Source organism: Echiichthys vipera, assembly GCF_963691815.1.
Source record: "Echiichthys vipera genome assembly, chromosome: X".
NCBI classification, from domain to species: Eukaryota; Metazoa; Chordata; class Actinopteri; order Perciformes; family Trachinidae; genus Echiichthys; species Echiichthys vipera.
The window spans coordinates 4,955,363-5,099,541 of NC_139825.1; the positions used below are offsets into that span (position 1 = coordinate 4,955,363).

Sequence of the window (144,179 nt, forward strand, 5' to 3'; positions counted from 1 at the left end):
GTGGTGTATCCATCAAACCAGACGACTATTACCATTTGTTGTGACTTTCAGGGTCCAGAATCGTGAAATTATCAAAAGTTTTTTTTAATTATTCTTATGTCACACATGGAAAACTTATTGACTAAAGGTTATGGAATTACGGCCAGTGTGGTGTATTACACCTTTGCATTCCCTGAAATATAAAATAAAGCCGTTTTTTAAAATCATCATCACTCTATTGGGATTAATAGCAATCAATTCTGCATTTGGCATAGTTATTTTTAGACAATATGCAGAATCTTTTCACATACAAATTTACATGATCAGCTATTTTTTTGTCAGCACGCCTCCCTAGCCTTATTATGGTAATGGACTTGTACTTATATAGCGCATTTCTAGTCTTCTGACTACTCAAGGCGCTTTCACACTACTTGCCACATTCACCCATTCACACAGACATTCACACTGATGGCAGTGGACATCTACAAACCATCTAATCTAATCATTCACACCACATTTACACACCCATGCGCAGCACGGGGAGCAATTCGGGGTTAAGTGTCTTGCCCAAGGACACTTCGACATGTGGACCGGGGGAGCTAGGGATCGAACTACCAATCAAATCAAATCAAATCAAATCAACCTTTATTTATATGGCGCTTTTCATACAGAAAAGTATCGCAAAGTGCCTTACAGAGATGTACAGAAAAAGAGAAACATCAAATAAAATCAGGAGAAGAAAGTTAAAAGAACCCAACCCTCCCACAGTCATGCACGGAGACACACACAAATATATATACGTTCATTCACACATTCACATAAACACACACAGCCATGCAGGCACACAGATACACAGACTCACACCTACACCAGCGCTAGCTGTCACTACAGAGACCGGGCAGCGAGACCTGAGGTACAGAGGAGTCTAGAGGAAGCTCCTTTTTGGGGGGCCAACCACACCGGGAGAGATCCCAGTCCAAGGTCACAGGGAGCACCGCCACAGAGACCACCCCAACCCGAGCAGACAGGAGCCTCCGCACCAAGGTGCAGAGCCCTCTAGCCGCCCGGGCCGGAACCGTCCACGGGACAGCACCCCCCGCGGCCAAGATCAGAGACAACTCCCAAACTGGCAGGCCCCCTGAGGAAACACTGGAGATTAAAAACTGTTGCCTAGAACAGTAAAGGGTTAAAATATGGAGGCTAAAAACGAGGGACTAAAAAATAAAAGCATAAAAGCATAGAGGCTAAAACATGAAATAGAAAATAAAGAGATCAAAACAGTAAAAAAGGATAAAAAGTGCTCTGATTAGCACTGCCTAAAATAAATCAATTAACTAAAAGCCTGGTTAAAAAGATAGGTCTTAAACCTCTTTTTAAAAACCTCAGCAGTCTCCGCGACCCTGAGGCTCTCCGCAGGCTGTTCCACAGTCGGGGCCCATAATAACTGAAAGCCGCCTCCCCGTGCTTTTTTGAACTAACCTGTGGTATGGTTAAAAGGCCGGTGCCGGAGGACCTCAGGGTCCGCGTCGGCCGATAAGGTAAAAGCATATCAGATAGGTAAGAGGGCCCAAGGCCGTTAAGACACTTAAAAACTAGTAGAAGAACTTTAAAATCAATCCTGAAACGGACGGGGAGCCAATGCAGTGACTTTAAAACTGGTGTTATGTGCTCCCGCCTTCTGGCCCTTGTCAGCATTCGTGCAGCTGAGTTTTGTAATAATTGTAGCTCCGTGCTGGCCTGAGAGAGAAACAGGCGGACTCTGGCTATGTTCTTAAGATGGTAAAAACCTATTTTTGTTATATTTTTGATGTGTGGAATAAAACTGAGCTCAGTCAAAAATCACACCCAGATTTTTTACAGATTGTGATAGTTTAAATTTCTGTAACTTTGGTAAAAGTTTCTTTTTCTGGCCCTCAGGACCAATGAGTAAAATCTCTGTTTTGTCCTGGTTGAGCTGTAGGAAATTTCCTGCCATCTATGTCTTGATATCTAAAATGCAGTTAAAAAGAACATCAATAGGTCCTGTGTCATCGGGAGACACGGCGATATACAGTTGCGTATCGTCAGCATAACCATGAAAGCTGATGCCGTGCCTCCTGATGACGTCCCCAAGGGGAAGCATGTAAAGATTAAAAAGAGTTGGACCTAAAATTGACCCTTGGGGAACACCACACTTTATTTTGTGGGTTTCTGTGTATCCATACTTACAAAGAAGTGTCGATCTGTGAGGTAAGAAATGAACCAGTTAAGAACAGTACCAGAGAGGCCGACCAGGTTCTTCAGTCTATCTAATAATCAATAACAATCTCTCGAATGGAGGACGACCCACTCTACCACTAAGCCACAGCCGCCCCTGTGGCAACTGTGTTGCCCCCTTGCTGTTATTATACTCTTGAGCTGCTCATAGGAGTTCATTTTAATGATCTGCTGCTCTTTAGTGAAATATGTGGCCCTATCCTGTCTGCAGATGTGTCTGCACACATTTATTTGTTCAGTGGCCCTGTGAGTGCAGGCTTTGGCTGATGCAGGTTATCTCAAAATGGCATTTCTATCACCAATATGGTCACAAGAAAAGGTCTCCTTTCTAATAACCAAGTGGTGGTGTTGCAATAACTGTCTTGTCAAGTCAGTACCTTGGAAGATGTGTGCTGAGGGCACCCCCCTCCACACCTCCTCTCTTTCCCGGGACAGCCTTCCTCCAATGAAAAGCTTCTGATTAGGGCATGTGATTCTTGATTCCGTATCTTCTCTCAAGAATAATGTCCTTTGTCCGCTTACGCCAACATCTACCAAAGTACATTCCCAAATCATCAGGATCCTTCTCAGCTACAAAACGTGTATAAAATGGGCCAGAAACAGGGCCAGGTACTGAGGCAAACAGCCTGCAGAATGCAGTAGTGGAGCTACTGACAGACAGCCAGATAAACAACAGAAACACACAGAGAGAACTTGAGTGCAGCAAGCTGAGGATTTTCAGGAATGGGTTTCATCTTTCAGGTGTCTCTGGAGCTCAAAAACATTTCTCAGCTTTCATCTTAGCCCTGTTTGACCCACCCAGGCTAATCTGACAGTACCCCAAATAAACCCTACAGACAGGGTAGGGGGTTCCCAGTCCAGAGTTCCAGTGCCCCACCCGGCTTCCCACAGACTGATTGAACATTTTATACAACAACCACTATTTGTGCATTGCACATATTCACATGAACATACAGCAATATTGACTCAGCTGATCGTGATTACAAAAATAGCCAGACCATCACCTCTCTGACCACCCTCCATATGACACTGTGAAATGTCCATATTTACAGGCCGTGGCATACAATTTGACATTCAGTAATGTCAATAATAAATATCTTCCAAGAACATTACAGAAGACAAAGAAGGGAGACAGCACTAAGAGACACAAAGAATGCCTCACCCTGGAAGAATCCTGTCTAATTCAGCCTTGAGACTTAAGCAGACTAACAACAACTAATTTAACTTGCTGAACTGCCTGAAGAAAAAAGCTAAGTTAAAACTCAGAACAACAATGTCTTGCAGTGAAAATCAGATCTGAAGGCTTCGTGACTATCTTAAAGGAAAAACAATCCTCAAACTCAAAAAGCAGAGCCACCAAACGGATGGCTACGTTTCAACATCGACAATATTAGCCCCTATCCAGTCACAAGATTCGCAGTCTGACACTAACAACTGTTGGCACAAGGAGGGAAATCAAGATGTGTCCATAGCACTGGGAATATAACTGGCAAATCAGTGGATCTAGTTATGTATTGACTCTGGATTTCAAGAGAGATGTTAGAACTTTTTCAGTACAACTGAACACGTAAACATGAGCATTTAACTACAATTGTTATTGCGGTTTGCTTGCTCCTCAAAAATTCAAGTGGGGCCTGGGCTTCACCAATATTAGAATTTCCCCTACCATTATATTAGGGGGGCGTTGTCTAGCTGAATTCTGTCTGAAATGATGAAAACATGCAAACTGACGGTGCAGCTGATTTGGCTTCCAAAAATGTTTATTATGGTACAGTTTGTTTAGTACATTACAAGAAACTAAAGCAGTTGTCAATTCTGTTCTTAATTTGTTTACATTTTATCTTTTTAAAAGAAATCTCTAAAAAAGAACCAATAACTAGTACCGTTAAAGTATCAACTCGATTAGCAGTATCTGTAAAAGTAGTAATTCAATTCAATTCAATTCAATTCAATTTTATTTATAGTGCCAAATCATAACAAAAGTTATCTCAGGACACTTTACAAACTAGGTAAAGACCACACTCTATGACCTATTTATGATACAGACCCAGCTCTGTGGAGGACGGCCATCTGTCTTGACCGGTTGGGGAGGAAGAAAAGGAGATTGAAAGAGAGAGAAGACGGACAGATGGACAGAGAGAAACAAAGACAGACACAAAGACAGAGACAGACACACTTCCAGTAACTATAATAATATCTATAGTAATGTGAATATGACTTATATGTTATGGCAGTTAATACAGCAGAATAGTAGAAACAAGCATAGCTAAGGTTTTAGATTATAATAGTAGCAGGAAGCGTCATAAAGGACCACGGCAGCAGGCACCACCACGATCAGCAGAGACCTGAGAGACGACAAAGCACAAACAACTCCGGGGAAGAAGTTGAATTAGTAAACTGCATTGATGAGACATGAATGATACAGACAGAGAGGAGAAAAGCTCAGAGTATCTGGAAAAGTATTATCCCCCGGCAGACTAGGCCTATAGCAGCATAATTAAGCAGAATACAATCAGCTTGAAAATAACAAGTTTGCTAAGGGCTCGTAAGCCCTAGCTGTAAGCTTTATCAAAAAGGAAAGTTTTAAGTTTACTCTTGAATATGAGGACAGTGTCTGTATTCCGAATAACACTTGGGAGTTGGTTCCATAGGAGAGGAGCTTGGTAGCTGAAGGCTCTGCCTCCCATTCTACTTTTGGAGACTCTACAAACGACAAGTAGCGCTGCATTCTCAGAGCGCAGCGATCTAGTTGGGTAATACGGTACTATGAGCTCTTTAAGATATGACGGAGCCTGACCAATAAGAGCTTTGAAGGTAAGGAGAAGGATTTTAAATTCTATTCTAGATTTTACAGGTAGCCAGTGCAAAGAAGCTAATACAGGAGAAATATGTTCTCTTCAATTTGTTTTAGTTAGTACACGAGCTGCAGCATTCTGGACTCTTAACAGACTTATTGGAGCAGCCTGATAATAAGGAGTTGCTGTAGTCCAAGCTAGAAGTAACAAATGTATGGACTAGTTTTTCTGCATCTTTCTGAGACACAATGTTCCTAATTTTCGCAATATTACGCAGGTGAAAATATGCATTCCTTGTCGTACGTTTTATGTGAGAATCGAAGGACATATCCTGATCAAAAATAACACCCAGATTCCTTACTGTGGTGCTGGAGGACAACACAACATCAATAGTGTCGAAGGCAGCACTAAGATCTAGTAAGACAAGTACAGAGACAAGTCCTTTGTCTGAAGCTATTAGAAGGTCATTGGTAAAGTTTACCAGTGCTGTCTCAGTGCTATGATTCATTCTAAATCCTGACTGGAAGTCCTCAAATAACTCATTATTGTGTAAAAAGTCACACAGCTGATTGGCGACTAATTTCTCGAGGATCTTAGAGAGAAAAGGAATGTTAGATATAGGTCTATAGTTGGCTAGTACCTCAGGATCAAGACTGGGCTTTTTAAGAAGAGATTTAATTACAGCTACTTTAAAAGATTGTGGTACATAACCTGCTGATAAAGACATGTTAATCATATCTAATACAGGAGTGCTAACTATAGGTAACGTTTATTTAAGTAACCTAGTTGGAATAGAGTCTAGGAGACAAGTAGAGGGCTTTGATGCTGAAATAGTAGAGGTTAATTTGTTAAGGTCAACTGTAGAAAAGCAGTCCAAGAATATATCAGGTCGTACAGTTGTTTCTAAGGTTTCTGGGTTTGAAGAAAAATTGGTGCCAAGCGAGTTGATTTTGTCTCTGAGAGTTATATTATTATTATAGTTATAATTTTTTAATTAAAGAAGGTCATGAAGTCGTTACTACTGAGGGTTATAGGAATACATGACTCAATAGAGCTGTGGCTCTCTGTCAGCCTGGCTACAGTGCTGAAAAGAAATCTAGGATGTTCTTATTCTCCTCTATTAAAGATGAGTAATAGGCTGCTCTAGCATTACGGAGGGCCTTCCTATATGATTTTAGACTTTCATGCCAAGCTAAGCGAGATTCCTCCAATTTAGTAGAGCGCCATTTACTTTCTAATTTTCGCGATACGTTTTAATTCATGGGTTTGTGAGTTATACCACGGAGCTAACTTCCTCTGTTTCATTATCTTCTTTTTTTAACGGTGCAACAGAGTCAAGTGTTGTTCGTAGTGAGCCTGCAACACTGTCAACAAGGTGATCAATTTCAGAGAAACTAAAGTTAGTGCAGGTTTCTTGAATATTAGGATAAGGCATTAAATTAAATGCAGATGGAATCGATTCCTTAAATTTAGTTATAGCACTATCAGATAAACATCTAGTGTAGAAACTTTTCCCAGAGGTGAGTAGTCCTGTAATACGAATTCAAAAGTTATTAAATAATGGTCTGATAAAATAGTTTTCTGTGGAAAGACTATTAAGTCATTGATTTCCACACCATAAGCCAGAACAAGGTCGAGGGTGTGATTAAAACAGTGAGTAGGTTTATGTACACTCTGACTAAAACCTATCGAATCTGATAGAGATAAACGCAATACTAAAGCTATTATTATCAATGTCCACGTGAATATTTAAATCTCCTACAATGATTACTTTATCAGTTTTAAGGACTAAATTGACAGAAACTCTGAGAATTCAGACAGAAATTCAGAGTAGGGACCAGGAGCACGGTACACTATAGCAAGTATAATTGGCTGCACAGTTTTCCAGGTTGAATGTGAAAGATAAAGAACAAGACTTTCAAATGAATTATAATTTAGTTTAGGTTTAGGGTTTATTAATAGGCCTGAGTCAGAAATAGCTGCGACGCCTCCTCCTCGACCACTGCCTCGAAGAATATGAGTATAGTAGCATCGTTGTCTTAATCTTAATCATACCCATCCCTATAAACCGCCTTATGTTATTTATCTTATTTACACGACGGCATTAGTATTCTATTCTGCTCTTTGTATCGCCTCCCACTCCCACCAGTGGACAGAGAGCGCATGCCGTAAAATGTGTCGCGTCAACTACCTGAAAAGTAGACAAAAATATCTGCGTTTTTTTTCTTACATTTATTATACACACAACAGTCTCGGTGTGTGATAACTCCTTGGGCCAACGTATCAGTGAAACATAATTCAGATCGATGAGGTGGGAACGGCACAACAAAAAAATCTAGGGGTGTGCGATATTGACAAAAATCAATATCTCGATATTTTTGGGGATTTTGCTGATAACGATAATTGACGATATTTTGCTTCCCTCAAAAATTTGTTTGTAAAAGCATCAAAGGCCTATTGTACTAGCTCGCTCTTAGTATTTATTGGATGTTATCAGATGATAATATTGACAAAAACAACTTGTTCAAGAAAGACAGGTCTTATTTATTAACTTAACGACCAAAAATGATCATGAAAGCATTTTAAACTGACACTTACCCCTAATGTAGACAATACTCATCATATTTGAACTACATGAACATTAGAATGTGGATAAACATTTAACTGCTGTGCTGTCAGGTGAATTGTGCAGCATGCAGCATAGGCAAGAACAAAACTAAGTCTCCAAATCCAAGTTACTATCCCTCCCAACAACCAATGTCAGACGTAATTTACAATAACCAACTAAGTAATTAAATAACATATAACATAAGTAGATAAAGGTACAATGAAACAAAAAATAGTAAAAACTTTAGCTAATAGGAAAAATAATTAAAGTAACTCAAACAGGTGCAAACTTTTACCGAACATATAAACTCTGTGGACAGAAACATCAAGTTCACCAGAGAAGAAGTCAAGGACAGCAGTTTGCCTTTCTTAGACTGTGATGTCCATATGGAGAATGACAGGATCCTCCACATTGGGGTATACAGAAAACCCACTCACATAGATCAATATCTACTGTTTGACTCGCACCACCCTTTGGAACACAAGCTTGGAGTTATCAGAACACTGCAGCATAGAACTGATAACGTACCCACCAGCTCACAGGCCCAAGGGGAAGAATGCAAGCACCTGAGAGGCGCCCTCACAACTTGTGGCTACCCCAGCTGGACCTTTGTGAAAACGGCAGCTGCTTCCAGAAAGAAAACCAAAGTGGTTGAGAAAGAAAAACAAAATAAGAGAAACTACATAGTCATTCCGTAGGTGGCTGGGGTATCAGAGAAACTCAGGAGGATCTTCAACAAACACTGCATCCCTGTGTATTTCAAACCCAGTAACACACTCAGACACAGACTTGTACATCCCAAGGACAGAACACCACACACCCACAAAAGCAATTTGGTTTATGCTCTCCAATGCAACGAGGAATGCAAAGATCTATACATTGGAGAAACAAAACAACCATGGCATAAATGCATGGCCCAACACAGGAGAGCTAACTCCTCAGGCCTGAACGCTGCTGTCCACTCACATCTCAAGGAGAAAGCCCACTCCTTTGATGACAACAATGTCCAAATCCTGGACAGTGAGGGCAGATGGTTTGAAAGAGGAGTAAAAGAAGCCATCTATGTAAAAGTAGAGAAACCATCGCTAAACAGAGGAGGAGGTCTGAGACAGCACTTATCTCCAATTTACAATGCATCCCTTCAAGAGATTCAACAATCTAACCTCAAAGAACAACTGTTGTCAAATGTCCTCCTGTAACTCCTACGACTGTTGTTAAGACTCAATAGAGCACTAACAAAGTCGAAACCAACTTCCCACCAACGACTGCCACTTTAACGACGGTCGTTGGCACTTGGAGCACAAAGGGTTCCAGTGACATCATCGGCCTTGTGAGAGGTTAAATACCTGGATCTCCACACCAGTTTGTTGGACCAGTCCCAGCCTGGTCAGATGCGCACATGAACTGATGAAGCCTCTTGGATGAGAGGAGAAACGTCTTCCTAGACAAATAACCAAGTCCAGTTGCTTTTGACTGAAATTGCTTTGGGGATAAAGATGACCTGGACAAATGAGAACATTCACAGACTAGAACTGTTCTACCTCAACAGCACTTCATCTATGATTCAGCGTCTGAGCCCAAAGTAGCCCGTTGTTAACACCACTTCACCGAGCTCTGCTGTTCCGCTTTAAGGAGGCGGTTGCCGTAGTTACGGAGAAACAGGAAGAGAATACGTAATGTTAGCTGTCCTTGTGAATGCCTCCATGTTTAGTTTTTCATGTTAAACATAACATCACCTCCCAGATCAGCCTTTATAGTTTGGTTTGAGTAAATGTGTCAGTGGAGTTTTGTTCGTTGCTTGTTGTTACGGTAAACAGGAAGAGAGCGACTCACTGTCAGAGAATTGTATGCACTACTTTAAATTGTTTAAATAGTAAACTTATTCATGGTAAATTGCGAGGGTATTGCCTTCAACACACACACATCTGTAATGTCTAATCTGTGTAGGTTAAGATCTGTCAAGAGTCACATCCTGCACCAGGTTGAAGTCTCCGCTTATGATAATGCGTTGACTGTCGGCGTTTGGGATTTTTGCAAATAGCCTTGTAAAAAACTGTTCATTGTCCCAGGTGGGCGCATAAACCGAAACTAAGACCACTGGTGTGTTCTGAAGTGTGCCCCAAAACTATGACATAGCGGCCTTCAGTATCTAGGATTATATTTGTTGGCTCAAACAGGACCCTTTTATGAATGATGATAGCTGCCCCTCTAACTCTATCTGTTACCGTATTTTCACGACCATACGGCGCACCGTACTAAAAGGCGCAGTCTCAGTTATGTGTGCCATTTCTGTATTTAACACACACATACGGCGCACCGGATTATAGGGCGCGGGTTTTATATACCGGTACATATTCTCTACTACGTTTAAATACCTCTACTGCGTATTTAAAAATAGAGTAAAACTGAGTATGTATTTCATGTATTTATTACATGTATTTATTACAAAGTATTTAATCAAAGCCATCAAAGTCATCATCCTCTGTTTCTGAATTAAACAGCTGCGCTAAATCAGACATGCCAGTTTCCCCTTCTTCGCTGTCAGAGTCACTTTCCGTGCCGTGCGGCTCCTCGGAAATGATGCCGGCTTTTGCGAAAGCTCGAACAACAGTGCCAGCAGACACGTTAGCCCAAGCATCTACAATCCATCCGCAAACTGTGGCGTAACTTGCCAGGCGCTGCCTTCCACTTTTGGTGAAACTGTGGTCTCCGTCGGTCATCCATCGCTCCCACGCCGCTCGCAGCCTTACTTTAAACGGCCGGTTCACGCCGATGTCGAGCGGTTGAAGTTCTTTTGTCAGACCTCCCGGAATAACAGTAAGCACAGCGTTCATTTGTTTCACCGTGTTTTTCACATCAGCTGTGAGATGGGCACGCATGGAGTCACAGATTAACAGCGATGGTGATGCGCGGAAAAAGCCACCTGGTCTCCTTACATACACCTCCCTCAGCCACGCTTTCATCATCTCCTCATCCATCCAGCCCTTTTCATTTGCCTTAATAATGACTCCAGCTGGAAAAGTCTCTTTAGGCAAAGTCTTCCTCTTAAAAATCACCATAGGCGGCAGTTTCTGTCCATTTGCGTGGCAGCCAAGCACAACAGTAAAGGAAGCTTTTTCATACCCCGTTGTGCGTATCGCTACCGTTCTTGTCCCCTTCTTCTCCACCGTGTGACTCACCGGGATGTCGAAAGTGAGCGGCACCTCGTCCATGTTGGTGATGTGGCTTGGCTGGATGCTTTTGTCGGCGATGTGTTTGCCGCAGAAGGAGTGGAAGCTCGCCAGCTTTTCATTATAATCCGCCGGACGCTGCTGCGCTACTGTAGTCCTGGTCCGGATGGAAAAATGGTACCGTTTCATAAAACGAAAGCACCACGACGGACCTCCTTGAAAATGTTCAATTTTCATTTCTTCCGCTAGCGTTACTGCTTTTAGTCGAATAGTGACCGTCGAAACGCTCGCCCCACTCGTTCTTTGCTCAATGATCCACCGCTCCAGTCTTTCCTCCAACTCGGGCCACCTGGCCTTATGTCCGCGGAAACTCAGCAGCGTCTTCTTCACCTGTCGGAGTTCGTTTTCCATCTTCCTCCACTTGCGAACCATCGATTCATTAATCTTGAGTTCTCTCGCGGCTGCTCGATTTCCATGTTCCTCTGCGTAGCTGATAGCCTTCAGTTTAAACTGTGCTTCATATGCGTGTCTCTTTGCCATTCTCAGGGTTGTTAAGACAACAATGTTTTGCATTAAGCACATACCTGTTCTTTTATACACAAGCCACGCCCACTATCCCCCTTGAACGTTCTCTCGGTGGTCTCAACAACGTCCGCAGTAACACACAAAGGGCGCACCGCACTATTGGGCGTGCCGCACATTTTGAGAAAAAAAAAAGACGTTTATATGCGCCTTATAGTCGCGAAAATACGGTAATTTGGAATGGAATAGGTGGCTCATCCACGCTCTCTTAATACGTGGAGTGTCAGCTGATTTGAGATGTAGTTCCTGCAGGAACATCACATCCCCCTTAAGATGTTGTAATTTACCAATTTTGACTGCGCTGTTCATGCCCTTAGTATTCCAGGAGATCAGAAGCACTCCAGTACCTGTCTTTACAGCATTAGCCATAGGAACAATAATAATAAGTTAGATTAACACTGCATGGCCTAAAGTATTAGGTAGTGAAGTGGATGAGGAGAGTGGGGAGGAATGTGAAACAGAACAAAAAACAAAACAAAAACAAAAAAGGAAATAAAACAATAACAGTTGTGACCACTCTGTTCAACAAAGGGTTGAAAACATACTGAATCACCATTCATTGAGCCCTTTTCTTTAAACCAAGAGCTCCATCTAGTGGACTCAACAATTACAACTAATGCTTCATGAAGCTTCATTTGGACATCACTAGTATTTAGAGTTCTTCCTGTTTACTGGAGAGCAGTGTCATGATGGGTTTTTTGTTTGTTTGTTTGTTTCTGTTGAAATTGTTTTTGTCATTGTCATGACACCTTCACACCTTTGAAAAAGGTCTAAACTCAACCGGAAGTTGGCCATTTTGACTTTAATGGCCATTTTCTGACATTGGCACGTGTCATATTTAACAAACTCCACCTAGAGATTTAACCCGATCAACTTCAAAATCAGTCAGTACTATCTAGACACATGTCTGAACAGGGCAAGTAGGAAAAAACCTCCAAAACGTTGGACCCTGGAGGGACCGAATTTGAACTGTAACAAACGCTGAAATGTTGTTAGCATCTAGCAGCAGGCCAACGCGACCTAGTCGACGAGCTAGTTTTTGTAATTCGGCGAGAAAATAACGATATAGTTCATTATTATGGTGTGTACTTTCTTAGCTGCTATTTGGCCTGAATCAACATAAAAATAAGTATAATTTAGGAATTCACTCAGCCTGAGAGGACTGAGTGCGGTCAAATGCTGCTAGCAGCAGGCTTTTGTGGCCTAGTTGACGAGATACTCTTCTTAATTTGGCTCCCACTTTTGACAATATTATTTTACTCATCATGAAATCATGAAAAGGTTACTTACTTTTCAGCTCTGATGGTTTACATGCGCTGAGCTGCTGAGTCCTGTTGAAGACATGATCATGCAGTAGTCATAGGCAGCACTGCGGGTGCCTGTTGGAGAATTGCATCACGTGCTGGGTCGTAGGTCAGATCACGTTCTTCCCCTTTCGTTTGCCTTTTTGTATTATTTTCACCAGTTACCAAGAAGATGACTGTGTGATTTTTATTACGCACACCCAGTACTGATGTTTCATGTTTATACAGTATAATATCATGCTATCGGACTTAGTCCATCCGTGTGCCTAAGTAATTGGTTGTGATAGGGTCATATTCTGGGCCTGATCGGACTAATTGTGATTTTACTTGATAACGACCCAATCAGGCTCTCTCAAACAGGTCCGGGTCCGTTTGTGTTTGCTGGGAAGCTTTGGTTATTGATGATTTCACATTTTGTTATACATTCTGAAGGTCTTAAAATATATTTGATTTATGATTTATCTTTATTTATCATTATTTTATTTATTCACAGTATGTTTACTCCATCTAAAGCCAATGAAGCACAGACTTGTTCAGTTATTAATTTAATTATCCATCTCTACTGTTCCTGTCTGTAGAGTTACAGGTTCACAGTTATTCATTTCACTCTTTTAGCATTGAGCTTGAATAAAATGTTGTGCACTGAACAGAGTTCATTCACTTATTTGAACTACAATACGTAGGTAAAAATGACGTGTAATTACTTGGCAACATGAGTAAAAAAACGTAGTCAGAGTTTACCACGCATGTTAAAAGTTGGATTTTAAAACCATTTAGTTACATAATAAACATCTAACAATTGGTATTCAGATGTTTAATATTGACTGAAAAATCCCCCAAGAAGTCTGGAAATTTGAGTCTGAAAAAGTCTGGAATTTAGAAAGGAAAATGATTAGGAACCCTGGCTGCCCAATCCAACATCAAGCCCGTTGACACTATGCTGTGTTGTCAACTGAAACAGAACAAACTCACAACACCCCACAGCAAAGAACCACTTACAGTAACAAGTGTGACATGCTCCATGGTTACAGCTGGACGAAAGAACTATGCCATCACCAGGAACAGTTCATTCTTCAAGAGGATCCATCTCGAGGCACAGCAAGAATAACTGCCACATTGACCCCGATCCTGATCCAATTCAAAATGATGATGCTGAACCAGCACCGTCGCCACCCAGATACCCAGTCAGGCAGCACAGGCTGTGTGACTATGAATGAATTTGTACTAAGAGACTATCTGAAGAAGGTTGTAGCTTAGAAAGGTTCCATGTGTTGTTTAAAAGTGTATGTTACTATATAAAGTTGTGTTTAATCAAGTTGCACATAGACTTATTGATGGACAGAAAACCTGGGGGCCAGGTAGTATTATTTCTGTGGCCTAGGCGGATCTTAAAGTGGCTATGTAGGCTGTGTTGTGCATTGTACTCAATCTATACACAATACACAGAGTCCTTCATGCATACTATTTATGGAACAATTGGGACATTATGTTATTATTATTATTATTATGGAGACCACTCCTTTAGGGGCTTCAATATTTCTCAGTGATGTGTAGAAAAAACTGATAGCCCTGTAACCGGCATCCCAAAGATGATTGTTCATTTCTGGATTAACGTGAACTTTCAGTTTGATTATGAGAAGGCTGGCAGCCTTTGTCCCTGAGGGCAGCCTTTGTCCCTGAGGGCATGGTCACAGACAAAGGCCTGCCATGCAACTCTCCCCCAACAGGTCACACCCAGGTGTGAACTCTCCAAGGGACCCCCAAACTGTTCTAGGTCTCTGGTGATGACATCATCAGTGCCTATAAAACTGTAGGACATCTCCTCTCTCTTTCTCTCTCTCTTGGACTCTCTTCCTTGGACTCTTTCTTCGAATCTCCACACTCAACTCGACGCTCTCCTGCTGGATCCAGGGACCAGCTGCCCGCTGTCCCGAGGCCCTGAACATTGCCTGCCTGTATGGCGTAGGATCACCAGCCAGGTTAACCAACCAGTTACCAACCCAACTGAGCAGAACAAAGAGCGATCTGAGTCCTTCTTTTGTCTAAGAGCAACAACCAACAAGGACCAGCCACTGGCATCAAGTAACGCAACTTATCTTTCCCATCTCATGGACTGGTAACTAATCACCAACTGGGCATCACTACATGTTATAGGACTGTATAGAACGGCTAGATAGAACTGTAACCTGGTTGTAATCTGAATTAGAACTTCTGAGGTCTTCAGCCTGCTGGCTTTTGTGTGACTTAAATGTTCACACCATCTCTGCAGGGGTCCAAGCCCCACACCTCTCCTCTTTCTCTCTCACACACACACACACACACACACACACACACACACACACACACACACACACACACACACACACACACACACACACACACACACACACACACACCACACACACATTTGCTGTTAGCTTTAGTTAGTTTATTGTGTTTTGTTTGTTGCATTTATTAATTTGTTAATAAATGTTTGTGTTTACAATATGTCTCTTTATTTAATATTACACAATGATGAATGAGCCAGCGTCTACTAAGAAAAGAACTTTTAAATCCTTCACCTGATTAAACTATTACATTTATCGGTGTTTAACCCTTAATTAGTAGTTTAATCTGTTTAATGAGACTTTTATATTAGTTGTCAGTCCGTCTATGACGGTGGGGCCCTGAGGAACTCTAGTTTAACTAGAGTAAATTTTATTATTATCTTTGATAATTATTGGTGATAGCTAATATTTACTTGATTAACGATAAGTTTATTGAGAATACTCAATCTCATAATCTGAACATGAGTCAAGGCCCTACATTTAATTGGTTCTCCGTGTGAAGTTTTTAATGATTTAAAGTTATTAATTTTCTTTTTCAAATATTTCATTTGATAGTCACACTTTTGATCCAATTAACGTAAAGTACCTACAGCCTAATGTGGGTTATCAGTGAAGGTTTGTCGTTTTCTTTTCTTTGGAATAACCATGCTTTTAAGAATGCAATGAATTACTTACTTTAAAGTTACTTTACTCTCCCTTGCTGGACCACTTGACTAACCAACAGGTAAAATATGTTTGGATATACTGTACTGTGGATGCATAAGATCAGAGCAATCTGTGTACTACTCCAACAGGTGCCAGATTTCTTTTTGTCAGTTATTTTATACGGAAATTACTTTCTTAGTATTTGCAGATAGTGTATCACCACAAATATACTCACTTAGTTGCCAGTATATGAATTGCACCAAGCTAACAATGAATGCAGATTAGCCCTGCAGTAAGACATCTGTCATAGTAATGGTATAATGATCCGTTTTTGTTGAAACTGTTTTGTCAGTGTTGATTCAACTATGGCAACTTGGGAGTTTGTGGTGCTGTTAAACATACAAAGATGTCTCTAATATTTTCTCCACCACATTCATATAATGGTTTTTGTAATGCTCTTATTTTGATTTCATCCAATTAACTGTTTACTATTTTGAGTGGAATCAAAGAGATAAACTGCATTGTTTGTTAAAAGCTTGGTTGTATAAAAATGAGTCCCCGGTTAGACTATATTTTTATGTATCAACACCTGAGGTTGATCCCCAAACCTGGTATAAAGTATACACTAAGTGCCACTTCTCATCTTGAGCCAGCTGGTCATAAAAGCACTTTTTATTTACACACTAATATGTACATGTCGCTTTGAACAGTAAGCTTGTGGGAAAGGGTCAGGACAGAGCAAACACGAGTTAAGACCAAAAAACAAGTTGATCTTTCCTCAGATCACATTGATAAACCAAAAAGACAAGACAGCATTGTTGCATTAAAATACAGTGTTTGTCAATCACATTAGGAACATACAAAGATGAGAAACAGTCCCTGAGGCTTGAAAACTGCTAAAAAAAAAAATCTTTAAAAGAAAGCCCAGAGAGCACATAGACATTTATCCCAGACTAGTTCAACATACGCCTACTGAAGAAAATATCTGCTTTAAAATAAACACCTACATTTCAGGCAAACATTCTAAAAACACTTCTTAAAACAGCCACTGGCACAGGGTGCACTCCATAAGATCTGAGTAAAATCTAGAAACCCCATACACCTGATGGACAAAATAATCAGACATGAGATGAACTTCATAGCAACTTCCTTTCAGGCTGACAGGGCCATCGCTAAATGAAAGCGATATATTTCAATGTCATAATGTGGAAACTAGCAGGCAGTCTTGTCCACTCACCGATATAAAACCAAAAGGAACAGGTAGTTTGGGGGCAGTCTACTGTTAAGTGCAGCAGCATTCATTATTTCGATACTTTGCTTGGTCTTCACTTTGCATACACAGTATACAAATATGACTTCTCTCTAAAACAACACATTCATCATGATGTTACATCTCCTAGCACTAACACTTTTTTCTTTTTATCTTTTGCGGACCCGAAAAGTGTGACTCTGATAATGAACGGACATGATAAAAAAGAGGGTATAAGTCCTGCAGAATAACCCTCAGGGTGATTAGATGATCATAGGGGCAGGAAATGAAAAAGAAGATAAGATGAAAAAACTGGATCCTAAAGCACAGCGGTTAGAGCAGTCGCCCCATGTAAAGAGGCTGAAGTTCCTCAAGGCAGTGGCCGCGGGTTCGACTCCGACCTGCGACCCCTTTGCTGCATGTCTACCCCTCTCTCTCACCCCATTCCCTGTCTGTCCTATCTAATAAAGGCTTGAAAAAACACCAAAAATTATATAAATTTCTCCATGGTAGATAATGAATGATGTTTGAGTGATAAGTTGGGGCGGGGTGTTGATTGTGCTTGATGAAGCCCTCAGCTATCAATCATCTCTGACAGTTCCTGAAGCAGGTCTTCCTCTCCAATGCCAGGGTCCACGTCTCCCTCCTCCAGGTGGTCGTCGGTGAACTCGTTGATCAGCTCTTCAAAGTCATCCACGGCGGAGGTAGAGACAGTAGTGCTGGAGGTGGAAGTGGTGCGGGACGCAGCTACACTTAGTCTCCGTGACTTGGGCTGAATGGGAGTCTTCAGGACTGGGCTGAAATGGACAGAGATTTTTATATATTATATTTTTTCCTGTCAAAATGTACTCTTGGGTGTCTTGCTTACAAGCAAATAATGTACAATTGAAGTTGTGTGGAAATGACTGGTTGCTCTTAATCAGAATTTCACACCCTTCACTTGAGGAGAAATTAAATATTTGATTTGAAATTTGAGACAAACATTACAAGGTCATATTTTTTTGTTTTGTGCACCTTGTAATAACATTTACATATACAGTTAAACAAGGTGTTGTGTACAGTGAAAAATGGTTCCCCACACCTGCCTACAGATATTAGCGTGGTTAAGTCTGACATTACCAAGAAGTTAGTGTTCATGCTAAAACTTGAAGTTAAAGTTTTGGCTCTCTGTGGACCTTTACCTTTGGGGGACTTTACAGGCCTCTCTGGCAGCAGCAGCGTTGATGTTCTGCTTGGCTTCTTGGCTCAGATTCTGTTTGAAGACAGGGACAGTCTGGAGCTCCTCTCTCTGTGGGCTGGAGTCCAACAGGTTGCTGGGACTACGGGGAACAGAAGAGCTCAGCTGAGCCTCTGCATTGGAGGGTGGGAACTCCTGAAAATGGAACACAAGTTACTCAAGGTCATTAACAGCACTAGATTGTTTAGATTTCCCATCATACATTATCACATTTTTAGATGACAGTTCAATTAACTGTAGGTAGAATATGAAAAAGTGAAAAATATTAGGACCAACAGTATAAATGGGCGTATTAAACAATTCAAAGTGTTGAGTGGAAATGCATAAATATTAGATGGATACAAGACAATACACTGTAGGAAATACTTCCACAAACTAATAATGCATATATACACAAATGAGGAATTTTAAGCAAATGTGAAATGTGCCACATCAAATGTAGGGACATTTGGCGCATGCCGCAGACAGCAAACTGGCCCAGAGCACCAACCTACCTGTCTGTCCCTGCATGCTGGCTCCTGCTGTGGCTCCTCCAGCCCTGTAGAGGTGCTGTTCAGAGGTTTAACAGCAGCAACAGCAGATCGCTCTGCTCCCCTTCTCATCTGGCCTGTTTTCACCTGCACGGCAGGCTTCATGACGGACGGCTTCACATTGAGCTTAGGCCTCACTGAAAAAGAAAAAAGAAAATGAGAACAAAACTACCTTGTCCTGACAGCACATGCGCATCTGACTATCACGCTGCATTGATGCTGTCTGTCAACACTGCCGCGTGTAACCCAAGGAATAAGTGCTGTCACTTCAGAGGCCGCCTTCTGCCCATACTTGCCACACAGTCACACAAGGTGCGCACATTGGATGGTAACACAACAAACCTTTACAAATAGCTAAAAAGACAGCATCCTAAACAGTCAGAGTAAAATGGTGAGGAGTCCAGTCACACCACAGCCAGCAGAGGAAACAGGTGCTTTAGGCAGGTGTTTGTTAAATGTCCATTGACCTTAGCACAGTCAGTGCGTTTCCATGCACATCAGTAACCCCAAAAATGGTCTTTCCCAGGTTGAGGATAATAATCAGGTTATTGAAGTTCCCCTTGTTTCCATGAAAGGGAGTTGAATGGGAAAATGACAGAGTAACTCTTCCTCCTGTACAGTAGGTGGAGCTCCACCAACATACAGCTGGACTGAATACAGCTGTTTTGTCAAAATCACAAACGGCAGACTTTTGGACAGAATTATTACAGAAACGGGTCTTCTTGGTAGGGATGTTAGTTGCCATGGTGAAGTCCTCCCTCAGTTTAAAGGTAACGCTCTATTATTGTGGTTGTTTTTTCACATTGTTTTCGCGTATGCTTCCTGGTTTATTCTATTTCCGGGTCAAAAGCCACCGCCGCAGAGTGTGGCGCATGCGTAAATAATCAGGGAACTGAATGAGTTGTCTAGGTCTGGTAACCAGGGTATGAGAACTTGGATTTAACCTGGGGGTACGGTGTTTACATGGTGTTTGAGAAGGATTCAGATTCAAATCTGTTCAGAAAGGTTCTTTGGCCCAAATGCTCTGTTACATATTTTTTTCTTTTAGGGCTATATTTTTAAAGAGGAAAAATACTTTGGTTGCACTGTTCAGTAACATTCAAAATAGTTAAAAATGAATGTAAAAAAACCCTGATAAAATCATGATTGTGGTTTTACTGTGAAAAATTGTGATATATTTTTGCCATATTGCCCATAAGGCAAAAACCCCTAGTGGGTTGCCTTATGTTCAAACAGGAACAATGGTTGCAAAATGAAGTATGCACGACATTTAAAGGCGCAATACCTTTGGTGTCTGCAGTGTATTCTGGGGATTTCTTCAGTGTTTTATTAGAATTATGGGTCTCTGCTGCAGGACCCTGAGGAGCTGCTCTGGTCTGCTTGGCTGCTGACAGTAAAGTGGAAGTCCTTGTGTTTTTGTTTGGGACCTCCCTGGAGCTGCCTGAGTCAGATTCATTCTCCGCCTCGAGTGGAGAAGAGCTCTTCTTCTGAGGTGAAGCAGCTTTGAATTTAAGGGGCATCCTTTTACCAAAAGGGAGTTTTTGGGTGGAAGCGGTGGAGTCAGGAGCCATAGAGGTGGAGGGCGGTGATGAAGAGTCTGGGCATGTAGGACTGTTTTTAGTGGGAACCTTCCTCTTCAGGGTTCCTTCATCAGTCTGTTTCTGAGAAGGCTTGGCTTCAGTCGAGCCTTTGGCCTGTTCCTCCATTTCCTGCTTGCGAAGGCGCTTCTCCCGCATGATCTCTTCAAAGGTCTTCACCTTGACAATGTTACTGGTGGCAGCGCTGGTCTAGAAAGATGCAGGGAGATCACCATCAGGTTAAGTCAACAGAACAAGCAGCCACAGCCAATACTGCAGTATTAGTGACTATACCTGAGGAGCAGTAGGAGTTTTCTGTGACTTTTCTGTCACTTCAACACTCTTCTCTGTTGTTAAGTTGCCTGGAACATAATAGATAATCAAACACATGGAATTTAAAATGAGGAGTAGCAAAATTTAACGTGTCAACACGCAGGGAACAAAAGTATAAAAATTGAAGTGCTCACTTACGGTGGGAGGTCAGTTTGTTGATCCACATGAGGCGAGGCTTCTTAGTGTCCTGCTCCTCAGTATCAGAGCTCTTCTTGTTTTCAGCCTGTTGAGCCTGAGTCATCACTGCCTTCTCTTTGCGGATTTCCTCCAGAGTCTTTACTCTTACCTCTCCCACTTTTGTAGCCTCAGGGCCAGGATCCACTTGGTCTCCCTGGATCTTGCCTGGAGCTTTCTCCACAGTGTGTTTGGCCTTCTTAGGGCTTGGCTTCTGTTCCTGTTCCTCCTGCCCTTTCTTCTTGCCATGTAGGATCTCTGAGAACATTTTTCCATGGCTTATGGAACTCTCTTTGATGGTGATAGCTCGTTTGACACCTCTGGTGGTTTTGGTTAAGTTGAGTTCTGGAGCCACAGCTGAAGAATCCTCTTTGTGGCACTGAGACTTTGCTGCTTTCTCCTGTCTGATCTCCTCCAGAGTTTTGATGCGAATCTGCTCAGGATATTTATTTGAATCCCTGTTGGTCTCAGCTGTTGGGCAAGCTGAAGGACAACAATAAACAAAGTTTTAATCAATGTGCATGATTCATGACGTTATAGACAAAATAATGGACAATGTCATATTGTATCGTATTTGTCAGAATTAATACCTGGTTGAGTGGGTGACACAGACCGAGGCAATCCAAGTCTGTCTTTAATGGGCTTCAAAGCTGTAGAAGCAGAAGAGAAAAATGGGTAAAATATTTTTCATTCTAGACTTTGTAAATTATAACCTGTTTATATACACATTGTCGTATTGTTGCTCTTTCCACCTCATCAGCATAATTTTGAGTAAAATGCAACAGGTGGTGTTCAGTGACCAATAAACTACTGTAGTTTTCAATGTGTCTCGATACTCACATTTCTGTGGGGGCATTAATGGCTGTATCTCTTCCACAACTCCACTCAAACGCCCAGCCAGACTCCGTCTCAGTGGGACACTGTCTCCACTTATCACATCTACAGCAAGGACAAGTCATGAGCTTCTCATCTGTGCAATTAACACTATTATTATCAGCACTGGCAGTAAATCTGTTGATAAGGTGTACAAATGTGCATATTTACCAGTGTTGGGCATCTTCCTTCCGAGCCTTTCAGCCACCCTGCCTCTAGGTCTCACAGTTTCTTCAAAGACAAGTGGGCCTAGGTTAAAAGAGGGACCATGTGCTGGTTGAGAACAGGATAATATTGATTTTATTTTTCTTTAGGAATGAAAGACATGGTTACTTTTCTACCACTTAATGTTGACTATTTTTATCAGTTCAACATTAACATTTATTTTTATTTTTCAAGAGTGGATATCCAAAGCAGATATCTTCATCTCATCATCAGATGAGAGACAGAGCAAAAAAGATGCTCCTCATAGCATGAGAAGTATACTTCAGTGTACTTCAGTGCCTTAGGCCTGAAACCAATCCCAATTATTACGTCTATCTTATCAGCCAATATCTATACTTCAGTCAATATTTTGTCCAAACAATGCAATGCTAATGTGCAGTAGCAGTAGTTTTGTGGAATTATTTTTATTAAGACCCCAGGCAGTGATATTTCTTTAAACTGAAAAAAATGTTTCTGATACTACTGGTACTATCAATGTTGACAACTCATCAATTACCATGATTCCTCAAAATCCCATTCCACAATATCATCAGAATGAAAGATATAATATGAAATTAGTTGATCTGGGAGGAGGAAAGATGCAGAGTTGGGTATCCAACTCCTTGCATTCTGACAACCTCACAAATTCCTATTTTTTACCATCTCTCGCCTCGTAGAGGGCTGGTCGAAAGAATGACTGGATGTTTTCTTTCTCTCCGTTGGACGAGGTATCAGCACTCGGGATGGGGTAAGCTCTCTTCATGCTGGCCTTAAGAGCCTTTCTCAGTCTAATCTCCTCTAGGGTGCTCACTCCAAAGTTCAGCGAGTCATCTGTAAAGACACAACATAGTAGTACATACAGTAGAGTAGTACATCCATGGGACACATATCACAACCAAATACTTTCTAAAATGTAGTCTCTGATAACAGCCTCACCTGATTTGGGTATTTTTCTAGGAGACGGGACAACCTTTCCATCTTCTCCCTCCTCTGAGAACTGGTCTGGAAACATAAAGACATGTGACTGCTAAAGACCACAGGGAATAACCTGTCTCAAAATGAGAAATAAGAGATAGAGAGTAATTTTGAGCCCAAATGCAGCTCACCATCTTCATCCTCATCGTCGTCTGCTGGATTAATCACAACTGGGGGGTGGGTGGGGCTCGGTACTGGCTCCTGAGTTTCTGTCTTGATGACGCCTCTGAGCTGGGGATTGGCTGCAATGGAGAGAGGGGCGGCTGGCAGGGGAGCTGGTTCCTCGTGTGGCTGTTCATCGTTTTTGCTTAGACCTGGGAGAATTACATTGACCATCATTACTGCTTTTCACCCGTGGATATAAAATGATCTTAAACTCTCTACATTTCCATTCCTAGTGTTTGCTGAATAAAAGTCCACTCACTTTTATCAGGTGGGACAAAGCAGCCATCAATGTAGCGGGGCCGTTCATGGAAGAAGGCACAGTGGGGTTTCTGGCAGCCAGCTGGCTGGTTTTCCCAATAACAAGCTATCTCCTTTCGTTTTTTCTGTTTGTATCAAAGAGACAAACAACATGTAACAGCCAAGCCCCCATCACAGCGACTTCCTGGTTGATCCAATCAGAAAGTGCCAAAAACTACAGTTCTCTGAGTGTCCACTAGGGGCAGATTTCATAATAGAGCAGTTTCTCATTGACCCCCTATGTTAAACAGGCCGTTTTCACAGCATCATTAAACCTGTTTAAGGCCTCGGACAAAAAAAACATTCTAGTCTGTATGTTTAGCTCATATCTCCATGACAACAGGCTAGTTTTTATTTCATTGGAGGTTAAAGTTCATGAATAATTAGGGGCGTGGCCTCTTGAGTGACTTGAGAACAGACCATTTTTATACAGTCTATGGTAGTAGACAGAAAGTAGTGGCTGTTAGTCTGGTTATGAACAAACACAATATGTTAATCATGTCATATTGATTATTTCCAGTGTTGGGCAGCTCCTTGGAAAGTGTAGTGGCCTAAACTACCAGTTACTCAATATGTAAATGAAGCCTCACTGCACTGAAGCTAACGTTATCTATCCAAACAATGTAGTAAGCTAAGCTACAGCAACATGAAGGTCATTTACTACATCAAAGCTATTTTTTATATATCCATATACACATGTGGATATGATACTTAATTCAGAAAACAGCTAAACTACAGCCCAGCTGAATCCCCATGCTACGTAAAACAGCTCATTATCGAGGGAAAAAAGTTGGATTTTTATGAAGTGACGCCATTGCGGTCATACTACTTTAATTTCCTAGAACGTGACATAATAGGGAATAAATGCTGGTTCAGCCAGTTTGCTTGGAATCAGGGTATCTTAGCTTAAACTCGTTTAAGCTCGTACACTTGAATGGCAACACCAGAAATCAACCCAACTCTATTATACTGTACTCTCAATCACAAATGAAGCTTACCAACAATGTAGAGACATTCCAATTCAATTTTTATTTGAATTACCAGCTGTATATGGAAGTTAATACTCTGATCGTTGCAAATGCAGCATACTGACAGGCCTGTTGCGTGATCGCCTTTACAGTACATGATGTGTTCCACCCTCCTGTCCAGGGACAGGAGTAGAGCCCCCGGCTATGGTTTACAGGGATACTTTTTCTACCCTTTGTTAATGTCCACTCAAGACTCACACAGCCTCAAGTGGGCGAAGCTTGAAGGAAAAGTCTAAACTTTCTTTGGTTTAAAAATTAAATTTGTACTTGGCTTACCGTGATCTCCATGTGGCGAAACTTGCAGACTGTACGGAAGCAGCGTTCCTCCTGCCAAAGGTTGCAGACGGTCTCACTGCCCATAGCTGCCTCACAGTGTCTGAATGGACAGCTGTCTCCCTGCATGATCAATGAAACACGGTAAGGCCCTATCCTTCCTTCTGGTCATCACACTTTCCAACTGTTAAACTGTGCGTGAACATGTGAGTTGTATGCTCAAACTTTGCTTACTTTAGAACAGGTAGAATAGTAAAAGAAGTAGCAGTCATCTCCACGGTTGGTCATAGTAATGTTGGTATGCGTCTTGAGTGGCGGAGCTGACGAGGTTAAGACCCAGCAGCTGGTTTTCTTCAGGGCTAACAGAACCGACCAAAACAATGCATCAGAAACCGAAACTATACTCCAATCAATTCACTGCAAGTGTTGCAACATGTCTGCACATGTAAAAGGAATATGAATAAGAAGTGTACAAGTAGTTTCTGAATACAAAATGGAATTACTTGCACCAACTTGTACATTTGGGTTTCTTACCGGAATTAATTACAATTCTCAAACAAACATTCTAGGCTTCACACAACCTATTGAGTGTTCAGTTTGTCTTGGTAAAAATTCTGATTATGCTGTGAAGGAAGCTGTGCACTTTCAATGAAACAAAGCTTTTGCAAATTTGAACTCCATTCACTCATGGAGCTGCAAAGAAATGTCTGTGTCTGATTCATGTGTGAAATGAGCAGAGAAGAAGAAAATATAGATGGGATAAGGAGATGTAAACAAAAAGAAAAACACAACAACTTGTTTTGTGACCTGTTGACCAATCAGTGATGTTTTCGGTAAATTAAATACAGCTTCTATGAAATGTCAATTGAGATTGTCAGTTAGCCTTAAACTGATCAACCCATCTGTACCAACAAGCTCATTTTGATTTTGTTATTAGCATTGTGTCACCTTTACCTGAGGTGGCTGAGAAGTTGTCTCCCTCTTGAGCGCACTGCTGGTAGGGTGTCTCCTTGGTGGTATGAAGTCCTGAAGGAACACTTGATCCGTGAGATAAGAGGAAAAGGGGGGTGGGTCGCCCAGAGACACTCTTCCTACGACATCCCTTTTCTGAGACTCTCTGAGACATCTTTATCTCCGCCAGACTGCTAAACATTACTGATGGTGGATGCAATAGTCTTTTGGGGATTTTTTTTTTAATTCTTTTTTATTAATTAATAAATAAAAGGAAGAAACAGGGAGGCATAAACAGCCAGAAAAAGGGAAAAAAATAGATCCAAAAATGCTTATACTGATGAGGCAAAAAGGGGATGGATGGTAGTTGGAAAGACAATCGTCAGCGTCTTCTCATGCCTTGGCACACTTGGTGATATTTGGTTGATGGCAGTAGAAAAAAGGGCAGGATATTCAAGCCTCTAGAAATTTTCAGCCAACACTGAAGAGGAAAAAAATCTTCTGCCAATGTATTCTCATGGGGGGCAAGCTATCCATATCCGGGTATTCCCACAAAAGGGCCAAGAGGATGGTTTTAAACCTACAAATCGATCAAAAACACTCCCCAGGGAACTGAAAAGGTGTTATTAAGAGACAGACAGTTGTGTACATTCAAACGAGAAGGTTTCCACACAGATGAACAGTACAGTGAGACATATGCTCTCAATGACTCCCGAGCAAACCAGCACATGGTTATAACAGGGCCCCAATTAGGTGGAGAGACTCACTGTCATTATACTAACGTTAGATTATCTACACATTTATATATAGTCAAGTGACGTTATCTAATCCAAAATGAATTTTGGACGGTTCAGACCTGGGCGCTTTATTGTCCCTGGACATGGGGGACTTACTTCGGCACTGATGATCAGCCATCTTAAAGGACAGTATACATATACTCTAAGGAAGCACAATTGCTCAGGACTCACAAAATTACTAACTCGTATTACCAGTAAAACAAATACTTCTCTTGGAGCCACAACCACATTAGTAATCTAACATTAGTTACACAAATATCTGAGACAGCTAACGTTGACCACCAAGTGCAAATAATATACGTTATAGGTGACCTTCAGTGTTCAATATTTGAATGTGCAAAGCTGAAAAACCAAGACAGTCAAGAAACAATCACATACTTACTTATGAATAATAAAAAGTAGCCCAAAGTTAGATTCCCAGCAGTGATGGAAAGACACTATCGTTACTGTATGGAGATCGGCAAATATTAGATAGATATTAGATTAAATATGATTTTTTTACGTAAATAAACAACAATGTGACTTTGGATTTGTTTTGTTAGCCTGGCTAACACTCGATATATTATGTTCGCGTAGTTCAGGCTTGGTTTAGCTTCGGCTACACAAGAGGCCTAATGTATACCACCAATGTCTAGCGACCTTAGCGTTTGCGTTATAGCTAAGTTAGCTTGTTGTTAAGACGGCCGTGGTATTCACTTTCATAATACAACACTACACTGTAACAGTCAAGTATAGTATGTAAAGAAAGTATGCCGTGCTATTTACCAGTTTCAGATCTTTTTTTTTAATTTTATTTTTTAAGTGTAGAAAATACCTCGTCCCGTTTCGTTGACTGCCGCAGTTACACCAGGCCAGAATGGCGGCGTAGGGAATAAGTAGGAGGGATAGATTGTACAAAAAGTAGGAGGTATGAGGGCGGGCTCTCTGTATGCTGCATTCGGGTCCGATGAAAAGATTGTTATTTCGACAACTTTGCTGTAAAAGCGCTCCTGCTCTGCCCCCTATAAAATGATACAAAACATCATTGCATCAACAATAAATTAGTTTTTTTTTTGACCAAACGTCATACATTCACGCAGCTTTCCTGATCTGGTTTCTGGGTTTGAGAGATTGCCTTAGGGCTTAGCTCCATCCATCCATCCATCTTCAAACGCTGTCCCTATCTGGGTCGCTGGGGGGTATGGAGCCGATCCCACGATCCCAGCTGACATTGGGCGTGAGGCGGAGTACACCCTGGAGAGGGCACATAGAGACAAACAGAGACAGACAACCATTCACACTCACATTCACAATTTAGAGTCATCAATTAACCTAACACATGTATGTCTTTGGACCAGCCGGGATTCGAACCATAAACCATAAATAATAAGAATTATTAACGTAGGTGGCGTTCCCCTTTAATTTTTTTCACGGTGCGATAAATAATATTCCCACAAGGGAGCAGTGTGTGAATGCTCCTTTTGCATGTGGCTAGTGTGCCTAAATGCCCCTTTCGTGTAGTTTTTCCATGTTTATGTATTTGGCCCATAGACTGTATATGATTAGACCTCAGTGTCCGAAATTATTTGTAGCATTTATAAGTTAAAAGTGTAAATGCAAACTCGATGTAATCTAAAAGGTATTTCAGGGGACCTGTTACATCCACTTAATTAAATGCATGGCTCCAAATTAACAAAAAATCGAATTTATTGATTTAGATACAACTTCTAAGTTACAAACATTATTTTTGATGAGTTGTGTTGACATAATTATATAATAACATTACATCAACTGATTTTGTATGACATTTAAACTCAAACTACCGCGTGAATTGATTTTAAACTAAATTCAACTTGAAGTTGCTTAATTGAATAGGCTTCATGACTTAATTTTTCTCAACCTTAAGTTCAGGATTTGAAGCCCTCTCCCCAGCCACCTTAACACCCCTGGACAAGTTCACAAAGCTAAGACTGTGCGTTAGAGAACCTGTGGGCTGGACAAAGGACATTTTCCAGATGAGAATAATTTAATTTCCAAAACATTCGACTAAAGCAATGCCTTGGGCATATTCTAAACTGGACTAATGTACAGAGGTTACAGGCTATACCTGTAAATGCAGTTGATGCAATATGTTGTGCTACATGTAGCTAACCCTATATATTAAGCAGTGACATGAGGCCACCCTACCCTTTAGTTTGGCATACCAATGGATACAAATGATAACATTTAATTTGACAAATTTTGTCAAATGAAGAGAGCTTTTCATTTGTGTTTTGGGGAAGAAAAGCATGATTCATTGTTTGCTTACTTCAGTTATGTCAGCTATATTCTGTGATTCAAATCAATCCATGGACACTTTTTTTAAATGCTTTTTTCATTCATTGCATTGTAGTTGCACTGTAGGCAAATTGATGTTTGGCCAAAATGCCTCGCCTCAGGTGGTTGCTCAGAAAATGACCAGAACATTATCTCTTCATGGGCAAGAAATCATTTATGAGGCCCCTGAAATCAGGGACATCATTGAGCGCTGGCCTGCCTTATTTGACACAATGCAGATGTTTTTTCCTCTACCTTTTAAAATTTGGTTGGTCTTTGGGTCTAAGTGACTTCTATGAAAGATGACTTCACTTATGGAATTAAATGCCGGTCATTAATAGTCATTTAAGTGCACCATTGTATGTAAGAGATCAAACAAAGTTGTTCCTCATTAACTTATGTTGTAGCATGAATTAATGCAGTATAGCTCATTTTCTGCAATTCATCCATGTGTGTGGTTAGCATTGAGTCCACATTTATGGTCAGGCTTGACAGGCAGGCATGACCATTGCGACTCAAAACTGATTGACATTGTCTCATCAAGAGGAGGAGCTACAAGAGTTAGAATCAGGCAGATTAAGGACATGCTTTTTGAGGTATGATAATTATTTTTTAATTGTTTTAGAAATGCAAGTTTGGCAGTTATCCTTTTAGGTTATACACATTTAATGTGATTTCGCTTAATCCTTTTTTTTTCTTTAAAAGCCCAATACAATTGAAGTACGCAGAGAAATAGCCATTCGCTGCCTCATCTTGTACCTTGGAGACATGGAAGAGGACTTTTTAAAGGAGTTTTGTGTAAGTATTCACGCTGTGCACTATGTAAACACAGGATAGAAACTTACTCCTGCATTATCATGTTTTGTGATGCAATCAGTTTTCCTCATGCTAATTGATGAAAGCTTTTTAGGCCACTTGACAAATTGTGTGTGTAATGGTTAAAATAAAATAAATAATGGCTCCATTGATCAACTGATTTATTTGAGAGTAACTAGTCTAAAAAGTCAGCAAAAGCATTGTTTTAGACACTAACCTATCTTTTTATTTGCTTTACAAGGACACAAAAGAGTTTGAGGCTGGCCTTGGTAATCAAGTGATAAGGATTGCCATCATCAGTGACCCGTCCAGCACCTAAAAGAGGTGTTTAAATAAATGACCAAGCATTGTGTGCAAAAATGTTGACCATCTGCTGTGGAAACATGTGTCTGCAGTTTTTGTACATTGATCTAAATGATCTTTACTATATTCTGTAAAAGTTTCAGCACCAAATATAAATGTAGTGCAAAATAAAAAAGTGAATTGCCTAACAATTTTGTTTTTGAATAATTAATTTCATAAAAGCTTCATGAATAATATTTAGTACTGAAGAAAATACAAATGGACCAACTGAATTTTTCAACCATTCTCAAATTAAAAAACTTATAATTATTGTTAGAAAATACATAACACTTGAACATCTTTTGAAATAATGTAGGAAACTAGTTAAAACAAGTTAGTTTTTTGTGTACTTAACTTAAAAAACGTATTTACGTGAACCTTTCGCCGCCATTGTTTTATGTCCGCCCATGGTCCGTCCTTCTTTTTTCTATGTCCTAACAGGCGCACATAAAATGACATCAGAGCCACCGTAGGCCTCGTGCTTGTACACGTGCAAACGTGCTTTACAAAAGCCCACCTCTCCCAAGCGGGCCATGGCCGGCAAGTGTGCCGCAGCTAGGAATATAACAAAGGCTCTGCACCTTGGGCCTATGTGTAACAATGTAACAACGGTGTGTAAAAATTAAAGTTCCCCACTGAGGGCTTAATAAAGTGCTTCCATCCGTCCTTCCTTCCTTTCTTTATTTCTTTTTCACTTCCTTTCTTTCGTCTTACATTCGCAATTTCCAATACAAAAAGCCTTAATTTGAAGGTAATGTATTAATCAAATTTGTAGGGTAATAGTTAATAATAATGCTATAATACCTTCAATAGTCGTACCTCTGTTATAGTGTTATAGCACGTTGGTATATGAATTTCATAGCCTAAGTATTTTTCTTTTTTATTATAAGCATGTGCTTTACTCCGACACACCTGTCTATCACATGTGCAACCATATGCAGAGTTTCTTTTTCCTATTGTTTTAAGCTGTTTCATTATGACAATAACGCTAGTAAATACATTTCATATAAAGGAAGATAATCAGAATCATAATGGGTTTTATGGGTTAATATTATCACATAGAATGACTTCTACTAATAAACATATTAAGAGGAATTAAACAATGAATCGCAGCAATATAGAGCCCAAAGACCAATTGTTTATTCCACATGGAATAAACCCAAGAACTAATACTGTGGTCGAAATATGCCAACTAAATTAACAAATGTTTCATGTGTATATAATTTAATAACATAATTTTGTTCATTATTTTGAAAGGCTATAACCGGAAGTGGTGTATAGTTTGACTGGTTAGTTTGCCCGGTTCAGCTGTACACAGTTTGACAACAGTCTTATCAGTTGGCGGCCTGTCTGAACGGTCTCAGCTCCCCTGCATGCTCAGTTAGGAGTCGTTCGCTCGCCACTGTTTGGATGCAAACGGAGTTACAACAAAACTGACAAACTTCATGAGTGAAAAACCAAGTGCTTTCTAAGTGTTGCACGTCTCAATGGACACTGTTCAGGTAGGTGAGTAAGTTGAAGATGCAGGTTGACAGAAGCTAGCGTTAGCTAGCGTTAGCTAGCGTTAGCTAGCGTTAGCTAGCGTTAGCTAGCGTTAGCTAGCAGGGGCTGGCTAACAAGGGCAGGGCCAGTTAGCTGCAAGGTGACAAACAGGTATCGATAGCTAGTTTGAGTGCTATTGTGAACGATCATTTGTTTACACCTGTCTAACTGTTTCAGCCACAGTATATGCCATTATTCGTTTATTTGCACACCTTGTTTGTCATCCCCAGAAATTGGCGTCTGGGTTTTCTCTGGATCTGGGACCATTGAAAGAACCACTTGGATTTATTCGTGTCTTAGAATGGGTAAGTAAAGTAAAATAAGTGTCTCGAAATTAGACACTAAACCGCGTTAACGTTAGTTACAAATGACCCTTATCTGTATTCATTATTTGATCATCGTGCTGTTGATATTTTCTAATTTAATCTAATCTAAGTTATATAATTCCAAGTAACCTTACCAGACCTGAAGTGCTGTTTGCAAGATATTGCAGTTCATAAAAAATCACTGGGTGTTCGTGGGCCGCACAGAATATTAGTCAACTAATTGCTAAAAAATAACTCTTTATAATAGATGATGAATGACACATATCCATTTTCCCCAATTTAATACTTTCACATAAGTAGCTTTTATAACCAAGGTCCATATTTATATATATGCTCCATTCAAGCTGAACAAAACAAAGCCATCAGACCATAAATGGGAATGTTCACAACATAACATGAGATAAACAATTCCAAACATAGCAGGTCCAAAGTCAAATGTATTAGAGCTGTTCAGTAAAACAGACAACTTAATAACATAATACATAACTGTTGTCACAGAGACTGATATTGGTTTACGTGGTTAGATCAAAGGTTCTCCCTCAGACTGCAAGTGCTGTTTTAACACAATGAATTGCACATGAATCATTTAAATCTGAGAGATGCTGTCATCAATAGAAGACATCACCATACATCACACTGCGGTTCGCTCCCCCGGTCCGTATGTCGAAGTGTCCTTGGGAAAGACACTGAACCCCACTGTGCTGTGCATGGGTGTGTGAATGGTTAGATCAGATTAGGGCGCATTCACACTGTCCTTCCGCACAGCGCCCCAGGCTTTAGGGTACTTGTCCCCCCTCCCTCTCCCCCCGCTGGCCAGCCCGTTTGTACTCACACTTCCTGGGCCTCGCGCAAATGCTTCTTGCCTGTCCATCACATCACACTATCCAACACGTCATCGCGATGCGTCGCTTTGTTTACAAATCGTTCCATAGACCACAGAGTTTTTTTGTGTCTTGTCCAACTGTTTTTGAATATTTTCATCCGCCCAAATCTGCAATGAACACTCCACCTCCGCATCACACCAACTTGAAACCTTTCACCACCATTGTTGTTAAATGTCCATTTTCTATGTCCGAACAGGCACACATAAAATGGCGTGAGAGCCCCTGCGACCTAATGAACTGTTAGGTCCGGGGAAGAAGCTGAGTTAGTAAACTGCATTGATGAGACATGAATGATACAGACAGAGAGGAGAGGAGCTCAGAGTATCTGGAAAAGTATTATTCCCGGCAGACTAGGCCTATAGCAGCATCATTAAGCAGAACAAACTCAGTTTAAAAATAACAACATTGCTAAGGGCTGGTAAGCCCTAGCTGTAAGCTTTATCAAAAAGGAAAATTTTAAGTTTACTCTTAAATATTGGGACAGTGTCAGTATTCCGAATAACACTTGGGAGTTGGTTCCACAGGAGAGGAGCTTGGTAGCTGAAGGCTCTGCCTCCCATTCTACTTTTGGAGACTCTAGGAACGATGACTAGCCCTGCATTCTCAGAGCGCAGCTATCTAGTCGGGTAATACGGTACCATGAGCTCTTTAAGATACGATGGAGCCTGACCAATAAGAGCTTTGTAGGTAAGGAGAAGGATTTTAAATTCTATTCTAGATTTTACAGGTAGCCAGTGCAAAGAAGCTAATACAGGAGAAATATGTTCTCTTCGATTTGTTTTAGTCAGTACACAAGCTGCAGCATTTTGGACCAACTGGAGACTCTTAACAGACTTATTGGAGCAGCCTGATAATAAGGAGTTGCAGTAGTCCAGCCTAGAAATAACAAATGCATGGACTAGTTTTTCTGCATCTTTCTGAGACACAATGTTCCTAATTTTCGCAATATTACACAGGTGAAAAAATGCATTCCTTGTCTTAAATTTTATGTGAGAATCGAAGGAGAGTAGTCCTGTAATACGAATTCAAAAGTTATTAAATAATGGTCTGATAAAATAGTTTTCTGTGGAAAGACTATTAAGTCATTGATTTCCACACCATAAGCCAAAACAAGGTCGAGGGCATGATTAAAACAGTAAGTAGGTTTATGTACACTCTGACTACAACCAATTGAATCGAATAGAGAGATAAACGCAATGCTATGGCTATTATTATCAATGTCCACATGGATATTAAAATCTCCCACAATGGACTAAATTTGACAGAATTTCTATCTGAATTCTCAGAGTTTCTGAGTACGGCCCAGGAGCAAGGTACACTATAACAAGTATAATTGACTGCACAGTTTTCCAGGTTGAATGTGAAAGACAAAGAACAAGACTTTCAAATGAATTATAATTTAGTTTAGGTTTAGGGTTTATTAATAGGCCTGAGTCATAAATAGCTGCAACGCTTCCTCCTCGAACACTGCCTCGAGGAATATGAGTATTAATATGACTGGGAGGAGTGGATTCATTTAGGCTAACATTATCTTTAGGACACAGCCGTGTTTCAGTCAGACATAGTCAATCAATATGGTTATCTGATATCAGATCATTTACTGATACAGCTTTAGATGACAGAGATCTTATGTTTAAAAGTCCACATTTTATTTAATGATTTTGTTGCATTATCGCAGATTCGTGTCGATTTGTATCAAGTTTTTTCTGTATAGCCCCTCTTCTGTTCATTTTTGATCTGGTTAATTTAGATGATCGTGGGGCAAACAGCGCTTGTATACTATACTGAGCTGGAAAATACTCCTCAGGGAGCGCAGAGAGGTGTGTTAGACTGCCACTCTGCTTCCTGGGCACCTGCGATAAGGGCACTGCAGAGTGGTATATTAAACTTTGACTCTGCTTCCTGATCCCAACACTGGGTTGGCATGATTTTAGACCGCAAACAACTGCGTCCAAGTTCTTAGATATGAGAGCATCACCCTCCAAAGTAGGATGAATACCATCTCTCCTAATAACACCAGGTTTTCCCCAGAAAGACTGCCAATTATCTACAAAGCCCACATTATTAGCAGGCACCATCCAGACAGCCAGTGACGGAATGATGACATGCGGCTATACATGTCATAGCAAGTCAAGTTGGGCAGGGGACCAGAGAAAATTACGGAGTCCGACATAGTTTTTGCATATGCAAAAACTGTGTCGGGGTCTTATCCGGGGATAAGACCCCGACACAGTTTTTTTCCGGGGTCAGGTCGCGGGGGCAGCAGCTTTTGCAGGGGACTCCAAACTTCCCTTTCCCAGTCCACATTAACCAGCTCTAACTGGGGGATTCCGAGGCGTTCCCAGGCCAGTATGGAGATATAATCTCTCCACCTAGTCCTGGGTCTTCCCCGAGGCCTCCTCCCAGCTGGACGTGCCTGGAACACCTCCCTAGGGAGGCGCCCAGGGGGCATCCTTTCTAGATGCCCGAACCACCTCAACTGGCTCCTTTCAACGCAAAGGAGCAGCAGCTCTACTCCGAGTTCCTCACGGATGGCTGAACTTCTCACCCTATCTCTAAGGGAGACTCCAGCCACCCTCCTGATAAAACCCATTTCGGCCGCTTGTACCCGCAACCTCGTTCTTTCGGTCATGACCCAGCTTTCATGACCATAGGTGAGGGTAGGAACGAAGATTGACCGGTAGATCGAGAGCTTTGCCTTCCGGCTCAGCTCTCTTTTCGTCACAGCGGTGCAACACTGCCCCTGCTGCTCCGATTCTCCGGCAAAACTCAAGCTCCATCGTCCCCTCACTAGTGAACATGATCCCGAGGTACTTGAACTCCTTCACTTGGGGTAAGGACAAATTCCCTACCTGGAGTAAGCAATCCACCGGTTTCCTGCTGAGAGCCATGGCCTCAGATTTAGAGGTGGCCATGGCTCTTGCCATTTCACACTTGGCTGCGAACCGATCCAGTGAGTGCTGAAGGTCACTGACCGGCAATGCCATCAGGACCACATCATCTGCAAAAAGCAGAGACGAGATCCTTAGCCAGACTTCCACGCAATGTTGAAGAGGCGTGTCAACCAAGACAGCCCCTCCAAATGCTTTCAGCATTTCTGGACGAATCTCATCAATCCCTGGGGCTTTGCCACTGTGGAGTTGTTTGACTACCTCAGTGACTTCCGCCAGAGATATTGACAATGATTCCCCATCAGTCTCCAGCTCTGCCTCTACAAAAGAGAGCGTGTTAGTTGGATTAAGGAGTTCCTCAAAGGTGGTCCTTTCACCGCCCAACTATCTCATCAGCTGAGGTCACCAGCGTCCCGTCCTTACTGTAAACAGCTTGGACAGTTCCCTGTTTCCCCCTCCTGAGATGTCGAATGGTTTTCCAGAAGCACCTTGGTGCCGCCCGAAAGTCTTTCTCCATGGCTTCTCCGAACTCCTCCCACACCCGCTGCTTTGCATCTGACACAGCAGAGGCTGCAGCCCTTCTGGCCTGTCGGTACCTTGCAACTGCGTCCGGAGTCTTCTGGAATAACATATTCTGGAACACCTCCTTCTTCAGTCGGACAGCTTCCCTGACCACCGGTGTCCACCACGGTGTTCGAGGGTTACCGCTTCTTGAGGCACCTAAGACCTTGAGGCCACAGCTCACCGCTGCAGCTTCAGCAATGGAACTTTGAACATTGCCCACTCTGGTTCAATGCCCCCGACCTCCACAGGGATGCCAGAAAAGCTCCGCCGGAGGTGTGAGTTGAAGATCTCTCGGACAGGGGCCTCCTCCAGACGTTCCCAGTTCACCCGCACTACTCGTTTGGGCTTACCTCGTCTATCCAGAATCTTCCCCCATCTTCTGACCCAACTCATCACCAGATTGTGATCAGTTGACAGCTCTGCCCCTCTCTTCACTCGAGTGTCCAAAACATACGACCTCAGATCAGATGATACGATCACAAAATCGATCATCGACCTTTGGCCTAGGGTGCTCTGGTACCACGTACACTTATGGGCATCCTTATTTTCGAACATGGTGTTAGTTATAGACAATCCGTGACTAGCACAGAAGTCTAATAACTGACGACCACTCGTATTTAGATCAGAGAGGCCGTTCCTCCCAATCACGCATCTCCAGGTGTCTCCATCATTGCCCACGTAGGTGTTGAAGTCTCCCAGCAGAACTATGGAGTCCCCTACTGGAGCCCCATGCGGGACTCCATTCAGGGTCTCCAAGAAGCCCGAATACTCCGAACTGCTGTTCGGGGCATATGCACAAACAACAGTCAGACAACAGTTTCCCCCCTACCAGCCGTAGGCATACGGAGGGGACCCTCTCGCTCACCGGGGTGAACTCCAACACCGCCGCGCTCAGCCGGGGGTTTGTGAGTATCCCCACACCCGCCCGGCACCTCACACCCTGGGCAACTCTAGAGAAGAATAGGGTCCAACCCCTATCCAGGAGTACGGTTCCAGAACTGAGACTGTGCGTGGAGGTAAGCCCCACCAGATCTAACTGGTGCTCCACCTCCCGCACAAGCTCCGGCTCCTTCACCGACAGAGAGGTGACATTCCACGTCCCCAGAGCCAGCTTCTGCTGCCTTTGTCTGGTCCGTCGAGGCCCCTCAGCTTCACTGCCACCTGACCCATGTGGTTCCTCCTGCGAGTGGTGGGCCCACAGGATGGAGAGGAGGGAGGTGCCACCACGTCACTTTTTTGGGCTGTGCCCGGCCGGGCTTCGTGGCAAACCCGGCCACCAGGCGCTCGTCTGGGCCTGGCTCGGGACGGGGGCCCCGGGCTTCCTCCAGGCAGGGTCTCTCTTCCTCTTCCTCGTTTGTCCACATACACAACCATTATAAAATCATAAACAGATTGAAAATAGAACGAAACCGAATCTCTGATTACGTGAAAACCGTGCTTGATATCAAAATGCCCATTCAAACCAAAGAAGTTACAAATCTCATGACCAGTTTAAACTTTTAATCAGTTTTCTGCGTTAAAGTATGGCAAATCGGTGTGGCCCCAAAGAGGGGTGGTTTTGAGCTTGGTCCACGCCGATTTCCCATTGTTGTGTAAGTGGAAATTAAGCACAGTTTTTTGGGGATTTTTCATGAAAACAGCTTGGCAAATATTTAGCTAAAATAATAGCACACCGTTCTCCATCATTTCATACGTTTTGGTGTATTTTTTGTGCATTTGTTGGCAACGCTGTCGGACTTGAATCGAATCAAAGTTTTAGGCAGAAGAAGGAGAATAAGCAGACTAGAAAGTGTATTTCCTGCGGTAAATACGTGGGAATGCTTAAATGCTGAAACTACACAGAAAAAAAGCTTAATGCTTGTAAAGAATATTCAAAAAGCTGAATATATGCAAAATAATTAAAAAGCTGAACATTTGCAAAAGTTTCAAAAAGCTGAATATTTAAAAATAATATTAAAAAGCTGAATATGTGCAAATGTATGAAAAAGGTGAATATTTGAAAACAATATTTAAAAAGTGGTGTGGAGATCCAGGTACTTAACCTTTCACAAGGCTGATGATGTCACTGTGACCCTTTGTGCTCCAAGTGCCAACGACTGTCGTTAGTAGTTGGCACCTGGAGCACCAGTCCAGTCCCAGCCTGGTCAGATGCGTACAATTACTGATGAAGCCTTTTGGATGAGAGGTGAAACATCTTTCTAGAGAAATAACCAAGTCCAGTTGCTTTTGACTGAAATTGCTTTGGGGATAACGATGACCTGGAAAAATGAGAACATTCACAGGCTTAAATGCTCAAAGCATTTCCAGCAAATAAACCCAAGCAATAATAGGCTGTGTGCTTTCTAAAGTCCACAGAATGAGTCAACGTTCTGTGGTAAACCCTAACTCTTTTTCTATAGTAAACTTGATTATGTATATTATAAGAACGAGATCGCGAGTACAAGCGGCCGAAATGGGTTTTCTCAGGAGGGGGGCTGGAGTCTCCCTTAGAGATAGGTTGAGAAGTTCAGCCATCCGTGAGGAACTCGGAGTAGAGCCGCTGCTCCTTAGCGTTGAAAGGAGCCAGTTGAGGTGGTTCGGGCATCTAGTAAGGATGCCCCCTGGGCGCCTCCCTAGGGAGGTGTTCCAGGCACGTCCAGCTGGGAGGAGACCTCGGGGAAGACCCAGGACTAGGTGGAGAGATTATATCTCCACACTGGCCTGGGAACGCCTCGGGATCCCCCAGTTAGAGCTGGTTAATGTGGCCCGGGAAAGGGAAGTTTGGGGTCCCCTGCTAAAGCTGCTGCCCCCGCGACCCGACCCCGGATAAGCGGATGAAGATGAGATGAGATGAGATAGCAGTGGGCCAAACTGGAAGCTGAAACATTTACCAGGAAATTCCCAGATATTGTGTCTTCTGTATGGAAATAATCCAGCAAAGATAATAGTCGTTGCACACTTACAGACTGTTAAGTGTTTCAGTCAGAAAAAGAGTGTTGTTGATGACTGTAGGTGCAACCGGCATCCAAAGATGATTGTTCATTTTCTGGATTAACTCGAACTGTCAGTTTGATTAAAAGTAGGCCCACAGCCTGCTGAAACAAAGACCTCAAATACTATGCCGAAAAGCCTGGCTGCCATGCCTTCTCCCCCACAACAGGTCACACCCAGGTGTGAATTCTCCAAGGCACCCAAACTGTTCATTGGCTGAATTGACCCCCAGGTGATGACATCATCCGGGCCTATATAAAGTGAAGCACACAATCTCTCGCTCTCTTTCTACCGGATCTTCCTCCTGCTCTTCTCCAACTCTACGCGATCCTGATCCAGGAGACCAGCTGCCCGCTGTCCCCTTGGCCCTGGACCTGGCCTATGGCGTGGGATCACCACGAAGGTTAACCATCGGTTATCCTTAACTGAGCACAGCACAGAGCGATCTGTTTCCTCTTTTGCCTAAGAGCCACAATTAAGACAAGAACCTCTTCACCACGAAGCTTCCTCTTCAACCAGCCACTGGCATCAAGCAACGCAAAACATCTCCCATCTCATGGACTGGTAACTAATCACCAACTGGGCGTTACTACATGTTATAGGACTTTATGAACGGCTAGAACCAATTGTAACTTTGTCATAAGAATGAGAACAGAGATTTCAAGCTGCTGGTGCTTTGTGTAACTTAAAGGTTCACACCTTCTCTGCAGTGGTCCCAAGCCCCCCCTCTTCTCTTTGTCTCTCTCACACACACACACATACACATACACACAAACACACGTATGCTGTTAGCTTTAGTTAGTTTATTGTGTTTTGTTTGTTGCATTTATTAATTTGTTAATAAATGTTTGTGTTTACCATATGTCTGATGATTTAATGTTACACAAAGATGAATGAGCCACCTTCTACTAAGAAAAGAACTTTTAAATCCTTCAACTGATTAAACTATTACATTTATCGGTGTTTAACCCTTAATTAGTAGTTTAATACATTTAATGAGACTTTAATATTAGTTATCACTCAGTCTATGACGGTGGTGCCCAGAGGAACTCTGGTTTGACTAGAGTCATTTTTATTATTATCTTTGATAATTATTGGTGATAACTAATATTTCCTTGATTAACGATAAGTTTATTGAGAATACTCAATCTCATAATCTGAATGTGAGTCAAGGCCTTATATTTGATTGGTTCTCCGTGTGACGTTTTTAATAAATTGAAGTTATTCATTTTTAGTAATTTTTCTTTATTAATTTTCCTTGTCAAATATTTCACTTGATAGTCACACTATTAATCCAATTAAACCCAAAGTACCTACATGACACATGTTGTTCAAGAAAAAAAATCCACTCACAATAAATCAGGTCTGAGTTGGTGCTCCTGTGATCTTGCTCTTTTTGGCTCTTGTGAGGAATACCAGCTGTTGAGAATCAAAAAGTTGGATATATGTGCTGCTTCTCAGTAGAGCATGCTCGGAATATAACAATACATCAAATTTATATATCACTTTTACAGGTGCTCAAAGAGGCTTGAATCACCTACATCACTACTCTGTGAGTCTGTGCAATTGACTTCATAGTGATATTGTATACTTAAAAATGAATAGAGTTCAGGAATTTCCTCTCTAATGTGACCTTCACTAATACTTGTAGTGCTCTATATTTCTGGTGAATGCAGATGACTGTTCTAACTGCCCCGTTAGAGCAGGCTGTGCTGTGTGTATTAAAGGCGTGTGCTTGGGGATCAGCCAAGTCCTGTTGGTAATTTACACATGGCAGAAACGGTGTTATCAGCTGCTGTGTTATGGAGTTTAACTCTAGGAACGGGAGTTAAAAAGCCTGACTATTTATCTCACTATTAAAGTAGGTTGAACAAGTCTCTCTATGTCAAACTTCAATACATTAAATATCAACTGAATTGTGACAATTGTGTATTATTTTCTTAGTTTTGCAGGTGTTTCTTTCCTGTGGTCATTAACCCTGAGAAGTGAGGCAATCAGAAAAGTTGAGACTAAGTCAACTGAGCAGAATTCTATAATTCACTTTATTTGAAGGCAAAACATACAGTTGGGGCTCACCGTTTGCTTTGTAATAAGTTGAATAATCTGTCATTCCAAATTACAACCAATTCAACAGTTAAAGTCGTTTGGGAAATACATTTACCTGTTTACTCTATTTACTTTTCCACATAGGTTTGGATAACCTGGGGGTTTGTTTACAACTGGTAATCTTACTGCTTGTGTATCTTTCTTGTCTGAACCTTTTTTAGTGATGTTGCTGTGTTCACAAATTTCTGCAAAACAGCAGACATTTTGACTTGTCATAGCAGGAATACCACAGCTGTAACTAAGAACATAACAATGACTCAGTCCTATTTAGGGCGCACTCACACTGTCCATCCGTACCGTGCCCCGTGCTTTAGGGTACTTGTCCCTACACTATTTTTTTTAATGTAAAATCCCGATCACGATATTATCACAGCTTTAAACATTACATTTTAGTTATTGCTATTATTATTATGTTAATATTAAGTTAAGTATTCCCTATGTAAAAATAGGCTATAGCCCTTAAAGACAAAATATATAACAAAGCATAGGCCAAAGAACTTTCCTGAACAGATTTGAATCAGTTTGTGCAATTTTGCAAATTTGTGCCACATTTAACATTTAGCAAAAAGCGGCCTAAAGCACCTGTTGCCTCTGCTGGCTGTGGTGTGGTCTTCTCACTGTTTCACTCTCGACATTCTGTTTAGGATGAAGAATCTTTAGGTGGATAAAGGGTTTGTTGTGTTACCATCCGATGTGCGCACCTTATGAAACTGTGTGTGTGGCGTAGAAGTGACGGCGGTGCCGCCTTGTTAAACACAGGAGTTTACTTAGGCCTATCTGTTTTCAGGTGCATATTTTACAGCTTGTGCCACAAATTCGATGAAAAAGTGTGGATGGACAGCGTTGATGCAACGCGACAGTCTGTCGTTGGGACACGGTAGTTTGATTTACTTCCCGCTACTCTCCGAATCAAACATGATGGTGAATGAGAAATCCCTTTCACTGCCTGTAGTTCCCTATTTTTGGTTGATCATCGTGTCTTTAGGGCAGTGCATGAGGCGGACTAGCAAGTAGTGTGATTTGGCTGAGGAAGAGAACAGCAGTGTATAATATGTGCTCTACAGGCGAAACTACGATCTCTCATCAGCAAGCTTTAATCCTTTAATCCTAATATCGTAATATCGCAACTCCTACATGCGACCACAAATCACAACTTTGTAGAGGCTCACCATATCATTCAAAAAGAACTGTACATGGAATGATTTACTGGGTTTATCTTTGTTTATTTGTTCTTAACAGCCAACAGTGTCACTGTTTATACTGTTATATCAGTAATAGAAATGCACCGATCCGATACCCTGATCAGATATGGGCTCTAATATTGACTAATTAACTGGATCAGATATCGGCTCTATTATTGACTGATTAACTGGATCAGATATGGGCTCTTATATTGACTAATTAACTGGATCAGATATCGGCTCTATTATTGACTGATTAACTGGATCAGATATGGGCTCTTATATTGACTAATTAACTGGATCAGATATCGGCTCTATTATTGACTGATTAACTGGATCAGATATCGGCTCTATTATTGACTAATAACTGGATCCGATATCAGCTCTAATATTGACTAATTAACTGGATCAGATATGGGCTCTAATATTGACTAATTAATGATCAGATATGGGCTCTAATATTGACTAATTAACTGGATCCGATATCGGCTCTAATATTGACTAATTAACTGGATCAGATATGGGCTTTAATATTGACTAGCTGGATCAGATATTGGCTCTTATATGAACTAATTAACTGGATCAGATATCGGCTCTATTATTGACTAATTAACTGGATCAGATATGGGCTCTAATATTGACTGATTAACTGGATCAGATATGGGCTCTAATATTGACTAATTAACTGGATCAGATATCGGCTCTATTATTGACTGATTAACTGGATCAGATATCAGCTCTAATATTGACTAATAACTGGATCAGATATCAGCTCTCATATTGACTAATTAACTGGATCCGATATCGGCTCCAATATTGACAAATTAGCTGGATCAGATATGGGCTTTAATATTGACTAGCTTGATCAGATATTGGCTCTTATATTAACTAATTAACTGGATCAGATATCGGCTCTAATGAAGACTAATTAACTGGATCAGATATTGGCTCTAATATTGACTAATTAACTGGATCAGATATAGGCTCTAATATTGTCTAATTAACTGGATCAGATATCTGCTCTAATATTGACTCATTAACTGGGTCAGATATCGGCTCTAATATTGACTGATTAACTGGATCAGATATTGGCTCTAATATTGACTAATAACTGGATCAGATATCAGCTCTCATATTGACTATATAACTGGATACGATATCGGCTCCAATATTGACAAATTAGCTGGATCAGATATGGGCTTTAATATTGACTAGCTGGATCAGATATTGGCTCTTATATTAACTAATTAACTGGATCAGATATCGGCTCTAATGAAGACTAATTAACTGGATCAGATATTGGCTCTAATATTGACTAATTAACTGGATCAGATATCGGCTCTAATATTGTCTAATTAACTGGATCAGATATCTGCTCTAATATTGACTCATTAACTGGGTCAGATATCGGCTCTTATATTAACTAATTAACTGGATCAGATTTCGGCTCTAATATTGACTAATTAGCTGGATCAGATATGGGCTCTAATATTAACTAATTAACTGGATCAGATATCAGCTCCAATATTAACTAATTAACTGGATCAGATATCGGCTCTAATATTGACTAATTAGCTGGATCAGATATGGGCTCTAATATTTACTAATTAACTGGATCAGATATTGGCTCTAATATTGACTACTTAACTGGATCAGATATCGGCTCTAATATTGACTCATTAACTGGGTCAGATATCGGCTCTTATATTAACTAATTAACTGGATCCGATATCGGCTCTAATATTGACTAATTAGCTGGATCAGATATCTGCTCTAATATTGACTAATTAACTGGATCAGATATGGGCTCTAATATTAACTAATTAACTGGATCAGATATCAGCTCCAATATTAACTAATTAACTGGATCAGATATCGGCTCTAATATTGACTAATTAGCTGGATCAGATATGGGCTCTTATATTTACTAATTAACTGGATCAGATATTGGCTCTAATATTGACTAATTAACTGGATCAGATATGGGCTCTAATATTGACTAATTAAGTGGATCAGATATGGGCTCTAATATTGACTAATTAACTGGATCCGATATCGGCTCTAATATTGACTAATTAACTGGATCAGATATGGACTTTAATATTGACTAGCTGGATCAGATATTGGCTCTTATATTAACTAATTAACTGGATCAGATATCGGCTCTATTATTGACTAATTAACTTGATCAGATATCGGATCTATTATTGACTGATTAACTGGATCAGATATGGGCTCTTATATTGACTAATTAACTGGATCAGATATCGGCTCTATTATTGACTGATTAACTGGATCAGATATGGGCTCTAATATTGACTAATTAACTGGATCAGATATCGGCTCTGTTATTGACTTATTAACTGGATCAGATATCGGCTCTATTATTGACTGATTAACTGGATCAGATATGGGCTCTAATATTGACTAATTAGCTGGATCAGATATCTGCTCTAATATTGACTAATTAACTGGATCAGATATCGGCTCCAATATTGACTAATTAGCTGGATCAGATATGGGCTCTAATATTTACTAATTAACTGGATCAGATATTGGCTCTAATATTGACTACTTTTTTTTTTTACTCTTTTTTTATTGTTTTCACACTTAAAGAAATACAATCACATGTATTGAACAAACATGTCAACCCCACCCCCTCCCATCCCAATTGTTCCAATTTTTGGTTGGGGAACTAAATAGTTATAGTCCATTATATAAGAGTAAACAACAACAAAAAACAAGAAACATTACTGTATAATTGAATATTGCAGAGGGCAACTGTTCACACGTCTCCAGGCTCTTCCATCACATGTGGCAAATCCGTTCGTGATATATAAGAAATAAAAGGATCCCAGATGTGATGGAAATGATGCTCTTGTTGTTTTAGTGTGAAGGTGATTTTCTCTAAGGGCAGTGTGGTAGATAGCTCAGAAAACCACCTGCTAATTCCTGGTCTTCTGGTATTTTTCCAGGATAGAGCTATTATTCTTTTTGCAATTAATATACTCAAATCTATAAATAATCGTTGATTTTTTTTTAATTTTCAAATTCTCTGAGTACAAACCTAATATAAACAGCTGTGGGATTAAAGGTAGTTGAATATGTAAAATATTTTGAATATATTGTTTTACTTCTTGCCAGAATTTTTGTATTTCTGTACATTGCCAAATACAATGGAAAAATGTCCCCTTTTCCCTCTCACACTTGATACAAGTATCAGGAATAGCACTATTATATTTATTTAGCTTTTCTGGAGTTACATACGATCACATCAACCAATTATACTGCAGTAATTTTAGGCGGGTGTTAGTAGTTCTTGATTGTGCTTTAGCACATGCCTCTTCCCACTCAACCACCGAGATGTCTTCCTGTAGATCCTCTCTCCATGCCCCCAGCCTTTCCATAGACGTTTCTGTACATCCCTCCACCAGACATTTATACATTTTGGAAATTAGACCCTTCCCTAAACAATTCGTATTCATTAGTTTCTCTATAACAGACATTACAGGGATATCTAATGTTTGATTTTGTTGTGTTCTAATGAAATTTTTTAACTGTAGATATTTGAAAAAATGATTACGGGGTATATGAAATTTATCAACTATTTCTTCAAATGACATCAGCACCTTTTGCTCATTGTACAGATCTCCTATTTTCCTCAGCCCCTTCATAACCCAAGATTTAAATCCCCCGTCTGCTTTTCCTGGTGGAAAGGAGTCATTCCTCCATATTGGGCTGAAGACAGAGAGAGAGGACGTTTCTCTAAGATATTTTTTAACTTGATGCCACACTACAATCATGTTTTTCACAATAGGATTTTTTGTAGTCTTTTTAAGGATTTTAGTGCTTGCTGAATACAGGTATGTAGGGAGGGGCAGACTTAGTTTGAGTTCCTCCATTTCTTTCCAGAGAGGAGCATCTTTTTCTGTGAAGTAGAATAGCAATGTTCTCAGTTGTGCTGCCCAATAATACCAGATTGGGTTGGGACATTTCAGTCCCCCTCTGTCAAAAGGTAAGTACAGTAGTGATAGTCGTGTTCGGGGACGTCTATTATTCCACAAAAATCTGATAAACAATCTTTTTAGTTGAGTGAACAGGTTACTTGGAGGAGGAAGTGGAAGGTTTTGAAACAGATACAACAGTTTAGGCAGTATATTCATTTTAAGGACATTTATTTGACCTATTAGTGATATTGGTATATGTGTCCACCTATCCAGTGATTTTGAAATTTCTTGCATTAGTGGTTCATAATTACATGCTATAATATGTTTAAGTTGTGGGACAATTTGGATACCCAAGTATGTGAAGCAATCGACAATTTTAAATTGAGTGGCTATTTTAGGAGGGTTTTTACTTTCTAGTTGGTTTAGAAACATAATTGATGATTTTGATTTGTTTAATTTATATCCTGAGATTTTTCCAAATATATTGATGAGTTCTAATAATTCAGGGATGGATGTTTCCATCTTTTTCAGAAAAAGTATTATGTCATCCGCAAATAGAGCTAGACGGTGCTCCTGTTGCCCAACTAATATGCCTGTTATGTTTTGGTGCATTCGTATCGCTATTGCCAGTGGTGCTATAGACATTATAAACAGCAAAGGAGATAAGGGATCTCCTTGCCTACATCCTCTTTGTATTTTAAAAGATCTGGATATATTACGATTAGTTATGATTTCAGCATATGGTTCTGTATAAAGTAGTTTTATCCACTTATTAAAATTTTCTCCAAAACCAAAACGTGTAAGGATCTCAAATAAATATGACCATTCCACTGTATCTGCTGCCCCCTTTTCTTCAATCAATATATTTAGTATTCTCCTAACATTATAAAAGCCTTGCCTATTTTTTACAAAGCCATTTCGATCTTTGTCAATAATATTTGGAATAATTTTCTCAAGTCTCCTGGCTATTATCTTACTCAAAATTTTTAAATCCACATTTAAAAGACTGATTGGCCTAAAATTTTCACAATTGTTATTTGGTTTGCCAGGTTTTGGCAACAAAGTGATTAGAGCTCCTCTTAAGGATATTGGGAGAATTCCATTTCGAAAAGATTCCATGAACATTTCTAATAGTGGCAGCATAAGTCTATGTTTAAACATTTTATAAATTTCAATAGGTATCCCATCTGGCCCTGGGGTTTTCCCTCCTTTGATATTGTCAATGGCAACAGATAATTCCATTAAAGTTATATCTTTTTCTAGTTCTTCTTTAATTTCTTCTGATATTCTGGGAATATGAATATGATCCAAAAAATTATTTAGTTTGAAAGTATTTAAACCTATTTCTGAGCTATAAAGATTTTCAAAAAAATTCTTGAAGGTTTCATTTATTTCAATTGGGTCCACAATAGTTTCATTATTACCATTTTTCAATTAAGTTATTAGCCTTTCATTCTGCATTTGTTTGATGCGCCATGCTAGCACCCTGCCAGGTTTTTCACCTTGGTCATAGAATGTCTGTTTAAGTCGTAGTAGACCTGATAAAGCTTTTGTTGAAGATATTTCATTATATTGCGTTCTAAGTAGAAGTAGTTCTTGGTGAGTACCTTGAGATCCTGATTGATAGTATTCTTCTTCTAATTTCTTTATTTTTGTTTCTAGTGATTTTGTCTTCTTATAAGTTTCCTCAGCTTTAGAGCTAGTGATATTAATTATTTGTCCTCTAATAAATGCCTTAAATGCTTCCCATCTGATACTTCTTGAGGTCTCTGTTGTATTTGTTTCAAAATAGAATTTAATCTGTTCGTCAAGAAAGGTAACAAAGCCTGTATCCGCAAGCCATTTCGTTTTAAATCTCCATTTAGGAGAATCACAAGTCAATTTGGGATCACAGTAGATTAGAGAGTTTGGGGCATGGTCTGACAGGAGTATTGCATCATAGGAAACCTTCTTAATTTTACATTTTAGTATTGTTGAAACCAGGAAGAAGTCTATACGGGAATATGACTGATGTGTACTAGAAAAGCATGAATATATTTTATCATTGGGATTGTCTTCCCTCCACACATCGATCAAATTCATTTCTTTCATGAAATAATGAATGACACTCCTGCTTCCTGAATGTGATCGATCCATTCCTGAACTTTTGTCTTTCCAAGGGTCTAATGTACAATTGAAGTCACCTGCCATAATACAAGCACCAGGTAAAGAAGCAATAATTAGAAATAAGTCTTGGAAAAATTTTGGCTCGTCTGTATTTGGGGCATAAATATTTACCAGAATTAATTGTTCCCTGAGAATTTTCCCTTGAATAATCAGGTACCGCCCTGCCTTGTCCCTAATAACTTTGTGAACCTGTAAAGGAATAGAATCATGAACCATGATCATTACACCCCTTGCCTGAGAGGTGAAGGGGGCTGACAAAATTTTTCCTTTCCACCTCCTCCTCACTTTGAGTTCATCTTCAAGTGTTAAGTGAGTTTCTTGAAGAAATACTATGTTAGATTGTAATACTTTAATCCTGTTCATAACTTGTTTGACCTTTTTTGTTTTTTGTAGCCCTCTGCAATTCCAGGATGTAATTTTAACCTTTAGTTCAACAGACATTGATATAAATGACTTTGAATTTCCCCAACATTTTAAGTAATTTCAGCCCAAATACAGGGGAAAAGAACCCAAGAACAAAATACTTTCCCCTGGCCTTTAACATACACCTGAGAGTCATTGCTCCAGGTGCCCCCCCCACCCCCTTCAAATATTGGACCTCCAGAAAGCAAAAAGCTGGTCCACACAATGTGAGGAACAGTATAACTATGCTGATGCATAATAATAATAATAGTCAAAATAATTTAAGAGAGAGAAAAAAAAAACACTGAATATACCTAACTGCTCTGCTACAATCATTCAGATAATTGTTTTAGAGAAACCCAACGAATGAAAAGCATACCGATATGTGGTCTCCTGAATTAAGTTATATATATTAAATCAATCGTTTCTTATCGATAGACAGGCAAGGGAGGAAACTCAGAACAGTGTATTAAATTAAACAATTGTAACTTAGCCCTTCACTTCTGTCTCTGCAAATACAGTATAACAGTAATGTATCAACAGGTTAATTTACATGTCTTGTGGTCCTCTGCTCCTCAGTACCTCAGTCAGCCTGTTCCTTATCCGATTGGATTTTCTTAATAAAATGTTCGGCTTCGTCCGCGTTGTTGAAGATGTGGGAGCGATCGTTGTAGGTCACTATAAGCCGGGCCGGAGGGATCATGCCGTACTGGAGCCCAAGTGATCGTAGTTGTCGCCTCGCCTCCTCAAACTCCTTCATCTTCTTGTGCGTCTCCGCTGTCATGTCATTGTATAATCTCACCGGCTGATTTTTGTAGAGGATCTGCCGTTTTGCCCTGGCCGCTCTCATCACCGCTTCCTTGTCCTTATAATTCAAGAACTTCATTATAAGGGTTCTCGATACAGAATTAGACCCATGTTGTCGTTTTGGTCCAAGCCTGTGTGCTCTTTCCACCGTGATTGTCCCCTGGAGCTGAGTCAGCTCCAGCACCTCCGGTATCCAGCTCTCCAGGAATCCACAGGTGTCTACGCCTTCTGCGCCCTCAGGTAAATTAACGAGCCTTACATTGGAGCGACGTGACCGGGTCTCCAGGTCCAGTACTTTCTCTTCGAGGTCTTTATTTTTCCTCTCTAGGTTTTTCACCTTCACTTGTAGCTCAGTTGTGTCATCTTCTGTGGTCGAAATCCTCGCCTCTGCCTGTGTGACTCTTTGTGAACAGACTGTCAAGTCCTTCTTCACATTTTCGATGGCGGTGAGAATACCATCAAATTTGGATGAGAACTCAGACTTCATGTTGTTAATAGCCGTTAGTATAGTTGTCAAAGTGGTACCGGACTCCTTGTTGGCAGTAATATCCGCCTCCGACTGCTTCTTGCGGTCAGCGCTAGTGCTGGCGCCAGTATCCGCGGTAGGATTCATGTTGCTAGCAGTTAGCTTATCTTTAGCGGTTGACGTTGCAAAGTTGGTAAGGCTGGATTGATGTATCTGGCCACGATTCGTCTTCTTAGGTGGCATCGGTATTATTTTTTAGTACTGGTGTATTTGTCGGGCCGTTTGATTCGTATGAATTTTGCTTTTAGAAAGGATTTTAAAGATTTGAGTAGCAGAGCAGTCTTACACGCGTCTTATCAGCATGCCGCCATGACCGGAAGTTCCCTAATATTGACTACTTAACTGGATCAGATATCTGCTCTAATATTGACTAATTAACTGGATCAGATATGGGCTCTAATATTTACTAATTAACTGGATCAGATATGGGCTCTAATATTGACTAATTAGCTGGATCAGATATGGGCTCTAATATTTACTAATTAACTGGATCAGTTATGGGCTCTAATATTGACTACTTAACTGGATCAGATATCGGCTCTAATATTGACTAATTAACTGGATCAGATATGGGCTCTAATATTGACTAATTAACTGGATCAGATATAAGCTCTAATATTGACTAATTAACTGGATTAGATATGGGCTCTAATATTGACTAATTAACTGGATTAGATATGGGCTCTAATATTGACTAATTAACTGGATCAGATATAGGCTCTCATATTTACTAATTAACTGGATCAGATATGGGCTCTGATATTGACTAATTAAGTGGATCAGATATGGGCTCTAATATTGACTAATTAAGTGGATCAGATATGGGCTCTAATATTGACTAATTAAGTGGATCAGATATGGGCTCTAATATTGACTAATTAACTGGATCCGATATCGGCTCTAATATTGACTAATTAACTGGATCAAATATGGACTTAAATATTGACTAGCTGGATCACATATTGGCTCTTATATTAACTAACTAACTGGATCAGATATCGGCTCTATTATTGACTAATTAACTTGATCAGATATCGGATCTATTATTGACTGATTAACTGGATCAGATATCGGCTCTTATATTGACTAATTAACTGGATCAGATATCGGCTCTATTATTGACTAATTAACTTGATCAGATATCGGATCTATTATTGACTGATTAACTGGATCAGATATGGGCTCTTATATTGACTAATTAACTGGATCAGATATCGGCTCTATTATTGACTGATTAACTGGATCAGATATGGGCTCTAATATTGACTAATTAACTGGATCAGATATCGGCTCTAATATTGACTAATTAACTTGATCAGATATCAGCTCTCATATTGACTAATTAACTGGATCCGATATCGGCTCTAATATTGACTAATTAACTGGATCAGATATGGGCTCTAATATTGACTAGCTGGATCAGATATTGGCTCTTATATTAACTAATTAACTGGATCAGATATCGGATCTATTATTGACTTATTAACTTGATCAGATATCGGCTCTATTATTGACTGATTAACTGGATCAGATATGTGCTCTAATATTGACAAATTAACTGGATCAGATATCAGCTCTATTATTGACTGATTTACTGGATCAGATATCGGCTCTTATATTGAAGAATAACTGGATCAGATATCAGCTCTCATATTGACTAATTAACTGGATCCGATATCGGCTCTAATATTGACAAATTAGCTGGATCAGATATGGGCTTTAATATTGACTAGCTGGATCAGATATTGGTTCTTATATTAGCTAATTAACTGGATCAGATATCGGCTCTAATGAAGACTAATTAACTGGATCAGATATTGGCTCTAATATTGACTAATTAACTGGATCAGATATCGGCTCTAATATTGTCTAATTAACTGGATCAGATATCTGCTCTAATATTGACTCATTAACTGGGTCAGATATCGGCTCTATTATTGACTAATTAACTTGATCAGATATCAGCTCTAATATTGACTGATTAACTTGATCAGATATCGGCTCTAATATTGACTAATTAACTGCATCAGATATCGGCTCTATTATTGACCGATTAACTGGATCAGATATGGGCTTTAATATTGACTAATTAACTGGATCAGATATCGGCTCTATTATTGACAAATTAACTTGATCAGATATCGGCTCTATTATTGACTGATTAACTGGATCAGATATGGGCTCTAATATTGACTAATTAACTACATCAGATATCAGCTCTATTATTGACTGATTAACTGGATCAGATATCGGCTCTAATATTGACTAATAACTGGATCAGATATCAGCTCTCATATTGACTAATTAACTGGATCCGATATCGGCTCTAATATTGAAAATTAGCTGGATCAGATATGGGCTTTAATATTGACTAGCTGGATCAGATATTGGCTCTATTATTGACTAATTAACTTGATCAGATATCGGATCTATTATTGACTGATTAACTTGATCAGATATCGGATCTATTATTGACTGATTAACTGGATCAGATATGGGCTCTTATATTGACTAATTAACTGGATCAGATATCGGCTCTATTATTGACTGATTAACTGGATCAGATATGGGCTCTAATATTGACTAATTAACTGGATCAGATATCGGCTCTAATATTGACTAATTAACTTGATCAGATATCAGCTCTCATATTGACTAATTAACTGGATCCGATATCGGCTCATATATTGACTAATTAACTGGATCAGATATGGGCTCTAATATTGACTAGCTGGATCAGATATTGGCTCTTATATTAACTAATTAACTGGATCAGATATCGGCTCTATTATTGACTTATTAACTTGATCAGATATCGGCTCTTTTATTGACTGATTAACTGGATCAGATATGTGCTCTAATATTGACAAATTAACTGGATCAGATATCGGCTCTATTATTGACTGATTTACTGGATCAGATATCGGCTCTTATATTGACGAATAACTGGATCAGATATCAGCTCTCATTGACTAATTAACTGGATCCGATATCGGCTCTAATATTGACAAATTAGCTGGATCAGATATGGGCTTTAATATTGACTAGCTGGATCAGATATTGGTTCTTATATTAACTAATTAACTGGATCAGATATCGGCTCTAATGAAGACTAATTAACTGGATCAGATATTGGCTCTAATATTGACTAATTAACTGGATCAGATATCGGCTCTAATATTGTCTAATTAACTGGATCAGATATCTGCTCTAATATTGACTCATTAACTGGGTCAGATATCGGTTCTATTATTGACTAATTAACTTGATCAGATATCGGCTCTAATATTGACTGATTAACTGGATCAGATATGGGCTTTAATATTGACTAATTAACTGGATCAGATATCGGCTCTATTATTGACAAATTAACTTGATCAGATATCGGCTCTATTATTGACTGATTAACTGGATCAGATATGGGCTCTAATATTGACTAATTAACTACATCAGATATCGGCTCTATTATTGACTGATTAACTGGATCAGATATCGGCTCTATTATTGACCGATTAACTGGATCAGATATGGGCTTTAATATTGACTAATTAACTGGATCAGATATCGGCTCTATTATTGACAAATTAACTTGATCAGATATCGGCTCTATTATTGACTGATTAACTGGATCAGATATGGGCTCTAATATTGACTAATTAACTGGATCCGATATCGGCTCTAATATTGAAAATTAGCTGGATCAGATTTGGGCTTTAAAATTGACTAGCTGGATCAGATATTGGCTCTTATATTAACTAATTAACTGGATCAGATATCGGCTCTAATGAAGACTAATTAACTCGATCAGATATTGGCTTTAATATTGACTAATTAACTGGGTCAGATATCGGCTCTATTATTGACTAATTAACTGGGTCAGATATCGGCTCTATTATTGACTTATTAACTGGATCAGATATTGGCTCTTATATTAACTAATTAACTGGATCAGATATCGAATAACTGGATCAGATATCAGCTCTCATATTGACTAATTAACTGGATCAGATATCGGCTCTAATATTGAAAATTAGCTGGATCAGATATGGGCTTTAATATTGACTAGCTGGATCAGATATTGGCTCTTATATTAACTAATTAACTGGATCAGATATTTGCTCAAATATTGTCTAATTAACTGGATCAGATATCTGCTCTAATATTGACTAATTAACTGGGTCAGATATCGGCTCTATTATTGACTTATTAACTGGATCAGATATTGGCTCTTATATTAACTAATTAACTCGATCAGATATCAAATCTAATATTGACTAATTAACTGGATCAGATATGGGCTCTGATATTGACCAATTAACTGGATCAGATTTCGGCTCTAATATTGACTAATTAGCTGGATCAGATATCTGCTCTAATATTGACTTATTAACTGGATCAGATATGGGCTCTAATATTTACTAATTACCTGGATCAGATATCGGCTCCAATATTAACTAATTAACTGGATCAGATATCGGCTCTAAGATTGACTAATTAGCTGGATCAGATATGGGCTCTAATATTTACTAATTAACTGGATCAGATATGGGCTCTAATATTGACTGCCTAACTGGTTCAGATATCTCCTCTAATATTGACTAATTAACTGGATCAGATATGGGCTCTAATATTGACGAATTAACTGGATTAGATATGGGCTCTAATATTGACTAATTAACTGGATCAGATATAGGCTCTAAAATTGACTAATTAACTGGATTAGATATGGGCTCTAATATTGACTAATTAACTGGATCAGATATGGGCTCTCATATTTACTAATTAACTGGATCAGATATGGGCTCTGATATTGACTAATTAAGTGGATCAGATATGGGCTCTAATATTGACTAATTAAGTGGATCAGATATGGGCTCTAATATTGACTAATTAACTGGATCCGATATCGGCTCTAATATTGACTAATTAACTGGATCAGATATGGACTTTAATATTGACTAGCTGGATCAGATATTGGCTCTTATATTAACTAATTAACTGGATCAGATATCGGCTCTATTATTGAATAATTAACTTGATCAGATATCGGATCTATTATTGACTGATTAACTGGATCAGATATGGGCTCTTATATTGACTAATTAACTGGATCAGATATCGGCTCTATTATTGACTAATTAACTGGATCAGATATGGGCTCTAATATTGACTAATTAACTGGATCAGATATCGGCTCTGATATTGACTTATTAACTGGATCAGATATCGGCTCTATTATTGACTGATTAACTGGATCAGATATCAGCTCTCATATTGACTAATTAACTGGATCCGATATCGGCTCTAATATTGACTAATTAACTGGATCAGATATGGGCTCTAATATTGACTAGCTGGATCAGATATTGGCTCTTACGTATATTAACTAATTAACTGAATCAGATATCGGCTCTATTATTGACTTATTAACTTGATCAGATATCGGCTCTATTATTGACTGATTTACTGGATCAGATATCGGCTCTTATATTGACGAATAACTGGATCAGATATCAGCTCTCATATTGACTAATTAACTGGATCCGATATCGGCTCTAATATTGACAAATTAGCTGGATCAGATATGGGCTTTAATATTGACTAGCTGGATCAGATATTGGTTCTTATATTAACTAATTAACTGGATCAGATATCGGCTCTAATGAAGACTAATTAACTGGGTCAGATATCAGCTCTATTATTGACTAATTAACTTGATCAGATATCGGCTCTAATATTGACTTATTAACTGGATCAGATATGGGCTTTAATATTGACTAATTAACTGGATCAGTTATCGGCTCTATTATTGACTAATTAACTTGATCAGATATCGGCTCTAATATTGACTAATTAACTGGATCAGATATCGGCTCTAATATTGACTAATTAACTGGATCAGATATCGGCTCTAATATTGACTAATTAACTGGATCAGATATAAGCTCTAATATTGACTAATTAACTGGATTAGATATTGGCTCTTATATTAACTAATTAACTGGATCAGATATTGGCCTTTATATTGACTAATTAACTGGATCAGATATTGGCCTTTATATTGACTAATTAACTGGATCAGATATTGGCTCAAATATTGTCTAATTAACTGGATCAGATATTTGCTCTAATATTGACTAATTAACTGGATCAGATATCGAATCTAATATTGACTAATTAACTGGATCAGATATGGGCTCTGATATTGACTAATTAACTCGATCAGATATGGGCTCTAATATTGATTAATTAACTGGATCAGATATGGGCTCTAATATTGACTAATTAATGATCAGATATGGGCTCTAATATTGACTAATTAACTGGATCCGATATCGGCTCTAATATTGAAAATTAGCTGGATCAGATATGGGCTTTAATATTGACTAGCTGGATCAGATATTGGCTCTTATATTAACTAATTAACTGGATCAGATATCGGCTCTAATGAAGACTAATTAACTGGATCAGATATTGGCCTTTATATTGACTAATTAACTGGATCAGATATTGGCTCAAATATTGTCTAATTAACTGGATCAGATATTTGCTCTAATATTGACTAATTAACTGGATCAGATATCGAATCTAATATTGACTAATTAACTGGATCAGATATGGGCTCTGATATTGACTAATTAACTCGATCAGACTTCGGCTCTAATATTGACTAATTAGCTGGATCAGATATCTGCTCTAATATTGACTAATTAACTGGATCAGATATGGGCTCTAATATTGACTAATTAACGATCAGATATGGGCTCTAATATTGACTAATTAACTGGATCCGATATCGGCTCTAATATTGACTAATTAACTGGATCAGATATGGGCTTTAATATTGACTAGCTGGATCAGATATTGGCTCTTATATTAACTAATTAACTGGATCAGATATCGGCTCTATTATTGACTGATTAACTGGATCAGATATCGGTTCTAATATTGACTAATAACTGGATCAGATATCAGCTCTAATATTGACAAATTAGCTGGATCAGATATGGGCTTTAATATTAACTAATTAACTGGATCAGATATGGGCTTTAATATTGACTAGCTGGATCAGATATTGGCTCTTATATTAACTAATTAACTGGATCAGATATCGGCTTTAATGAAGACTAATTAACTGGATCAGATATCAGCTTTCATATTGACTAATTAACTGGATCTGATATCGGCTCTAATATTGACAAATTAGCTGGATCAGATATGGGCTTTAATATTGACTAGCTGGATCAGATATTGGCTCTTATATTAACTAATTAACTGGATCAGATATCGGCTCTAAAGAAGACTAATTAACTGGATAAGATATTGGCTCTAATATTGACTAATTAACTGGATCAGATATCGGCTTTAATGTTGACTTATTAACTGGATCAGATATGGGCTTTTATATTGACTAATTAACTGGATCAGATATTGGCTCTTTTATTTACTAATTAACTGGATCAGATATCGAATCTAATATTGACTAATTAACTGGATCAGATATGGGCTCTGATACTGACTAATTATCTGGATCAGATATCGGCTCTAATATTGACTATCGTAATTTCAGGACTATAAGGCGCATCTGATCATAAGCCGCACCAGCAAAATTTAGGGAAAAATACAGATTGCTCAATATATAAGCCGCACCCGACTATAAGCCGCAGGCGTTTTGATGTGTAATTACTGTAGTATATAGGGGTTCCTGCTACCACGGAGGGGATTGTCGGGACAGAGATGACTGTTTGGGAGCGCAAAGCGTCCCATTTATTAACAATAAATCTTTCAATCATTCAATCAAACTTTCACATCTTTGACATGGCGAACAGCATTCGTGCAGAGTACAAATAATACAACGGTGCAAAGTAATACAAAGTGCTCGCCTGTAACACAGCAGTAAAAGTGCAGTCCCGCGGTCGTTTACGTTATCAAAATAACCAGCCATTCATTGATGTCAAGGGTACGTGCAGCAACTCTATTTCCTTCTTTGACAGCCAGATCGATTGCCTTTAACTTAAAAGCAGAATCATATGCACTTCTCCGTTTGTTTTCCATATTTAGGGTGTTTGCATGAACACTTCCTTCGCGCAAACTGTCGCTGATGCTCTCCTACTCTTTGTTTTGCTCTCGTTACCTGGCGCCAGATGTCTGCCTCGGTCTCGCGCATCCTCGGTAGTGCGCGCGCCTGGTTACCGTAAGCCGTAGAAAAGCCGCACCGTTGTATAAGCCGCAGGGACCAGAACGAGGGAAAAAAGTAGCGGCTTATAGTCCGGAAATTACGGGAATTAACTGGATCAGATATAGGCTCTAAGATTAACTAATTAACTGGATCAGATATCGGCTCTTATATTGACTAATTAGCTGGATCAGATATGGGCTCTAATATTGACTAATTAACTGGATCAGATATGGGCTCTATTATTGACTAATTAACTGGATCAGATATCGGCTTTAATATTGACTAATTAACTAGATCAGATATGGGCTCTGATATTGACTAATTAACTGGATCAGATATGGGCTCTAATATTGACTAATTAACTGGATCAGATATCGGCTCTAACATTGACTAATTAACTGGATCAGATATCAGTAATTATACCAATAATTTGTTCTCTGCTCTGACCATCACCAGCTACAGCTGTCTGCTCTGACTTCATCCTCTGTCTCTCTCTTCACCTGCACACACGTGGACTAGCCTCCATAGCGTACTGAGCTATTCCTGAAATGACCAACGTAACAACTTGCTCCGCACTGCTGCCAGCCTGTGTCACTGACAGCGTGTAGGACAGGGAACCAGTGGATGAAGATACACAACTTCTTCACTTCCAAAAGACAAAACTGAGTTAGAGCCTCTGATAAAACCAGGTCCCCAGGACCGGCACTCCCATCATATGCCACCATGATCTTAGCAGCCAAGCGCGGTACTGCAGCACTCGCTGGGATGAGGATCAGCACCTCTAAATCTGAGGCCATTGCTCTCAGCAGGAAACCGGTGGATTGCTTACTCCAGGTAGGGAATGAGTCCTTACCCTAAGTGAAGGAGTTCAAGTACCTCTGGATCATGTTCACGAGTGAGGGAGCGATGGAGCGCGAGTTTGGCCGGAGAATCGGAGCAGCGGGGGCAGTGTTGCAGTCGCTCTACCGCACCGTTGTTACAAAAAGAGAGCTGAGCCTTTGGTGCCTCGCCAGTTGGGAAAAGGCCTCGGGGAAGACCCAGGACTAGGTGGAGAGATTATATCTCCACACTGGCCTGGGAATGCCTCAGGATTCCCCAGTTAGAGCTGGTTAATGTGGCCCGGGAAAGGGAAGTTTGGGGTCCCCTGTTAAAGCTGCTCCCCCCGCAACCCGACCCCGGATATGCGGTTGAAGATGAGATGAGATAATCATTCCTGTTATATTCAAGATAGTCCTAAGGACAGGGAAGTAAAACTACTATTTCTATTTTATTTAGATGGTATTTTGGCACATTTTAGTCATGGGACTGAAATTTAAAGAAATCCCACTAAAGAATACAAACATCAATTTGCTTGACTCAAACCGTTAATACAGTATATATTATATACTATTTTGGCTAATAATTTAAATAAATACATTAACATATTCCAACTATGTATATGGATAAGATTTATTCAATCTACTAACTGTCGAGCCATAGACCGTGGACAGAAAAGATAATACAAAAACATCGCACTCGGCTTCGCTCGTGCTTGCCGCTCTTGCATGTCTCCATCCGGTAAATCCTCCCGCGTTCACGAGAAGTAAAATGGCGCCGTCCTTAGTGGAGCCTGCGCCACTGAGCAGCTGTCCATAGGAATGAATGGGGCGCCATTTTGTGTCCTCTGTCCGTTCTTTTTTCTATGTCTATGAGCCTGCGTCACGGAGCAGTTTTCCATAGGAATCAATGGGGCGCCATTTTGTGTCCTCTGCCCGTTCTTTTGGAGACTAGGAACGACAAGTAGCCCTGCATTCTCAGAGCACAGCGATCTAGTCGGGTAATACGGTACTATGAGCTCTTTATGATTAAAAGATGGAGCCTGACCAATAAGAGCTTTGTAGGTAAGGAGAAGGATTTGAAATTCTATTCTAGATTTTATAGGTAGCCAGTGCAAAGAAGCTAATACAGGAGAAATATTTTCTCTTCAATTTGTTTTAGTTAGTACTTGAGCTGCAGCATTTTGGACCAACTGGAGACTCTTCACAGACTTATTGGAGCAGCCTGATGATAAGGAGTTGCAGTAATCCAGCCTAGAAGTAACAAATGCATGGACTAGTTTTTCTGCATCTTTTTGAGGCACAATGTTCCTAATTTTCGCAATATTACGCAGGTGAAAATATGCAGTCCTTGTCGTAAATTTTATGTGAGAATCGAAGGACATATCCTGATCAAAAATAACACCCAGATTCCTTACTGTGGTGCTGGAGGACAACACAACATCATACACAGTAACAATGTCTTCAGCTATTGAGTTTCGGAGGCCTTTGGGGCCAAGTACAATGACTTCAGTTTTATCTGAGTTTAACATCAGAAAATTGCAGGTCATCCAGTTTTTTATTTCCTTAATGCACATTTGAAGTTTATCTAACTGATGGGTTTGATCGACAAATATAATTGTGTATCATCAGCATAACAATGAAAGTTTATGGAGTGCTTCCTTATAATATTTCCTAAGGGAAGCATATATAAGGTGAATAGAATCGGTCCAAGGACAGAACCCTGTGGGGCTCCGTGACTGACTTTAGTTTGCATGAAGGATTTGTCATTAACATGTACAAACTGAGATCTATTTGATAAATATGACTTAAACCAGCTCAGTGCGGTTCCTTTAATGCCAATTAGATGCTCCAGTCTCTGTAGCAGCATGTGATGGTCAATAGTGTCGAAGGCAGCACTAAGATCTAGTAAGACAAGTACAGAGACAAGTCCTTTGTCTGAAGCTATTAGAAGGCCGTTAGTAATTTTTACCAGTGCTGTCTCAGTGTTATGATTCATTCTAAATCCTGACTGGAAGTCCTCAAATAACTCATTGAGTATGTACGTAAAAAGTCGCACAGCTGATTGGCGACTAATTTCTCGAGGATCTTAGAGAGAGAAGGAAGGTTAGATATAGGTCTAAAGTTGGCTAGTACCTCAGGATCAAGACTGGGCTTTTTAGGAAGAGGTTTAATTACAGCTACTTTAAAAGACTGTGGTACATAACCTGCTGATAAAGACATGTTAACCATATCTAATACAGAAGTGCTAACTAAAGGTAACACTTCTTTAAGTAACCTAGTTGGAATAGATTCTAGGAGACAAGTAGAGGGCTTTGATGCTGAAATAGTACATGTTGATTTGTTAAGGTCGACTGTAGAAAAGCAGTCCAAGAACAAATCAGGTCGTACAGTTGGTTCCTAGGTCCCTGGGTTTGAAGAAAAGTCTGTGCCAAGCGAGTTGATTTTGTCTCTAATAGTTATAATTTTTTAATTAAAGAAGGTCATGAAGTCGTTACTACTGAGGGTTATAGGAATACATGACTCAATAGAGCTGTGGCTCTCTGTCAGCCTGGCTACAGTGCTGAAAGAAATCTAGGATTGTTCTTATTCTCCTCTATTAAAGATGAGTAATAGGCTGCTCTGGCATTATGGAGGGCCTTCCTATATGTTTTTAGACTTTCATGCCAAGCTAAGCGAGATTCCTCCAATTTAGTAGAGCGCCATTTAATTTCTAATTTTCGCGATACTTGTTTTAATTCACGGGATACCACGGAGCTAACTTCCTCTGTTTCATTATCTTCTTTTTTTAACGGAGCAACAGAGTCAAGGGTTGTCCGTAGTGAGCCTGCAACACTGACAACAAGGTGATCAATTTCAGAGAAACTAACGTTAGTGCAGGAATCTTGGATATTAGGATAAGGCATTAAATTAAATGCAGATGGAATAGATTCCTTAAAAATTTAGTTATAGCACTATCAGATAAACATCTAGTGTAGAAACTTTTGCCTAGAGGTGAGTAGTCCGGTAAAATGAATTCAAAAGTTATAAATAATGGTCTGATAAAATAGTTTTCTGTGGAAAGACTATTAAATCATTGATTTCCACACCATAAGCCAAAACAAGGTCGAGGGTGTGATTAAAACAGTGAGTAGGTTTATGTACACTCGGACTAAAACCAATCGAATCTAATAGAGATAAACGCAGTACTAAGGCTATTATTAACAACGTCCACATGAATATTAAAATCTCCTACAATGATTACTTTATCAGATTTAAGGACTAAATTTGACAGAAACTCTGAGAATTCAGACAGAAATTCAGAGTAGGGACCAGGAGCACGGTACACTATAACAAGTATAATTGGCTGCACAGTTTTCCAGGTTGAATGTGAAAGACAAAGAACAAGACTTTCAAATGAGTTATAATGTAGTTTAGGGTTTATTAATAGGCCTGAGTCATAAATAGCTGCAATGCCTCCTCCTCGGCCACTGCCTCGAGGAATATGAGTATTAATATCACTGGGAGGAGTGGATTCATTTAGGCTAACATATTCTTCAGGACATAGGCCAGGTTTCAGTCAGACAGAGTAAATCAATATGGTTATCTGATATCAGATCATTTACTAATACAGCTTTAGATGACAGAGATCTGATGTTTAAAAGTCCACATTTTATTTTCAGATTTTGTAACATTATCGCAGATTTGGTGTTGAATTTTATCAAGTTTGTATAGCCCCTCTTCTGTTCATTTTTGATCTGGTTAATTTAGATGATCTTTTTGGGCACCGAGTATTTGTATACTATACTGAGCTGGAAAATGCTCCACAGGGAGCGCAGAGAGGTGTGTTAGACTGCCCTTAAACTGTGACTCTGCTTCCTGATCCCAACACTGGGTTGGCATGATTTTAGACCGCTAACAACTGCGTCCAGGTTCTTAGATATGAGAGCAGCACCCTCCAAAGTAGGATGAATACCATCTCTCCTAATAAGACCAGGTTTTCCCCAGAAAGACTGCCAATTATCTACGAAGCCCACATTATTTACCGGGCACCATCCAGACAGCCAGTGACGGAATGATGACATGCAGCTATACATGTCATCGCAAGTCAAGTTGGGCAGGGGACCAGAGAAAATTAAGGAGTCCGACATAGTTTTTGCATATGCACACACCGACTCCACATTAATTTTAGTGAACTCCGATTGATGTAATCGGGTGTCATTACCGCCGACGTGAATAACAATCTTATAATATTTACGTTTATCCTTAGCCAGCAGTTTCAAATAGGACTCAATGTTGCCCGCTCTGGCCCCTGGGAGGCATTTTACTACGGTCCCTGGTGTCGCTAAGTTCACGTTTCTTAGAATGGAGCTGCCAATAACCAATGTTGTTTCCTCAGCAGGTGTGTCACTGAGTGGAGAAAACTAGTTTGAAACGTGAACGGGTGGATGGTTAACCATGGGCTTCGATTTAGAACTATGCCTTCTTCTCACAGTCACCCAGGAGGACCCTGGCTGCTCAGGGATTGCAGGGGGAGGCTAAGCAGAAGCAAACGCTACACTATGTGGCTTTGCACCGGCTAAAGATATAGGTGGCCGGCTAGCTACCGTAGCACAAGACTGAGCTTCCATGGTGCGGAGCCGTGCCTCTAACTCACTGAGCCTCGCCTCCAGCGCTGCAAATACACTACACTTATTACATCTACCATTATCACTAAAGGAGGCAGAGGAGTAGCTAAACATAAGACACTCTGAGCAAGAGAGAGCGGAGGAAGCCATCACCAGCCGAGAAGCTAAGGGCGCACTCACACTGTCGTTCTGTACCGGGCCAAAACCGTTTTTTCAGCTAAAGCCTAGTACCTTTAAGCAGTGTGAGTGCACCCGTTCCGCGCATAACGGCCGACAGAGGTGGGCTTTAGCGGAGCCGTTTGCACATGTACGAGCACGAGCGTGCGCATGTGTACGAGCACGAGCCCTACGGCGGTAGCGTTATGTGCGCCTGGTCGGATATAGTAAATAGAAGGACGGACCATGCGCGGACATGTAACAACAACAAACATGGCGGTGAAAGGTTCACGTTGGTGTGATGCGGAGGTGGAGTGTTTACTGCAGATTTGGTCGGATGAAAATATTTAATAACAGTCGACAAGACGCACAAAACTCTGAGGTCTACGGAAAGATTTGTAAACAAAGCCACACACACACACGATCAATGCGTGTGACGTGTTACGGCGTGATGGCGTATGCACAGCAAGAAGTATTGGCCGAGGCCCTGGCAGTGTGAGTACAAACGGGGCTGGGGCGCGGGGGGAGAGGGAGGGGGGACAAGTACCCTAAAGCCCGGGTCACGGTGCGGGAGGACAGTGTGAGTGCTCCCTAACTTCTAAGTTAAAGTGGCTAACAGCGTGTAACGTTTAATTAGCAAGAAAGCGGCTGAAAGAAGGAGAGCTGTGAGAGCTTGAGTAGAACTAGTTGATGTTTAAATCTTAAGCGGTTACTGACTGACACATTTACTCAAACAAAACTATAAAAACTGATCAGATAGGTAACGTTTGACACCGTCATGAAAAACTAAACATAGAGGCATCCAGGAGGACAGCTAATGTTACTCAGTCTCTTCCTGTTTATCCGTCATTACGGCAACCTCGTTATTGGTTTTGTTTTATGAATGTACTAAAGTAGATTTAGTACATTGACCAAATTCAATTAAAAATAAACAAATAAAAAATAGATTTAATACATTGACTAAATTCATTTCAAAAATAAACAAAAGCAGATTTGGTACAATGACCAAACTAATTCAAAAATAAACAAATAAGAAGCAGATTTAGTAAATTGACCAAACTAATTTAAAAATAAACAAAAGCAGATTTAGTACATTGACCAAACCAATTAAAAAATAAATAAATAAGAAGCAGATTTAGTAAATTGACCAAACTAATTTAAAAATAAACACACAAAAAACAGATTTAGTATATTGACTAAATTAATTCAACAATAAAAAAACAAAAAGCAGATTTAGTACATTGACCAAATTCATTTTTGGTCGTTAAGTTAATAAATAAGACCTGTCTTTCTTGAACAAGTTGTTTTTGTCAATATTATCATCTGATAACATCCAATAAATACTAAGAGCGAGCTAGTACAATAGGCCTTTGATGCTTTTACAAACACATTTTTGAGGGAAGCAAAATAATCTCGATTATCGTTATCAGCAAAATCCCCAAAAATATCGAGATATTGATTTTTGTCAATATCGCACACCCCTAGATCATTTTGTTGTGCCGTTCCCACCTCATCGATCTGAATTATGTTGCACTGATACATTGGCCCAAGGAGTTATCACACACCGAGACTGTTGTGTGTATAATAAATGTAAGAAAAAAAACGCAGATATTTTTGTCTACTTTTCAGGTAGTTGACGCGACACATTTTCCGGCGTACGCTCTCCGCTGGTGGGAGTGGGAGGCGATACAAAGAGCAGAATAGAATACTAATGCCGTCGTGTAAATAAGATAAATAACATAAGGCTGTTTATAGGGATGGGTATGATTAAGATTAAGAGAACGATGCTACTACTTTTACAGATACTGCTAATCGAGTTGATACTTTAACGGTACTAGTTATTGGTTCTTTTTTAGAGATTTCTTTTAAAAAGATAAAATGTAAACAAATTAAGAACAGAATTGACAACTGCTTTAGTTTCTTGTACCTTATAATGTACTAAACAAACTGTACCATAATAAACATTTTTGGAAGCCAAATCAGCTGCACCGTCAGTTTGCATGTTTTCATCATTTCAGACAGAATTCAGCTAGACAACGGTTATTACTCCCGAGTTTTTATAATTTAATTGACATACCTGAGATGAATAGAGGAACGGGAGTGTTGCGAGCTAGGCTGCCCGCCCCCCTAATATAATGGTAGGGGAAATTCTAATATTGGTGAAGCCCAGGCCCCACTTGAATTTTTGAGGAGCAAGCAAACCGCAATAACAATTGTAGTTAAATGCTCATGTTTACGTGTTCAGTTGTACTGAAAAAGTTCTAACATCTCTCTTGAAATCCAGAGTCAATACATAACTAGATCCACTGATTTGCCAGTTATATTCCCAGTGCTATGGACACATCTTGATTTCCCTCCTTGTGCCAACAGTTGTTAGTGTCAGACTGCGAATCTTGTGACTGGATAGGGGCTAATATTGTCGATGTTGAAACGTAGCCATCCGTTTGGTGGCTCTGCTTTTTGAGTTTGAGGATTGTTTTTCCTTTAAGATAGTCACGAAGCCTTCAGATCTGATTTTCACTGCAAGACATTGTTGTTCTGAGTTTTAACTAAGCTTTTTTCTTCAGGCAGTTCAGCAAGTTAAATTAGTTGTTGTTAGTCTGCTTAAGTCTCAAGGCTGAATTAGACAGGATTCTTCCAGGGTGAGGCATTCTTTGTGTCTCTTAGTGCTGTCTCCCTTCTTTGTCTTCTGTAATGTTCTTGGAAGATATTTATTATTGACATTACTGAATGTCAAATTGTATGCCACGGCCTGTAAATATGGACATTTCACAGTGTCATATGGAGGGTGGTCAGAGAGGTGATGGTCTGGCTATTTTTGTAATCACGATCAGCTGAGTCAATATTGCCGTGTGTTCATGTGAATATGTGCAATGCACAAATAGTGGTTGTTGTACAAAATGTTCAATCAGTCTGTGGGAAGCCGGGTGGGGCACTGGAACTCTGGACTGGGAACCCCCTACCCTGTCTGTAGGGTTTATTTGGGGTACTGTCAGATTAGCCTGGGTGGGTCAAACAGGGCTAAGATGAAAGCTGAGAAATGTTTTTGAGCTCCAGAGACACCTGAAAGATGAAACCCATTCCTGAAAATCCTCAGCTTGCTGCACTCAAGTTCTCTCTGTGTGTTTCTGTTGTTTATCTGGCTGTCTGTCAGTAGCTCCACTACTGCATTCTGCAGGCTGTTTGCCTCAGTACCTGGCCCTGTTTCTGGCCCATTTTATACACGTTTTGTAGCTGAGAAGGATCCTGATGATTTGGGAATGTACTTTGGTAGATGTGGGCGTAAGCGGACAAAGGACATTATTCTTGAGAGAAGATACGGAATCAAGAATCACATGCCCTAATCAGAAGCTTTTCATTGGAGGAAGGCTGTCCCGGGAAAGAGAGGAGGTGTGGAGGGGGGTGCCCTCAGCACACATCTTCCAAGGTACTGACTTGACAAGACAGTTATTGCAACACCACCACTTGGTTATTAGAAAGGAGACCTTTTCTTGTGACCATATTGGTGATAGAAATGCCATTTTGAGATAACCTGCATCAGCCAAAGCCTGCACTCACAGGGCCACTGAACAAATAAATGTGTGCAGACACATCTGCAGACAGGATAGGGCCACATATTTCACTAAAGAGCAGCAGATCATTAAAATGAACTCCTATGAGCAGCTCAAGAGTATAATAACAGCAAGGGGGCAACACAGTTGCCACAGGGGCGGCTGTGGCTTAGTGGTAGAGTGGGTCGTCCTCCATTCGAGAGATTGTTATTGATTATTAGATAGACTGAAGAACCTGGTCGGCCTCTCTGGTACTGTTCTTAACTGGTTCATTTCTTACCTCACAGATCGACACTTCTTTGTAAGTATGGATACACAGAAACCCACAAAATAAAGTGTGGTGTTCCCCAAGGGTCAATTTTAGGTCCAACTCTTTTTAATCTTTACATGCTTCCCCTTGGGGACGTCATCAGGAGGCACGGCATCAGCTTTCATGGTTATGCTGACGATACGCAACTGTATATCGCCGTGTCTCCTGATGACACAGGACCTATTGATGTCCTTTTTAACTGCATTTTAGATATCAAGACATAGATGGCAGGAAATTTCCTACAGCTCAACCAGGACAAAACAGAGATTTTACTCATTGGTCCTGAGGGCCAGAAAAAGAAACTTTTACCAAAGTTACAGAAATTTAAACTATCACAATCTGTAAAAAATCTGGGTGTGATTTTTGACTGAGCTCAGTTTTATTCCACACATCAAAAATATAACAAAAATAGGTTTTTACCATCTTAAGAACATAGCCAGAGTCCGCCTGTTTCTCTCTCAGGCCAGCACGGAGGTGCTGATGCATGCTTTTATCTCTTGTCGTATAGACTACTGTAATGCCCTGCTCTCTGGCCTTCTCAAAAAGAGAATTTCGAATCTACAATTATTACAAAACTCAGCTGCACGAATGCTGACAAGGGCCAGAAGGCGGGAGCACATAACACCATGTTTATGTGAATGTGTGAATGAACGTATATATATTTGTGTGTGTCTCCGTGCATGACTGTGGGAGGGTTGGGTTCTTTTAACTTTCTTCTCCTGATTTTATTTGATGTTTCTCTTTTTCTGTACATCTCTGTAAGGCACTTTGCGATACTTTTCTGTATGAAAAGCGCCATATAAATAAAGGTTGATTTGATTTGATTTGATTGGTAGTTCGATCCCTAGCTCCCCCGGTCCACATGTCGAAGTGTCCTTGGGCAAGACACTTAACCCCGAATTGCTCCCCGTGCTGCGCATGGGTGTGTAAAAGTGGTGTGAATGATTAGATTAGATGGTTTGTAGATGTCCACTGCCATCAGTGTGAATGTCTGTGTGAATGGGTGAATGTGGCAAGTAGTGTGAAAGCGCCTTGAGTAGTCAGAAGACTAGAAATGCGCTATATAAGTACAAGTCCATTACCATAATAAGGCTAGGGAGGCGTGCTGACAAAAAAATAGCTGATCATGTAAATTTGTATGTGAAAAGATTCTGCATATTGTCTAAAAATAACTATGCCAAATGCAGAATTGATTGCTATTAATCCCAATAGAGTGATGATGATTTTAAAAAAACGGCTTTATTTTATATTTCAGGGAATGCAAAGGTGTAATACACCACACCGGCCGTAATTCCATAACCTTTAGTCAATAAGTTTTCCATGTGTGACATAAGAATAATTAAAAAAAACTTTTGATAATTTCACGATTCTGGACCCTGAAAGTCACAACAAATGGTAATAGTCGTCTGGTTTGATGGATACACCACCTAAATATGTCAACTTTTGATAATTTCACTTTTCAGGACCCTGAAAGTCCCAACAAATGGTAATATTCGTCTTGTTTGATGGATACACTACCTCAATATGTCAACTTTTTATAATTTCACGTTTCCGTACCCTGAAAGTCACAACAAATGTTAATATTCATCTTGTTTGATGGATACACCACCTTAATATGTCAACTTTTGATAATTTCACGTCACAGGACCCTGAAAGTTACAACAAATGGTCATATTCGGCTTGTTTGATGGATACACCACCTAAATATGTAAACCTTTGATAATTTCACGTTTCAGGACCCTGAAAGTCACAACAAATGGTAATATTCGCTTGTTTGATGGATACACCACCTAAATCTGTCGACGTATGTGACCAGACATATAATATAACATATAAGACATATAAAAGACCAGGGGGCGAAGGTTAGCACCGCAGACGAGGCAGGTGGTGAGTTTAGCATACCCGCCATTGCTAACTTCTGGGGAGTTCACCGTACAGCCCTCTCCGCTGAGTTCAAAGCCCTCTCCGTCGATCTTAAAGCCTCCATTTCAACGCTGGAAGCAAAGCCAGACCACTTCCATGCCGCAGTTTCTGACCACTCTCAGAAGATAGGCTCCCTTGAGGTAAATGCAAATTTACAAGATAAGCATTTGTCAACACTGGAGGCCTCCTGTGAGAGCAACGCTAAGCTGCTGGCTAAAGTCAGCGACCTGGAGACCAGGAGCCGGCAGAATAATACCAGCAATGTCGTCTACCTGAAGTAGTGGAGGGGCCATGGCCGACAGCCTTCTTTGCAGAGCTGGTCATGGAGGTTTTCCGCAAGGGCTTCCTGGAATCACCACCAGAATGTGACAGGGCTCATCGCACACTGCCTAGTGTGCGATGAGAGTACGGCAAGTCATTATCAGGCTGTACAGGTACCAGGTGAATGAGAAAATCATACGCAAAGCCTGGACAAGCAGAGGCAAGCTACAGTACAGGGGCTTTCCCATCTCCATCTACAAGGATTACGTGCCGAAGTTGGACTCAAAAATACCAAGAGGTGATGTCTGAGCTTTCCAACCTGGGCTTCAAACCTGCGCTGCTATACCCTGCCAGGCTGGTTATCGTGATGAAGGACGGAGGGAAGAAGAGGCTCTCTAAGGGCGCACTCACACTGTCCTTCTGTCCCTGGCCAAAACCGTTTTTTCAGCAAAAGTCTAGTACCTTTAAGCAGTGTGAGTGCACCCGTTCCGCGCATTACTGCGGACAGCAAGCCGTCCACGGCCCGCTTGAAAGAGGTGGGCTTTAGCAGAGCCGTTTGCACATGAACGAGCACGAGCGTGCGCACGTGTACGAGCACGAGCACGAGCCCTACGGCGGTAGCGTTATGTGCGCCTGGTCGGACATAGTAAATAGAAGGACGGACCATGCGCGGACATGTAACAACCACAAACATGGCGGTGAAAGGTTCACGTTGGTGTGATGCGGAGGTGGAGTGTTTACTGCAGATTTGGTCGGATGAAAATATTTAATAACAGTCGACAAGACGCACAAAAACTCTGAGGTCTACGGAAAGATTTGTAAACAAAGCCACACACACGCGGTCAATGCGTGTGACGTGTTACGGCGCGATGGCGTATGGACAGCAAGAAGTATTGGCCGAGGCCCAGGCAGTGCGAGTACAAACGGGGCTGGGGCGCGGGGGGAGAGGGAGGGGGGACAAGTACCCTAAAGCCCGGGACGCGGTGCGGAAGGACAGTGTGAGTGCGCCCTGAGTCTCTGAGGCTAAAGGCTTCATAACATGAGTGAAACATAACAGCGCGGGAGAGTCCTGATGACCACGGAAGGCTGTTGATCTCACCGCGCACGAGCCACTTTCACTCTATCTGGCAAACCGTGAGTTGATGTGATTCCAACTCTATAGCTGTGCTTTAGCCAGCCCCAGGCCGGAGTTTATTTTTGGACCACAGCATTAGTGGTTACAGGCCTGACAAGCTGCTGATATTCTGACTGTTAAGAGGTTTGAACAGAAACCGCTAAATGGACATTTTAACGCACTGCATTCATGTTGACTCGAGATTTGGTGTTTTCTGATATTTTTGAATTCCTGTTTTTTCATGTTTTTTCTTGTCTGATTACACTATTATGTAAATTCAGATTATCTTTAATAGGCCCTTGTGCCAAGAACTGGGAGCTTGTCTACATGCGGAGTTTATTACATATTTTTTTCTCAGCTTTATGTCATTTCATTTTAAATTTTTATCACCCACCACCACAGGCTTATCTGAAGTGGTCTTGCTTACTGTTGCTCACTCATTTTGCTGAAGCCTGACACTTGTCATGCACTGATCCACGGTGCAGTGGTGGCCTACATTAATATAGCCTATGCGCTCTGATCCTAATGCATCCTGGTACCCTCTGCTGGATGATTTACTTAACATGCTTTTTACTGTCTATTTTATGTGTTAATTTATTCATTTAATTTTTGTCTTTTCTTATGCTGACTTAAAAGGTCAAACAATGTTAGTTAAGAGACGAACCCCGGAAGCTCAGTTTAGCTGTTAGTTGGTGTTTTTTCTATGGGAGTAGCCCTCAGATTGGTCACATGTTATTGTTTTGTTCCTTTTTTTAATGTTGTTTTGTGTGTGTTTGGGTAAAAAAACATTCTCCATACTCTCTTCCTCCACTTCAGGTCACACAGTGTCATTTTAATTAATTAGTTAATTCTAATTCATGTTTCTATGGCTAATTCTGTAAAGACAAGGTCCTGGAGTCTAATTTACTCAAACGCTAAGGGCATGGAAAATGTTTTAATGTGAAAAAATTGTCTTAATGGCTTATTTGATTACAGAATTTGCATAAAAGACTTGGGTTTGATTTTACACCGGAATTTCACTTATTTCACTTTAAGGTGGATGGGATGTTTCTGCAGGAAACACATCTCAAATCAGCTGACACCACACTTATAAAAAGGGCGTGGATGAGACGCTTATCCCATTCATAATTTACAGATAGCATCAGAGGGGCAGCTATCATCATTCATAAAAGGGTCCTGTTTGAGCCGACAAATGTAATCCTAGATACTGGAGGTTGAGAAACCCCCATGGTAAAGCTTTCTCCTTTTTTTCCCATGTACACCACACATTCTCCCGAATTGATTTCGTCTTACTCGATAACAACCTCCTAGACCGTGTGAATGCATGTGAAAAGCACCCGATAATCACTTCTGACCACGCTCCTACCACAGTTGAAAATAGTTGTCCACGGGATACAATTCCACGTTCACGTAGAGGTTAAGCTCACACTTATTGTCGGATAGTAAGTTTAAAGATTTTGTTACGACTCAAATCCGCTTAACATAGAGTATAGAGAGAGCTCAACATATGACACAAACGACTGTCATTTATAATAAGATTGCTCTTCTGAGCCCAGCCCTCACTGCCTCACCTAAAAATGCATGGTTAAGGATTTGGGGGTAGACATTACTGAGGTCCAGTGGAGGGACGTTTTAACACTGGTGCACTCATTCTCGATTTGTGCCAGGCACGGCCTATTACAGTGGAAGGTGCTTCATAGAGCCCATTTCACCAACGCTAAACTGGCTAAGATATACCCTAGTCACAGTGACGCTTGTAACCGCTGTACACAGTCCTCAGCCGACCACACACATATGTTCTGGACATGCCCGAAGCTTGCTGAATTTTGGTCCGATATATTTCAAATCCTCAAACAGGCTCTTAACTCAAATTTGGAAACAAACTCTCTGACTGCTCTTTTTGGGCTCCCTCTGTCTAAAAATCTGCCCATTACTACACAATGTGTCATGGCCTTTACCACCCTGCTCACCAGACGTAACATTCTCCTTAAATGGAAGCATGTTTCTCCACCGACTCCCAACAGTTGGATACATGTAAACTAAATTCATGGGCCACATGACAACTGTGGCTGAAACGGATGCATACTCCCCGTATTTTAACCTAAGCTTGTTTTGTTGATACATTGATACTCCTGACTGCAGTTTGTGCCCCACCACATGATTTTCTGGCGACCCTGGAGTGGCTTCACAGTTTTTCTGCACAGTCAGTTCATGTAGAGCGTTAGAGGAAATGTTCTGGGTTACTCTTTCTCTGTTTTCCATTCATTCGGCTGGTGTCTGCTCTCTGTCATCATAGTTGAAGATATCCGCTTGTTTTTCTCCCTTGTAGAAGAAGGTTTTTGCTGGCATTCATTCTTCTGCAATATGAAAACAAGCCCCAGTGATTCGGCCAGACTTTAGTGTTGACTTCCCAACTGCCTTATAAGTATGTGCCACAGCAGTATACTTGTCATTCACCTGACATACACAGGAAAAAGAAAATTATTTGATCAGGTCAAATACAGTTTTTCTTAGAGATGGGAATTGATTACAATAGGATTTAATTGATCCCAATGCTGGTATTGATTCTGCATATTGGTCCGATTCTTTATCGATTCCCTTATTGATTCCTGATCAATTTTCTTTGTGGAAAAACAGTAGGGTAACACCAGTTTTCAGCATTAAAGCAACTGTTTTATTATCATTGAGTCTGAACACTGTGTAGATGAAAAGAGAACATTTGTACAGCTTTCTTTTTTATTTGGGTTCTCATGTTTTTCAAAAAATTAGCCAAGCCCATCTATGTGGTGCTAATGTAATAACGCCGTACTTTGGACAGTTCTTCTCCACCATGACTCCACCTTGTTGCAAGTTTCCAGCAGCTTAGACGAATGAGTTTGATGTCATTTTTTGGTCAGAAAAACAGCCAGCACTGCTAAAAGGAATTGATGAACTCAGAGGCATACGATTCCAATTCCAGTGTGTTACCGGTTCCAGTTCTCAATTTCCTTTCCTAGTTTTTATGCAGTTAAAGTTGTAATACATTGCTCCAAAAATAATAAAGGTACATTAGAGGAAATTAATCACAAACAATCAACGACTGGTATGTCAAGTCTGCTTTCTCTATACACCACATTTCAAATGCAACGCAATGTGCTTTACAAAAAAATGATAATAAACTAAATGCAAGTGCAAAAACGGTCAGCTCTCTGAGCAGCAGGAAGGGAGTTTCCGGTTTGGAAAAAGGATATGACAACTGCAGGGAGGAGAGTAATAGTGAAATGGGGAAATTTGTTCAGAATGTAAAGGGAAAGAGGTATCATTGTATCGATTTCACATTGAGTTAATTGTAGAAGCTTACCTGTGATCCTAAAAGGTAGTTTGAAAGTTTCTCAATATAAACAATGGCTGGTGGATTAAATTGGCTTTAATTTGGCCATGACATATAAGTCATATTCACATTACTATAGATATTATTATAGTTACTGGAAGTGTGTCTATCTCTGTCTTTGTGTCTGTCTTTGTCTCTCTCTGTCCATCTGTCTGTCTTTTCTCTCTCTCCTTTTCTTCCTCCCCAACCTGTGCAGACAGATTTCCGTCCTCCACAGAGCTGGGTCTGTCCGACGTTCCTGCCTGTAAAAGGGAAGGTTTTCGTTGCCACCGTACTCTACGGGGGAATTGTTGGGTCTATGTGTATCATAAATAAGTCATAGAGTTTGGTCTATACCTATTCTGTAAAGTGTCCTGAGATAACTTTTGTTATGATTTGGCACTATAAATAGAATTGAATTGAATTCAAATTAAATTAATTAATTTAATATAGATGGAAACTGAATCAGGTTTGATTTCCTTTAAACCCAAAAGCCTGATAGCTGGAGACCCACAAACTCACCTCTCTTTTAAAACCTCTTACCCTCGCATATTTCTCTGCCTCGACAGGTCTTCACGGTCTTTGCCTTTGCCACCACTGGAGGGTACTCTGGGAAAACCCATTTTACAGTCAAGTGCCCAGGAGCCACAGATGAACAGGATGTTGAACCTGTGTTTGGCTACCCATTCAGGTACTATAGAACACAGTTATAATTAGAGCTTCAGAGATAAATCACTCAGTTGTTATTGTATTCAATTAATCGCCTTCTATTTTGATAATCAATTAATCCGTTTGTATAATTAAAAAGGAAAAAAAGTCTGATTGCAGCTCCTTAAATGTGAATGTCTTCTGGTTTCTTTCTTTCTCTATGACTGTAAACTGAATATCTTTGGGAAACACTGGTCCACATTTTTCACCATTTTCTGAAATTTTACCAAACAATTAATCTTCATCAGTGGATAAAATAATGGGTTGTTGCAACACTCAGTCATGAGTCAAGCCTTGTCCACACCATCAGTACATTTTGAAATGCAGGTCTTCGGATTGGTTTTTAAAAGCACCCAGACAAAAACTTGTAGATCTTTCTTCTCTTTGAGTTGGCAAACACAATTGTGCCATCATCTGGTGAAAAGTATGCTTATTCCACTTGGTCTCTGCATGCTCTGAGGGCGCACTCACACTGTCCATCCGTACCGTGCCTAAGGACCTTTCACAGCTAAAGTCTAGTTCGTTTGACCAGTGTGAGGCATACCGCTCCTCGGCCCGTTTGGGAGAGGTGGGCTTTTGTAAAGCACGTTTGCACATGTACGAGCATGAGCGTGCGCACGTGTACAAGCACGAGGCCTACGGCAGTTCTGACGTCATTTTATGTGCGCCTGTTCGGACATAGAAAAAAGAAGGACGGACCATGCGCAGACATTTAAAACAATGGCGGCGAAAGGTTCACGTTGGTGTGATGCGGAGGTGGAGTGTTTACTGCAGATTTGGTCAGATGAAAATATTCAAAAACAGTTGGACAAGACGTACAAAAACTCTGAGGTCTATGGAAAGATTTGTAAACAAAGCGACGGATCGCGATGACGTCAATGAATGCATGTGACGTGTTACGGCGTGATGACGTATAGGCAGCAAGAAGCATTCATGCCGAAGCCCAGGTAGTGTGAGTACAAACGAGCCTGGGCCGCAGGGGGAGAGGGAGGGGTGGACAAGTACCCTAAAGCACGGGGCACGATAGGTGCGGACAGTGTGAGTGCTCCCTGAGATTAATCGTGACCAAGAAAGTGTTAGATTCGTTGCAAAAAAAAAAAGGCAAACATACTAGCCGTTCCCGAGCTTGGTCAGCATTTCCGTGGTAACCGCAAGCTCCACCAATCCGAACCGTTGCTGTTACGCTTAGGATTGTGGGTAGTGTAGTACTTCTCCATGACATCACAAATAAAACATGTTTTTCTTAAAACAAGGTTAATATAAAACATTGGGGCTTCTACAAGAGCATAAACCCTCGTTTTACAATCTCATGGCTCGTGGTTAGTCTACCTTTGATGGTTCAGACATTATGGCTAAAAATCTAAATCCTGATTCAGAATGTAAATAGGATTTTCACATACGGAACCACACTGTTCCACAATGCTAATGTTGCAATAGCATATTTTTATGCTTATGCTGGCGTGTGACTGCAAACATAAAATAATGATTTTGAAGGTTTTGTTTAGTATGTGGACACAGTCTTTTGTAGAATCTCAACAAGTCTCACTTAACCCTTTCGTATTCTCTCTTCTTGCATTCTTTGGATAGAAGAGTAACCAAGGTGAGGACTTGTTTTCTCTGAAATCAAACAGCAAGTGAGTAAAAAATAAGAGTCATCAGAGCGACTGTTTAAAGTGCCTTCTCCCTCTGTCCCTCCCTTCAGGTTGCCAGCCTACCCATATAAGATACCGTTGTGTAATGGAAGTCCGTCCAATGAGACCTTCCTGCAGGGCGACTTCTCCTCCTCAGCAGAGTTCTATGTGTGTGTCGGTGTGTTTGGCTTCCTTTATTGCACTGCCACACTGATCCTCTACCTGGGCTACCAGAAAGTCTACCGCCAGACCACCCGTGGTCCCATCATAGTGAGTACACACCTATTAATGTTATTTTGAGATAACTGGCATCTGCGCATGCCTGTGGGCACATTAAAGACAGCTTAAAAACATTTCAGCAGAAAAAGCATTCAGCCAGCTAAACCTGCTAACAGGGCTATGAACGACTATGAAAACGTTTGTTGCGTTTTCAGAACTGTGCTGTAAGTTCTAGCCAACAACTGTGTCTCATTTGTTTCTATAATTAAATTGTTGTATTTTATCTGCGGCAAAAATCAAACATGAAATATGATCCAGGATGTCCAGTTGGGATAACAGATCCATAAATAAATGCTGTCTATAATACTGTAAGATGCTCAAGGTGCTCCACTGCCTCATCGTTTCCTGTCTGAAGCTCAAACATGTAGGCCTATGGCTGATTCTCTTCGATGTGTTTAGTCATCTTGGTGGATGTCCTCAAAGCAATTTCAGTCAAAAGCAACTGGACTGGTTGTTTGTCTAGGAAGACGTTTCACCTCTCATCCAAGAGGCTTCATCAGTTCATGTAGACACATCTGACCAGGCTGGGACTGGTCAGATGCGTCTTCCTAGACAAACAACCAGTCCAGTTGCTTTTGACTGAAATTGCTTTGAGGATAACGATGACCTGGAAGAATGAGAACATTCACAGGATCTTGATGGATGGTAAGTTTAGTGCTTGTTTAACACACTTCAATTAAAAAATGATGTCAAAAATGCATTAAAAGATTAAATCCCTGATGCTTCAGCCCAACAGATTAGAGGTAGGGTAACGGATTGTGATCCAACAAGAGTCCCAACTATATTTCCTTGTGTGCTGTCAGACAATTTAAAACTGACCTTCAGGTTTCTTTGCTGGTGTTGTGTTGAAGTAGTTCCCCTGTGGGAATAGTGTTTTGCATATTAGACAATGATTGGTTTATTTACTAGTGACGTTCCAATTAAAGCTGCCCGAATAAGTTTGAATATAAACATGCAGGCCCGCTGTGTCCTTCCCCATGCCTGGGACAAGAATTTTTTCATAGTGCTTCCCTCCTAACAATAAAGACGAACTGCGAAATACATTTTCCCAATAATTCTTGAATTATTTATTCTTTTTATTGCACTGAACGTGTTTAAATAATAAACCCTCCTGACAGACAACAGCGGGTGCATGTGAGTGATGCGATTTCTTACAGGGGCATCTTAGTATTTCATTGTTATAACAAAAATGTGTTTTGTTTGTATCTTTGTTTGATGATGGTACTATATTTAGAACTGTTTCACTTTCAGAGTGCTGTGTCAGACTCTGAAAACCATAGACAGAGAAAAACAGTCCACGCAAAAAGACACAGAGCGAGATTTTTTTCTCCAATGGTTTCCCTGGGTATGCATTGCATTTGAGTATAATGATACTATATACGTATATATATATATATATATATATATATATATATATATATATATATATATATATATATGATTCTATTGTTATTACCATATACTATATTACCAATTATCATTGTTATGTTATGTTATTATTATATTATTTTTATTATTACCGGTATTATTAGTATTGCTATTATTATCATCAACATATCATTGTTGCTATTGCTATAATTATTATTATCGTAGTCATAGGATCTGTTGTCTCTATGTCTGCTGTCTTCACAAATCTTCTGTCAGAAGCTCGTCTGCTAATAATATTAAGTAAAATTTGTATTTTGGTAGTAAAACCTGCATTTTGTATCTGTATCATGGCTACATCTGTGACGTTTTTAACAAATCAATATGTTTGTAAATCGGTCCAAAATTCAGGGAATAATTCTACTTAGAGATCGAGGAGTACCTCTTTCCTTCGTATGTTGATGCACCGCACCACTCTGCTAGTCCTGTTCCAAGATGGCGGCACCTTAGGCACGTCCCTCCCCAAGGCCCCACCACAGTGACTTCCTGGTTGATCCAATCAGGAAGCTCCAAAAACGTCAGTTTTCTGAGTGTCCACTAGAGGCAGGTTTCATAACAGAGTAGTTTCTCATTGAGCCCCATGTTAAACAGGCCATTTTCACAGCATCATTAAATTCTAGTCAGTATGTTTAGGTCATATCTCCATGACAACACTGAGGGGGTGAATTTTTTTTGTACCAGGCTAGTTTTTATTTTATTGGAGGTTAAAGTTTATGAATAATTAGGGGCGTGGCCTCTTGAGTGACAGTTAGCCTCTGGCCCTCACTTGTCCTCGGAGGCTAGTTGTCAGTATTAGCATCATAGGCAAGGCAAGGCAAGGCAGCTTTATTTGTATAGCACTTTTCATACACAAGGCAGACTCAAAGTGCTTCACAGCACAACATGTCATGAATTCAAATGCATTACAGAAAGACAAAGAGAATAAAAACATAGACAATAATCAAAAACAGTGCGGACGTTAAAAGTGAAAAGATTTAGCAGGAAGCTAAGGTGAACATAAAAGTTTTCAGTCTAGTTTTAAAAGTGGTCAGAGTGGGTGAAAGTCTCAAATCTTCAGGAAGTTTATTCCAGCTGTTTGTTGCATAATGACAGAAAGATGCTTTCCCTTGATTTGAGTTTACTCTGCGAACCACTAACAGATTGGTCTCAGAGGATCTTAGTGATCTAGAAGGCTTATGTAGTGGGAGCATATCAGTGATATACCTCGGCCCTAGACCATTTAGGGATTTATATGTGAGCAGGAGGATTTTGAAATCAATTCTCTGACGTACAGGAAGCCAGTGTAATGATTTAAGAATTGGTGTAATGTGCTCACATTTTTTGGTCTTTGTTAGAACTCTAGCAGCAGCGTTCTGAACAAGCTGTAGCTGCCTGATAGTTTTTTTGGGAAGACCTGCAAGGAGACCGTTACAGTAGTCTAGCCTACTGGTAATAGAGGCATGCACAAGTTTTTCTAAGTCTTGGGCTGACGTGAGCCCTCTAAGTCTTGTTACATTTTTAAGGTGATAGTAGGCCGATTTTGTTACCGATTTGATGTGACTGTCGAAATGTAAATCAGAATCCATAATAACCCCAAGATTTCTGGCTTTATTTGAGGTTTTCAGGGACAGTGATTGAAGGTGTTGGATGACTTTAGACCTTTCTTTCTTAGCACCAAAAACAATTACCTCAGTTTTATCCTCATTTAGTTGAAGGAAATTTTGGCACATCCAGTGTTTGACTTGCTCAATGCACTAGCACAGTAGATCTATGGGGCGATAGTCATTTGGTGATAGCGCTACATAGATTTGGGTGTCATCGGCATAGCAATGGTGGTCAATGTTATTATTTTGCATGATTTGTCCTAGTGGGAGCATATAGATGTTAAATAAAGTCGGCCCCAAGATTGAACCTTGGGGGACTCCACACGTTACGTTGGTTTGTTCTGATACAAAGTCGCCAATGGAAACAAAACAGTTCCTATCTTGTAGATATGACTTGAACCAGTTTAGGACTGTGCCTGAGAGCCCCACCCAGTTTTCCAACCTGTCCAAAAGTATTGAGTGGTCGACAGTGTCAAATGCAGCACTGATGTCCAATAGCATTAATACTGAAGTTTTGCCAGAGTCTGTGTTAAGACGGATGTCATTTATAACTTTAATAAGAGCCGTCTCAGTGCTATGAAAAGGTCTAAATCCTGACCTGGAAATCCTGGAGGTTGTTGTGGCAGCCAGTAGAAGCCAAGAAGTGATTTAGTTGTTGGAGTACAACTTTCTCAATTATTTTACTTATGAATGGTAGATTTGAAATTGGTCTGTAGTTGTTGATAATACAGGCATCTAGGCTGCACTTTTTTAGAAGAGGTTTAATGACTGCAGTTTTGAAGGCCTTTGGGAAATTGCCCGATTGAATAGAGTTATTAACTATTTGCAATACGTCTGTTGATAGGCAGTCAAAAACATTCTTAAAGAAGTTGGTAGGTAAAGCATCGAGACAGCAGGTGGTTGGCTTTAGATCGGTCACTGTTTCAACTAGAGTTTTAGAGTCTATGGCATTAAAGCTTGCCATCATTGCTGTGTTATTTTGGCCTAAACGGGGGGGTGATCCAACTTTTTTGTTTGAGATATTGATGGCACGTCTGATGCCTTCAATTTTATCAGTATAAAAGAATGCAAACTCATTGCATTTCTGTGTGGAATGGAGTTCGGCTGGTATTTGTGTTGGGGGGTTGGTCAGTCTGTCGACATTTGCAAATAGGGTTTTGGCCTTATTAGTGTTGCTGTTTATGATATTGGAGAAGAATGTTTCTCTAGCACTTTTTAAGACTAAGTTGTAGGCCTGGAGCCTCTCTTTATAGATGTCATGGTGAATATGAAGTTTTGTATTTCGCCAGATTCGTTCAGACTTCCTGCACTCTCTTCTCTGGGCTGTCACAACAGCAGCTTTTCTCCAGGGTGCCTTTTGCTTACCAGAAATCGTTTTAACTGTAACCGGTGCAATGACATCTATGATATTCACAATTTTGGAATTAAAGTTGTTTACAAGATCATCAGCATGGCATGGGTTTAGAGGTGGTAGCGAGGAGATGGCATTTTTAGAGTACATTAGCATGTTCATTGATGTAGCGCTTTTTGACATTCTTTGATTCTGTTTGTGTCTCCGGAATTAAAGAAATATTAAAGAAAACACAGAAGTGATCAGACAATGAAAGATCAGTCACAAGAACATCAGAAACATTGAGACCTTTTGTGATAATCAGGTCCAGGGTGTGTCCTTTACAATGAGTAGCCTCTTTCACATGTTGAGACAGGTCAAATGTATCTAAAATAGTAAAAAGTTCCTTTGCACCCTTGCCATTCGAATCGTCAATATGAAAATTAAAGTCACCAGTTATAACTAGGCAGTCAAAGTCAGTGGAGATACTAGACAATAATTCGGTAAAATCATCGAAAAAATTTGCTGAGTATTTAGGTGGCCTGTAAATAATTAACAGGAGAATTTTGGGAGAGCATTTCAACACAGCACACAGGTATTCGAATGATGTAAAATCACCAAGTGACATCTGTTTCCCCTGAAATATGTTTTTAAATATAGCAGCAACCCCTCCCCCCCTTTTCCCAGATCTACATACATCAATAAAGTTATAGTTGGGGGGTGCTGTCTCGATCAGAATGCTTGCACTGTTATATTGCTCCAGCCATGTTTCAGTTAAAAACATAAAATCAAGTTTGGAAGTAGTAATAAAATCGTTGACTAAAAATTATTTGTTATTCAGAGACCTAACATTGAGCAGACCCATCCTGATGGTGTTATTGACAGGCTTCGATGTTGACTTTGATTTGGAGAGGATAGGAATGAGATTGTTTAGGTTAGCAGGGTGTCTACGTTTCCCAATGTTCTCTCTCTTGGTAGTCACAACAGGAATGTAGAAGGTGCCAAGCTTTGACGTAGGCAGCCTTGGGCCCAGCTGATAATGTGGTCTACTGCTGAACCCTTTTCTGTATCAGTAATATTCAGGACTGCTGTCAGGGCGGGGCGGGGGTGGCCATGAGGGGGAGGAGGAGTGGGCAGCGTCAGAGCTGGAATGAACTACTGGAGGTGGACGTTGAGGGCGTAGAGGGGGTTTACGTAAGAGGGGCGGAGTAGGGCTGAGGGTTTGTGAAGCACGCCTTCGTGGAGGGGGGGGAGGAGGTGGGAGGGAGGTGCCACTGAGATGACGCTGAGGGGGGACCGCTGAGGTCGGTCAAGGGGGGTAAATATAGGAGTAGGGCGGGGAGTGGGTGGGGGTAGCTCCCGGAACTCCAAGGGGGATAAGGGGGGAGAAAGGCTTACTTGAGGAAGGGTGAAGGATGGAGACCTGGATTTAGGCTTGGGGGGTGTGGGGGAGGGATCTTCACGCCCATTTGAAATGAAAGGGGAGGTAGAGGGGGATGGACACGTCTCCTCTTTGCTCCAGTGTCTCTCATGGTCAGCGCTCTCCTTTTGCAAAGGCGGTCCTCCTTCGACGTTCATGATAAGCTGTGTTGTGTCTGTCTTTTCCGTTGGTTCCTCTTGTCTCTTGTCCTTGGCAGTGATGATAGATGGATGACGCAGGAAGTAAGACATGTTGGTCATGAAAAGCTTTACTCCCAGCTTATTTAGACAAAGTCCGTCTGCCTTAAAAAGATGCCTGCGGTCCCAGAAAAAGCTAAAATTGTCAATAAAATGCATCGAACGAGCAAGAAAAACGCTGGAGAGCCACTCATTCAGCGAGTAAAGTCGACTGAATCTCTCAGCTCCTCTCCTGATCGGGGGTAGAGGACCACTGATAAACACCTCAGCATTCACAGCGCTGACTGTTTCAAAGAGTTTATTGAAGTGCTCTCTCAGCTCCCTTGATTGTTGTTTTTCAATGTCATTAAAACCAATGTGCAGAATGATATTTTTCACATTTGGGTGTGCAGCCACAATATCCAGGATTCTTTTTTCCAAGTCAGACACCGTATCCTTCGGAAAGCAGAGTACTTTGGTGTTATTATTGCTTTTCATATCTTTTACAGAAAAGTCAACCACAATCAGATTTTCAGGCCCACTTGTTAGCTTTCTCTGTGGTTTTAAGTTAGCCGGTCTTACCCTTCTGCGTGGTGATGGTGGGTTATTCAGGCAATCAGAGGGGGATCCATTGTCGGGCAACAGTGGAGCAAACCTGTTCTTTAGTTGAACACTTCTTGGTACTTTTCCTCTTCTCAGCTGTCCGCTGCTGTGTCCTATGTGGCAGGGGAGTTGATGAAGCGCTATGCCTGGATAGAGATGGTAGCGCAGGCCAACCGGTCAGATCAGAGATATCGGGGCGCTGGGTCCTCCCGGTTATCCGTTCTCCCTTGTCGCAGGGAGGTGGTCTTCTCTTTGGCTTTGCCCCAAGTGTGTTCCAGGGAGGATTATCGCTGGTAGATTTATTACCCTGTACAGGGACCTCCCGTTTCCTTGTAGCTTCATCATTGTTAGTTAGCTGGGTTCTGGCATGCCAGATTCGGGATTCCTACTCTCATTTTTCTAGTAACGTCTTCTGTAAGCCTAGCTCCCAGGCGGTGGAGCTAATGTTGTTAATTCTGTAAACGTTCCCAGACAGATGTATCTCCCTCCCCCCAACGTCACATCAATGCCCTTTTTTGGTAAGAAGAAATGAGGAGGAGTCAAAGTCTGACAAGATGGCGACTCCCAGAGGCAAATATGACTGAATCAAGTTGAGAGAACAGGCGGAGAGGCTATGTCCATTTTTTATATAGGCTATGGTCCCTCCACAGGCGATGCAGCGTTTCTGTTTATATGTCTATGGTTAACGCCACTTCACCGAGCACCGCTGTTCCGGATTAAGGAGGGCAGTTGCTGTAATTACAGATAAATAGGAAGAGAATGCGTGAAGTTAGCTGTCCTCATGAGTTTCGTCCATCACGTTTTGTTCGTTGCTCGTTGTCACGGTAAACAGGAAGAGAGCGACTCGCTCTTCCTTATAATATCTATCTCTCATTCATTTTCTAAATTTATCTATTTGTCTTTAAAACTGTTTGAGTAAACACATGTGTCACAGATAATTGTATGCACTAATTTGAATTGTTTAAATAGTAACTTATTTATGGGAAATTGCCACACATACACACACACCTCGTCTCTCTCTCTCTCTCTCTCTCTCTCCCCTCCACACACACGTGCATACTCAAACACACACACACACCTTGTCTCTCTCTCTCTCTCTCTCTCTCTCTCTCTCTCTCTCTCTCTCATGCACGCGTGCACACACTAACACAAACAAGCACAGACAGACCCCTGTTAGGTCACCATACCAAATAGGCTTACCCAAGACATAGTATATTTTTTTGCAAAATAACACAAATTATAACAATTTTTTACGCAGTTATAATATTTTTTTTTTATCCGATTACTCAATCAATCGATGGAATAATCTGTAGAATACTCAATTACAAAAAGATTTGATAATTGCAGCCCTAGTTCCTGGAATGAGAGCATACTCATTTTGTATAGCAGATAAGGTTTCCATGCAAGAGGAAGTGGAACCTTGTCAATACTCGTGTGATATTAATATGAACATGCTCAGTGTTTACTGTGTACTCCCTTCCAGGACCTGGTGGTGACTGCTGCCTTTGCCTTCCTGTGGCTTGTGTCCTCCTCAGCCTGGGGAAAAGGCTTGACTGATGTCAAATGGGCCACTAACCCAGAGCACCTAGTGGAGCCATGCAAGAACATCTGTCACCCAGGAGAGTTTCCTTCCATGGGCCGCCTTAATGCCTCCGTGGTAAGTCACGCTAAAGTAGTGCAGTTGCTACACATCTTATTACGTCCTTCTTAAAGCTATGGTCTAAATTCTGAAAATCAGTTGAGCCTGAGACAGATTTTAAATCTCATCTGTGAAGAGAGGGCAGTTTGTGCGCCTGTGGTGGACCTCCCAGTTCTGGTGTTCTCTCTCCCTGTGGGCACAGGTCCCACTAGAGGACGTCGTTGGTGTGCATGTTTCTGACAGTTTGGTCATAAACATGCACACCAACAGCCTGCTGGAGGTCATGTTGTAGGTCTCTGGCAGTGCTCCTTCTATTCCTCCTCCACAAAGGAGCAGATAGCAGGCCTGCTGCTGGGTCCTGCTTCTACGGCCCTGTCCAGCTCTCCTTGTGTAACATCCTGTCCCCTGGTATCTCCTCCATGCTCTTGAGACTGTGCTGGGAGACACAGCAAACCTTTTTGCAAACTGCTCGTATGAATTTGCTCTCCTGGACGAGCTGGACTGCGTGTGTGCGCGCGTGTGCGTGCGTCATTGTTTCCAAATGTCTCGGTTTCTGCCCATCCAGACGAAAACACAACCCTGGAGTTTTAAAACTTAAACAGGCTCAGTAGTGTTTCCAAACATCTCCATTTAGGTGTTCAGAGACAGGAGTAGTGTGATCTGAGTTTAGTGTGGATGTAGCCTTGAAGTCACAAGTATTCAAATTTCAGTGTTTTTATAAAACTATAGTGTTTTGCAATATGATGTATATGTATCCAAACATAGTATACATCATTTGTCACTTCTCATCTCATCTGTTTTCTGGTCTTTCTACAGATATTTGGCTTTTTGAACTTGATCCTGTGGGCAGGTAACTGCTGGTTCATTTACAAGGAGACTTCTTTCCACAAGGATCCCAACCAACCAGCAGCCATGGAGGAAGAAGGGCCCCCTGGGCCCTAGCCACATCACTGAGGGTCCTCAAGCATAGCCCTGTGCCTACAGCAGAAACACTTTGTGCCCAACACTGGTCTGTGATGATAACCTGCAGAATTGCAACCAAAAAAAAAGCTATTGTCCCAAATAACCCCCTATACCTCTCAACACATGTCAAAACTATATTTCAGTTACAGGTCTCAAGTTAACCTAGTCCCCAATGACTGAGAAACGCTAAGTTCCATTTTGTTCATAATCTGTCATCACTGTATGTATCTGGTGTTCAGAACAGCAGGCCTGCTTTGCATTTGCTTCCACATTAGCACACTGTCTACCCTTCAGGGAACCGCCTAGTGATGAAACTGTGATGCAAGAGCCCAGAATCTCTACTGGTCTCAAGAGCCAGAAGCAAATGTTTTAGGTGGTAACAAATGCACACTTGGTGTTCTGAGCAGGAGTCCTTCTTCTGGTATGTTATCTGTAAGAGGAAGTGCTACTCTACAGATTCCAAGAATGTTTTTTTCTCCATTTAAAGTAACATCTGATTCTAGAGCCCTGCTGTATAATACTTATTAGAGTAAAATAATGACTCTGCCTCCAAGACACCACGCCACCTAATGATTACATTAAACGACATGCCATGTCCTAGTCTGCTGACACATGCATTCTAATGTACTTTATAACCCCATGGGAGTTGCGGTCTCAACACACTTTGATTTTCATGTTCTTAAAAATAATACACACAACAAAAAGTAAAATCACACTATGATCAACTGCACTTCTCTGTAGTGAGGAAGCACAGATTTTTATTTTGAAAATGTCATTTTGGCTGATGCTTCAGGTTGATTGTGACAGCGTTTCCTTTCAGCCTTTATCCAGAAGAAGGCAGTTTTGCTCCATGTTTACTACAGTAGCTGTTGTACATGACCTCAAAGTGGATGTGACTCATACTGTATGTCACACCAGATTTAGTTCAGATCCGAATGTAACATTTACACAACTACATTACACTAACTGGCTTTGCAAAAGGGGACTTGCAAAGACACTATATGCGATTCATATGTATTTTTTATCTACATTAATTGGTCTGCTGCATATTTTTAAAACCAATGTTGGGTTTCTGTTTGTATTTCCCAAATGGAAAGTGCCAGTGTGCAGCTTCTCCTTGATTTTTTTGTAATGTACATTTATTGTACCACTGAGTAGCTTACGGCTTAATTGTGTGATTATACATTTTTGAAGTAACATAAGTGGCAAAATGTGGTCTCCAGATTTCTGTAATCTTGCTGTATCTCATAATGACTCCTGCCCATAGTTCTGCTCTGTGTAACTTTACATTTGAAGGTTTTGTATTGAACTCCTACAGTCACTGCTGTTGACTTTTGTCATCACATTGATTATTTGCATTGCACTAGGAGGGATTTAATTATCGCTATGAAGTAACTGTTTTGAGTTATTGGACCACCTGTGCAGCTGTTTTATTTCACCACCATAACCTCTGTAGGGATGGAATGAGGGCTGTTTAAGTCACTATAGGTTAAAGTAATATATTTTCCACTTACTCTTGAAATTAGACACATATTTTGTAAGATGATTTGTCAATTTTAATGAATTAATTAGATCATGGTAATATGTGGGATGTTTATGTAATGGATTATTGAAATTGGACTTCATGTATTTTGTGCCTTGTTTGTGCAAAAGAAATGGTTTATCTGTATTGACGAAGTGTAAAACATGAGAGCTGTAACTGCTGGATTTGGTCTCCTTTCTTTAACGTCAGTTGAAACACTTAACTAATGTTAACATCCTGGAATTGTAGCCCCCTTTCACACTGGCAACATTTAGCTCCTGGTTAAGTGAATTGTCTGGGGATAACCCTGCAAGGCTAAAGGTGGTGTTAGCCTTCTTGGATTGTGACATTGTGAACGCTTTCTTAGCCTGGAGCTGAGTGCAGTGTGAAAAGCTAAGAGTGTGCATGTATATTTCCTAGAACGGTCAGGTGGGTGCTAAGTAACAAACAGAATGATTTATTTTATCAGATAAATGGTTCTTTCATTACTGTCAATACAAACCCTGTTGAATCACTTTTAAACACATTTGTCACTGAGAATTTCACCATTTTTCTCAAAACAAATGAACAAATTAGCCATGCAGGAAACTGATACATGGTAGGTTATATGGACCAGGATCAGGGCTACCTAGCTGCTCACTCTGAACATTGGATAAAGGCAGGTTCAAAATTCTTGTTTTATTTTGTTGATAAGAGTCAAAGGTCTTTAGAGAGGGGATTTTTTTTTCCTTATTACTCCAGGATTTAGAAAATACTGTCAACAGCCATAACATGTCAATTTTCACCACCCATTCTTTGGGAATAAAATGTAATAGAGTGAATGACAATTTAACAAAGTCCTCAGTGAAAACCTACAGCCTATAGATAGGAAAGATTGGTGTATGAGAGAAATGCCCTTTACAACACACTACATGTAAATAGGGTAAACATTTTAACTAATAGATATCTTGAAACTTCTCGAGTTAATTACTGACAAGACAATTATTTTTTTGTATTACAAGTAATGAAATGTTACATTTAAATATGCAAATTAAGCATTATCTAATGCTAACATTTGTATAAATGATTATGCATGGTGTACATTTATTTAAAGCCACAATGTGCAGAATTTGTATGTGATAATAGCTTATTTTATATTGGTCTCGTAATATATGGCTTTTGTAGAACTTAGACAATCCTGCATGCGGTCTAATGTGTGTTGCATCCAGCCTATTCATTCAGAATCTCTGGGTCAGATCCACCAAGGCAGTCAGTATGTTCTGCCAAACTGTCTCTACTAACACTGGGTGGTGCCAAATTCAAAGAATCTATTGTCCCCTATCGGTTAATAGCGCTACTCACCCGGATGTGTGCAGAGGCAAATAAAATCATCCGACTGTTTATTGGGTCACTAGTTGGCCTAATAAAGGGTGCATATTAATTCCAGAGCTTTGCCACTCTCATTCCCCAGCACCACCCCTCTCTTCCACAAGCAAGAAACATGGAGGCCATGAGGGAAGGACTGTTTAGAATGGGATGCTGCCACAACTAGAGACCATCTTGAGATGACATGAGCTGCGACCCAAATCTGGCCAGGGGTATAAAGTGGTGGGGCAAATGCCCCTTCCCTACTTCCAGCGCACTTGCTCGGACCACACCCATCTTTGAACTGAGCTTTCATTTTGATCTCTACTACACACCTGTAGAGGTTAGTGATTGGATCTCGCACAGTTATCCTTCACAGGTTGGGTCATTAAAAGGACTTTAGAGGCCCAAAGAGATGAAAAAGATTAAGTATATAAGGGAACCATTTAGAGTTAAGTTTATTCAAAACGGATCAAATACAAGTACATAAGATATGTGAAATAGGACACACTAGTAAGCTGTCTGAAGCTTGTGTGTAGTGGCCCACACACTAATCAGATAGTAAACATGTTTTATATACAAATTAATTGTTTAGATTTTTATTTAAATAAGGTGCATGCGTTAAACAGTAAGATACACCACCTAAATATGTCAACTTTTGATAACTTCACGTTTCAGGACCCTGAAAGTCACAACAAATGGTTATATTTTGTTTTATGTATACACCATCTAAATATGTCATCTTTTGATAACTTCACGTTTCAGGACCCTGAAAGTCACAACAAATGGTAATATTTGTCTTGTTTAATGGATGCACCACGTAAATATGTCAATTTTTGATAATTTCACGTTTCAGGACCCTGAAAGTTACAACAAATGGTAATATTCGTCTTGTTTGATGGATACACCACCTAAATATGTCAACTTTTGATAACTTCACGTTTCAGGACCCTGAAAGTCACAACAAATTGTTATATTTTGTTTTATGGATACACCATCTAAATATGTCATCTTTTGATAACTTCACGTTTCAGGACCCTGAAAGTCACAACAAATGGTAATATTTGTCTTGTTTAATGGATGCACCACGTAAATATGTCAATTTTTGATAATTTCACGTTTCAGGACCCTGAAAGTTACAACAAATGGTAATATTCGTCATGTTTGATGGATACACCATCTAACTATGTCAACTTTTGATAATTTCACGTTTCAGGACCCTGAAAGTCCCAACAAATGGTAATATTCGTCTTGTTTGATGGATACACCACCTAAATATGTCAACTTTTGATAACTTCACGTTTCAGGACCCTGAAAGTCACAACAAATGGTAATATTCGTCTTATTTGATGAATACACCATCTAAATATGTCAACTTTTGATAATTTCACATTTCAGGACCCTGAAAGTCACAACAAATGGTAATATTCGTCTTGTTTGATGGATACGCCACCTAAATATGTCAACTTTTGATAACTTCACGTTTCAGGACCCTGAAAGTCAAGACAAATGGTAATATTCGTCTTGTTTAATGGATACACCACGTAAATATGTCAACTTTTGATAATTTCACGTTTCGGGACCCTGAAAGTTACAACAAATGGTAATATTCGTCTTGTTTGATGGATACACCGTCTAAATATGTCAACTTTTGATAACTTCACGTTTCAGGACCCTGAAAGTCACAACAAATGGTAATATTCGTCATGTTTGATGGATACACCATCTAAATAAGTCAACTTTTGATAATTTCACGTTTCAGGACCCTGAAAGTTACGACAAATGGTAATAGTCGTCTTGTTTGATGGATACACCACCTAAATATGTCAACTTTTGATAATTTCACGTTTCAGGACCCTGAAAGTCAAGACAAATGGTAATATTCGTCATGTTTGATGGATACACCATCTAAATATGTCAACTTTTGATAATTTCACATTTCAGGACCCTGAAAGTCACAACAAATGGTAATATTCGTCTTGTTTGATGGATACACCACCTAAATATGTCAACTTTTGATAACTTCACGTTTCAGGACCCTGAAAGTCACAACAAATGGTAATATTCGTCTTATTTGATGAATACACCACCTAAATATGTCAACTTTTGATAATTCTTTTCAGGACCCTGAAAGTCACAACAAATGTTTTTATTCATCTTGTTTGATGGATACACCACCTAAATATGTCAACTTTTGATAATTTCACATTTCAGGACCCTGAAAGTCACAACAAATGGTAATATTCGTCTTGTTTGATGGATACACCGTCTAAATATGTCAACTTTTGATAATTTCACGTTTCAGGACCCTGAAAGTCAGTGCAAATGGTAATTTTCGTCTTGATTAATGGATACACCACGTAAATATGTCAACTTTTGATAATTTCACGTTTCAGGACCCTGAAAGTCACAACAAATGGTAATATTCGTCTTGTTTGATGGATACACCGTCTAAATATGTCAACTTTTGAAAACTTCACGTTTCAGGACCCTGAATGTCACAACAAATGGTAATATTCGTCATGTTTGATGGATACACCATCTAAATAAGTCAACTTTTGATAATTTCACGTTTCAGGACCCTGAAAGTTACGACAAATGGTAATATTCGTCTTGTTTGATGGACATACCACCTAAATATGTCAACTTTTGATAATTTCACGTTTCAGGACCCTGAAAGTCAAGACAAATGGTAATATTCGTCTTGTTTAATGGATACACCACGTAAATATGTCAACTTTTGATAATTTCACGTTTCAGGACCCTGAAAGTTACAACAAATGGTAATATTCGTCTTGTTTGATGGATACACCGTCTAAATATGTCAACTTTTGATAACTTCACGTTTCAGGACCCTGAAAGTCACAACAAATGGTAATATTCGTCATGTTTGATGGATACACCATCTAAATAAGTCAACTTTTGATAATTTCACGTTTCAGGACCCTGAAAGTTACGACAAATGGTAATAGTCGTCTTGTTTGATGGATACACCACCTAAATATGTCAACTTTTGATAACTTCACGTTTCAGGACCCTGAAAGTCACAACAAATGGTAATATTCGTCTTATTTGATGAATACACCACCTTAATATGTCAACTTTTGATAATTCTTTTCAGGACCCTGAAAGTCACAACAAATGTTTTTATTAATCTTGTTTGATGGATACACCACCTTAATACGTCAACTTTTGATAATTTCACGTTTCATGACCCTGAAAGTCACTGCAAATGGTAATTTTCGTCTTGATTAATGGATACACCACGTAAATATGTCAACTTTTGATAATTTCACGTTTCAGGACCCTGAAAGTCACAACAAATGGTAATATTCGTCTTGTTTGATGGATACACCGTCTAAATATGTCAACTTTTGATAATTTCACGTTTCAGGACCCTGAAAGTCAGTGCAAATGGTAATTTTCGTCTTGATTAATGGATACACCACGTAAATATGTCAACTTTTGATAATTTCACGTTTCAGGACCCTGAAAGTCACAACAAATGGTAATATTCGTCTTGTTTGATGGATACACCGTCTAAATATGTCAACTTTTGAAAACTTCACGTTTCAGGACCCTGAATGTCACAACAAATGGTAATATTCGTCATGTTTGATGGATACACCATCTAAATAAGTCAACTTTTGATAATTTCACGTTTCAGGACCCTGAAAGTTACGACAAATGGTAATATTCGTCTTGTTTGATGGACATACCACCTAAATATGTCAACTTTTGATAATTTCACGTTTCAGGACCCTGAAAGTCAAGACAAATGGTAATATTCGTCTTGTTTAATGGATACACCACGTAAATATGTCAACTTTTGATAATTTCACGTTTCAGGACCCTGAAAGTTACAACAAATGGTAATATTCGTCTTGTTTGATGGATACACCGTCTAAATATGTCAACTTTTGATAACTTCACGTTTCAGGACCCTGAAAGTCACAACAAATGGTAATATTCGTCATGTTTGATGGATACACCATCTAAATAAGTCAACTTTTGATAATTTCACGTTTCAGGACCCTGAAAGTTACGACAAATGGTAATAGTCGTCTTGTTTGATGGATACACCACCTAAATATGTCAACTTTTGATAACTTCACGTTTCAGGACCCTGAAAGTCACAACAAATGGTAATATTCGTCTTATTTGATGAATACACCACCTTAATATGTCAACTTTTGATAATTCTTTTCAGGACCCTGAAAGTCACAACAAATGTTTTTATTAATCTTGTTTGATGGATACACCACCTTAATATGTCAACTTTTGATAATTTCACGTTTCAGGACCCTGAAAGTCACAACAAATGGTAATATTTGTCTTGTTTGATGGATACACCACCTAAATATGTCAACTTTTGATAATTTCACGTTTCAGGACCCTGAAAGTCACTGCAAATGGTAATTTTCGTCTTGATTAATGGATACACCACGTAAATATGTCAAGTTTTGATAATTTCACGTTTCAGGACCCTGAAAGTCACAACAAATGGTAATATTCGTCTTGTTTGATGGATACACCGTCTATATATGTAAACTTTTGAAAACTTCACGTTTCAGGACCCTGAAAGTCACAACAAATGGTAATATTCGTCATGTTTGATGGATACACCATCTAAATAAGTCAACTTTTGATAATTTTACGTTTCAGGACCCTGAAAGTTACGACAAATGGTAATATTCGTCTTGTTTGATGGACATACCACCTAAATATGTCAACTTTTGATAATTTCACGTTTCAGGACCCTGAAAGTCACAACAAATGGTAATATTCGTCATGTTTGATGGATACACCATCTAAATAAGTCAACTTTTGATAATTTCACGTTGCAGGACCCTGAAAGTTACGACAAATGGTAATAGTCGTCTTGTTTGATGGATACACCACCTAAATATGTCAACTTTTGATAATTTCACGTTTCAGGACCCTGAAAGTCACCACAAATGGTAATATTCGTCATGTTTGATGGATACACCATCTAAATATGTCAACTTTTGATAATTTCACATTTCAGGACCCTGAAAGTCACAACAAATGGTAATATTCATCTTGTTTGATGGATACACCACCTAAATATGTCAACTTTTGATAATTTCACATTTCAGGACCCTGAAAGTCACTGCAAATGGTAATTTTCGTCTTGATTAATGGATACACCACGTAAATATGTCAACTTTTGATAATTTCACGTTTCAGGACCCTGAAAGTCACAACAAATGGTAATATTCGTCTTGTTTGATGGATACACCGTCTAAATATGTCAACTTTTGATAATTTCACGTTTCAGGACCCTGAAAGTCAGTGCAAATGGTAATTTTCGTCTTGATTAATGGATACACCACGTAAATATGTCAACTTTTGATAATTTCACGTTTCAGGACCCTGAAAGTCACAACAAATGGTAATATTCGTCTTGTTTGATGGATACACCGTCTAAATATGTCAACTTTTGAAAACTTCACGTTTCAGGACCCTGAATGTCACAACAAATGGTAATATTCGTCATGTTTGATGGATACACCATCTAAATAAGTCAACTTTTGATAATTTCACGTTTCAGGACCCTGAAAGTTACGACAAATGGTAATATTCGTCTTGTTTGATGGACATACCACCTAAATATGTCAACTTTTGATAATTTCACGTTTCAGGACCCTGAAAGTCAAGACAAATGGTAATATTCGTCTTGTTTAATGGATACACCACGTAAAGATGTCAACTTTTGATAATTTCACGTTTCAGGACCCTGAAAGTTACAACAAATGGTAATATTCGTCTTGTTTGATGGATACACCGTCTAAATATGTCAACTTTTGATAACTTCACGTTTCAGGACCCTGAAAGTCACAACAAATGGTAATATTCGTCATGTTTGATGGATACACCATCTAAATAAGTCAACTTTTGATAATTTCACGTTTCAGGACCCTGAAAGTTACGACAAATGGTAATAGTCGTCTTGTTTGATGGATACACCACCTAAATATGTCAACTTTTGATAACTTCACGTTTCAGGACCCTGAAAGTCACAACAAATGGTAATATTCGTCTTATTTGATGAATACACCACCTTAATATGTCAACTTTTGATAATTCTTTTCAGGACCCTGAAAGTCACAACAAATGTTTTTATTAATCTTGTTTGATGGATACACCACCTTAATACGTCAACTTTTGATAATTTCACGTTTCATGACCCTGAAAGTCACTGCAAATGGTAATTTTCGTCTTGATTAATGGATACACCACGTAAATATGTCAACTTTTGATCATTTCACGTTTCAGGACCCTGAAAGTCACAACAAATGGTAATATTCGTCTTGTTTGATGGATACACCGTCTAAATATGTCAACTTTTGATAATTTCACGTTTCAGGACCCTGAAAGTCAGTGCAAATGGTAATTTTCGTCTTGATTAATGGATACACCACGTAAATATGTCAACTTTTGATAATTTCACGTTTCAGGACCCTGAAAGTCACAACAAATGGTAATATTCGTCTTGTTTGATGGATACACCGTCTAAATATGTCAACTTTTGAAAACTTCACGTTTCAGGACCCTGAATGTCACAACAAATGGTAATATTCGTCATGTTTGATGGATACACCATCTAAATAAGTCAACTTTTGATAATTTCACGTTTCAGGACCCTGAAAGTTACGACAAATGGTAATATTCGTCTTGTTTGATGGACATACCACCTAAATATGTCAACTTTTGATAATTTCACGTTTCAGGACCCTGAAAGTCAAGACAAATGGTAATATTCGTCTTGTTTAATGGATACACCACGTAAATATGTCAACTTTTGATAATTTCACGTTTCAGGACCCTGAAAGTTACAACAAATGGTAATATTCGTCTTGTTTGATGGATACACCGTCTAAATATGTCAACTTTTGATAACTTCACGTTTCAGGACCCTGAAAGTCACAACAAATGGTAATATTCGTCATGTTTGATGGATACACCATCTAAATAAGTCAACTTTTGATAATTTCACGTTTCAGGACCCTGAAAGTTACGACAAATGGTAATAGTCGTCTTGTTTGATGGATACACCACCTAAATATGTCAACTTTTGATAACTTCACGTTTCAGGACCCTGAAAGTCACAACAAATGGTAATATTCGTCTTATTTGATGAATACACCACCTTAATATGTCAACTTTTGATAATTCTTTTCAGGACCCTGAAAGTCACAACAAATGTTTTTATTAATCTTGTTTGATGGATACACCACCTTAATATGTCAACTTTTGATAATTTCACGTTTCAGGACCCTGAAAGTCACAACAAATGGTAATATTTGTCTTGTTTGATGGATACACCACCTAAATATGTCAACTTTTGATAATTTCACGTTTCAGGACCCTGAAAGTCACTGCAAATGGTAATTTTCGTCTTGATTAATGGATACACCACGTAAATATGTCAAGTTTTGATAATTTCACGTTTCAGGACCCTGAAAGTCACAACAAATGGTAATATTCGTCTTGTTTGATGGATACACCGTCTATATATGTCAACTTTTGAAAACTTCACGTTTCAGGACCCTGAAAGTCACAACAAATGGTAATATTCGTCATGTTTGATGGATACACCATCTAAATAAGTCAACTTTTGATAATTTTACGTTTCAGGACCCTGAAAGTTACGACAAATGGTAATATTCGTCTTGTTTGATGGACATACCACCTAAATATGTCAACTTTTGATAATTTCACGTTGCAGGACCCTGAAAGTTACGACAAATGGTAATAGTCGTCTTGTTTGATGGATACAGCACCTAAATATGTCAACTTTTGATAATTTCACGTTTCAGGACCCTGAAAGTCACCACAAATGGTAATATTCGTCATGTTTGATGGATACACCATCTAAATATGTCAACTTTTGATAATTTCACATTTCAGGACCCTGAAAGTCACAACAAATGGTAATATTCGTCTTGTTTGATGGATACACCGTCTAAATATGTCAACTTTTGATAACTTCACGTTTCAGGACCCTGAAAGTCACAACAAATGGTAATTTTCGTCTTGTTTGATGGATACACCACCTAAATATGTCAACTTTTGATAATTTCACGTTTCAGGACCCTGAAAGTCACAACAAATGGTAATATTCGTCTTGTTTGATGGATACACCGTCTAAATATGTCAACTTTTGATAATTTCACGTTTCAGGACCCTGAAAGTCAGTGCAAATGGTAATTTTCGTCTTGATTAATGGATACACCACGTAAATATGTCAACTTTTGATAATTTCACGTTTCAGGACCCTGAAAGTCACAACAAATGGTAATATTCGTCTTGTTTGATGGATACACCGTCTAAATATGTCAACTTTTGAAAACTTCACGTTTCAGGACCCTGAATGTCACAACAAATGGTAATATTCGTCATGTTTGATGGATACACCATCTAAATAAGTCAACTTTTGATAATTTCACGTTTCAGGACCCTGAAAGTTACGACAAATGGTAATATTCGTCTTGTTTGATGGACATACCACCTAAATATGTCAACTTTTGATAATTTCACGTTTCAGGACCCTGAAAGTCAAGACAAATGGTAATATTCGTCTTGTTTAATGGATACACCACGTAAATATGTCAACTTTTGATAATTTCACGTTTCAGGACCCTGAAAGTTACAACAAATGGTAATATTCGTCTTGTTTGATGGATACACCGTCTAAATATGTCAACTTTTGATAACTTCACGTTTCAGGACCCTGAAAGTCACAACAAATGGTAATATTCGTCATGTTTGATGGATACACCATCTAAATAAGTCAACTTTTGATAATTTCACGTTTCAGGACCCTGAAAGTTACGACAAATGGTAATAGTCGTCTTGTTTGATGGATACACCACCTAAATATGTCAACTTTTGATAACTTCACGTTTCAGGACCCTGAAAGTCACAACAAATGGTAATATTCGTCTTATTTGATGAATACACCACCTTAATATGTCAACTTTTGATAATTCTTTTCAGGACCCTGAAAGTCACAACAAATGTTTTTATTAATCTTGTTTGATGGATACACCACCTTAATATGTCAACTTTTGATAATTTCACGTTTCAGGACCCTGAAAGTCACAACAAATGGTAATATTTGTCTTGTTTGATGGATACACCACCTAAATATGTCAACTTTTGATAATTTCACGTTTCAGGACCCTGAAAGTCACTGCAAATGGTAATTTTCGTCTTGATTAATGGATACACCACGTAAATATGTCAAGTTTTGATAATTTCACGTTTCAGGACCCTGAAAGTCACAACAAATGGTAATATTCGTCTTGTTTGATGGATACACCGTCTATATATGTCAACTTTTGAAAACTTCACGTTTCAGGACCCTGAAAGTCACAACAAATGGTAATATTCGTCATGTTTGATGGATACACCATCTAAATAAGTCAACTTTTGATAATTTTACGTTTCAGGACCCTGAAAGTTACGACAAATGGTAATATTCGTCTTGTTTGATGGACATACCACCTAAATATGTCAACTTTTGATAATTTCACGTTTCAGGACCCTGAAAGTCACAACAAATGGTAATATTCGTCATGTTTGATGGATACACCATCTAAATAAGTCAACTTTTGATAATTTCACGTTTCAGGACCCTGAAAGTTACGACAAATGGTAATAGTCGTCTTGTTTGATGGATACACCACCTAAATATGTCAACTTTTGATAATTTCACGTTTCAGGACCCTGAAAGTCACCACAAATGGTAATATTCGTCATGTTTGATGGATACACCATCTAAATATGTCAACTTTTGATAATTTCACATTTCAGGACCCTGAAAGTCACAACAAATGGTAATATTCGTCTTGTTTGATGGATACACCGTCTAAATATGTCAACTTCTGATAACTTCACGTTTCAGGACCCTGAAAGTCACAACAAATGGTAATTTTCGTCTTGTTTGATGGATACACCACCTAAATATGTCAACTTTTGATAATTTCACGTTTCAGGACCCTGAAAGTCACAACAAATGTTAATATTCGTCTTGTTTGATTGATACACCACCTAAATATGTCAACTTTTGATAATTTCACATTTCAGGACCCTGAAAGTCACAACAAATGGTAATATTCGTCTTGTTTGATGGATACACCACCTAAATATGTCAACTTTTGATAACTTCACGTTTCAGGACCCTGAAAGTCACAACAAATGGTAATATTCGTCTTATTTGATGAATACACCACCTAAATATGTCAACTTTTGATAATTTCACGTTTCAGGACCCTGAAAGTCACAACAAATGTTTTTATTCATCTTGTTTGATGGATACACCCCCTAAATATGTCAACTTTTGATAATTTCACGTTTCAGGACCCTGAAAGTCACTGCAAATGGTAATTATCGTCTTGTTTAATGGATAAACCACGTAAATATGTCAACTTTTGTTAATTTCACGTTTGAAGGTCCTTGAAAGTCACAACAAATGGTACCATTCGTCTTGTTTGATGGATACACCACCAAAATATGTCAACTTTTGATAACTTCACGTTTCAGGACCCTGAAAGTCACAACAAATGTTATTATTCATCTTGTTTGATGGATACACCACCTTAATATGTCAACTTTTGATAATTTCACGTTTCAGGACCCTGAAAGTCACAACAAATATTAATATACGTCTTGTTTGATGGATACACAACCTAAATATGTCAACTTTTGATAATTTCACGTTTCAGGACCCTGAAAGTCACAACAAATGGTAATATTCGTCTTGTTTGATGGATACACCGTCTAAATATGTCAACTTTTGAAAACTTCACCTTTCAGGACCCTGAAAGTTACGACAAATGGTAATATTCGTCTTGTTTGATAGACATACCACCTAAATATGTCAACTTTTGATAATTTCACGTTTCAGGACCCTGAAAGTCAAGACAAATGGTAATATTCGTCTTGTTTAATGGATACACCACGTAAATATGTCAACTTTTGATAATTTCTCGTTTCAGGACCCTGAAAGTCACAACAAATGGTAATATTCGTCTTGTTTGATGGATACACCGTCTAAATATGTCAACTTTTGATAACTTCACGTTTCAGGATCCTGAAAGTCACAACAAATGGTAATATTCGTCATGTTTGATGGATACACCATCTAAATAAGTCAACTTTTTATAATTTCACGTTTCAGGACCCTGAAAGTCACAACAAATGGTAATATTTGTCTTGTTTGATGGATACACCACCTAAATATGTCAACTTTTGATAATTTCACGTTTCAGGACCCTGAAAGTCACTGCAAATGGTAATTTTCGTCTTGATTAATGGATACACCACGTAAATATGTCAACTTTTGATAATTTCACGTTTCAGGACCCTGAAAGTCACAACAAATGGTAATATTCGTCTTGTTTGATGGATACACCGTCTAAATATGTCAACTTTTGATAATTTCACGTTTAAGGACCCTGAAAGTCACTGCAAATGGTAATTTTCGTCTTGATTAATGGATACACCATGTAAATATGTCAACTTTTGATAATTTCACGTTTCAGGACCCTGAAAGTCACAACAAATGGTAATATTCGTCTTGATTAATGGATACACCATGTAAATATGTCAACTTTTGATAATTTCACGTTTCAGGACCCTGAAAGTCACAACAAATGGTAATATTCGTCTTGTTTGATGGATACACCGTCTAAATATGTCAACTTTTGAAAACTTCACGTTTCAGGACCCTGAAAGTCACAACAAATGGTAATATTCGTCATGTTTAATGGATACACCATCTAAATAAGTCAACTTTTGATAATTTCACGTTTCAGGACCCTGAAAGTTACGACAAATGGTAATTTTCGTCTTGTTTGATGTACATACCACCTAAATATGTCAACTTTTGATAATTTCACGTTTCAGGACCCTGAAAGTCAAGTCAAATGGTAATATTCGTCTTGTTTAATGGATACACCACGTAAATATGTCAACTTTTGATAATTTCACGTTTCGGGACCCTGAAAGTTACAACAAATGGTAATATTCGTCTTGTTTGATGGATACACCGTCTAAATATGTCAACTTTTGATAACTTCACGTTTCAGGACCCTGAAAGTCACAACAAATGGTAATATTCGTCATGTTTGATGGATACACCATCTAAATAAGTCAACTTTCGATAATTTCAATTTTCAGGACCCTGAAAGTCACTGCAAATGGTAATTTTCGTCTTGATTAATGGATACACCATGTAAATATGTCAACTTTTGATAATTTCACGTTTCAGGACCCTGAAAGTCACAACAAATGGTAATATTCGTCTTGATTAATGGATACACCATGTAAATATGTCAACTTTTGATAATTTCACGTTTCAGGACCCTGAAAGTCACAACAAATGGTAATATTCGTCTTGTTTGATGGATACACCGTCTAAATATGTCAACTTCTGATAACTTCACGTTTCAGGACCCTGAAAGTCACAACAAATGGTAATTTTCGTCTTGTTTGATGGATACACCACCTAAATATGTCAACTTTTGATAATTTCACGTTTCAGGACCCTGAAAGTCACAACAAATGTTAATATTCGTCTTGTTTGATTGATACACCACCTAAATATGTCAACTTTTGATAATTTCACATTTCAGGACCCTGAAAGTCACAACAAATGGTAATATTCGTCTTGTTTGATGGATACACCACCTAAATATGTCAACTTTTGATAACTTCACGTTTCAGGACCCTGAAAGTCACAACAAATGGTAATATTCGTCTTATTTGATGAATACACCACCTAAATATGTCAACTTTTGATAATTTCACGTTTCAGGACCCTGAAAGTCACAACAAATGTTTTTATTCATCTTGTTTGATGGATACACCCCCTAAATATGTCAACTTTTGATAATTTCACGTTTCAGGACCCTGAAAGTCACTGCAAATGGTAATTATCGTCTTGTTTAATGGATAAACCACGTAAATATGTCAACTTTTGTTAATTTCACGTTTGAAGGTCCTTGAAAGTCACAACAAATGGTACCATTCGTCTTGTTTGATGGATACACCACCAAAATATGTCAACTTTTGATAACTTCACGTTTCAGGACCCTGAAAGTCACAACAAATGTTATTATTCATCTTGTTTGATGGATACACCACCTTAATATGTCAACTTTTGATAATTTCACGTTTCAGGACCCTGAAAGTCACAACAAATATTAATATACGTCTTGTTTGATGGATACACAACCTAAATATGTCAACTTTTGATAATTTCACGTTTCAGGACCCTGAAAGTCACAACAAATGGTAATATTCGTCTTGTTTGATGGATACACCGTCTAAATATGTCAACTTTTGAAAACTTCACCTTTCAGGACCCTGAAAGTTACGACAAATGGTAATATTCGTCTTGTTTGATAGACATACCACCTAAATATGTCAACTTTTGATAATTTCACGTTTCAGGACCCTGAAAGTCAAGACAAATGGTAATATTCGTCTTGTTTAATGGATACACCACGTAAATATGTCAACTTTTGATAATTTCTCGTTTCAGGACCCTGAAAGTCACAACAAATGGTAATATTCGTCTTGTTTGATGGATACACCGTCTAAATATGTCAACTTTTGATAACTTCACGTTTCAGGATCCTGAAAGTCACAACAAATGGTAATATTCGTCATGTTTGATGGATACACCATCTAAATAAGTCAACTTTTTATAATTTCACGTTTCAGGACCCTGAAAGTCACAACAAATGGTAATATTTGTCTTGTTTGATGGATACACCACCTAAATATGTCAACTTTTGATAATTTCACGTTTCAGGACCCTGAAAGTCACTGCAAATGGTAATTTTCGTCTTGATTAATGGATACACCACGTAAATATGTCAACTTTTGATAATTTCACGTTTCAGGACCCTGAAAGTCACAACAAATGGTAATATTCGTCTTGTTTGATGGATACACCGTCTAAATATGTCAACTTTTGATAATTTCACGTTTAAGGACCCTGAAAGTCACTGCAAATGGTAATTTTCGTCTTGATTAATGGATACACCATGTAAATATGTCAACTTTTGATAATTTCACGTTTCAGGACCCTGAAAGTCACAACAAATGGTAATATTCGTCTTGATTAATGGATACACCATGTAAATATGTCAACTTTTGATAATTTCACGTTTCAGGACCCTGAAAGTCACAACAAATGGTAATATTCGTCTTGTTTGATGGATACACCGTCTAAATATGTCAACTTTTGAAAACTTCACGTTTCAGGACCCTGAAAGTCACAACAAATGGTAATATTCGTCATGTTTAATGGATACACCATCTAAATAAGTCAACTTTTGATAATTTCACGTTTCAGGACCCTGAAAGTTACGACAAATGGTAATTTTCGTCTTGTTTGATGTACATACCACCTAAATATGTCAACTTTTGATAATTTCACGTTTCAGGACCCTGAAAGTCAAGTCAAATGGTAATATTCGTCTTGTTTAATGGATACACCACGTAAATATGTCAACTTTTGATAATTTCACGTTTCGGGACCCTGAAAGTTACAACAAATGGTAATATTCGTCTTGTTTGATGGATACACCGTCTAAATATGTCAACTTTTGATAACTTCACGTTTCAGGACCCTGAAAGTCACAACAAATGGTAATATTCGTCTTGTTTGATGGATACACCACCTAAATATGTCAACTTTTGATAACTTCACGTTTCAGGACCCTGAAAGTCACAACAAATGGTAATATTCGTCTTATTTGATGAATACACCACCTAAATATGTCAACTTTTGATAATTCTTTTCAGGACCCTGAAAGTCACAACAAATGTTTTTATTCATCTTGTTTGATGGATACACCACCTTAATATGTCAACTTTTGATAATTTCACGTTTCAGGACCCTGAAAGTCACAACAAATGGTAATATTTGTCTTGTTTGATGGATACACCACCTAAATATGTCAACTTTTGATAATTTCACGTTTCAGGACCCTGAAAGTCACTGCAAATGGTAATTTTCGTCTTGATTAATGGATACACCACGTAAATATGTCAACTTTTGATAATTTCACGTTTCAGGACCCTGAAAGTCACAACAAATGGTAATATTCGTCTTGTTTGATGGATACACCGTCTAAATATGTCAACTTTTGAAAACTTCACGTTTCGGGACCCTGAAAGTTACAACAAATGGTAATATTCGTCTTGTTTGATGGATACACCGTCTAAATATGTCAACTTTTGATAACTTCACGTTTCAGGACCCTGAAAGTCACAACAAATGGTAATATTCGTCTTGTTTGATGGATACACCATCTAAATAAGTCAACTTCTGATAATTTCACGTTTCAGGACCCTGAAAGTTACGACAAATGGTAATAGTCGTCTTGTTTGATGGATACACCACCTAAATATGTCAACTTTTGATAACTTCACGTTTCAGGACCCTGAAAGTCACAACAAATGGTAATATTCATCTTATTTGATGAATACACCACCTAAATATGTCAACTTTTGATAATTCTTTTCAGGACCCTGAAAGTCACAACAAATGTTTTTATTCATCTTGTTTGATGGATACACCACCTTAATATGTCAACTTTTGATAATTTCACGTTTCAGGACCCTGAAAGTCACAACAAATGGTAATATTTGTCCTGTTTGATGGATACACCACCTAAATATGTCAACTTTTGATAATTTCACGTTTCAGGACCCTGAAAGTCACTGCAAATGGTAATTTTCGTCTTGATTAATGGATACACCACGTAAATATGTCAACTTTTGATAATTTCACGTTTCAGGACCCTGAAAGTCACAACAAATGGTAATATTCGTCATGTTTGATGGATACACCATCTAAATAAGTCAACTTTTGATAATTTTACGTTTCAGGACCCTGAAAGTTACGACAAATGGTAATATTCGTCTTGTTTGATGGACATACCACCTAAATATGTCAACTTTTGATAATTTCACGTTTCAGGACCCTGAAAGTCACAGCAAATGGTAATATTCGTCATGTTTGATGGATACACCATCTAAATGAGTCAACTTTTGATAATTTCACGTTTCAGGACCCTGAAAGTCACAACAAATGGTAATATTCGTCTTGTTTGAGGGATACACCGTCTAAATATGTCAACTTTTGAAAACTTCACGTTTCAGGACGCTGAAAGTCACAACAAATGGTAATATTCGTCATGTTTGATGGATACACCATCTAAATAAGTCAACTTTTGATAATTTCACGTTTCAGGACCCTGAAAGTTACGACAAATGGTAATATTCGTCTTGTTTGATGGACATACCACCTAAATATGTCAACTTTTGATAATTTCACGTTTCAGGACCCTGAAAGTCAAGACAAATGGTAATATTCGTCTTGTTTAATGGATACACCACGTAAATATGTCAACTTTTGATAATTTCACGTTTCAGGACCCTGAAAGTTACAACAAATGGTAATATTCGTCTTGTTTGATGGATACACCGTCTAAATATGTCAACTTTTGATAACTTCACGTTTCAGGACCCTGAAAGTCACAACAAATGGTAATATTCGTCATGTTTGATGGATACACCATCTAAATAAGTCAACTTTTGATAATTTCACGTTTCAGGACCCTGAAAGTTACGACAAATGGTAATAGTCGTCTTGTTTGATGGATACACCACCTAAATATGTCAACTTTTGATAACTTCACGTTTCAGGACCCTGAAAGTCACAACAAATGGTAATATTCGTCTTATTTGATAAATACACCACCTTAATATGTCAACTTTTGATAATTCTTTTCAGGACCCTGAAAGTCACAACAAATGTTTTTATTCATCTTGTTTGATGGATACATCACCTTAATACGTCAACTTTTGATAATTTCACGTTTCAGGACCCTGAAAGTCACATAAAATGGTAATATTTGTCTTGTTTGATGGATACACCACCTAAATATGTCAACTTTTGATAATTTCACGTTTCAGGACCCTGAAAGTCACTGCAAATGGTAATTTTTGTCTTGATTAATGGATACACCACGTAAATATGTCAAGTTTTGATAATTTCACGTTTCAGGACCCTGAAAGTCACAACAAATGGTAATATTCGTCTTGTTTGATGGATACACCGTCTAAATATGTCAACTTTTGAAAACTTCACGTTTCAGGACCCTGAAAGTCACAACAAATGGTAATATTCGTCATGTTTGATGGATACACCATCTAAATAAGTCAACTTTTGATAATTTTACGTTTCAGGACCCTGAAAGTTACGACAAATGGTAATATTCGTCTTGTTTGATGGACATACCACCTAAATATGTCAACTTTTGATAATTTCACGTTTCAGGACCCTGAAAGTCACAACAAATGGTAATATTCGTCATGTTTGATGGATACACCATCTAAATAAGTCAACTTTTGATAATTTCACGTTTCAGGACCCTGAAAGTTACGACAAATGGTAATAGTCGTCTTGTTTGATGGATACACCACCTAAATATGTCAACTTTTGATAATTTCACGTTTCAGGACCCTGAAAGTCACAACAAATGTTAATATTCGTCTTGTTTGATTGATACACCACCTAAATATGTCAACTTTTGATAATTTCACATTTCAGGACCCTGAAAGTCACAACAAATGGTAATATTCGTCTTGTTTGATGGATACACCACCTAAATATGTCAACTTTTGATAACTTCACGTTTCAGGACCCTGAAAGTCACAACAAATGGTAATATTCGTCTTATTTGATGAATACACCACCTAAATATGTCAACTTTTGATAATTTCACGTTTCAGGACCCTGAAAGTCACAACAAATGTTTTTATTCATCTTGTTTGATGGATACACCCCCTAAATATGTCAACTTTTGATAATTTCACGTTTCAGTACCTTGAAAGTCACTGCAAATGGTAATATTCGTCTTGTTTAATGGATAAACCACGTAAATATGTCAACTTTTGTTAATTTCACGTTTGAAGGTCCTTGAAAGTCACAACAAATGGTACCATTCGTCTTGTTTGATGGATACACCACCTAAATATGTCAACTTTTATAATTTCACGTTTCAAAACCCTGAAAGTCACAACAAATGGTAATATTCGTCTTGTTTGATGGATACACCACCAAAATATGTCAACTTTTGATAACTTCACGTTTCAGGAACCTGAAAGTCGCAACAAATGTTATTATTCATCTTGTTTGATGGATACACCACCTTAATATGTCAACTTTTGATAATTTCACGTTTCAGGACCCTGAAAGTCACAACAAATATTAATATACGTCTTGTTTGATGGATACACAACCTAAATATGTCAACTTTTGATAATTTCACGTTTCAGGACCCTGAAAGTCACTGCAAATGGTAATTTTCGTCTTGATTAATGGATACACCACGTAAATATGTCAACTTTTGATAATTTCACGTTTCAGGACCCTGAAAGTAACAACAAATGGTAATATTCGTCTTGTTTGATGGATACACCGTCTAAATATGTCAACTTTTGAAAACTTCACCTTTCAGGACCCTGAAAGTTACGACAAATTGTAATATTCGTCTTGTTTGATAGACATACCACCTAAATATGTCAACTTTTGATAATTTCACGTTTCAGGACCCTGAAAGTCAAGACAAATGGTAATATTCGTCTTGTTTAATGGATACACCACGTAAATATGTCAACTTTTGATAATTTCTCGTTTCAGGACCCTGAAAGTCACAACAAATGGTAATATTCGTCTTGTTTGATGGATACACCGTCTAAATATGTCAACTTTTGATAACTTCACGTTTCAGGATCCTGAAAGTCACAACAAATGGTAATATTCGTCATGTTTGATGGATACACCATCTAAATAAGTCAACTTTTGATAATTTCACGTTTCAGGACCCTGAAAGTCACTGCAAATGGTAATTTTCGTCTTGATTAATGGATACACCACGTAAATATGTCAACTTTTTAATAATTTCACATTTCAGGACCCTGAAAGTCACAACAAATGGTAAAATTCGTCTTGTTTGATGGATACACCGTCTAAATATATCAACTTTTGAAAACTTCACGTATCAGGACCCTGAAAGTCACAACAAATGGTAATATTTGTCTTGTTTGATGGATACACCACCTAAATATGTCAACTTTTGATAATTTCACGTTTCAGGACCCTGAAAGTCACTGCAAATGGTAATTTTCGTCTTGATTAATGGATACACCACGTAAATATGTCAACTTTTGATAATTTCACGTTTCAGGACCCTGAAAGTCACAACAAATGGTAATATTCGTCTTGTTTGATGGATACACCGTCTAAATATGTCAACTTTTGATAATTTCACGTTTCAGGACCCTGAAAGTCACAACAAATGGTAATATTCGTCTTGATTAATGGATACACCATGTAAATATGTCAACTTTTGATAATTTCACGTTTCAGGACCCTGAAAGTCACAACAAATGGTAATATTCGTCTTGTTTGATGGATACACCGTCTAAATATGTCAACTTTTGAAAACTTCACGTTTCAGGACCCTGAAAGTCACAACAAATGGTAATATTCGTCATGTTTAATGGATACACCATCTAAGTAAGTCAACTTTTGATAATTTCACGTTTCAGGACCCTGAAAGTTACGACAAATGGTAATTTTCGTCTTGTTTGATGTACATACCACCTAAATATGTCAACTTTTGATAATTTCACGTTTCAGGACCCTGAAAGTCAAGTCAAATGGTAATATTCGTCTTGTTTAATGGATACACCACGTAAATATGTCAACTTTTGATAATTTCACGTTTCGGGACCCTGAAAGTTACAACAAATGGTAATATTCGTCTTGTTTGATGGATACACCGTCTAAATATGTCAACTTTTGATAATTTCACGTTTCAGGACCCTGAAAGTCACAACAAATGGTAATATTCGTCATGTTTGATGGATACACCATCTAAATAAGTCAACTTTTGATAATTTCACGTTTCAGGACCCTGAAAGTTACGACAAATGGTAATAGTCGTCTTGTTTGATGGATACACCACCTAAATATGTCAACTTTTGATAACTTCACGTTTCAGGACCCTGAAAGTCACAACAAATGGTAATATTCGTCTTATTTGATGAATACACCACCTAAATATGTCAACTTTTGATCATTCTTTTCAGGACCCTGAAAGTCACAACAAATGTTTTTATTCATCTTGTTTGATGGATACACCACCTTAATATGTCAACTTTTGATAATTTCACATTTCAGGACCCTGAAAGTCACAACAAATGGTAATATTTGTCTTGTTTGATGGATACACCACCTAAATATGTCAACTTTTGATAATTTCACGTTTCAGGACCCTGAAAGTCACTGCAAATGGTAATTTTCGTCTTGATTAATGGATACACCACTTAAATATGTCAACTTTTGATAATTTCACGTTTCAGGACCCTGAAAGTCACAACAAATGGTAATATTCGTCTTGTTTGATGGATACACCGTCTAAATATGTCAACTTTTGAAAACTTCACGTTTCGGGACCCTGAAAGTTACAACAAATGGTAATATTCGTCTTGTTTGATGGATACACCGTCTAAATATGTCAACTTTTGATAACTTCACGTTTCAGGACCCTGAAAGTCACAACAAATGGTAATATTCGTCTTGTTTGATGGATACACCATCTAAATAAGTCAACTTCTGATAATTTCACGTTTCAGGACCCTGAAAGTTACGACAAATGGTAATAGTCGTCTTGTTTGATGGATACACCACCTAAATATGTCAACTTTTGATAACTTCACGTTTCAGGACCCTGAAAGTCACAACAAATGGTAATATTCGTCTTATTTGATGAATACACCACCTAAATATGTCAACTTTTGATAATTCTTTTCAGGACCCTGAAAGTCACAACAAATGTTTTTATTCATCTTGTTTGATGGATACACCACCTTAATATGTCAACTTTTGATAATTTCACGTTTCAGGACCCTGAAAGTCACAACAAATGGTAATATTTGTCCTGTTTGATGGATACACCACCTAAATATGTCAACTTTTGATAATTTCACGTTTCAGGAACCTGAAAGTCACTGCAAATGGTAATTTTCGTCTTGATTAATGGATACACCACGTAAATATGTCAACTTTTGATAATTTCACGTTTCAGGACCCTGAAAGTCACAACAAATGGTAATATTCGTCTTGTTTGATGGATACACCGTCTAAATATGTCAACTTTTGAAAACTTCACGTTTCAGGACCCTGAAAGTCACAACAAATGGTAATATTCGTCATGTTTGATGGATACATCATCTAAATAAGTCAACTTTTGATAAATTTACGTTTCAGGACCCTGAAAGTTACGACAAATGGTAATATTCGTCTTGTTTGATGGACATACCACCTAAATATGTCAACTTTTGATAATTTCACGTTTCAGGACCCTGAAAGTCACAGCAAATGGTAATATTCGTCATGTTTGATGGATACACCATCTAAATATGTCAACTTTTGATAATTTCACATTTCAGGACCCTGAAAGTCACAACAAATGGTAATATTCGTCTTGTTTGATGGATACACCGTCTAAATATGTCAACTTTTGATAATTTCACGTTTCAGGACCCTGAAAGTCACAACAAATGTTATTATTCATCTTGTTTGATGGATACACCACCTAAATATGTCAACTTTTGATAACTTCACGTTTCAGGACCCTGAAAGTCACAACAAATGGTAATATTCGTCTTATTTGATGAATACACCACCTAAATATGTCAACTTTTGATAATTTCACGTTTCAGGACCCTGAAAGTCACAACAAATGTTTTTATTCATCTTGTTTGATGGATACACCACCTAAATATGTCAACTTTTGATAATTTCACGTTTCAGGACCCTGAAAGTCACTGCAAATGGTAATATTCGTCTTGTTTAATGGATAAACCACGTAAATATGTCAACTTTTGTTAATTCCACGTTTGAAGGTCCTTGAAAGTCACAACAAATGGTACCAGTCGTCTTGTTTGATGGATACACCACCTAAATATGTCAACTTTTATAATTTCACGTTTCAAAACCCTGAAAGTCACAACAAATGGTAATATTCGTCTTGTTTGATGGATACACCACCAAAATATGTCAACTTTTGATAACTTCACGTTTCAGGACCCTGAAAGTCACAACAAATATTATTATTCATCTTGTTTGATGGATACACCACCTTAATATGTCAACTTTTGATAATTTCACGTTTCAGGACCCTGAAAGTCACAACAAATGGTAATATTTGTCCTGTTTGATGGATACACCACCTAAATATGTCAACTTTTGATAATTTCACGTTTCAGGACCCTGAAAGTCACTGCAAATGGTAATTTTCGTCTTGATTAATGGATACACCACGTAAATATGTCAACTTTTGATAATTTCACGTTTCAGGACCCTGAAAGTCACAACAAATGGTAATATTCGTCTTGTTTGATGGATACACCGTCTAAATATGTCAACTTTTGAAAACTTCACGTTTCAGGACCCTGAAAGTCACAACAAATGGTAATATTCGTCATGTTTAATGGATACACCATCTAAATAAGTCAACTTTTGATAATTTTACGTTTCAGGACCCTGAAAGTTACGACAAATGGTAATATTCGTCTTGTTTGATGGACATACCACCTAAATATGTCAACTTTTGATAATTTCACGTTTCAGGACCCTGAAAGTCACAACAAATGGTAATATTCGTCATGTTTGATGGATACACCATCTAAATAAGTCAACTTTTGATAATTTCACGTTTCAGGACCCTGAAAGTTACGACAAATGGTAATAGTCGTCTTGTTTGATGGATACACCACCTAAATATGTCAACTTTTGATAATTTCACGTTTCAGGACCCTGAAAGTCACCACAAATGGTAATATTCGTCATGTTTGATGGATACACCATCTAAATATGTAAACTTTTGATAATTTCACATTTCAGGACCCTGAAAGTCACAACAAATGGTAATATTCGTCTTGTTTGATGGATACACCGTCTAAATATTTCAACTTTTGATAATTTCACGTTTCAGGACCCTGAAAGTCACAACAAATGTTATTATTCATCTTGTTTGATGGATACACCACCTAAATATGTCAACTTTTGATAACTTCACGTTTCAGGACCCTGAAAGTCACAACAAATGTTTTTATTCATCTTGTTTGATGGATACACCACCTAAATATGTCAACTTTTGATAATTTCACATTTCAGGACCCTGAAAGTCACAACAAATGGTAATATTCGTCTTGTTTGATGGATACACCACCTAAATATGTCAACTTTTGATAACTTCACGTTTCAGGACCCTGAAAGTCACAACAAATGGTAATATTCGTCTTATTTGATTAATACACCACCTAAATATGTCAACTTTTGATAATTTCACGTTTCAGGACCCTGAAAGTCACAACAAATGTTTTTATTCATCTTGTTTGATGGATACACCCCCTAAATATGTCAACTTTTGATAATTTCACGTTTCAGGACCCTGAAAGTCACAACAAATGGTAATATTCGTCTTGTTTGATGGATACACCGTCTAAATATGTCAACTTTTGATAATTTCACGTTTCAGGACCCTGAAAGTCACAACAAATGTTTTTATTCATCTTGTTTGATGGATACACCCCCTAAATATGTCAACTTTTGATAATTTCACGTTTCAGGACCCTGAAAGTCACAACAAATGGTAATATTCATCTTGTTTGATGGATACACCCCCTAAATATGTCAACTTTTGATAATTTCACGTTTCAGGACCCTGAAAGTCACTGCAAATGGTAATTATCGTCTTGTTTAATGGATAAACCACGTAAATATGTCAACTTTTGTTAATTTCACGTTTGAAGGTCCTTGAAAGTCACAACAAATGGTACCATTCGTCTTGTTTGATGGATACACCACCAAAATATGTCAACTTTTGATAACTTCACGTTTCAGGACCCTGAAAGTCGCAACAAATGTTATTATTCATCTTGTTTGATGGATACACCACCTTAATATGTCAACTTTTGATAATTTCACGTTTCAGGACCCTGAAAGTCACTGCAAATGGTAATTTTCGTCTTGATTAATGGATACACCACGTAAATATGTCAACTTTTGATAATTTCACGTTTCAGGACCCTGAAAGTCACAACAAATGGTAATATTCGTCTTGTTTGATGGATACACCGTCTAAATATGTCAACTTTTGAAAACTTCACCTTTCAGGACCCTGAAAGTTACGACAAATGGTAATATTCGTCTTGTTTGATAGACATACCACCTAAATATGTCAACTTTTGATAATTTCACGTTTCAGGACCTTGAAAGTCAAGACAAATGGTAATATTCGTCTTGTTTAATGGATACACCACGTAAATATGTCAACTTTTGATAATTTCTCGTTTCAGGACCCTGAAAGTCACAACAAATGGTAATATTCGTCTTGTTTGATGGATACACCGTCTAAATATGTCAACTTTTGATAACTTCACGTTTCAGGATCCTGAAAGTCACAACAAATGGTAATATTCGTCATGTTTGATGGATACACCATCTAAATAAGTCAACTTTTGATAATTTCACGTTTCAGGACCCTGAAAGTCACTGCAAATGGTAATTTTCGTGTTGATTAATGGATACACCACGTAAATATGTCAACTTTTTAATAATTTCACGTTTCAGGACCCTGAAAGTCACAACAAATGGTAAAATTCGTCTTGTTTGATGGATACACCGTCTAAATATATCAACTTTTTAAAACTTCACGTTTCAGGACCCTGAAAGTCACAACAAATGGTAATATTCGTCATGTTTGATGAATACACCATCTAAATAAGTCAACTTTTGATAATTTTACGTTTCAGGACCCTGAAAGTCACAACAAATGGTAATATTCGTCTTATTTGATGAATACACCACCTAAATATGTCAACTTTTGATAATTCTTTTCAGGACCCTGAAAGTCACAACAAATGTTTTTATTCATCTTGTTTGATGGATACACCACCTTAATACGTCAACTTTTGATAATTTCACGTTTCAGGACCCTGAAAGTCACAACAAATGGTAATATTTGTCTTGTTTGATGGATACACCACCTAAATATGTCAACTTTTGATAATTTCACGTTTCAGGACCCTGAAAGTCAAGACAAATGGTAATATTCGTCTTGTTTAATGGATACACCACGTAAATATGTCAACTTTTGATAATTTCACTTTTCGGGACCCTGAAAGTTACAACAAATGGTAATATTCGTCTTGTTTGATGGATACACCGTCTAAATATGTCAACTTTTGATAACTTCACGTTTCAGGACCCTGAAAGTCACAACAAATGGTAATATTCGTCATGTTTGATGGATACACCATCTAAATAAGTCAACTTTTGATAATTTCACGTTTCAGGACCCTGAAAGTTACGACAAATGGTAATAGTCGTCTTGTTTGATGGATACACCACCTAAATATGTCAACTTTTGATAACTTCACGTTTCAGGACCCTGAAAGTCACAACAAATGGTAATATTCGTCTTATTTGATGAATACACCACCTAAATATGTCAACTTTTGATAATTCTTTTCAGGACCCTGAAAGTCACAACAAATGTTTTTATTCATCTTGTTTGATGGATACACCACCTTAATATGTCAACTTTTGATAATTTCACGTTTCAGGACCCTGAAAGTCACTACAAATGGTAATATTTGTCTTGTTTGATGGATACACCACCTAAATATGTCAACTTTTGATAATTTCACGTTTCAGGACCCTGAAAGTCACTGCAAATGGTAATTTTCGTCTTGATTAATGGATACACCACGTAAATATGTCAACTTTTGATAATTTCACGTTTCAGGACCCTGAAAGTCACAACAAATGGTAATATTCGTCTTGTTTGATGGATACACCGTCTAAATATGTCAACTTTTGAAAACTTCACGTTTCGGGACCCTGAAAGTTACAACAAATGGTAATATTCGTCTTGTTTGATGGATACACCGTCTAAATATGTCAACTTTTGATAACTTCACGTTTCAGGACCCTGAAAGTCACAACAAATGGTAATATTCGTCTTGTTTGATGGATACACCATCTAAATAAGTCAACTTCTGATAATTTCACGTTTCAGGACCTTGAAAGTTACGACAAATGGTAATAGTCGTCTTGTTTGATGGATACACCACCTAAATATGTCAACTTTTGATAACTTCACGTTTCAGGACCCTGAAAGTCACAACAAATGGTAATATTCGTCTTATTTGATGAATACACCACCTAAATATGTCAACTTTTGATAATTCTTTTCAGGACCCTGAAAGTCACAACAAATGTTTTTATTCATCTTGTTTGATGGATACACCACCTTAATATGTCAACTTTTGATAATTTCACGTTTCAGGACCCTGAAAGTCACAACAAATGGTAATATTTGTCCTGTTTGATGGATACACCACCTAAATATGTCAACTTTTGATAATTTCACGTTTCAGGAACCTGAAAGTCACTGCAAATGGTAATTTTCGTCTTGATTAATGGATACACCACGTAAATATGTCAACTTTTGATAATTTCACGTTTCAGGACCCTGAAAGTCACAACAAATGGTAATATTCGTCTTGTGTGATGGATACACCGTCTAAATATGTCAACTTTTGAAAACTTCACGTTTCAGGACCCTGAAAGTCACAACAAATGGTAATATTCGTCTTGTTTGATGGATACACCATCTAAATAAGTCAACTTTTGATAATTTTACGTTTCAGGACCCTGAAAGTTACGACAAATGGTAATATTCGTCTTGTTTGATGGACATACCACCTAAATATGTCAACTTTTGATAATTTCACGTTTCAGGACCCTGAAAGTCACAGCAAATGGTAATATTCGTCATGTTTGATGGATACACCATCTAAATATGTCAACTTTTGATAATTTCACATTTCAGGACCCTGAAAGTCACAACAAATGGTAATATTCGTCTTGTTTGATGGATACACCGTCTAAATATGTCAACTTTTGATAATTTCACGTTTCAGGACCCTGAAAGTCACAACAAATGTTATTATTCATCTTGTTTGATGGATACACCACCTAAATATGTCAACTTTTGATAACTTCACGTTTCAGGACCCTGAAAGTCACAACAAATGGTAATATTCGTCTTATTTGATGAATTCACCACCTAAATATGTCAACTTTTGATAATTTCACGTTTCAGGACCCTGAAAGTCACAACAAATGTTTTTATTCATCTTGTTTGATGGATACACCACCTAAATATGTCAACTTTTGATAATTTCACGTTTCAGGACCCTGAAAGTCACTGCAAATGGTAATATTCGTCTTGTTTAATGGATAAACCACGTAAATATGTCAACTTTTGTTAATTCCACGTTTGAAGGTCCTTGAAAGTCACAACAAATGGTACCAGTCGTCTTGTTTGATGGATACACCACCTAAATATGTCAACTTTTATAATTTCACGTTTCAAAACCCTGAAAGTCACAACAAATGGTAATATTCGTCTTGTTTGATGGATACACCACCAAAATATGTCAACTTTTGATAACTTCACGTTTCAGGACCCTGAAAGTCACAACAAATATTATTATTCATCTTGTTTGATGGATACACCACCTTAATATGTCAACTTTTGATAATTTCACGTTTCAGGACCCTGAAAGTCACAACAAATGGTAATATTTGTCCTGTTTGATGGATACACCACCTAAATATGTCAACTTTTGATAATTTCACGTTTCAGGACCCTGAAAGTCACAACAAATGGTAATATTCGTCTTGTTTGATGGATACACCGTCTAAATATGTCAACTTTTGAAAACTTCACGTTTCAGGACCCTGAAAGTCACAACAAATGGTAATATTCGTCATGTTTGATGGATACACCATCTAAATAAGTCAACTTTTGATAATTTTACGTTTCAGGACCCTGAAAGTTACGACAAATGGTAATATTCGTCTTGTTTGATGGACATACCACCTAAATATGTCAACTTTTGATAATTTCACGTTTCAGGACCCTGAAAGTCACAACAAATGGTAATATTCGTCATGTTTGATGGATACACCATCTAAATAAGTCAACTTTTGATAATTTCACGTTTCAGGACCCTGAAAGTTACGACAAATGGTAATAGTCGTCTTGTTTGATGGATACACCACCTAAATATGTCAACTTTTGATAATTTCACGTTTCAGGACCCTGAAAGTCACCACAAATGGTAATATTCGTCATGTTTGATGGATACACCATCTAAATATGTAAACTTTTGATAATTTCACATTTCAGGACCCTGAAAGTCACAACAAATGGTAATATTCGTCTTGTTTGATGGATACACCGTCTAAATATTTCAACTTTTGATAATTTCACGTTTCAGGACCCTGAAAGTCACAACAAATGTTATTATTCATCTTGTTTGATGGATACACCACCTAAATATGTCAACTTTTGATAACTTCACGTTTCAGGACCCTGAAAGTCACAACAAATGTTTTTATTCATCTTGTTTGATGGATACACCACCTAAATATGTCAACTTTTGATAATTTCACATTTCAGGACCCTGAAAGTCACAACAAATGGTAATATTCGTCTTGTTTGATGGATACACCACCTAAATATGTCAACTTTTGATAACTTCACGTTTCAGGACCCTGAAAGTCACAACAAATGGTAATATTCGTCTTATTTGATTAATACACCACCTAAATATGTCAACTTTTGATAATTTCACGTTTCAGGACCCTGAAAGTCACAACAAATGTTTTTATTCATCTTGTTTGATGGATACACCCCCTAAATATGTCAACTTTTGATAATTTCACGTTTCAGGACCCTGAAAGTCACTGCAAATGGTAATTTTCGTCTTGTTTAATGGATAAACCACGTAAATATGTCAACTTTTGTTAATTTCACGTTTGAAGGTCCTTGAAAGTCACAACAAATGGTACCATTCGTCTTGTTTGATGGATACACCACCAAAATATGTCAACTTTTGATAACTTCACGTTTCAGGACCCTGAAAGTCGCAACAAATGTTATTATTCATCTTGTTTGATGGATACACCACCTTAATATGTCAACTTTTGATAATTTCACGTTTCAGGACCCTGAAAGTCACAACAAATATTAATATACGTCTTGTTTGATGGATACACAACCTAAATATGTCAACTTTTGATAATTTCACGTTTCAGGACCCTGAAAGTCACTGCAAATGGTAATTTTCGTCTGGATTAATGGATACACCACGTAAATATGTCAACTTTTGATAATTTCACGTTTCAGGACACTGAAAGTCACAACAAATGGTAATATTCGTCTTGTTTGATGGATACACCGTCTAAATATGTCAACTTTTGAAAACTTCACCTTTCAGGACCCTGAAAGTTACGACAAATGGTAATATTCGTCTTGTTTGATAGACATACCACCTAAATATGTCAACTTTTGATAATTTCACGTTTCAGGACCTTGAAAGTCAAGACAAATGGTAATATTCGTCTTGTTTAATGGATACACCACGTAAATATGTCAACTTTTGATAATTTCTCGTTTCAGGACCCTGAAAGTCACAACAAATGGTAATATTCGTCTTGTTTGATGGATACACCGTCTAAATATGTCAACTTTTGATAACTTCACGTTTCAGGATCCTGAAAGTCACAACAAATGGTAATATTCGTCATGTTTGATGGATACACCATCTAAATAAGTCAACTTTTGATAATTTCACGTTTCAGGACCCTGAAAGTCACTGCAAATGGTAATTTTCGTCTTGATTAATGGATACACCACGTAAATATGTCAACTTTTTAATAATTTCACGTTTCAGGACCCTGAAAGTCACAACAAATGGTAAAATTCGTCTTGTTTGATGGATACACCGTCTAAATATATCAACTTTTGAAAACTTCACGTTTCAGGACCCTGAAAGTTACAACAAATGGTAATATTTGTCATGTTTGATGGATACACCATCTAAATAAGTCAACTTTTGATAATTTTACGTTTCAGGACCCTGAAAGTCACAACAAATGGTAATATTCGTCTTATTTGATGAATACACCACCTAAATATGTCAACTTTTGATAATTCTTTTCAGGACCCTGAAAGTCACAACAAATGTTTTTATTCATCTTGTTTGATGGATACACCACCTTAATACGTCAACTTTTGATAATTTCACGTTTCAGGACCCTGAAAGTCACAACAAATGGTAATATTTGTCTTGTTTGATGGATACACCACCTAAATATGTCAACTTTTGATAATTTCACGTTTCAGGACCCTGAAAGTCACTGCAAATGGTAATTTTCGTCTTGATTAATGGATACACCACGTAAATATGTCAACTTTTGATAATTTCACGTTTCAGGACCCTGAAAGTCACAACAAATGGTAATATTCGTCTTGTTTGATGGATACACCGTCTAAATATGTCAACTTTTGATAATTTCACGTTTCAGGACCCTGAAAGTCACTGCAAATGGTAATTTTCGTCTTGATTAATGGATACACCATGTAAATATGTCAACTTTTGATAATTTCACGTTTCAGGACCCTGAAAGTCACAACAAATGGTAATATTCGTCTTGATTAATGGATACACCATGTAAATATGTCAACTTTTGATAATTTCACGTTTCAGGACCCTGAAAGTCACAACAAATGGTAATATTCGTCATGTTTAATGGATACACCATCTAAGTAAGTCAACTTTTGATAAATTCACGTTTCAGGACCCTGAAAGTTACGACAAATGGTAATTTTCGTCTTGTTTGATGTACATACCACCTAAATATGTCAACTTTTGATAATTTCACGTTTCAGGACCCTGAAAGTCAAGTCAAATGGTAATATTCGTCTTGTTTAATGGATACACCACGTAAATATGTCAACTTTTGATAATTTCACGTTTCGGGACCCTGAAAGTTACAACAAATGGTAATATTCGTCTTGTTTGATGGATACACCGTCTAAATATGTCAACTTTTGATAATTTCACGTTTCAGGACCCTGAAAGTCACAACAAATGGTAATATTCGTCATGTTTGATGGATACACCATCTAAATAAGTCAACTTTTGATAATTTCACGTTTCAGGACCCTGAAAGTTACGACAAATGGTAATAGTCGTCTTGTTTGATGGATACACCACCTAAATATGTCAACTTTTGATAACTTCACGTTTCAGGACCCTGAAAGTCACAACAAATGGTAATATTCGTCTTATTTGATGAATACACCACCTAAATATGTCAACTTTTGATCATTCTTTTCAGGACCCTGAAAGTCACAACAAATGTTTTTATTCATCTTGTTTGATGGATACACCACCTTAATATGTCAACTTTTGATAATTTCACATTTCAGGACCCTGAAAGTCACAACAAATGGTAATATTTGTCTTGTTTGATGGATACACCACCTAAATATGTCAACTTTTGATAATTTCACGTTTCAGGACCCTGAAAGTCACTGCAAATGGTAATTTTCGTCTTGATTAATGGATACACCACGTAAATATGTCAACTTTTGATAATTTCACGTTTCAGGACCCTGAAAGTCACAACAAATGGTAATATTCGTCTTGTTTGATGGATACACCGTCTAAATATGTCAACTTTTGAAATTTTCACGTTTCGGGACCCTGAAAGTTACAACAAATGGTAATATTCGTCTTGTTTGATGGATACACCGTCTAAATATGTCAACTTTTGATAACTTCACGTTTCAGGACCCTGAAAGTCACAACAAATGGTAATATTCGTCTTGTTTGATGGATACACCATCTAAATAAGTCAACTTCTGATAATTTCACGTTTCAGGACCCTGAAAGTTACGACAAATGGTAATAGTCGTCTTGTTTGATGGATACACCACCTAAATATGTCAACTTTTGATAACTTCACGTTTCAGGACCCTGAAAGTCACAACAAATGGTAATATTCGTCTTATTTGATGAATACACCACCTAAATATGTCAACTTTTGATAATTCTTTTCAGGACCCTGAAAGTCACAACAAATGTTTTTATTCATCTTGTTTGATGGATACACCACCTTAATATGTCAACTTTTGATAATTTCACGTTTCAGGACCCTGAAAGTCACAACAAATGGTAATATTTGTCCTGTTTGATGGATACACCACCTAAATATGTCAACTTTTGATAATTTCACGTTTCAGGACCCTGAAAGTCACTGCAAATGGTAATTTTCGTCTTGATTAATGGATACACCACGTAAATATGTCAACTTTTGATAATTTCACGTTTCAGGACCCTGAAAGTCACAACAAATAGTAATATTCGTCTTGTTTGATGGATACACCGTCTAAATATGTCAACTTTTGAAAACTTCACGTTTCAGGACCCTGAAAGTCACAACAAATGGTAATATTCGTCATGTTTGATGGATACACCATCTAAATAAGTCAACTTTTGATAATTTTACGTTTCAGGACCCTGAAAGTTACGACAAATGGTAATATTCGTCTTGTTTGATGGACATACCACCTAAATATGTCAACTTTTGATAATTTCACGTTTCAGGACCCTGAAAGTCACAGCAAATGGTAATATTCGTCATGTTTGATGGATACACCATCTAAATATGTCAACTTTTGATAATTTCACATTTCAGGACCCTGAAAGTCACAACAAATGGTAATATTCGTCTTGTTTGATGGATACACCGTCTAAATATGTCAACTTTTGATAATTTCACGTTTCAGGACCCTGAAAGTCACAACAAATGTTATTATTCATCTTGTTTGATGGATACACCACCTAAATATGTCAACTTTTGATAACTTCACGTTTCAGGACCCTGAAAGTCACAACAAATGGTAATATTCGTCTTATTTGATGAATACACCACCTAAATATGTCAACTTTTGATAATTTCACGTTTCAGGACCCTGAAAGTCACAACAAATGTTTTTATTCATCTTGTTTGATGGATACACCACCTAAATATGTCAACTTTTGATAATTTCACGTTTCAGGACCCTGAAAGTCACTGCAAATGGTAATATTCGTCTTGTTTAATGGATAAACCACGTAAATATGTCAACTTTTGTTAATTCCACGTTTGAAGGTCCTTGAAAGTCACAACAAATGGTACCAGTCGTCTTGTTTGATGGATACACCACCTAAATATGTCAACTTTTATAATTTCACGTTTCAAAACCCTGAAAGTCACAACAAATGGTAATATTCGTCTTGTTTGATGGATACACCACCTTAATATGTCAACTTTTGATAATTTCACGTTTCAGGACCCTGAAAGTCACAACAAATGGTAATATTTGTCCTGTTTGATGGATACACCACCTAAATATGTCAACTTTTGATAATTTCACGTTTCAGGACCCTGAAAGTCACTGCAAATGGTCATTTTCGTCTTGATTAATGGATACACCACGTAAATATGTCAACTTTTGATAATTTCACGTTTCAGGACCCTGAAAGTCACAACAAATGGTAATATTCGTCTTGTTTGATGGATACACCGTCTAAATATGTCAACTTTTGAAAACTTCACGTTTCAGGACCCTGAAAGTCACAACAAATGGTAATATTCGTCATGTTTGATGGATACACCATCTAAATAAGTCAACTTTTGATAATTTTACGTTTCAGGACCCTGAAAGTTACGACAAATGGTAATATTCGTCTTGTTTGATGGACATACCACCTAAATATGTCAACTTTTGATAATTTCACGTTTCAGGACCCTGAAAGTCACATCAAATGGTAATATTCGTCATGTTTGATGGATACACCATCTAAATAAGTCAACTTTTGATAATTTCACGTTTCAGGACCCTAAAAGTTACGACAAATGGTAATAGTCGTCTTGTTTGATGGATACACCACCTAAATATGTCAACTTTTGATAATTTCACGTTTCAGGACCCTGAAAGTCACCACAAATGGTAATATTCGTAATGTTTGATGGATACACCATCTAAATATGTAAACTTTTGATAATTTCACATTTCAGGACCCTGAAAGTCACAACAAATGGTAATATTCGTCTTGTTTGATGGATACACCGTCTAAATATTTCAACTTTTGATAATTTCACGTTTCAGGACCCTGAAAGTCACAACAAATGTTATTATTCATCTTGTTTGATGGATACACCACCTAAATATGTCAACTTTTGATAACTTCACGTTTCAGGACCCTGAAAGTCACAACAAATGTTTTTATTCATCTTGTTTGATGGATACACCACCTAAATATGTCAACTTTTGATAATTTCACGTTTCAGGACCCTGAAAGTCACTGCAAATGGTAATATTCGTCTTGTTTAATGGATAAACCACCTAAATATGTCAACTTTTGTTAATTTCACGTTTGAAGGTCCTTGAAAGTCACAACAAATGGTACCAGTCGTCTTGTTTGATGGATACACCACCTAAATATGTCAACTCTTATAATTTCACGTTTCAAAACCCTGAAAGTCACAACAAATGGTAATATTCGTCTTGTTTGATGGATACACCACCAAAATATGTCAACTTTTGATAACTTCACGTTTCAGGACCCTGAAAGTCACAACAAATATTATTATTCATCTTGTTTGATGGATACACCACCTTAATATGTCAACTTTTGATAATTTCACGTTTCAGGACCCTGAAAGTCACAACAAATATTAATATACGTCTTGTTTGATGGATACACCACCTAAATATGTCAACTTTTGATAATTTCACGTTTCAGGACCCTGAAAGTCACAACAAATGGTAATATTCGTCTTGTTTGATGGATACACCGTCTAAATATGTCAACTTTTGAAAACTTCACCTTTCAGGACCCTGAAAGTTACGACAAATGGTAATATTCGTCTTGTTTGATAGACATACCACCTAAATATGTCAACTTTTGATAATTTCACGTTTCAGGACCCTGAAAGTCAAGACAAATGGTAATATTCGTCTTGTTTAATGGATACACCACGTAAATATGTCAACTTTTGATACTTTCTCGTTTCAGGACCCTGAAAGTCACAACAAATGGTAATATTCGTCATGTTTGATGGATACACCGTCTAAATATGTCAACTTTTGATAACTTCACGTTTCAGGACCCTGAAAGTCACAACAAATGGTAATATTCGTCATGTTTGATGGATACACCGTCTAAATATGTCAACTTTTGATAACTTCACGTTTCAGGACCCTGAAAGTCACAACAAATGGTAATATTCGTCTTGTTTGATGGATACACCGTCTAAATATGTCAACTTTTGATAACTTCACGTTTCAGGATCCTGAAAGTCACAACAAATGGTAATATTCGTCATGTTTGATGGATACACCATCTAAATAAGTCAACTTTTGATAATTTCACGTTTCAGGACCCTGAAAGTCACTGCAAATGGTAATTTTCGTCTTGATTAATGGATACACCACGTAAATATGTCAACTTTTTAATAATTTCACGTTTCAGGACCCTGAAAGTCACAACAAATGTTATTATTCATCTTGTTTGATGGATACACCACCTAAATATGTCAACTTTTGATAACTTCACGTTTCAGGACCCTGAAAGTCACAACAAATGTTTTTATTCATCTTGTTTGATGGATACACAACCTAAATATGTCAACTTTTGATAATTTCACGTTTCAGGACCCTGAAAGTCAAGACAAATGGTAATATTCGTCTTGTTTAATGGATACACCACGTAAATATGTCAACTTTTGATAATTTCACTTTTCGGGACCCTGAAAGTTACAACAAATGGTAATATTCGTCTTGTTTGATGGATACACCGTCTAAATATGTCAACTTTTGATAATTTCACGTTTCAGGACCCTGAAAGTCACAACAAATGGTAATATTCGTCTTGTTTGATGGATACACCGTCTAAATATGTCAACTTTTGAAAACTTCACCTTTCAGGACCCTGAAAGTTACGACAAATGGTAATATTCGTCTTGTTTGATAGACATACCACCTAAATATGTCAACTTTTGATAATTTCACGTTTCAGGACCCTGAAAGTCAAGACAAATGGTAATATTCGTCTTGTTTAATGGATACACCACGTAAATATGTCAACTTTTGATAATTTCACTTTTCGGGACCCTGAAAGTTACAACAAATGGTAATATTCGTCTTGTTTGATGGATACACCGTCTAAATATGTCAACTTTTGATAACTTCACGTTTCAGGACCCTGAAAGTCACAACAAATGGTAATATTCGTCATGTTTGATGGATACACTATCTAAATAAGTCAACTTTTGATAATTTCACGTTTCAGGACCCTGAAAGTTACGACAAATGGTAATAGTCGTCTTGTTTGATGGATACACCACCTAAATATGTCAACTTTTGATAACTTCACGTTTCAGGACCCTGAAAGTCACAACAAATGGTAATATTCGTCTTATTTGATGAATACACCACCTAAATATGTCAACGTTTGATAATTCTTTTCAGGACCCTGAAAGTCACAACAAATGTTTTTATTCATCTTGTTTGATGGATACACCACCTTAATATGTCAACTTTTGATAATTTCACGTTTCAGGACCCTGAAAGTCACAACAAATGGTAATATTTGTCTTGTTTGATGGATACACCACCTAAATATGTCAACTTTTGATAATTTCACGTTTCAGGACCCTGAAAGTCACTGCAAATGGTAATTTTCGTCTTGATTAATGGATACACCACGTAAATATGTCAACTTTTGATAATTTCACGTTTCAGGACCCTGAAAGTCACAACAAATGGTAATATTCGTCTTGTTTGATGGATACACCGTCTAAATATGTCAACTTTTGAAAACTTCACGTTTCGGGACCCTGAAAGTTACAACAAATGGTAATATTCGTCTTGTTTGATGGATACACCATCTAAATAAGTCAACTTTTGATAATTTCACGTTTCAGGATCCTGAAAGTCACAACAAATGGTAATATTCGTCTTGTTTGATGGATACAGCGTCTAAATATTTCAACTTTTGATAATTTCACGTTTCAGGACCCTGAAAGTCACAACAAATGTTATTATTCATCTTGTTTGATGGATACACCACCTAAATATGTCAACTTTTGATAACTTCACGTTTCAGGACCCTGAAAGTCACAACAAATGTTTTTATTCATCTTGTTTGATGGATACACCACCTAAATATGTCAACTTTTGATAATTTCACGTTTCAGGACCCTGAAAGTCACTGCAAATGGTAATATTCGTCTTGTTTAATGGATAAACCACGTAAATATGTCAACTTTTGTTAATTTCAAGTTTGAAGGTCCTTGAAAGTCACAACAAATGGTACCAGTCGTCTTGTTTGATGGATACACCACCTAAATATGTCAACTTTTATAATTTCACGTTTCAAAACCCTGAAAGTCACAACAAATGGTAATATTCGTCTTGTTTGATGGATACACCACCAAAATATGTCAACTTTTGATAACTTCACGTTTCAGGACCCTGAAAGTCACAACAAATATTATTATTCATCTTGTTTGATGGATACACCACCTTAATATGTCAACTTTTGATAATTTCACGTTTCAGGACCCTGTAAGTCACAACAAATATTAATATACGTCTTGTTTGATGGATACACCACCTAAATATGTCAACTTTTGATAATTTCACGTTTCAGGACCCTGAAAGTCACAACAAATGGTAATATTCGTCTTGTTTGATGGATACACCGTCTAAATATGTCAACTTTTGAAAACTTCACCTTTCAGGACCCTGAAAGTTACGACAAATGGTAATATTCGTCTTGTTTGATAGACATACCACCTAAATATGTCAACTTTTGATAATTTCACGTTTCAGGATCCTGAAAGTCACAACAAATGGTAATATTCGTCATGTTTGATGGATACACCATCTAAATAAGTCAACTTTTGATAATTTCACGTTTCAGGACCCTGAAAGTCACTGCAAATGGTAATTTTCGTCTTGATTAATGGATACACCACGTAAATATGTCAACTTTTTAATAATTTCACGTTTCAGGACCCTGAAAGTCACAACAAATGGTAATTTTCGTCTTGTTTGATGGATACACCGTCTAAATATATCAACTTTTGAAAACTTCACGTTTCAGGACCCTGAAAGTCACAACAAATGGTAATATTCGTCATGTTTGATGGATACACCAATTAAATAAGTCAACTTTTGATAATTTTACGTTTCAGGACCCTGAAAGTTACGACAAATGGTAATATTCGTCTTGTTTGATGGACATACCACCTAAATATGTCAACTTTTGATAATTTCCCGTTTCAGGACCCTGAAAGTCAAGACAAATGGTAATATTCGTCTTGTTTAATGGATACACCACGTAAATATGTCAACTTTTGATAATTTCACTTTTCGGGACCCTGAAAGTTACAACAAATGGTAATATTCGTCTTGTTTGATGGATACACCGTCTAAATATGTCAACTTTTGATAACTTCACGTTTCAGGACCCTGAAAGTCACAACAAATGGTAATATTCGTCATGTTTGATGGATACACCATCTAAATAAGTCAACTTTTGATAATTTCACGTTTCAGGACCCTGAAAGTTACGACAAATGGTAATAGTCGTCTTGTTTGATGGATACACCACCTAAATATGTCAACTTTTGATAACTTCACGTTTCAGGACCCTGAAAGTCACAACAAATGGTAATATTCGTCTTATTTGATGAATACACCACCTAAATATGTCAACTTTTGATAATTCTTTTCAGGACCCTGAAAGTCACAACAAATGTTTTTATTCATCTTGTTTGATGGATACACCACCTTAATATGTCAACTTTTGATAATTTCACGTTTCAGGACCCTGAAAGTCACAACAAATGGTAATATTTGTCTTGTTTGATGGATACACCACCTAAATATGTCAACTTTTGATAATTTCACGTTTCAGGACCCTGAAAGTCACTGCAAATGGTAATTTTCGTCTTGATTAATGGATACACCACGTAAATATGTCAACTTTTGATAATTTCACGTTTCAGGACCCTGAAAGTCACAACAAATGGTAATATTCGTCTTGTTTGATGGATACACCGTCTAAATATGTCAACTTTTGAAAACTTCACGTTTCGGGACCCTGAAAGTTACAACAAATGGTAATATTCGTCTTGTTTGATGGATACACCGTCTAAATATGTCAACTTTTGATAATTTCACGTTTCAGGACCCTGAAAGTTACGACAAATGGTAATAGTCGTCTTGTTTGATGGATACACCACCTAAATATGTCAACTTTTGATAATTTCACGTTTCAGGACCCTGAAAGTCACCACAAATGGTAATATTCGTCATGTTTGATGGATACACCATCTAAATATGTCAACTTTTGATAATTTCACATTTCAGGACCCTGAAAGTCACAACAAATGGTAATATTCGTCTTGTTTGATGGATACACCGTCTAAATATGTCAACTTTTGATAATTTCACGTTTCAGGACCCTGAAAGTCACAACAAATGTTATTATTCATCTTGTTTGATGGATACACCACCTAAATATGTCAACTTTTGATAATTTCACGTTTCAGGACCCTGAAAGTCACAACAAATGTTTTTATTCATCTTGTTTGATGGATACACCACCTAAATATGTCAACTTTTGATAATTTCACGTTTCAGGACCCTGAAAGTCACTGCAAATGGTAATATTCGTCTTGTTTAATGGATAAACCACGTAAATATGTCAACTTTTGTTAATTCCACGTTTGAAGGTCCTTGAAAGTCACAACAAATGGTACCAGTCGTCTTGTTTGATGGATACACCACCTAAATATGTCAACTTTTATAATTTCACGTTTCAAAACCCTGAAAGTCACAACAAATGGTAATATTCGTCTTGTTTGATGGATACACCACCAAAATATGTCAACTTTTGATAACTTCACGTTTCAGGACCCTGAAAGTCACAACAAATATTATTATTCATCTTGTTTGATGGATACACCACCTTAATATGTCAACTTTTGATAATTTCACGTTTCAGGACCCTGAAAGTCACTGCAAATGGTAATTTTCGTCTTGATTAATGGATACACCACGTAAATATGTCAACTTTTGATAATTTCACGTTTCAGGACCCTGAAAGTCACAACAAATGGTAATATTCGTCTTGTTTGATGGATACACCATCTAAATAAGTCAACTTTTGATAATTTTACGTTTCAGGACCCTGAAAGTTACGACAAATGGTAATATTCGTCTTGTTTGATGGACATACCACCTAAATATGTCAACTTTTGATAATTTCACGTTTCAGGACCCTGAAAGTCACAACAAATGGTAATATTCGTCATGTTTGATGGATACACCATCTAAATAAGTCAACTTTTGATAATTTCACGTTTCAGGACCCTGAAAGTTACGACAAATGGTAATAGTCGTCTTGTTTGATGGATACACCACCTAAATATGTCAACTTTTGATAATTTCACGTTTCAGGACCCTGAAAGTCACCACAAATGGTAATATTCGTCATGTTTGATGGATACACCATCTAAATATGTCAACTTTTGATAATTTCACATTTCAGGACCCTGAAAGTCACAACAAATGGTAATATTCGTCTTGTTTGATGGATACACCGTCTAAATATTTCAACTTTTGATAATTTCACGTTTCAGGACCCTGAAAGTCACAACAAATGTTATTATTCATCTTGTTTGATGGATACACCACCTAAATATGTCAACTTTTGATAACTTCACGTTTCAGGACCCTGAAAGTCACAACAAATGGTAATATTCGTCTTATTTGATGAATACACCACCTAAATATGTCAACTTTTGATAATTTCACGTTTCAGGACCCTGAAAGTCACCACAAATGGTAATATTCGTCATGTTTGATGGATACACCATCTAAATATGTCAACTTTTGATAATTTCACATTTCAGGACCCTGAAAGTCACAACAAATGGTAATATTCGTCTTGTTTGATGGATACACCGTCTAAATATTTCAACTTTTGATAATTTCACGTTTCAGGACCCTGAAAGTTACGACAAATGGTAATAGTCGTCTTGTTTGATGGATACACCACCTAAATATGTCAACTTTTGATAACTTCACGTTTCAGGACCCTGAAAGTCACAACAAATGGTAATATTCGTCTTATTTGATGAATACACCACCTAAATATGTCAACTTTTGATAATTCTTTTCAGGACCCTGAAAGTCACAACAAATGTTTTTATTCATCTTGTTTGATGGATACACCACCTTAATATGTCAACTTTTGATAATTTCACGTTTCAGGACCCTGAAAGTCACAACAAATGGTAATATTTGTCTTGTTTGATGGATACACCACCTAAATATGTCAACTTTTGATAATTTCACGTTTCAGGACCCTGAAAGTCACTGCAAATGGTAATTTTCGTCTTGATTAATGGATACACCACGTAAATATGTCAACTTTTGATAATTTCACGTTTCAGGACCCTGAAAGTCACAACAAATGGTAATATTCGTCTTGTTTGATGGATACACCGTCTAAATATGTCAACTTTTGAAAACTTCACGTTTCGGGACCCTGAAAGTTACAACAAATGGTAATATTCGTCTTGTTTGATGGATACACCGTCTAAATATGTCAACTTTTGATAATTTCACGTTTCAGGACCCTGAAAGTTACGACAAATGGTAATAGTCGTCTTGTTTGATGGATACACCACCTAAATATGTCAACTTTTGATAATTTCACGTTTCAGGACCCTGAAAGTCACCACAAATGGTAATATTCGTCATGTTTGATGGATACACCATCTAAATATGTCAACTTTTGATAATTTCACATTTCAGGACCCTGAAAGTCACAACAAATGGTAATATTCGTCTTGTTTGATGGATACACCGTCTAAATATGTCAACTTTTGATAATTTCACGTTTCAGGACCCTGAAAGTCACAACAAATGTTATTATTCATCTTGTTTGATGGATACACCACCTAAATATGTCAACTTTTGATAATTTCACGTTTCAGGACCCTGAAAGTCACAACAAATGTTTTTATTCATCTTGTTTGATGGATACACCACCTAAATATGTCAACTTTTGATAATTTCACGTTTCAGGACCCTGAAAGTCACTGCAAATGGTAATATTCGTCTTGTTTAATGGATAAACCACGTAAATATGTCAACTTTTGTTAATTCCACGTTTGAAGGTCCTTGAAAGTCACAACAAATGGTACCAGTCGTCTTGTTTGATGGATACACCACCTAAATATGTCAACTTTTATAATTTCACGTTTCAAAACCCTGAAAGTCACAACAAATGGTAATATTCGTCTTGTTTGATGGATACACCACCAAAATATGTCAACTTTTGATAACTTCACGTTTCAGGACCCTGAAAGTCACAACAAATATTATTATTCATCTTGTTTGATGGATACACCACCTTAATATGTCAACTTTTGATAATTTCACGTTTCAGGACCCTGAAAGTCACTGCAAATGGTAATTTTCGTCTTGATTAATGGATACACCACGTAAATATGTCAACTTTTGATAATTTCACGTTTCAGGACCCTGAAAGTCACAACAAATGGTAATATTCGTCTTGTTTGATGGATACACCATCTAAATAAGTCAACTTTTGATAATTTTACGTTTCAGGACCCTGAAAGTTACGACAAATGGTAATATTCGTCTTGTTTGATGGACATACCACCTAAATATGTCAACTTTTGATAATTTCACGTTTCAGGACCCTGAAAGTCACAACAAATGGTAATATTCGTCATGTTTGATGGATACACCATCTAAATAAGTCAACTTTTGATAATTTCACGTTTCAGGACCCTGAAAGTTACGACAAATGGTAATAGTCGTCTTGTTTGATGGATACACCACCTAAATATGTCAACTTTTGATAATTTCACGTTTCAGGACCCTGAAAGTCACCACAAATGGTAATATTCGTCATGTTTGATGGATACACCATCTAAATATGTCAACTTTTGATAATTTCACATTTCAGGACCCTGAAAGTCACAACAAATGGTAATATTCGTCTTGTTTGATGGATACACCGTCTAAATATTTCAACTTTTGATAATTTCACGTTTCAGGACCCTGAAAGTCACAACAAATGTTATTATTCATCTTGTTTGATGGATACACCACCTAAATATGTCAACTTTTGATAACTTCACGTTTCAGGACCCTGAAAGTCACAACAAATGGTAATATTCGTCTTATTTGATGAATACACCACCTAAATATGTCAACTTTTGATAATTTCACGTTTCAGGACCCTGAAAGTCACAACAAATGTTTTTATTCATCTTGTTTGATGGATACACCACCTAAATATGTCAACTTTTGATAATTTCACGTTTCAGGACCCTGAAAGTCACTGCAAATGGTAATATTCGTCTTGTTTAATGGATAAACCACGTAAATATGTCAACTTTTGTTAATTTCACGTTTGAAGGTCCTTGAAAGTCACAACAAATGGTACCAGTCGTCTTGTTTGATGGATACACCACCTAAATATGTCAACTTTTATAATTTCACGTTTCAAAACCCTGAAAGTCACAACAAATGGTAATATTCGTCTTGTTTGATGGATACACCACCAAAATATGTCAACTTTTGATAACTTCATGTTTCAGGACCCTGAAAGTCACAACAAATATTATTATTCATCTTGTTTGATGGATACACCACCTTAATATGTCAACTTTTGATAATTTCACGTTTCAGGACCCTGAAAGTCACAACAAATATTAATATACGTCTTGTTTGATGGATACACCACCTTAATAAGTCAACTTTTGATAATTTCACGTTTCAGGACCCTGAAAGTCACTGCAAATGGTAATTTTCGTCTTGATTAATGGATACACCACGTTAATATGTCAACTTTTGATAATTTCACGTTTCAGGACCCTGAAAGTCACAACAAATGGTAATATTCGTCTTGTTTGATGGATACACCGTCTAAATATGTCAACTTTTGAAAAGTTCACCTTTCAGGACCCTGAAAGTTACGACAAATGGTAATATTCCTCTTGTTTGATGGACATACCACCTAAATATGTCAACTTTTGATAATTTCACGTTTCAGGACCCTGAAAGTCAAGACAAATGGTAATATTCGTCTTGTTTAATGGATACACCACGTAAATATGTCAACTTTTGATACTTTCTCGTTTCAGGACCCTGAAAGTCACAACAAATGGTAATATTCGTCTTGTTTGATGGATACACCGTCTAAATATGTCAACTTTTGATAACTTCACGTTTCAGGACCCTGAAAGTCACAACAAATGGTAATATTCGTCATGTTTGATGGATACACCATCTAAATAAGTCAACTTTTGATAATTTCACGTTTCAGGACCCTGAAAGTCACTGCAAATGGTAATTTTCGTCTTGATTAATGGATACACCACGTAAATATGTCAACTTTTTAATAATTTCACGTTTCAGGACCCTGAAAGTCACAACAAATGGTAATTTTCGTCTTGTTTGATGGATACACCGTCTAAATATATCAACTTTTGAAAACTTCACGTTTCAGCACCCTGAAAGTCACAACAAATGGTAATATTCGTCATGTTTGATGGATACACCATCTAAATGAGTCAACTTTTGATAATTTTACGTTTCAGGACCCTGAAAGTCAAGACAAATGGTAATATTCGTCTTGTTTGATGGACATACCACCTAAATATGTCAACTTTTGATAATTTCACGTTTCAGGACCCTGAAAGTCAAGACAAATGGTAATATTCGTCTTGTTTAATGGATACACCACGTAAATATGTCAACTTTTGATAATTTCACTTTTCGGGACCCTGAAAGTTACAACAAATGGTAATATTCGTCTTGTTTGATGGATACACCGTCTAAATATGTCAACTTTTGATAACTTCACGTTTCAGGACCCTGAAAGTCACAACAAATGGTAATATTCGTCATGTTTGATGGATACACCATCTAAATAAGTCAAAATTTGATAATTTTACATTTCAGGACCCTGAAAGTTACGACAAATGGTAAGAGTCGTCTTGTTTGATGGATACACCACCTAAATATGTCAACTTTTGATAATTTCACGTTTCAGGACCCTGAAAGTCACCACAAATGGTAAAATTTGTCATGTTTGAAGGATACACCATCTAAATATGTCAACGTTTGATAATTTCACATTTCAGGACCCTGAAAGTCACAACAAATGGTAATATTCATCGTGTTTGATGGATACACCGTCTAAATATGTCAACTTTTGATAACTTCACGTTTCAGGACCCTGAAAGTCACAACAAATGGTAATTTTCGTCTTGTTTGATGGATACACCACCTAAATATGTCAACTTTTGATAATTTCACGTTTCAGGACCCTGAAAGTCACAACAAATGTTAATATTCGTCTTGTTTGATTGATACACCACCTAAATATGTCAACTTTTGATAATTTCACATTTCATGACCCTGAAAGTCACAACAAATGGTAATATTCGTCTTGTTTGATGGATACACCACCTAAATATGTCAACTTTTGATAACTTCACGTTTCAGCACCCTGAAAGTCACAACAAATGGTAATATTCGTCTTATTTGATGAATACACCACCTAAATATGTCAACTTTTGATAATTTCACGTTTCAGGACCCTGAAAGTCACAACAAATGTTTTTATTCATCTTGTTTGATGGAAACACCACCTAAATATGTCAACTTTTGATAATTTCACGTTTCAGGACCCTGAAAGTCACAACAAATGGTAATATTCGTCTTGTTTGATGGATACACCGTCTAAATATTTCAACTTTTGATAATTTCACGTTTCAGGACCCTGAAAGTCACAACAAATGTTATTATTCATCTTGTTTGATGGATACACCACCTAAATATGTCAACTTTTGATAACTTCACGTTTCAGGACCCTGAAAGTCACAACAAATGTTTTTATTCATCTTGTTTGATGGATACACCACCTAAATATGTCAACTTTTGATAATTTCACGTTTCAGGACCCTGAAAGTCACTGCAAATGGTAATATTCGTCTTGTTTAATGGATAAACCACGTAAATATGTCAACTTTTGTTAATTTCACGTTTGAAGGTCCTTGAAAGTCACAACAAATGGTACCAGTCGTCTTGTTTGATGTATACACCACCTAAATATGTCAACTTTTATAATTTCACGTTTCAAAACCCTGAAAGTCACAACAAATGGTAATATTCGTCTTGTTTGATGGATACACCGTCTAAATATGTCAACTTTTGATAATTTCACGTTTCAGGACCCTGAAAGTCACAACAAATGGTAATATTCGTCTTGTTTGATGGATACACCGTCTAAATATGTCAACTTTTGAAAACTTCACCTTTCAGGACCCTGAAAGTTACGACAAATGGTAATATTCGTCTTGTTTGATAGACATACCACCTAAATATGTCAACTTTTGATAATTTCACGTTTCAGGACCCTGAAAGTCAAGACAAATGGTAATATTCGTCTTGTTTAATGGATACACCACGTAAATATGTCAACTTTTGATACTTTCTCGTTTCAGGACCCTGAAAGTCACAACAAATGGTAATATTCGTCATGTTTGATGGATACACCATCTAAATAAGTCAACTTTTGATAATTTCACGTTTCAGGACCCTGAAAGTCACTGCAAATGGTCATTTTCGTCTTGATTAATGGATACACCACGTAAATATGTCAACTTTTTAATAATTTCACGTTTCAGGACCCTGAAAGTCACAACAAATGGTAATTTTCGTCTTGTTTGATGGATACACCGTCTAAATATATCAACTTTTGAAAACTTCACGTTTCAGGTCCCTGAAAGTCACAACAAATGGTAATATTCGTCATGTTTGATGGATACACCATCTAAATAAGTCAACTTTTGATAATTTTACGTTTCAGGACCCTGAAAGTTACGACAAATGGTAATATTCGTCTTGTTTGATGGACATACCACCTAAATATGTCAACTTTTGATAATTTCACGTTTCAGGACCCTGAAAGTCACAACAAATGGTAATATTCGTCTTGTTTGATGGATACACCGTCTAAATATGTCAACTTTTGATAACTTCACGTTTCAGGACCCTGAAAGTCACCACAAATGGTAATATTCGTCATGTTTGATGGATACACCATCTAAATAAGTCAACTTTTGATAATTTCACGTTTCAGGACCCTGAAAGTTACGACAAATGGTAATAGTCGTCTTGTTTGATGGATGCACCACCTAAATATGTCAACTTTTGATAACTTCACGTTTCAGGACCCTGAAAGTCACAACAAATGGTAATATTCGTCTTATTTGATGAATACACCACCTAAATATGTCAACTTTTGATAATTCTTTTCAGGACCCTGAAAGTCACAACAAATGTTTTTATTCATCTTGTTTGATGGATACACCACCTTAATATGTCAACTTTTGATAATTTCACGTTTCAGGACCCTGAAAGTCACAACAAATGGTAATATTTGTCTTGTTTGATGGATACACCACCTAAATATGTCAACTTTTGATAATTTCACGTTTCAGGACCCTGAAAGTCACTGCAAATGGTAATTTTCGTCTTGATTAATGGATACACCACGTAAATATGTCAACTTTTGATAATTTCACGTTTCAGGACCCTGAAAGTCACAACAAATGGTAATATTCGTCTTGTTTGATGGATACACCGTCTTAATATGTCAACTTTTGAAAACTTCACGTTTCGGGACCCTGAAAGTTACAACAAATGGTAATATTCGTCTTGTTTGATGGATACACCGTCTAAATATGTCAACTTTTGATAACTTCACGTTTCAGGACCCTGAAAGTCACAACAAATGGTAATATTCGTCTTGTTTGATGGATACACCATCTAAATAAGTCAACTTCTGATAATTTCACATTTCAGGACCCTGAAAGTTACGACAAATGGTAATAGTCGTCTTGTTTGATGGATACACCACCTAAATATGTCAACTTTTGATAACTTCACGTTTCAGGACCCTGAAAGTCACAACAAATGGTAATATTCGTCTTATTTGATGAATACACCACCTAAATATGTCAACTTTTGATAATTCTTTTCAGGACCCTGAAAGTCACAACAAATGTTTTTATTCATCTTGTTTGATGGATACACCACCTTAATATGTCAACTTTTGATAATTTCACGTTTCAGGACCCTGAAAGTCACAACAAATGGTAATATTTGTCCTGTTTGATGGATACACCACCTAAATATGTCAACTTTTGATAATTTCACGTTTCAGGACCCTGAAAGTCACTGCAAATGGTAATTTTCGTCTTGATTAATGGATACACCACGTAAATATGTCAACTTTTGATAATTTCACGTTTCAGGACCCTGAAAGTCACAACAAATGGTAATATTCGTCTTGTTTGATGGATACACCGTCTAAATATGACAACTTTTGAAAACTTCACGTTTCAGGACCCTGAAAGTCACAACAAATGGTAATATTCGTCATGTTTGATGGATACACCATCTAAATAAGTCAACTTTTGATAATTTCACGTTTCAGGACCCTGAAAGTTACGACAAATGGTAATAGTCGTCTTGTTTGATGGATACACCGTCTAAATATGTCAACTTTTGATAATTTCACGTTTCAGGACCCTGAAAGTCACAACAAATGTTATTATTCATCTTGTTTGATGGATACACCACCTAAATATGTCAACTTTTGATAACTTCACGTTTCAGGACCCTGAAAGTCACAACAAATGGTAATATTCGTCTTATTTGATGAATACACCACCTAAATATGTCAACTTTTGATAATTTCACGTTTCAGGACCCTGAAAGTCACAAGAAATGTTTTTATTCATCTTGTTTGATGGATACACCACCTAAATATGTCAACTTTTGATAATTTCACGTTTCAGGACCCTGAAAGTCACTGCAAATGGTAATATTCGTCTTGTTTAATGGATAAACCACGTAAATATGTCAACTTTTGTTAATTCCACGTTTGAAGGTCCTTGAAAGTCACAACAAATGGTACCAGTCGTCTTGTTTGATGGATACACCACCTAAATATGTCAACTTTTATAATTTCACGTTTCAAAACCCTGAAAGTCACAACAAATGGTAATATTCGTCTTGTTTGATGGATACACCACCAAAATATGTCAACTTTTGATAACTTCACGTTTCAGGACCCTGAAAGTCACAACAAATATTATTATTCATCTTGTTTGATGGATACACCACCTTAATATGTCAACTTTTGATAATTTCACGTTTCAGGACCCTGAAAGTCACAACAAATGGTAATATTTGTCCTGTTTGATGGATACACCACCTAAATATGTCAACTTTTGATAATTTCACGTTTCAGGACCCTGAAAGTCACTGCAAATGGTAATTTTCGTCTTGATTATTGGATACACCACGTAAATATGTCAACTTTTGATAATTTCACGTTTCAGGACCCTGAAAGTCACAACAAATGGTAATATTCGTCTTGTTTGATGGATACACCGTCTAAATATGTCAACTTTTGAAAACTTCACGTTTCAGGACCCTGAAAGTCACAACAAATGGTAATATTCGTCATGTTTGATGGATACACCATCTAAATAAGTCAACTTTTGATAATTTTACGTTTCAGGACCCTGAAAGTTACGACAAATGGTAATATTCGTCTTGTTTGATGGACATACCACCTAAATATGTCAACTTTTGATAACTTCACGTTTCAGGACCCTGAAAGTCACAACAAATGGTAATATTCGTCTTATTTGATGAATACACCACCTAAATATGTCAACTTTTGATAATTCTTTTCAGGACCCTGAAAGTCACAACAAATGTTTTTATTCATCTTGTTTGATGGATACACCACCTTAATATGTCAACTTTTGATAATTTCACGTTTCAGGACCCTGAAAGTCACAACAAATGGTAATATTTGTCTTGTTTGATGGATACACCACCTAAATATGTCAACTTTTGATAATTTCACGTTTCAGGACCCTGAAAGTCACAACAAATGGTAATATTCGTCTTGTTTGATGGATACACCGTCTTAATATGTCAACTTTTGAAAACTTCACGTTTCGGGACCCTGAAAGTTACAACAAATGGTAGAATTCGTCTTGTTTGATGGATACACCGTCTAAATATGTCAACTTTTGATAACTTCACGTTTCAGGACCCTGAAAGTCACAACAAATGGTAATATTCGTCTTGTTTGATGGATACACCATCTAAATAAGTCAACTTCTGATAATTTCACATTTCAGGACCCTGAAAGTTACGACAAATGGTAATAGTCGTCTTGTTTGATGGATACACCACCTAAATATGTCAACTTTTGATAACTTCACGTTTCAGGACCCTGAAAGTCACAACAAATGGTAATATTCGTCTTATTTGATGAATACACCACCTAAATATGTCAACTTTTGATAATTCTTTTCAGGACCCTGAAAGTCACAACAAATGTTTTTATTCATCTTGTTTGATGGATACACCACCTTAATATGTCAACTTTTGATAATTTCACGTTTCAGGACCCTGAAAGTCACAACAAATGGTAATATTCATCTTGTTTGATGGATACACCACCTAAATATGTCAACTTTTGATAACTTCACGTTTCAGGACCCTGAAAGTCACAACAAATGGTAATATTCGTCTTATTTGATGAATACACCACCTAAATATGTCAACTTTTGATAATTTCACGTTTCAGGACCCTGAAAGTCACAACAAATGTTTTTATTCATCTTGTTTGATGGATACACCACCTAAATATGTCAACTTTTGATAACTTCACGTTTCAGGACCCTGAAAGTCACAACAAATGGTAATATTCGTCTTATTTGATGAATACACCACCTAAATATGTCAACTTTTGATAATTTCACGTTTCAGGACCCTGAAAGTCACAACAAATGTTTTTATTCATCTTGTTTGATGGATACACCACCTAAATATGTCAACTTTTGATAATTTCACGTTTCAGGACCCTGAAAGTCACTGCAAATGGTAATATTCGTCTTGTTTAATGGATAAACCACGTAAATATGTCAACTTTTGTTAATTCCACGTTTGAAGGTCCTTGAAAGTCACAACAAATGGTACCAGTCGTCTTGTTTGATGGATACACCACCTAAATATGTCAACTTTTATAATTTCACGTTTCAAAACCCTGAAAGTCACAACAAATGGTAATATTCGTCTTGTTTGATGGATACACCAACAAAATATGTCAACTTTTGATAACTTCACGTTTCAGGACCCTGAAAGTCACAACAAATATTATTATTCATCTTGTTTGATGGATACACCACCTTAATATGTCAACTTTTGATAATTTCACGTTTCAGGACCCTGAAAGTCACAACAAATGGTAATATTTGTCCTGTTTGATGGATACACCACCTAAATATGTCAACTTTTGATAATTTCACGTTTCAGGACCCTGAAAGTCACTGCAAATGGTAATTTTCGTCTTGATTATTGGATACACCACGTAAATATGTCAACTTTTGATAATTTCACGTTTCAGGACCCTGAAAGTCACAACAAATGGTAATATTCGTCTTGTTTGATGGATACACCGTCTAAATATGTCAACTTTTGAAAACTTCACGTTTCAGGACCCTGAAAGTCACAACAAATGGTAATATTCGTCATGTTTGATGGATACACCATCTAAATAAGTCAACTTTTGATAATTTTACGTTTCAGGACCCTGAAAGTTACGACAAATGGTAATATTCGTCTTGTTTGATGGACATACCACCTAAATATGTCAACTTTTGATAACTTCACGTTTCAGGACCCTGAAAGTCACAACAAATGGTAATATTCGTCTTATTTGATGAATACACCACCTAAATATGTCAACTTTTGATAATTCTTTTCAGGACCCTGAAAGTCACAACAAATGTTTTTATTCATCTTGTTTGATGGATACACCACCTTAATATGTCAACTTTTGATAATTTCACGTTTCAGGACCCTGAAAGTCACAACAAATGGTAATATTTGTCTTGTTTGATGGATACACCACCTAAATATGTCAACTTTTGATAATTTCACGTTTCAGGACCCTGAAAGTCACAACAAATGGTAATATTCGTCTTGTTTGATGGATACACCGTCTTAATATGTCAACTTTTGAAAACTTCACGTTTCGGGACCCTGAAAGTTACAACAAATGGTAGAATTCGTCTTGTTTGATGGATACACCGTCTAAATATGTCAACTTTTGATAACTTCACGTTTCAGGACCCTGAAAGTCACAACAAATGGTAATATTCGTCTTGTTTGATGGATACACCATCTAAATAAGTCAACTTCTGATAATTTCACATTTCAGGACCCTGAAAGTTACGACAAATGGTAATAGTCGTCTTGTTTGATGGATACACCACCTAAATATGTCAACTTTTGATAACTTCACGTTTCAGGACCCTGAAAGTCACAACAAATGGTAATATTCGTCTTATTTGATGAATACACCACCTAAATATGTCAACTTTTGATAATTCTTTTCAGGACCCTGAAAGTCACAACAAATGTTTTTATTCATCTTGTTTGATGGATACACCACCTTAATATGTCAACTTTTGATAATTTCACGTTTCAGGACCCTGAAAGTCACTGCAAATGGTAATTTTCGTCTTGATTAATGGATACACCACGTAAATATGTCAACTTTTGATAATTTCACGTTTCAGGACCCTGAAAGTCACAACAAATGGTAATATTCGTCTTGTTTGATGGATACACCGTCTAAATATGTCAACTTTTGAAAACTTCACGTTTCAGGACCCTGAAAGTCACAACAAATGGTAATATTTGTCATGTTTGATGGATACACCATCTAAATAAGTCAACTTTTGATAATTTTACGTTTCAGGACCCTGAAAGTTACGACAAATGGTAATATTCGTCTTGTTTGATGGACATACCACCTAAATATGTCAACTTTTGATAATTTCACGTTTCAGGACCCTGAAAGTCACAGCAAATGGTAATATTCATCATGTTTGATGGATACACCATCTAAATAAGTCAACTTTTGATAATTTCACGTTTCAGGACCCTGAAAGTTACGACAAATGGTAATAGTCGTCTTGTTTGATGGATACACCACCTAAATATGTCAACTTTTGATAATTTCATGTTTCAGGACCCTGAAAGTGACCACAAATGGTAATATTCGTCATGTTTGATGGATACACCATCTAAATATGTCAACTTTTGATAATTTCACATTTAAGGACCCTGAAAGTCACAACAAATGGTAATATTCGTCTTGTTTGATGGATACACCGTCTAAATATGTCAACTTTTGATAATTTCACGTTTCAGGACCCTGAAAGTCACAACAAATGTTATTATTCATTTGTTTGATGGATACACCACCTAAATATGTCAACTTTTGATAACTTCACGTTTCAGGACCCTGAAAGTCACAACAAATGGTAATATTCGTCTTATTTGATGAATACACCACCTAAATATGTCAACTTTTGATAATTTCACGTTTCAGGACCCTGAAAGTCACAACAAATGTTTTTATTCATCTTGTTTGATGGATACACCACCTAAATATGTCAACTTTTGATAATTTCACGTTTCAGGACCCTGAAAGTCACTGCAAATGGTAATATTCGTCTTGTTTAATGGATAAACCACGTAAATATGTCAACTTTTGTTAATTCCACGTTTGAAGGTCCTTGAAAGTCACAACAAATGGTACCAGTCGTCTTGTTTGATGGATACACCACCTAAATATGTCAACTTTTATAATTTCACGTTTCAAAACCCTGAAAGTCACAACAAATGGTAATATTCGTCTTGTTTGATGGATACACCACCAAAATATGTCAACTTTTGATAACTTCACGTTTCAGGACCCTGAAAGTCACAACAAATATTATTATTCATCTTGTTTGATGGATACACCACCTTAATATGTCAACTTTTGATAATTTCACGTTTCAGGACCCTGAAATTCACAACAAATGGTAATATTTGTCCTGTTTGATGGATACACCGCCTAAATATGTCAACTTTTGATAATTTCACGTTTCAGGACCCTGAAAGTCACTGCAAATGGTAATTTTCGTCTTGATTATTGGATACACCACGTAAATATGTCAACTTTTGGTAATTTCACGTTTCAGGACCCTGAAAGTCACAACAAATGGTAATATTCGTCTTGTTTGATGGATACACCGTCTAAATATGTCAACTTTTGAAAACTTCACGTTTCAGGACCCTGAAAGTCACAACAAATGGTAATATTCGTCATGTTTGATGGATACACCATCTAAATAAGTCAACTTTTGATAATTTTACGTTTCAGGACCCTGAAAGTTACGACAAATGGTAATATTCGTCTTGTTTGATGGACATACCACCTAAATATGTCAACTTTTGATAATTTCACGTTTCAGGACCCTGAAAGTCACAACAAATGGTAATATTCGTCATGTTTGATGGATACACCATCTAAATAAGTCAACTTTTGATAATTTCACGTTTCAGGACCCTGAAAGTTACGACAAATGGTAATAGTCGTCTTGTTTGATGGATACACCACCTAAATATGTCAACTTTTGATAATTTCACGTTTCAGGACCCTGAAAGTCACCACAAATGGTAATATTCGTCATGTTTGATGGATACATCATCTAAATATGTCAACTTTTGATAATTTCACATTTCAGGACCCTGAAAGTCACAACAAATGGTAATATTCGTCTTGTTTGATGGATACACCGTCTAAATATTTCAACTTTTGATAATTTCACGTTTCAGGACCCTGAAAGTCACAACAAATGTTATTATTCATCTTGTTTGATGGATACACCACCTAAATATGTCAACTTTTGATAACTTCACGTTTCAGGACCCTGAAAGTCACAACAAATGGTAATATTCGTCTTATTTGATGAATACACCACCTAAATATGTCAACTTTTGATAATTTCACGTTTCAGGACCCTGAAAGTCACAACAAATGTTTTTATTCATCTTGTTTGATGGATACACCACCTAAATATGTCAACTTTTGATAATTTCACGT

At 38.2% G+C, this 144,179-nt stretch overlaps 2 protein-coding genes across 8 annotated transcripts; one reads left to right on the top strand and one right to left on the bottom strand.

Annotated features, from left to right (window-relative positions):
• Positions 1-16,320: 16,320 nt before the first annotated feature.
• zc3h11a (zinc finger CCCH-type containing 11A) lies at positions 16,321-27,187 on the bottom strand. 7 transcript variants are annotated; one of them, XM_083939347.1, is made up of 18 exons: positions 27,144-27,187; positions 26,712-26,775; positions 25,536-25,607; positions 24,816-24,940; positions 24,585-24,704; positions 23,243-23,366; positions 22,950-23,132; positions 22,780-22,845; positions 22,504-22,674; positions 21,811-21,888; positions 21,607-21,705; positions 21,357-21,416; positions 20,731-21,249; positions 20,554-20,621; positions 19,968-20,469; positions 18,647-18,819; positions 18,097-18,287; positions 16,321-17,712 (listed from the first exon to the last, which is right to left on the bottom strand). In XM_083939347.1, exons 4-18 carry the CDS (start codon positions 24,867-24,869, stop codon positions 17,490-17,492), a joined length of 2,631 nt encoding a protein of 876 aa, XP_083795473.1. In that variant the 5' UTR covers positions 24,870-24,940; positions 25,536-25,607; positions 26,712-26,775; positions 27,144-27,187; the 3' UTR covers positions 16,321-17,489. The 7 variants fall into 7 exon arrangements, with proteins under 7 accessions (XP_083795473.1, XP_083795472.1, XP_083795470.1 ...); XM_083939346.1 differs by having other exon boundaries at positions 27,095-27,179; XM_083939344.1 differs by having other exon boundaries at positions 25,536-26,775; positions 27,095-27,179.
• Positions 27,188-31,125: 3,938 nt separating this feature from the next.
• On the top strand, positions 31,126-87,815 carry sypl2a (synaptophysin-like 2a). The gene is made up of 6 exons (XM_083939460.1): positions 31,126-31,284; positions 31,555-31,629; positions 74,929-75,050; positions 76,770-76,968; positions 84,998-85,171; positions 85,970-87,815. The coding sequence occupies exons 1-6, from the start codon at positions 31,270-31,272 to the stop codon at positions 86,093-86,095; spliced, it is 711 nt and encodes a 236-aa protein (XP_083795586.1). The 5' UTR covers positions 31,126-31,269; the 3' UTR covers positions 86,096-87,815.
• Positions 87,816-144,179: the final 56,364 nt, after the last annotated feature.

Bases quoted from the DNA above. Each gene is read 5' to 3' on its own strand.
- zc3h11a (XM_083939344.1), bottom strand. From the start codon at position 25,734: ATGTTTAGCAGTCTGGCGGAGATAAAGATGTCTCAGAGAGTCTCAGAA. The intron at 21,706-21,810 runs GTAAATATGCAC...TCCTTGCTGTAG, and splicing joins AAGGAAGATGCCCAACACTG to ATGTGATAAGTGGAGACAGT. The intron at 20,622-20,730 runs GTAAGTGAGCAC...ATTATGTTCCAG, and splicing joins CAACAAACTGACCTCCCACC to GCAACTTAACAACAGAGAAG.
- sypl2a (XM_083939460.1), top strand. The intron at 76,969-84,997 runs GTGAGTACACAC...ACTCCCTTCCAG, and splicing joins CCACCCGTGGTCCCATCATA to GACCTGGTGGTGACTGCTGC. The intron at 85,172-85,969 runs GTAAGTCACGCT...GTCTTTCTACAG, and splicing joins GCCGCCTTAATGCCTCCGTG to ATATTTGGCTTTTTGAACTT.